The sequence below is a fragment of the Poecile atricapillus genome, chromosome W, assembly GCF_030490865.1.
Source record: "Poecile atricapillus isolate bPoeAtr1 chromosome W, bPoeAtr1.hap1, whole genome shotgun sequence".
Classification (NCBI taxonomy): Eukaryota; Metazoa; Chordata; class Aves; order Passeriformes; family Paridae; genus Poecile; species Poecile atricapillus.
Genome location: NC_081288.1, coordinates 22,491,330 through 22,613,469, shown reverse-complemented (window position 1 = coordinate 22,613,469; position 122,140 = coordinate 22,491,330). Strand labels below are relative to the sequence as shown.

The window sequence follows — 122,140 nt, the reverse complement described above, 5'->3', positions numbered from 1 at the left end:
ATTATGATATTTAATATTTTGATGGAAGGAGGTGACAGTGAATCAAACTCCAGTTTGATTCATCTCTGTGTGTGGTGACAATGGTAACTGTGTGTGCTGTGCTTGGTAAAAACACACAGCATCTGAAGGAGCAGCTGCTGCTCCTCTCAGACCTGAAGAACTGAATGTAGACATTGCATAGCAAGGGGATGTTCATCTTTATAGCCCACTTTTCACAAAAAATGGCTCTTTAGAAGGCTTTCATAACACCTGCATTTCTTCCTGAAGCTGCCTCAGTTACTGCTTCCCTTTGTACAGTGAGGTGAGATGTAAAACAAGCACCAAGCCAAGGTCAAGGAAAGACAGAGGAGGTAGAGAAAGACAGTCAGGATGGTTGTGTTTCCTGCTGCTGACTATCTAACAGGAAAGTATACCAGCAAAAATATCCCCTCAGTTTAAAAATAGAGGTTTACCACATGTTCTGTTTCACGCTTGCCTATTCTAATTGTAACTGAGCCAAAATGAAAGCACAGGCCTGGAGTACTAGAAAATTTAGGATATTTGCCAAGTTAGCAGCCTGTGTGCTTGTAGCCATTTTAAAGTCTATGAAGTAAAATAAAAGCAGTTAAATAGCAGGTGAGTGAAAATCAGCTGCTTTCCCCAGAGGGGTGTCTGCTTCTGGGTAGTTTAGTTGAGACTTAATTTTGCATTTAGCACTCATAGTGGGTACTGCTCAGATTCAGCCAACACTTCTGAAGTTGGTATCTGTTAGCTGTGTAGAAGACATCTTAAACAAAGCTGTGCTCTTTTGGTTTTTAATCTGTAACAAGATTTTATTCCCTGTAATGTAGGTACACTTTTTTTTCACGGAAAGTGTAAATAAAAATGTGTTTATTAGATGACTAATGCCAAATTCAGTTTTTAATTCTAGTCATGAGGGCCACTCATCACAAGCTGTTGGTCATCTGAATCCTAGAAAATAGAATAAAAAGAAAATCAGACTTGAACATTGCATTAAGAAACAAATGTAACTTTTTGGCAAATTTGTCCGTACAGATGGCAGAGTTGGCACCTGACATTTCTGCACCAAACAAGTCCTCTTTTACTGGATGGAAATTGGTGCATTTTGATTTTAGACTTTGCATGTACATGAGGGTGCAATCTTTCCTTCCCTGGATTCCCAGCTGCCTCTCTGCTGTGTTTCAGATTCTTTGGAGTGCTAGTGTGGCTCTCAGCTGCATTTGTAGCAAGGAGATATAAAGACAAAATTAGAAGGCTTTTAAAGCTTGTATAGGCGTGTCACTGTCATTCAGTGGCATTTTGAAGTCCAGTTTAATTCAGCTGTCTTTGAAGATGTCCTTGAAATGCAGCTGTTGACCACAGATTCAATTTTACTACACATGAGACAACCTAATTTCAAGCAGGGGGGAGGCAGGAGAGCCAGGAACTCAAATGCTGGCTTCTTGAATTAATTTTTCTTTTCCAACTAGACACTTTTCTTTATATTATAAAGTCATTCCCTCTTACCATCATATCAGTAGTCTCAAGTCAAGAGGAACACTTACTGAGAAAAGATCGTAAGTAGGTTCTGGTGAAGTCAGTGTTGAAGAACTTTCATATGAGGGGTTGGTGATATTTGAAGGCTGTGACTTGTCCAGTGGTGTTGTGTCAGTGTCATCTTTTGACTACACAAAAGCACACAAACTTGTTTAAATTTCGTCCTCTTTCCACAGTGCATTAAATGGGACACTTGAGCTTCCCTGCCAGCTGATGCAGTGTTGTGATTCAACTGGCTTTATTACATAAATCTGTCTCTGGGCATGAACTGTGGCTTTGGTTGTTGTTTTATCTCAGGTGACTTAACACTGCTATCTCTTTCCCTCTCCCTTCTTATTTTTAAGCCTCAGCAAAGAATGGGAGAGGAGGTGTGGCCCTGAAATGATGGTTGGGGTAAAAAGTACCTAGTTAGTTCTGAGGGCTCTCATTGAAATTATTTAAAAATAGAAGTGTTTTCTCTGGCTCTTGGCTACTGGCTTTTCTTTCTACAAGATGATTCACATTACATGCAGAGACTAAAGCAGGAAGGGATTTCTGTTCACCTAGGTAGACTTTCTGGTTTGCTCTTGTGTATTTTGTAACATTTTTTTTTCCTCATTCCTCATGTCTCTAGCTCAGCTGTTGCTGACGTGTTTTGCATCTATGTGTTGCTAGCAAAATTAGTTAAGAGAAATCAAGCATGAAAGTGCATCAGTATAAAAACCTGCCCTTTTCAATCCCACAGGCATTTCAATTTGTTTGTCTGTTGGATCTGGCCTTTTTCTTATGAAACATTTCAACCTCCAGAACATCAAAATTAATAGTAATGGAGGAGGAGAACAGGTATCCTTTCAGTGGCTGTAATTTGATTCCCTAAGGGTGAGCTTTCTGGGGAGGCAAGGACTTCTGCACTGCTGTGATGTAGTTAAATCAGCTTTGGGCCAGTCCTCAGTGTTGGAAGTGTGTGTGAGCAGGTACTTGGGTGGAGAGGTCTGGAGGCAAATGTAAGCTCATGCCCAAGGGAAGCTTGTGAGCCTTCCCCACTTTCTCTGTCAGTCTGAACAGCTCAAGTGTAAAGTGATCAGGAATGTTTCTAGCTTAACCAAATGTATGGAGAAACTGAAAGCTGTGAATTTGGGAAGTGCAGTTGTTCCCCCCCAGCTTTGTGTTCCCACCTACCTTGAAGTGCTGGAAGCCTATGTTTTTCTTCCTGAACCTGAGGTAAGAATATCCAATGAGAGCCACAATTCCAGTAACTAGACATATGCCAAAGAATATTCCTGTCCCAGTAGTGGCATGGAGAGGAGCCTGGAAGCAAGGGAGAGGATGAATTATGGGTGGGCGCTGGTCAGCTTACAGCACTCAAGCACATGCAGTGTGCCTTTGAGATATGGTCTGGTCCTGAGCTGTTCTTGTGCTTGGGTTTCCTGGTAGGTGTTTCCTAGAGACACTTAAATGTGGCCTTTTGACATAATCACAGAACTGTTTATGTTGAAATAGATGATAGAGTCCAACTGTTCACCCAGCACTGCCGAGTCCTTCACTAAACCTTGGGGACCAAGGAGACAGCTGGATAATTGGGAGTTTTGCAGGAGTTCATGCAGGCAAAAGATACCTATTTTCAAGACACCTTGTTGTTTTGGATAGGAATGAATGCCAAGGCAAGAGTAAATGAGGTGCCTTATAAGCTGGAGCATTTAAAATACTCAATTACATACATGACCTCCGTTATTTTATATAAAGAAAAAAAAAATTATAACTGTGGGAAGAAATTGTTCAGACAAATTTCTGGTATCACTGGTACTTTGTTTTCAACTTCTAATTCTCTTTGAAAGTAACCTTTTAAGCTGAAAGCTGCATGTATGTCAGGCATACTGGGAATATACGAGTGCCAGCAATTGGTTTAGGGTAAAATAAAACAGTTACCTCTCACCACCCCAAAAACCTGAATTGTTGTACTTACAGGTTCTGATGGAGCCTTTAAAGGTTCTGAAATGATGTGGATTATCCCATTGGAAGCAATTATATCCCACTCAACAATAGCACTTCTGTCCACATATCGGATCTCGCTCTGTCAGGAAAAGAAGGAATGAGAGCTGAGCTTTGACCTTTTTCCCTTTGGTACCGAAATTTGCATTAGGATGGTTTTCCCACCTCAGTTGCTGACACCCAAAGAGAAAAAACATGGAAAAAACCATGGAATATTACACTGCTGCCTTCCCGGACACCTGGCTGGTCATGGTTCTCCTGTGCATGAAATAGCCATCATCATTACCTGCCTGTTGCCTTCATGTTGCTCTGTCCTTTTTTTATTTTCTAACTGAAGGTTTTTGTGATATTTGTGAAGTAGCCAAGCTGTGCCTAGAAGTGCAGTCATTCCTGAGTGCCAGGCAGCCACTTTCACTGTGGAGGATGCCACTTGCCACTCGAGTTTGGTGGCTGGAGTTTGCTTGCTGTGAGCAAGGCTCTGTTGATGTCTCCTGCCTCTCCCAGAAAATTACCAAGGAACTTTACAAGTGCAAACATCTATTTTAAATGATAAGCTGCTGCTTTCATTTCTTCACCTATCACACAGCTACCCCCCATAATCCTACCAAGCTGAGAGAAGAACCCATAATAAAGAGCCCATAAATGAAGCCCATATCCCCATTTTTCTACAGAAAGCCACTTCAAGAGCTTCCTTTAAGTTTTGCAGGTAAGAGATGTCCATTTGCAAGCTTGTAAATTTGCAGTTTGCCAGCTGCTATCCTGCAGTCTCTGGATAGGAAAGAGCCTTCTGAACTCAGTCTCTCATAGCTGCCCACTCCAACCTCATCAAAACCTTATCAAAATGCCCTCCAGATCAGTGTGTCCCTTGATTACAGGGTATAGCATAGGAGGAGGAAAAGCACTAAGATGGAAAATTTTATTACAGAGGTACCTGATCAGCAGTAGGGACTTGATGTTCCTGGCCCCTGGTGTTTGTAATGAGGATTTTTTTCCCTAGACGAGTTAGAAGGGTGGTTCCATTGGTCAAGTCCTCATAAAACATTATATTGGCATTAGATAAATGATACTCGATGTCTCTCCCAGAAAGTGTCTGCAAATGAGGGAAAAATACAAGGAGTATTAATGAACTCATTAATCCTTTGGCTTTAATAGTAAACTATGTGCCTGTGACCTTTTTTCTCCCTCTGCAGCAAGTGCAGCATCGTTAGAGGTTACTGGGGAATGTGCAGGGGAGCAGTGGGACATTCTGTCCCTCCTGGCCTCTGGTGGCTGCCTGCAGCAGGCAGGACCTTATTACCAGCAGGACAAAGGATTTTACTCCTCTGTAGGAAGACCTGAAGTGATGAGACTCAGAGATATTCCAAACAGCTTGAAGATGCATAAACCCTTGTGAGATGTTTGAGACAGTGTTTGACTGAAGGAAGGAAGGAAGGAAGGAAGGAAAGAAAGAATAAAAGGGATAAGCATAGAAATGAATAGGAATGGATGCCTTTAATGCATTTGTGGGAAATACCAAAGCTGTTTGCTGCTTTCTTCATGTAACTGTGCTCCATGCTAATGAGCTAGAACAGACTTCATCTCAGGCAGACTCCTTCATAACAGGGTTACTAAAATCCCTGATGGAAAAGTCTTTGTAGTGACTTGAACACTCAATAACCTTGCACCCCTAACCATGGAAGGGAAATGGAAACAATGAATTAATGTCTTTTGTGAGCACAGTTTAAATGATACGAGGTTAAGCAGAAGTCACATCATACCAAGATTATTTTTCTAAGCTTAAATTTCAATGGGATGCAGAAACCCATAATAGCTGTTTAAGAAGTGTTATTAGGAGAAGGAGGGAAAAAAAGAAAAAAACCCTGACCTCATTTTCCTTTAACCCACTATCGTTTGGAGCAAAGAGGGTGGCATGCACTGACAGGTCTGTGAGGTACCGCAGGAACTCTCTCCCCTTCCTAGAGGTGTTGGAGTAAGCCATGATGTCCTAGGCAGAAACAAGATCCAGCTTTACAGAGAGCAATTGTGCACTCCCGTCTGGAGAGAGGAAAAGATGACACTGTATAAAAAGCAGCAAAGGAATTCTCTGTTATTAGCCATGAAGCAGCTCCAGAGTGACTTCCAAAGGAAGTTTGTATTCAAAACCCAGCTCCAGCTGCTAATTTGATGAGTACATATTAAACTGATTTGCAGACATTGGGCCTCCGTGGTCTTTGAGGCTGCTGATACATATAAGTACCTTTCTGAGTAGGGACAAGAACTCTTAACACTTTGCCTTTTCCCAGTAGCAAATCGATGAAATTCCAAAACACAGCTTTCCTTGCGATGCTTAAAAAGTAGTGCAGAGAGTCTCCTCCTTTAAGCTAAAGCTGTACCAGGCTTTTAATTCCAACTGAATTTTAGAACCCTGAAACTTCTTTGGAGGAAGTAATTAAAAAAGTAATAACTAAGCTCTGGTTTGGATTTAGACCAGATAGGTGCAGATATAGACCACTCAGCCTTGCTTCACTGGTGTGTTGCTATTGCCTGTGTTTTCTGGGCTAGTAAAGCAAACCCTGGATACAACACTCGAGGCCTGCTTTGCTCCACTCCTGCCCCAGCCTTTGTTCCTACCGAGAGGAAGTTTGTCAGCGTTGGGAAGGACATCAGCACTTGCAGCAAGTTCCCACTACAGGAGATGCCGTCCCCCACGTAGCCTGGCTTGCAGGTGCAGTTCACCTCTGAAAGGTACAAACAGGGAGAGCTGTATGGGAAAACACCCTTTCCAAGGAAGCTTTAGGCTGCCCTGTGCCTGAAAAACTACCCAACAGGTTAGGGGTTTTTTTTTTAAAGTTAAAAAAGAGGCAGAGTCTCTTGTGGTGTTATCTAGCAGCCTGTGACTGATGGAAGGAACCAAAATCTGGGCTGCTGCTCTCATTTGCACAGTGGGATGAGACAAAAGACCCTCTTACCTTTCTCCCTGTAGCAGAAAACATCCCAGGTTTCGCTCAGATTGACTCTTCTCCCGTAGTCCACAATGCCGACGTATCCGGAGCCGCAGTTTGGGGAGGAGAAGCCGGTGGGGTAGCCCACTCTTTCACCATCTAGCCAGCCAGCAGAGCACAGGTGGTACCTTGCCTGTGGTCAGCACAGCCAGAAGGGAAAAACTCAGGGGAGAAGCTGAGTGGTGAGGCTGGGGAACTGCACATGGAATGAACAGAGCCCCTGGGGCACTCAGGCAGCACCTGCCCTGCCAGCACCAGTCAGTCTAGCATTTTGCTAAAAGTGTCTCTAGAGTGAGTGTCTTTCTTCCTTCCGTAGCTGGAAGGACCCAGAAAGGGACAGTCAGTCTTGGCTCACTCTTCTAAAACAAGTTTTGCAAACCCAAGCTGAGATGCTCATCACACTGACATCAGCCATGGGTTGTCTATAACATGCTCAAGGGAGGCAATATGGAAATGGGTCTGTTAACAGCATTTGAGAAAAAGGTTCCCGGAGACTTACTTTAAAGGAATAAATTAAGCATAATTCTGAAGTGCAGATTTCTTTAAGAAGTGTTAATAATTAAAATCCCCTTGAAAATACTCTGAAAGTCTGCCTCTCACCCCAGCATCACTGGAAACAAGAACTTGGCAAGTGCTTTCAGTGCTGTGTGAACAGGTGTGAAACCAATAAAGAGCCTGAATCTGCTCCCAGCCAAACATTCCCTGGGGCATGGGCGAAGGAAAGGAGAGAAAATGATGTTTATCAGCACAGAGCAGCCCCCTTGCTCCTCCCTCTCCATTTACATTGTGTCTCTGTCCTATTTGGGGGTCTCCTCCCTCCGAGAGGCCTCCTCACCTTCTGTGCATACAGCAGCTGGGTGTAGGTAGCGATGGTGGCCGACTCATTGGCACAGGCCTCCTTGGCCTGCTCGTAAGTCATTCTGTACTGCCCCACGGGGGACCGCAGGTGGAACACCCCGACCGTGGTGTCTGCAAAGGGAGACAAGGACCAGCTCTTCCTCAAGGGGTTTTCCACGTTATGGAGCAGAGTCAGCAGCAGAGTACAAATACCCGTGGGTTTTGTGAAATGTAGTTAGAGCAGATTGCTTCCTCAGGGGTAACATTGAGAGCTGGACTGCCCGCACACATTGCTCCATGAATCTACAGGAGCATAAATTCACGCTCCAGCTGCAATCTCATTGTTCCGCGGGGCCGTAGGTAGAGGCCCAAGGGAGCTCACGGCTCCTGGTCACTGCCCTGATGTCACTGGCCTCATGGCACAGTGGTGTGCAGGGTGTGCCCCCCTCACCTTGGAAGTGCAGGTCGGCACAGTCGGCGTCAGGGTGGCACTGCCCGTTGTCCTGCAGGCAGCGGTCCAGGGGGAGCTGCATCACGGAGCAGTTCAGCCCATCCCCAATGAAGTTGTTCTTGCATTCACACTTCCGTCTGTCCTGCTCAGGGGGAGAAGGAAAAAGGCCAGGACAAGCACTCAGCTGACATGAAACCGGTGTTTCACGCAACACTCTGAACTGCTGGGGAAATTTCACTTGATATAAGCAGGAATGGACAAAGAGAAAAGTTGCTACTGACAACTAAGCCAAACATTTACACATGTACCTGGCTGCTTTGCTGAATTAACACCAAAGCATAATTTCATCCACAAAGTTAATAACACGCATTGGAGGGTTATATGACATGTAATTCACAAAAAAATGGATGGCAAACATATCAAAATGATATTTAAATGAGTGGGCATGGAAGCAGGCATGGAATTTAACAGCCCACTGCTAGTAATAAATGAGAACTGTAAACCAAGTGGGAATAGGTGACATCCAGGGATTGCAATGGTTGACAGCTGGAATGGATTATCAGCAAGGTTTTTCTTGATCACTCCTGGAAGGCAGCTCAGGCAAGACACCAAAATGGAATGGAGAAGCAATCCTGCAAGCACCAGGACAAATGCTGGATCAAGTCACCTGCACAAGTTTTCCCCAGCCACAATGACTATGTGGGTCATGGAATTTGCATCATGTGGCTGCAGAGCTTTTTAAGTTGAGCTCAAGCAATCAACAAATGACACTATTCTCCCAGCTGTCCCTTTGTATAGCTTCCAAAATGTATTTAATTTTGATCCAACAAATTCCTGTTGCAAATAGGGATAGACATTTAGGGAGGGCTAAGACTGGGACAGAAAGACTACGTACGCAAAACATCCCAGCTTCTGTGTCACCCCATTCCCCAGAGCAAGGATGTCAAACTGTTTCTCAGCCTTCAACTGAAGTGGAAAGCAGGTTGAAAACTAAGTGAAGGTTGTTTTGGAAAACAGGGATTTAGGGGGATACAGAGTGTGATCCAGCCAGAGGAGACTTATGCTGGCACCAGGGAGAAGCACCTCAGACTTCCCTGCTGGGGACTGAAATCATTCAACTTACAGGTCCTATGACGATGCAGATGGCATGCTCGTGGCAGCCTCCGTTGAAGCCATCAGCACAAGGGTTTATTGGAAGGCAGGTAAACCCATCTCCCTTGTATCCCTTCTGGCAGCTACAGAAGACTTTCACCCCGTGCTGTGTGCATACAGCTGCCTTGTGGCACCCACCATTGTTTTGTTTGCAAAGTTCTGCAGCTGCAGGGGAAAAAAAAACAGCAAGTGAGTAAAGTCTGTTTTTAAAGAGCATGTTCTTCATAAAGACAAACCATTGCCAGCCCTTTCACACTGAAAATACTAGACTACTTGTTTGGGGGAAGAAAAAAAGCTGTTTCCATTTCCTGAGGCATTACTGTATTTCTGTGAGTCTGTCCCTTAGGGCTCTGAAGGCCTTGTCAGGATGTTCTTGATTCATGGTACCAACCCTCAGGTTTCTGGCCAGGTTAACTTTGAAAGATGTAAGACACCTGGCTGAGAAAGGGCAAGTCTTTCTGTAGCAGTGTTACCAGGGAGTTGCCTTGCCTTCAGTCATAAAAATAATCATAGAATCATTTTTGTTGGAAAACCGCTTTGACATCTTTGTGTCCCACTGTAAATCCTCTGAGGGAAACCCAGCTTAAAACCCTGCTGTCTTCAAAGCTTGACTGAGGTGCACTTGTTGCCCAAGGTCCTACTTGGTAAAGTCTGGAGAAGTCAGCCTTCTGATTTAGAAAAACCTGAATTCCGTATATCCTGAATTTGTCCCACTGGCTGCGCAGTGGAAGTTTTTAGGTTGGGCAGGCAACATTTCGTGGTGGGCAGTAACTGCATTCCTGTATACGTGCAAGAGGGAAGAACCTGTCTTCTGGCCATGAGCAGGGATGGGAGCTCACCTGTGCACGTGATCCCGTCCCCGTTGTACAAGGGCTTGCACTGGCACGTGTTGTTCTCTGTGCAGACAGCGTTGGCTGAGCAGCTCGGGGAACACACTGGTGGCAGAGCTGCAGGGAAGGCAGGACAGCTGGAATCAAAGAGCTCTGGTACCACGATGTCCTTGTTTCATGCATAAGGAGAGCCCTTCATACAAATCTGGCTAACTGGAAAACTTGTAAGAAATTCATTTTTTGGGTGCTGTGGCCCAAAGCCCCTCCACAGGGGAGGTAGGAACTCGTATTGCCATATCACGAAAGAGGAGACAGTGGGGTGAAGGGGTTTTTCCTCAGTCCAGAGCAGAGCTCCTAAGTGCTCTTAGCTCCTGACATTTATTAACCCTTTCTGTCTTATCTATGGAAACCTTTTGAACTGTGAGTGGTTTCAACCCATATGGACAGAGTCTGGTGAGAGCAGGCAGACCTAGCTTGGTTTCACATAGCCGGCCAGTCCATCCTGTTTCACAGAAGCATCGTCCTGTCCCTGAGTATCCTTCATCACACTGCCCGTTGTTCTTGCATTCACAAGCTGGAAAAGAAACACAGGGGCCACCTGCAGAGTGGGAAAGTCTTTCTCTGGAGAGACATCATCTTGCCACTTTAGATACAGTATTATCCAGAAATAATTTAGATGAGTCTAAATTCATGGTATTTCACCATGAGGTCAGTCAAGCAGAGGGTCAGACTTTCCAGAGTGGTTGAGCAATTGTCATCCTTGGAGGTTTTCAAGTCCTAGAACATGAGGTCAGAACTGACCCTGTTTTGAGAAGGGGTTGGACTAGAGACCTTCTGAAACCCCTTCCAATCTGAATTATCCTGTGGTCCTATGATTTTATAATTGGCATAAGTTCAACGTGCCTCTGAAAATGAAAATGAGTATTGATCTGCACATTGCAGTGGAGTCTTGCCCATACCCCCCATCCTATGTGCCTCAGGAGCAGTACAGGTGCATTGGGTTCGGATGGAAGCATTAATGTTGGAATTTCTTATCTGAAGGCCTTATGTCAGGAAAACATTTAAGTTTAAAGGGAGATATTCATCTTGCTCCCACCTAGTTTACATTTAAAGCCACGGAGAGGTGGATTTTGTGAGCAGTTGCTTGGCTGTCCCTCTTTGCAAACAGCCCTCATCTTTTCTTCTCTGCAGAAGTAGTGCATTGCCTTGGCCTCCCGCATTCCTTGAGGAGCCATATTGCTAAAATGCCGTCTTAAGCTTTTTGGGGATGGAGAAGAAAGCTGTGCTGTAGCTAAACCCACTTGTTGCTGGAGGCCCTGCTTCTGTTGTGTTGCTGATGTACTGTGTAAGAGCAGGAGGTGCTGTGCAGACTATGCAGCAATGCAGCCTCTGCACCCCCTCTTCTCCTCCTCCCTTCTCAGACCTTGTGCCATCCCTTGGCCTGAGGAGGCACCCAGGAAAAACATTGATGTTAAGAGGGAAGCATTCCTTGGCTTACTTAGCATAGTTTAGGCTTGGCATAGGCATTGATATGGAAAGGGAACTCCAACGTACGCCTGCAGGTGAAGCCGTATCTGCCCGGCAAACACAGCTCACACGAGGTCCCGTTGAAGCCGCCGTGGCAGCGGCACTCTCCTGTCCCCGTGTACCCGTCATCGCAGGAACCGTGGCCATTGCATGGGGTCTCTGGGCCCCCTGGGCAAGCTGAAAGGTTGAAAAAGAAAAGTGGCTTTTTAGCTCAGGTGCAGGTTTATTCGTTGTCAGTGTTGGTTATCTAGCGTTCTGTAAAAATCACTGAGCGGCGAATGCCTGTAAATGCACCTCTCTTTGGGTGTGTAAAAGTGGCTGTGACACTTATGACTACTGTGAGCCCTGTATTCTGAATTCCTTGACACACTTCCACAGCTCCTGTCAGAAAGGTGCTGAGGATCTTTCCAGCCCTGACTTGTAGATGCTATTATCTGGCTGCTTGCTCATTCATACCCATCTATGAGTGGCACTGCCCAAATTGAGCCTTCCTTGCATTTCTCTATGAGTCTGTGTGCTGTCAGGGTGACCACAAAGGGCAGCTCAGGCTGCCTGAGCTGAGGGCAGCTCAGCTGGCCAAAATTGCATGGGGTTTGCGTGTGTCTATCTGTGAAACCGGGTCAGAGCAAGCTGGCAGGGCTGTGTGGCTGGACTTACCTGCCAGCAGAGATCCTGTCCTGGCTCCTGACCCTGTGTGCCCTACAGGGCTGGCAGGTGAAGGAGAATGGTTTGGAAGTGTCTGCTAACAAACTGCTGAGATGGGGCCTCCCAGATCATCTCCATCTGTTCAGAACTACAACTTCTGAGCTTGCTCCATGATGCACTTGCCTGTGGCTGAGCAATCATGCTCTGGTCCTCAGGTGTGTACTGGTGTTGCTGTGTCAACCTGAGCCTGTGTTTAAAGGACTTTCAGCTGGTGACCCACTCAGCAGGATGGCTTTCACACTTTGTAGTGCTCACCTGCTACTGCTATGGAGTTTAAAACTTGCTCTAAATGTGAGGATGAAAGCTGAATTGAAGAAGCAGTTAACACTTTGTGTTCTTCAGCTCTTGCAACCAAGTTCCCTCATCTTGCAGCTGGTCTCCTCATCCCCTTATCCCAATTGTCCCAGTTTTGCCTGCTGGGCAAAACTTTACCTTACACAGCTGTACTGGGGAAGGGGAGGGCACAGGATGGCCATGTGGGTGGGAATCCTACCTTGGCAGTCTGGCCCAAAATAGCCCTTGCAGCACTTGGCCATGTGGATGACGATGGAGCAGTTCCTATGGCAACCATCCCTCCGCAGCCCATAGGACTCATAGGTGCACGCGTGGATCCCTTCCTGCATGTCACACGTGTCAGCACAGAGAGGAGAGGGAGAACACAGGAAAGTGAGTGCTGCATGGAGTTTGGTTTTTTCCCTCTTTAAATTGTAATTTCTGATGTACATTGAATCAAAATATGATGTGTGAAGAGTGTGGGTGTGAGACCCCCACCCTCTCTGATTCCTGACATGCTAAGCACTCCTGAGAGTGCAGGGGCTGCTCTGGAGTCAGCTGAAGCACTTTTACAGTGGATCCTGTGTGAGACCAACAAGCATACCCCACCACCAGCACCTGGGTGTTTGCTCAGGGACAGCTTTGTCACTTAATAATGTGGTAGCATTGTCAAAGGTTCTCTTTTTATTTATTCTAGAAACTTCTGGTTTGCTGGTGTGAAGTACAGAGAAGAGCATGTTAGACTGCTTACATGTGAGCTTTGAATGTTTTACCTTTGGTTTTGTCCCTGGAGGGCATTTCGTGTTACTGAAACAGCTAGCACAATGCCCCTGGAAAAGGGAAAAAAAAAGATATATTAAAATAATGGCTACAAAAGGCCATTTGATAAAAAGTCTGTTTATGAGAGCAGAAAAGATAAGCAGAGAAAAGGTAAAGTTTATTGCACTTAAAAAAATTATAGAAAACTATGGAGAAACAAAGTTCATAGAGGAAATTTCCTCCACACCAACAATGCCTGTTCAGGTGTGTTAAAAACAAAAATTATCAGAGACTGAGACAGAATAGACAGTTCTCTATCTTGTGTCCTTCATACCCTGTGCTGCTGGAGTAGCAATGCTGTTCTTTTTTAATAGGGAACTTTGTAAATGTGATCTCTAAGGACAAACAAGTAGTTTGAACTTCCACTAATTTAAAACCATGACAGAAAGATTTGTCCTTGCTCAAATTTTTGCTTGCATTTTTTTTTTTTTATGGTCTTAAGCAGACCCACTTGTCCTATGTGCTGCTTCATGTGGATAGAAGATTTATCCACATGAAGCATGTTGTGCACCTCTGAAGCACTGTGCTGCACCTAATTTCTCTCTAACCAGTGCAGCAGCTGCACTGGTGAAGCAGGGCTTGACTCACAGGAGTACCTGAGCTGCAGGGAGAGTTACCCCAGTGGAGGTGGACATTGGCCCTGGGCTGTGTTGTTGTCAGGGTGAGGGACCCAAAAGGGGTGCTAACCATGATCTCCATGGTGAAGAAGCTGTCGCAGCGTCCCCCCAGGCTGGGCTCTGTCAGCAGGCAGTTGATCCCGTAGGCGATGCCCCCGTCAAACTCCAGCTGCCTCTGCACCACCTTGCACTGCCCGTCGTTCAGGAACAGGGCGCCCTGGGAGAGGGGAACGTGGCAAGTCATGAGCTGCTCCTCCTTGGGTTCCTGCTCTCTGTAGGAGTGCTCTTGGGGAAAGGTGGTATGTCAAACTATCCTGTAAGTAAAACTGATGGCTATAGGGGCTCAAACCCAGTTTTGGGGCCTCTTTTCCTACAGGCAGATGTGTGTCTGGAGTACTGTGTCCAGCTCTGGGGTTCCCAGCATAGGAAGGATGTGGACATGTTGGAGCAAGTCCAGAGGAGGGCCATGAAGGTACTCGGAGCTTTGGAGCACTTCTCCTATGAAGACAGGCTAAGAGAGCTGGGGCTGTTCACCTGGGAGAAGAGAAGGCTTCAGGGAGACCCTAGAGCACTTTCCAGTGCCAAAGTGGGGATATGTGAGAGTTGGAAGATTTTTAACAAGGGCATGTGTAATGTAATGTATGTAACGGTAAGACAATGGGTAATGGCTTTAAAGTGGGTTTAGATTGGATATTGGGAAGAAAGTCTTTACTGTGATGTTGGTGAGACACTGGAAGAAGTTGCCCAGAGAGCTGTGGACACCCCATCCTTGGAAGTGTTCACGGCCAGGTTGAATGGGATTTTGAGCAACCTGGTCTAGTGTAAGGTGTCACTGTTCATAACACGGGGGTTGGAACAAGACGATCTTCAAGGTTCCTTCCAACCCAAACCATTTTATGATTCTATGAGATCTTTCTTTTCTGAAGAGGACAGAATATGCCAGTCCCGTGTTTGCAGGTTTATCTTATGTATATTTACACTTAGATGCTTGCCAGGTATGATCAGATACATTTACAAAGAGAAAATTGACAATGTTCTGGATTATCAGGCCTGCAACCTTAGCTTGGAAGTGCTTACACACCAGAGTTTGCATGCAGATGCTGCATTCATGGGGCTCAACACCAGGCTGATCTTAGTGGTTTTGCACTGGTATTGTAGAAGTTAGTGTGCTGGTATTTCAAAGTGAATGAGAGCTGTTTTGAAGAAATAGCATCTTGCAACAGAGCAAATGACAGCTCCAAAAAGTCCTGCAAACCATATAGTTTGCTGAATGTGTTGGCATGGCTCTTGGCATGTGGAGGTGATGACCAATGAAGTTTGGGTGCCACTGTGACCTGAGGGCTGTGCAAAGGCAGAGTGTGGTCTGCAGGAGCCAATCCTACAGCAGGGGTGAGGAATAAATGTGCCAGCAGAGTGAACACTTACGATCTCCCCATTATCCCCACAGCTCACGCTGAGGTTGGAGCCTTGTAGGGTCTTCAGTGAGGTGGAGCTGGAGAGCTGGTAGGCCAGCACCTGGGAAAGAAAAGAGGAGATGCACATGTCTGGGCTTGCATGTTTCGGCTGTGGCAACACTCCCAAAACTCGAGGGCTTACCGCAGCATCACGGACAATGTGGAATTTGAGGTACTGCACCAGTTTGTCGGTGTTGGACTTCTTGAAGAGGAAGTCCTGCTGCTCCTGTGGCAGCCCACGGATGGCTGTGTCTGTGGGCCAGAAGAGCGTGACGGGTTTGTGGATGGGATCGTTGATCAGCCCAAACAGGTTGTTTTTCTGCAACACAGCAAAACACAGCAAAAATTGAGGCAGAAGATTAATGCTCTGCCACCTGTGGGGTGAATGTCAGGTATAACTGGGGTGTGGTGCCCTATGGGCTGCCTGGGCACCAGCCTGAAAATACCTTGACTTTAAAAACCAGATGTGCAGTAGGACAGAGCTGAGTGGGGAAGGGAAAGGTGTCTGTGGGTCTGCTTAACATCCCCCAACCTGTGTGGGAGTGTGACTGGTGGTGAGCAGGGTTGCTGTGTACTGTACTGTGAGCCTTTTGGTTCCACTGCCACTGATGCCATGTGCTTCGTGTTTCCTTTGTCTTCAAAAAAAATTGTTTTCAACTTTAACCAATGGCTCCTGTCATTTGTGTGCTTACCTCTAGCAAAGAGCTGAACAGAATGTACCCATGCTTGGCTGCAACCATTTTAAGGCTTTCCTACAAAGAAATAAAAGTGAGTAATTTATCTAAGAAATACATTTTTTCAGTATTAAAAAAGCAGATAAGGGCTTGCTTTTCCCTGTTAATCACTTTTTGTTATAAAATTAAAGCTGCTGTAAAAGCCCTTGGCAAAAATCGTCTTGTACTGTTCTTTCTTTATCTGTAATTCCAGTGAATTTGAAATACAATATTGAATTTATTCAGCAGTGTCACACAGTGTTTGTATAAGGTCTTTTTAGTATCTTTTTTTTGTTGACTTATATGATTTTATATATCTGACAGTAACTGTGGAAAAGCCCCTGAGTTGGGAGGGGTGATAAGCTGCACATACCTTCTTGAGGGGGAAATCCTGCATGTGTGAAGGGACCAGAATCTGGTTTATGACATGGATCACACCATTTGTGCCAACCGCATCACTGAGTATAATTTCAGCTTTGTTGTTCAAAACCAGCGAGTTCTGGAAAGGCAACAAATCCATTTTTTCTGTGAAACCTTGTGGGAAAGTGAGGCTGATGCTGAACTGCTTTGATGAGCCCAGACCACTTTTCTTTCTGTTCTGTGCAAACGGTACTTTCAGCTTTAATAAATTCCCCTTTGCTTTTTCAAACCTTCCTCATGGTCATAAAACCAGAGTCTGAGGATAAAATAGCTTGTGTCAAAGCAAGGGTTGTAGAATTCCACTCTTGGAATACCAAATAAGTGCTGAACACTTCAGCTGAACAATCTTATTTAAAAGTAATTTGTTTACTTTTGTGCAGCAGAGGAGGAAAGGGAACCACTGAAGTTTTTAGAAAGGTGAATGAGAGCAGGGTGTTTTACTGTTCTGTTCCCTGTCTGTCCATGTTTGGTTACCTGGGAGTAGCTGATGTGTATGAGGTCACCGTGGAGAGAGGTGATGTTGCTGATTGCTGTCAGGTCCTTGTACAGCAGATTTGCACAACCCACCATGTGGTGCCGGAGCACTTGAGCCATCACTCCTTTGGCAATCCACTCCTTGACCTGCAGTGGGGAATGGAGGGGTTGAGAAGCAGCCGAGCAAGACTTCTGAAGCAGAAAGCTCATTTTTACTGAACCTTTTTACTTACTTGCGGGTCACTGTTCAGTACGTCTGTGTGAGGGACAAACAGGGTGAAAGGACCGGGGCCTGAGATATCTCTGATAGAAAAAGCCTGCCAAATTTAAGAGGAAAGAGCAGCAATGAGTTAGTGCATGGGATGTCACACAGTGACAGGGACTGCCCTGTGGAGGGGAAGGTGGTGCCTGCAGTTCCACTGCTGCCACACATTGAGTTCCCTTTAGAAGATTTTGTCTTGTAGCCATGCCTTTATCCCCTCTGCAAAAACAGGAGATGAGGGAATTAAATTAATTACTCTTAGGGGTACAAATGGACCTGGGCTATTGCAGGCACTTTGCAATGACCACTGATAAGCTAAATTGAGAGCCACCTGTCAACCATGGTAGCAAAACTAAAACTAGATTATAGGTCTTTAGGTTAGCATGCCAGTATACAGGTCTGTGCTGCCCTGAGGCTTCTGGTAAACAGAGAATTGCTGTCACCAGTCTCCAAAAATCAGTGAGAGCTGGCTGCACGCTGCCTGTCTTGCAAGACACAGAGCACCCTGTGATGTTTCAGGGAGGCAACTGAAATTGTTGCCATTTGAAGATGCAGAAGGGGTAGTAAAAGGGTGGTATGTTCTTGCTCCAGGCTTCATGAGAGATGTGCTGACAGATCTCAGACTGTGAACTGGTGAAAGTTTCAGTTTTATGCCCAGTCTGGAGGTCCTACCTTTCCCTGGGACCTTGGCCTTATCATTAATACTCTAGATCATTAATACAGTTTAGTGACAGTTAATAGTTTACATTGGAGCATCTCAAGTTTGATAATCCTAATCCAGTCCCAATTACATTGAAGGAAGTTGGTACACATCAGATTCTTGCCCATTTCTCTCTGCTCTATAATCTTGGAGAAAAAAAAGGGAGGAGAACCCCCCAAGAAAACCCCAACAAACCCCAGCCACTCAACCTTTTCTTACCTCTAAATGAAAATAAAACCTAGATGTGTTGGAGTTCCTGAGAAGTTCCTGCAATTAAGAAGAAGACTCTGTAACATTGCTGCAAATGTGAGGCAACGTCTGTGGAGTGCAAACAAATGCAGCACTCAGACAAGAAAGGGAACTCCTGGTTTGGAATAAGTCCTGCATATCAGTATTTCTTCTGTTCTGCTCTTACCTTACTCTGTCAAACAGCAGGCTTCTTTGAAACCTAAACCTCCCTAATACTGCAGTCATAATGATTGTCCATCAGAGTTTTTTGTTTGTTTTGGCAGTTAAGTTTATCTTGCAGCATCCTATTCCTATTCCTGGTTTCTTGGATTGGGACGACTTCAAATTCCAGGATACAACTTTGTCCAAGAAAAGAGTGGTGTGTTTCAACCATTGTATTAGGTAACTATGTGAAGAAAAAATAGGAGACAGCAAACATGTGAAGCACTTTACCTGGAAGATGTTGCCTCGGCACTTGAATCCATCCCCAATGTAGTTAGGTTTGCAGGTGCAGGTCCTTTCTGTCAGCTCGGTGTCATTACAGACAGCAAATTCACTGCAGCCTCCATTATTCTTGTAAGAGCAAAGTATAAAATATATAATTCCTTCATTTCCAGGTGTATAAAACAATCCCACTTCACCACTTCCCCCCACTCCTCTGCTCTATTTATATAATAATGAAAGGTTTAATCACAAAATCCTTTTGTAACCACATCTTGCTGGAATATATCTGATGGCATGTATTTCCTTCCAAACATTAAAGAGTGTTTAGGGTTTATAAGAAATAAGTCTCCTTTTATGCAGAGGATGTAGTTTTGATTCCCTCCTTATATATTTAGTTCATGATGCTGTAAGGATGCAAAATATTTGCATGCAAGTCTCACTCTGCACCTTAGGGATGAGTCTTAGCTTCTCTGTCAATGCAGCCCTGACTTAGTCTAAGGGGAACTATTTGCACACTGTAAATCACTGGGATGGTGCCAGGAGCCTGGATTTATGGAGGAGCATTAGCACAGGACTGTCTGATGGCCCAGGTCAGCTGTAACAGGGACTTGCCTTTCCTTGTCTCTAAAACATCTCCTGTCTGCACCCCAGTCCAGCTTTGGGCTTGGAGCAGTGGATGCATCTCCCCCAGCTGCCTGCCTCCAGAAAGCTCCCTGTACTAAACCAAGATGTTCCTCACCCAGCAGCATGTTGGGGCTCAGAGCTCTGCTCAGTCATGAGTAGGTGCTCCCCTGTTACTGCCTCAGCTTACAAATACGTTCCTATCCTGGGCTTGAGAGCAAAATGGGAAAAATTGAGAGGCTTTCTTGTTTTTTCTTCTTGTACTTGTTTCATGGTGTCCTTCCTGTTGCTGATCATCTCAGGGATCCTTTCCCATGGGCCATGAGAAGGAGCAGAAGCTCCTTTGGGAGCTATAGTGAGGCCTGACCTGACAGGTCAGAGGGATGCCTGGCTGTAAGAAGTGGGTTTGGGTGGATTTGCTGTGGATTTGGCTTGGCTTAGGCAGACTGTTGGCAGCCTTGGCTACCTGGGAAGCTTTGCTGCACAGAGGTTTGGTCATTGTGGAGGCAGGCTAGCCTCTGGTATGACATTGATGCTCCTCAAGACGATCTTTATAATTTAATACATAATTAGCCTGGCCTAATTAGTCAAGTGGAAGCAAAGCTGCCAGAACATAGCATAGGAAAAAGCAAGAGATACAAAATCATAGGGAGCAGTGACTCAAAACTTAAAACTCCCCTTCTTCCAGATTCTGTTTTTGCCCTTGTTCTTTCTTGCCTGCAACCTTTCAAGGTCAGAGAAAGCCAGTTGAGAGGCCAGGCTGGGAGGGTGAGAATAATTGTTACTGTGCTCAGAGCACAGAGGATTAATGTACACAGGGGAGTGCATGTGTCCCTGCTGCAGCTTGCCAAGAGGCAGAATAGTAGAGCTGGTGCAGAGAATCACACTGACTGCCAGAATGTGGCTTGCAGTGTGTGAGCCAGCTTGTGCTAAACAAATGTGGCTAATTCTCAGCCTACAGTGACAAGTGAGGGACAGAATGGGTAGTGCCATGGCATGTCCTGGGCTGGGTGCTGTGGAAGGAAATGGTTTTGCTGGCTTTTTATAGGAACTCTATGTGACAAATAATTTGCTGACTTAGGTTTTAGCGCTACAGACCAGGGTCTCTTTATCTGGATTGGATTTGAAGAGAGTTATTTAAGACTCAGTGATGAGTCTAGGCCCTCACTTGTTGTTATTTCCAGGTTGTGGTTGAGGAAAAGCCCTTCCTGCATATTCAGTTTCTCTCATAGTGACAGCACTAAAGCATGTACTGAACTGAGGATATTTAAAGATTAGCTAAGTTAACATGAATTGATTCTTAGCACACCTAACTTAGTTTAGAATGCATGCAACCCCCGAAATGTAACGATTATAATGAGACCTGAAATTGTCTCCTTAAATGGATACTCACTTGTGAGCACAGACTGATATATGTGCAGGTTTTGCCATCTCCAGAATATCCCTTCAGACAATTACATACTGCCTACAAAGCAAAATCAGAAAACATGCATGCATTGAAAAACGCTTGATTTTTTTTTTTCCAGCATGCAAATACATAGTTTACTTTTTTCCCCAGATAATTTCATTGTGATAAGATGTGCAATTTATTAAGCTAAAAGTACATTATGTCTCCCAGAGTAGTTTTGTGGCCAGTATGAGTAACCATAGACTGAGACTGGGGAGTAATAATTTTCATTAGGCTCTATCTGTCTTTTCCCTGCCTGTCCATCTCTGGTCTCCTCTCTGCTGTCCTGTTCATTTGAAATGACCCCTCTGACATCTGCACATTTTTGTCTTGCTGACAAAACAGGCTAAACCCCTAATTTGTTTCCCTCAATTTTTTTTGCATAGGCTGGTATTTCCCTTGTATCCCTCTCCTTCCCCTGCTTTTTTTTTTTAAATGATGAAAAGTACTCTTAAAGCACATCTGGAATTGTGTGTTACTGGCAACATCCCATGCAGTGGAAATGCATCTGACACTTTGTTCTGGTTACTTTATTTCACATTTGTGGTTATCATGAAGATGAAATATAGTTGCAAATAAATGAATTATATTCTCCAATTCACTGCTTAATGGTTCTCAAATTAGAATTTACATTTAATATGTAGGAATTTGAAAATTCAGTGAGATTTCTACAGCTGAAATAAAACTGGGAGATAGTCTAGTAGAAGTGTTTATATACCTCATGGATGAGTGAAAGCCCTAGAGAAAACAGTTTCATTTCTGTCCTATAAATTTGCCTTTGCAGTGCTGAGGTTTTGTAGTGGAGGTTGTTATTACTTTGATGTTAATTGCATTCTCAAAGGTAAGGAAGAATAAATAAACAGGTTGTAACTACTTCCAGAGATCAGCAGAGGAGCGAGTGGATGCTAGAATGTTGTAATCCCTGTGCAAGAGCTATGGTTTAGGCCATTTTGTTTCCTTGTGGATACATTTGAACTGTGAGGGGAGAAGGGCTAGGCTAAAATGGAATTTTTTCCATGGAGAGTTTCTATAACAATAAAAGAAACATCATCTAATAATACTTTCAAACTTACAGCTTTTCACATCAAAACCTCCCAAAGGAGAAAAACAACCACTTGAAATAGCAAAACACTGCTTTCCTCTGCAGTTTTGGATTCCTTTCACCGAAATAGATTTTTGTTTTCATGTTTGTCTGCACTCCCCCTCAAATGCCTTTTTGAGGGAAGCACATACTTTTCAGAATTGTTATGAAATTCAGTTTTCTACTTAAAAACAAAATTGTCATGGGGAAATTTTTCTTCACCTAACAATAAACACTTGACTAGGCCTATTTTTCTTCGTTAACAAAGTACTCACTTGATTAGGTCCAGTCTGTGTACATTCTGCATTTCTATCGCACCCACCATTGTTCACCAGACAAGGGTTGATTTCTTTACAAAACAGAAACAGTGTAATAAAGAGAGAGTAATTCTGAAAACCCAAGAAGAATGAATTTTAAGTAAAGCGTACAAGGAATGCAGATTTATGACAAAATTCATTCCCTCAGTTACTTATTACCTCAGTCTAAGTCTTCAGCTGTCTTGGTGGAGGCTAAAGCCCTGCCAGCAGCTTTTCTGAAACCGAAGCTGGGGAGGTGTGGTACAGTGCCTAAAAGTCTTTGTGATGGTCAGAGGAGCGTGTGTGTGTGTGTCAAGCTGCTGGAGATGGGGTTATCCTTGCTAGAGGTAGATGCTGTTTGGTAAGATTTGGTGTCCCACCACACTGCTGCAGGTGCATGGTTTGCCAAGCAGTACCAGCCATGCAGCAGGAAAAGATGCCTTTGGCATCAGGGGGTATAATGTCAGCAAGCTGCACTTCTGGGTCAGAGTGGAAGGAGGATCATCCATCCCCCTGCAGGAGACCTTGTTCCTGTGATTTTCCTCTGTGTGATACACGAGACAGGGCATGTGCTTACCAATGCAGACGATCCCATCCCCGGTGTACCCGGCGCTGCAGACACAGGCTCTGTTCCCCGGGGTTGTTCTCCTGCACTCTGCCTTGGAGGAACAGCCCCCATTGCTGCTCTTACAGGCATCAATAGCTGAACAGGGACAACAGCAGAGAGTAAACCTGGCTGGACTGGCTTCTTGCTTCTCATGATAACCTGCCTCCATCTTTTAAAGGGATTTACTAATATTTTCTGAACAGAATCTTTCTGAATCAGGAAGCTGCAGACTTCACTAGTGGCAGATATTTAATACCTGTTATTATTTCAAGGGGGAAAGCTAAAATGATGTTTCTAGTTAGAATGTTAGAATTCCAGGACTGAGTTTCAGTAACTTTCTGTCTTTCAATTCTGCCCATTTCAACAAAACACACACAAAAAGGAATGTTTGTGTTCCATCTCTAGTTTAAATAGCCATTTAAGTGTTGCCTGAGCTTGATATTTCCTGCACACAGATCATAAAGCTTCTCTTGCAGGAGGTCTAGGGTATAACACCAGCTAGCCCTCCTGTGACAGAAAGTCCTGATTCTTATTCAGATGGATACTCATCCTGTTTCTTCAACTCTGGATGAGCTGGATGCTCACAACATGAGAGCAGGGAGGGAGCCTTGTCTGATCTTCAGCCTGACTCAAATCAGCCTGAAAATTACTATAATTTTTGCTTCAAACGACCCTAAATTTCTGTTTCAGCAATTTCAGACCGGGGAATTAATATTTTTCTGCAAATACTTTTGCCCAGGAATCTTGTATATGGGAGCAAAGGTGAGTGCAGAGTCACTGCAGGTGATCTGTGTCACCCAGCTCTTCCTGCACATGGGGAATTGTCCCCCAGTAGATTAAAATGGATTTGTCTGTCTTGTGCCAGAAGAGAAAATGAAAGCAGGCAGAGTAAAAGTGGCAAAATCTGGGATTAGGACCCTGCCAGACATTGTGAATAAGTAGAAAAATGAATTTCTGTTCTGAAAAACATTAGTATTTTGATCAGTTAAGAATTAAGAAAAATTATAATTAATTATGATTATTGTAGCTGTAAGCAGTCTGTTTTGGATAATCCGGATTTTTGGAGAACATCTAACATTAAGTGTTATTTTCCCTTTCTGAGGGTCTCTTAAATCTCTCTAGTCTAAAGAAGTGGATTTTACCACACCAGGAATCTGAGCAAGCTCAGAAAGCTGAGGAAATGGAAGAACTACATGACTTCCAATAGCTGGAAGTGTTATTGTACCCTGAATTGGCCTCTCTCTGCTGGGCTTTGTTGGGAAAGGGAGTAAAAGTCACAAACCAGGTTTCATTACTCTGCAAACAATGGGGCTGGGGTTGTGCACAGCATGTTCCCTTTTCTCTGGTCTCCCTCAGCACAATGCCTCGCAGCTTGGAGAATTGGAGCCCTTTGTTTGCTATGAATCCGCACCTGTTGGGCTGCTATTTGTTTTGAGGGAACTGGCAACAATTCCTGCTTTTTAACTGGTGCATAGGGAAGTGCTCATCTCTCACCAACTCTACTGTGACCAGAGAGTACTTCAAGAATTCTTCTTTGGTTTCTTTTTTCTTTTTTTTTTTTTTAATTTTCAAAAGGGAAGAAACAAAGTTCACTTGCCTGTGCAGAATGTCCCGTTCCCCTCAAACCCAGCTGCACACTTGCAATAGGCAGTGCCATTTGATAGGAGAAGGCAGCTAATAAAATAAAAGGAGGGAGGAATCATTTAAAAGAGGGGAAAAAAATTGGTCAGGTCTTTTGTACAGCCCTTGTTTTTGTCAGTGTTTCTGAAGGTAATGTTGCATAGAAATAACAAGGCCTTTAACCATACAGTAAGAGGTAGCTAAAACCATAAAAATGGACCTAGTTGCACCAAGCTTTTCAAATGTGATATGAATGTATTATTTTAGGTATTAGAATTCCATGTTTTGGTCTTTGAGTATCCTATTTTTTTTTTCTTTTGTGCAGAACTCCAGAATTTACATATCTACTCACCCAAAAAAGCTGTGCACAATTTCTGTTTGTGTGCAACCAATTTATGGAGGGATGCAGCCTGCACACTTCATCATTGCCCCCTACTTCTGCATGCCTGCACCTATCCTCACACCTGCAGATGTATGTCAGTGGATGAAAAATACACAAGAGAAGAACAACCTGCTTCTGACAGAAACACAGTTTTGATTCCAGAATGTGTGGGGTCCCCATGAGAAAATCTGAGAGTGTAGTTTTGCCAAAAAACCTGGTAGAATATTGCTAACATGAACTGAAGGTCACAAACACACAGGGGAGAGAATGACCTAGGTCTGGGAAAAAGAGGGTTTACCCCTCTCTTTTGATTTACATTATTATTGCTCCTTATCTCTGTGATATATGCTGCTGAGAAGTCATGAGCAAGGTGGACTTGGTTTTTGCCTTGCAAAAGGCTTTTTTCTCCCCTCTCCTCTAAATAAGTACATTTCATACATACTTAGCACTGGTGTGGCACGAGGAGTTACATGCATCATCTTTGATTTCTGCAAGTGGGAAAAAAAAAAAAAAAGAAGAAATAAGAATCAGAACCTCTTGGGTCAACATCCTTTTAGACTCAGAGTCTTTTGTTCCCACCATGTGGAGCTGGAGTCTGAGTTCTGTGCCAGACAACTATGCTCTCAGTCTCTGTAGAGACTCCACCTGTAGAGTCTGTAAAGATCGGTGGACGCCTCTTAAGTTCACTCACAAGGAAGAGTTGTGTCAGGTAGTCAGGAAAACATTTAACCTGTTGTCATTTATCTGCATTTATTCTGGTGAATCTTGTATAATATTAGAATTATGTAAGGGTAGGTTTTCTAAAGAGGCTGAAATTTTTCTCAGACGTAGCAACTATAGCAACCCTCTTACAAAACTCTACTTATTACTAATTTTTTTCCTGGGGAAATTTAAAACTGATCTTGAATGCTATTATAAATGTGCTTGTAACATTTTAAAATTTCATACTATAATAGCTAGAGTTTTGCAATACTTACTGAATATATTTTAATTATGTCTAAACAGAATATAATTTGATTGGATATAAGAGCTGTATTAAGCCAGCACAAAATGATTGATTTGCTAATTATTTTTTTTATCACATTAACAAGAACATAATTTAATATCTGGTGCTGTATAGCTAAATCAACTTTTTGTAGCATTTGAGAGGCTTTTGATCCAAGGGTCAACATGTGCTGGGTAATCCTGCTCTGGAAAACATATAGCTTGAATAAATGGGATATTCTTTTGGGACAGATAGAGGGTGACACAGGTAGAGGATTAGCTAAGTAAGTGTTTCAGTATTGTAAGCAGTGTCTCAGCTGGCTCTCCAATAATACAGTAATTAATTGCCATAGCACAGGAATGTGACCCATATTTCACTTCATGTGGGAAGCTGCACTGGGATAGCTCTGCCATTTTCTGAAATACACACTTTTTACCTCAGAAATCAAAAAAGACAGGACACTCACCAGTCTCACACGTCACTCCTCTCCAGCCAATGTCACAGTCACAGGAGCCATCGCCGTCCACCCCGCTGCTGCATTTCCCATGGACACAAGTGCACACTGGGGGAGAGATGGGGGAAACCACTGTCCCTGGCAGCGTGTGCAGCAAGGGACACTTTGCAAGGACACCAGGGGTGGCCCAGACATCACCTGCTGGTGGCACCTTCTGCTCTAGGCTGTTTGAAGAAAGGCACTGTCTTGTGCCTTTTGGTTTCTAATTATACAATAGCTTTAAATTCAAACTATGCTTGTCTTTCCTCTATTCCTAAATGCAGGGTCTGAAACTGGATTTTAATGGGAAAGAATCAGTGAAAAATAGCAGTGCTAAATAGGATTGTGCTTGCTGGATTATTTTCCAAACCTGTGGTGTGCCAACATGGAATACACTGTCTCCAGCCTAGGGATTAGAGGGAAAACACCATAAATGGGGGAAGAAAAGGGGTTAATGATGTTTTTAAGACTGGCCTATTACCTGGAAGTGCCGTATCTTTCTAGAATCTGGACTGAACACAGTTAGAAGATAAAAGAAGAAGGTTTGGATGCCTGATGAGGCTAGAAAGGCCCTGTGTGGCTGGGGGATGTGCGGTACCTTGGTCACAGCCGGGGCCGTATTTTCCCTCGCTGCAGCTCTCGCAGGCCGTGCCCGTGAAGCCCTCCTCGCACTGGCAGCTGCCGGTGCCATTGATGCCATCCAGGCACACGCCGTTCCCGAAGCAGGCCTTCCCGGCTTTTCCTGGGCACGGCTGGCACTGCTGGCCGAAGAAACCCGCGCAGCACTCCCTGCTCTGGAAACCCAGAAATGCTGTGCTGACGGTCGGGGTGGTAGGCAGGGTTAAAGAGAGGTCTAGATTTTTACAAGGGGTTTTAGTGACAGGAAAAGGGGGAATGGCTTCAAACTAAGAGGGTGGGTTTATATTGGATGAGGAAGAAATGCTTTACTGTGGTGAGGCACTGGAACAGATTTCCCAGAGAAGTTATGGGGGGCCCCATGCCTGGAAGTTCAAGGCGAGGTTGTAGGGGGCTTTGAGCAACCTGGTCAAGGGGAGGATGTTTCTGCTCATGGCAGGGTGGTTGGAACTACATGATGCTTAAGGTCCCTTCCAACCCAAACAAGTCTTTGATTTTTGGCAGCACATCAGCTCTGCTGGTCTGTGACCACACTCCTCAATGTACCAGGACACAGGCTGACACCCCAAGTCCTTGGTGGGACCCAGGTGCTCTTCACCACCTCAGGGAGAGGTGGAGAACTGCTAGGGACAAGCACAGGGTTACCCTTCCCAAACCTGTGTTCCCTCTGCACCGTGTGGACCTCCCTGTGCTGCAGCTGTCATCAGTCTTTAGCCCTCTGCTGTGTCCAGAGTGAGGGTCAATAGATGTACTGCCAGGAGCTGCCTCGACATGCTCAGTGGGAATTAAGAGGAGGACGAAGCTCAGGGAAGGGGGTTCCTGGTTTTTACCACAATAGAAGCAGTGAACTCACGATGATGGTTTTAGCACACTTGGGCTTGCACCCGATCTGGATGGTGTACAGTCTCATGTGGTTTTCTGTGAGGATGCAGTATTTCTTCTCCCCCGCCTGAGCAAATATTGGAGAAACAGACACACTTCTGAATAATATTGGTCAGCTACTTTCATATGTGTTAAAAAATGGGACATTAACTTTATGCATGCTGTGCACTGACTCACATTTCATAATTAAAATGAAGGAAATACTTTTAGAAATCAAAATGAATTAGCTAAATAATTTCTAGTGAACATATGATCATTTTAACTCAGTGTCTTGTGGAGTTTTAAAGATGTCTAAAATTGCCTTTGCTCAGAACTGAACAGATTCTATTCAGAACTTTTACAAACTTTTTTTTCCCAATTTTTCACATTTTCTGATCTTTCTAATTCTTCCTGGAAAACTGAGGTATGAAATTGTGCAAGAGCAGCTGTTGAAATATTATTCTAGATCTGAACACAATTAGGGAAAGATCGTTTGCATTTGATCTCAGTATACACTTGTGAGGAGATTTAGACAAGAATCCATACAGCTGTTCATTGCAAAGAAATTTTAATGAATTTGAGTTTTACCCATGAGGACTTAAATTTGGTTCTGCCAGTCAAGTACTTTGATGAGGTGGATGGGACTTGATCTGCTTTAGAATACCATTACTGGCATAATTAATTAAAAAATAATAAATAATAAAGGAAAATATATTCATGTAGTCCCAGTGGAGAGGCTTTCACAGATAAATTAGGTACCAAGAAACTCTAAATATCTGCAGTTCTCATGTGCTAGACCTGGGCATGCAAAGTCTCTCTCATCTCCAAGTCTTCTTGTGACTGTAATTTACAGCATATTGGTGGGGATGGATTGAGTTTGCCCTTCTGTACATCTCTGATTTGAAGGGCTCAAAGTTGGTTCTGTGATTTCTTCTGGAGCAGGCATACTCCAAACAACATTTAACTCCCCTAATTTTGCATGGTGGAAGTAAACTTTGCAGTTTTAGGAGTCTTAGTCGTTCTAGTGAATATGAGAAACTGACCTTGAAAAATAAAACTATCTTTAAGCTGCCCTTCTGCTACTTTGATCCCAGGTAGATTTAAAAAAAAATAAAACTCTGAGATCAGAGTGGATTGAGTCTCATGACTAAAAGCGATATATGTAGCAGGCAGAGGTAAACACTACACCTTTTGTTGAAACTGAGACAATTATATTAAAAATAGGATTGAATGCATATATAGTCAGTTTTGATATGGAAGAACCACAGAAAAAAGTACTTACTATTTCTTTTGTTCCTGGGGGACAACTTGATGGTTGTGAACAAATTCTGCACTTTTCCTTAAGCAACACAAATGGGAGGTAGTTAAAAGACTGCACAGAGCTTCAGGCAGGTTGTTTCATAGAAAAAGAATGATTTCCAGACATGTTTCTAAATCTAGTGCTTGAGGTACATTATCAGGATAACCTATTAGGTAAAGATGGTGAGGGAAGCTGTCCTGGTCAGCAAGGAAGAATATCCCTATGAGCACCTCTGTGGGGACAACCTTCCCCCAAGGGGAAGGAGGAAAGATCATTTGGTTCTTTTTATTTTCTCCTCTAAAGTGATGCTTCCCACTTTGTAAACAAGTGGTCTGGTTTACAAAGATGTATTAGAATTGTGCACTTCTAATATTATCTGAATATTAGAGCTCAGGAATGTCTTATTCTTGAGCTACTCTGATTATATTTTATCCAGGCTGCCAGAATGCCAGTTTCAGGACCAAAGTTGTCTTAAGAGATGCTAAAACTCTGGTGGGAATTTCCTTTGTGGAAAATGTGTGTGTATATCCTATACTTTTGAGCTTTGTTTGGCTGTAGGTCTCTCTGAGGGGCTTTAAGATTCTGTACGAACAGGACCACTTACAATGATCACGGTATTGTTGATATCACATCTGTTCTTCTGGATTTCCAGGACCTTTCCCAGTCCATGAATAATTCCTTTGTCTGTGGCAACGTTTGCATAGCTTATGGGAGCATCGTTTATATATAGCTGCAAAAGACATGCAATCAGTTAGAGAGCAGCAGAGGTGTTCCGTGTGCTAACCTGACCAGTAGGAGGTGGAAGAAAGAGAGAAATGCACAGGAATCACTTAAGGAAAACCAACAAAGGTAGTTAGCATCAGGCACTTGCTCATATTCCAGCTGCTGCATTTAACTCCTTCACTGCACTGGAGGGCATGGGATGATTTGCAGCCTGTTGAAATTTCTTAGCAGCAGGGTTTGGCAGAGCAGCTTTTACCAAGGGGTGTAAAGGCTATGAAGAAGGAGCCTAAGGTGTGCCAAAAGGTAGGTTTGCTGTGTCTGGGCGACGTGGGGCTTCAAGGAAACCCTCCCAGCAGCTGCCCTTTCAAGGAGGACTTTCATCATCTCAGTGCAACAAAGAGCAGGACTGAAATTCTGTGGGTGAGAAGCTTTCTGCCTTCCTTTGCCTATGCCCAGAGGGAGTTCTGGGACAGAGAAGGACCAAGTTCCCCTTGTCCTGGCCCTGTCTCTTAATCTTGCTGTGCCTGATTTTAACATGAGTGGTATTGAAAGGCAATTCATATTTGTTGCTCAGTGCTTTGAGCTGTTAGGATTGAAAGCAGAGTGAATCTGCAGAAAATAGGATTAATGTTTTATAATTGAGGGCAGGTTTTTAATAGCCCTTGGAAGTCAGATTAATGACTACTCTGGAATTCAGGCTTGTAGTTGCTAGAGACGGACACCTAAAATTCAATTCTAAATGTCAACAGCACAACTGAAATCAAATTCAATCAAAGATACCTTCAAGGGTGACCTTGAATTAAGCAGGTCTGAGACAGGCCTTGCATTTGAGTGACAGCTTTTGTGCTGTTGAGTCACAGGAGCTAATGAGGGATGCACAGCTCCTTTTGACTCCATGTCAGTTTATAGCTGAAGCTGAATTGTAAAAAGCAGGAAACCTGTTTCTCCCAGCAAGTGCAGACAGCAGTACCTGGCTGTTGTGGAGGAAGAACCCAACCTGGTAGGAGAACCCTAGCATGGTGTCCCTGTGCATGCCATTGTGCAGGTTGTTCTTCAGGAGCTTCTCATCCAGCACAACATGATAGCGGATTTGGCCTTCATCCTGCCAACACACAGTTGCATTCAGAGTTATGCAATAAAGAATGAAAGCTTCCTAGGGATAGCATTTTCCAAAGGGTTTAAGCCTGAATTTAAAGATAAACTTCTCCAGTAGGCAGGTTATTTCATATTTCCTCCTGTAGAGAGCCTGGATTTTTGCCACAATGAAAATGTTGTTGACTATGGTGGGTGAAAGACTATTGAACTGGGAGGACCAAGGTTTGCTTGAGCCTGTAGTGTGTTTCTGTCTATAGGGCTAGCTGCTGAATTCAAGGAAAAGTCAGATGATTTGTAGGGTTCATTTGATGGGTTCATAGGTTCATTTGACATGAAGGGATGCATATTCAAGGGTGTTTTTATAACCTTTTCCATACCTATTCCTTATTCCTTTGGGAATCCCTGAATAACCTGTAGGGGAATAAACTGTGGTGAATGTTTAGAGTAATTTTTGTTTCTATCTATCTATCTATCTATCTGTCTATCTATCTATCTATCTATCTATCTATCTATCTATCTATCTATCTATCTACCTATCTCTCTTTTTAAATATTTATATTTATCTATATATAGATAAGGGCATCTTCAGTCAATAAAAAATGCTTTTAATTGCCTTTAATTGAAATGTTTTCTATGCCTGGTTGGTAGTATTCATATTTCATTGAAAAGTGATGAAGATACTCTCTATATATCAATTTTTTTGTGGGCTTTCCGAGGTTTCTGCATCTTGTTGTGAAGCAGAAGACTCCCAGAGCTCTCCCTGAGTAGGAGGAGGAAGCAGAAGCAGGATGTGTTGGTGAGAGGTTGACCAATGTGAGAGAAGCTGGGATGTTTGGAGCGCTTATATGCTGCCTAGCCAACAGACAGTGCTGCTGCAACTTTGTCTTGGCAATAAAAGGTGCTTGTGCGAAATCCTGTTTTGCTCCCTGTCCCCTTGTTCAGAATGTCTGTGCTTCTCCTGCTCTTCTGCTCCTTCAAAAGTGTGTGAAAGCATGGAGCAGCTCCAGGGTGTTAGATTTGTGATGTTGCCTGGCTGTGCCCACAGAGTGAGAGTGGCCTTGACATCTCTTAGGGCTGGTCTTGTTCCACAGATTTGGCAAAGGAATATTTGCAGATGAGAAAGTGGAAATTAAGGTAGAGCTGATCTCCATCAGTGTCCAGCCCTATTTCATCTCCTGACTTCGATGAATTTTAGGAAAAGCTAATGCTGATCCATCTTGATTTCTGGCTTTAGACATCTCGCCTCATCAGGCCAAGAAACGGGATCTTCTCCCTGTGCCAAACTTCCCTTTGCAGCAGAGTTCTCCCAAGGGTTTCACAAAGAGGTTAAGACTCAAGCAGACTTAATGTTATGGTTGTTTTTTTTCTTAGATTGCCACATCAGACAAGGTCTGGAGGATAGAAGAAAGACCTAGGAAACACTGATGAGTAGTGGAAATGAAAATGATTTCTCTGTGTGTGTGTAATCCAGATCTACTGGGAATGATGTCCTATGTGTCTCTCAAAGTTTGTTATAAATTCTTCCTGCAGTGATGTGGAAATAATGATGTTGTGTCAAGAAACAACTAACACAGTCTTCAAAAGCCATTTGAGCAGATGGAGCTTGATGACTTGTGAGCATGGGACTTCTGCCACAGGTCTGCTGTTGGTAAATTATTTGGGATGAGTCATTTGAACCCTGTGCTTCTCAGTTTCCTGGCTGTAAATGGAGACCATGCAAGTAGGGATAGAGTGTGGCAGGGTAAATATTTCTGGAAGAAACAGGGAAGAATTAAAGCCATTGGGAAAATAATGGGTGAGGCTTCCTCTGCAAGGTGTGTGGCTCTTGATATGTGCAATCTATAAAACTGTTTCAAATTGGAGAAAAAATGAAGAAAGCTGCTGAGATGATGCAGAAAAAAGATAGCTTATCTTGGGAGGAAACCAGCAAGACTGAGAAGGGGGTTTGAACTTGTAAATATGTCAGGGTACAAATGCCAGAGAGAGAGTGTCACTGCAGCATTCCTGCAGGAATGACAAGGCCAGCATCTGGATAGTTTTAAGAAAGAGTCAGAATATTTTCTGGAATTATTAATGATGGGATATTAGTGATGTCAGGGGACTGGAGTTTGTTCACCTAAACTGATTTAGGTGTTTTTCCTGGTCATTCCTGCACTGATCTTCTTTACATTAAAAAACTCTCTTAAAATACCAAGCGAAAAAAAAACAAGTCTACTGACAGGATGTCTTGGAAATTGTCACCATGTTTTTAATCTAGAGAATGCCAAAACACAGAATAAATAGCTAGGATCTTCCAGCAAGTCAGGAAAATATAGGTAGATCCATCCCATTTCACCTTCTCTGGAGTTACAGACAAAACCAAACTTACTGGGTTCCTGGGAAACAAATCTCTTCCTATATCTGTGTCCTTGTAACCCATCCACTTGAAACAAAGATGAAACACTGAGCTGTTAGTACAAGCCTAGTGAGTAATACATACCAGAGAAGCAGATTTCTTATCCTTTAGGTAATTTTCTATGGCATCATTACTTGGGGCAAAGACTGTGTATGTGTTTGCTGCTTCTATTTCGTTAGCCAGACTGTATTGCTGTTGTGAAACACATAAAAAAAAAATACAAAAATCAGAACGACCACTGATAGTCTGACACTAGCCTGAAATGCAAAGCAGAGAGCTTCCTCTGTGCTGAAAACCTTGTGAAAAAGATGTGAAAGCTTACAATGATGTAGCCCCTGAAAATGGAGTAGTCGGGCATTTGCTCCAGGCGGGCCAGCAGCCTGGGCATGACAGCGCTGCGGAGCGGGGTCAGGACCTGCAAAGGAGCAGAAATCCCACATCAGTCACCTGCAGGGATCAGATGCAGGACAACGTGCTGTTCTGTGCACAGATTTTTCCACAAGAGGTTAATACTGCTTGTGGTGCAAAGGAGCAAATCCTTATCGATATATTGTATACCTTATCAATAACGTGAATGACCCCGTTTGTGGATGCGATGTCACTGGCCACAAAGTGAGCACCCTCGAGGGTTGGCTTCTGGAAAAGAGAGAGGAGAGAGGGTTTGCTTTTGAATTGTTGGGGTGGTGATGCCCAGCAGCTCATCCTGTGGATTTCCACACCCCCCCAAACACTTGTCCAGGGCTGCACCAATGGATTTCCACACCTTCCCAAACGCTTGCCCAGGGCTGCACCAGTGCAGCCCTCACACCAATTGGTACCAGAGGCTGGGTTGCCCTCAAGGAATCAGGCACAGGGCAGGGGACTTTCAGGCTCTTTGCTGCTCCCTGTGTGGAGACAGGAACATGGAAGTGAGGGAGCTCCCCTCTCTGTCAATAGGGATGAAGTACTTAAATGTGACTTGTGTATTTCCAGGAAATCCTCCTCAGAACATGGAATTTACCTAGTAAATAGGCTAAGGAGGAAGGGCTGTAACTTGTTATTTACCATTAAAAATACCCTCAGGGGGTTTAGGACTATCAAGTTGCATATGTGGCGACATGTGTTATCACTGCTTCCTCCTACTTTCCCAGTTCCCTAAACTAAGTTATTTGGTTTCCTTGATGCTCTTTGTCTTAATTTACACAGGCTGCTCCAGGCAAGGACTGCCCTTCTGCTTGCTTACAAGACTAAGTGTGGTCACTGGGGACATTACAAATAAATAACATTTTAGACAAATTTCAGTGATGTAAAGTGGTGGAGACAAGCTAATATTTCTCCCAGAGGGCCCAATATAATTGAACTATGCCTTTAATTTTATGTCATGTATTTAAAAAAATACATCTGTGTGGTTTTGTAATACAAGAAAGATCAGTGGCAGTGATGGTCAGGGTTTGCTGTATGATACCACAGTGGTTTGCAGGTCATCTCACCCCATTTTCTCTAGACAAGCGTAGGAATTTGCTCTGCAGCGATGTTGGCAGCATGTCAGAGGACGACAAATTCTGGAAATCAGCAAAGCTGTAAGCTCCTGTCAGTACATGATACCTACAGAAAATTAACTGGATTTGAATGTTTTGTATTTTCTCTTTTTTCTTTTTCTTATTTCAGATAAATATGCTTAGTGCATCTAAAACTGCAGTTTTAAGCAGGAGTTGCTTCTACAACACCTTGTTCAGCCATGTTTTGATCTTAGTTTGACCTTTAAACATTTCTGACCTAATATAAATGATTCTTTTTTTTCCAGTGGCCTTGTTACAGAGATTTATACCTCTGGAACTAGAAGGGGAATCCTATGCCCTTCCTTTAAAATCAAAATACCCCTCTTGCTCTAGGGGCTTCAAACCAAAGGTTTGTTTAGCACAAAAAGCAGTTAATTAAAAAAGCCAAACCCCCAAACATTTAACGTACTTAAGGAGAGTTGGAATGTTACTTTTTGACATCCAAAAGGCTTTCTCATCTTCATCCATGTTTTCAATTGCTTTCAGAGAAGGCACAAGGACAGTTAGGTTTGAGGTGGTGGACAGCACCGAGTTTATCTTGGCCTCCTGCATGGAAGTAAAGAGGGTAAAATAATTCATTCTAAGGATGGTCTATAAATAGTAGCTGGTGACATTTCAAGCAAGGTGGAGTATGTGACATGCTTTGTGACCAGCCTGGAAAGGAAAAAAATTATTATACTGAGCAATGACTTGAACAATAGCACTTAGGACTCTACAAACATGGTAAACGGGTGTCTATTTTTTACAGAACAGATTGCCAGCATTTAAAGGGCAGAAATAATGTTCAGGTGAGAATTGCTTTTTATTATAACACACATAACTTGACCCCCACAGAAGTTAGCCTGTCTCATAGGTTTTGTATTATGCATTTGAATGTTAAAAATATATATAGTGGTGATAAATGGGGGTGATAAATGCTAGTGGTTACTGATAAATTCAAATAACTTGCTCTTACAGAGCACTTCATGCTATTTAATAGCTAGAAGGACTATGAACCACGATATAAGAAACTCCCATGACACAATGTTCCTGTTTGGAAGAAGGCTATTTAATGTGGCTGGGATTTTTTTCAAGATGTCCAAGGGTTATTTGTGCCCACTAGCACTGCAGTGGAGCTTGCTGCTGACAGCTCTAATTTTAGATGGGGGTTGTGAGATCTGTAGCATGCATGAATTAATTCATCTTCCATGTTTTTATCTGCCTTAAGGATGGAAAGAGTCTTCACTGGAGAGTATTTTTCTATTTGTGTGGAATTTTTTTTTTTTTTTTAGTAAAAAATGGAAAGCTAAATATTTACATGTGGTCTTGCTGAAGATGGGATTCTCCAAGCTTTTCACAAGCTCCACAGCTTGCCATTTTTGATACTGCAAAACTTGAGGGAGCAGTATGAGCTTAGGTTCTACCTTTTTGCAGCTGGTATGCTGCCTGGAAGCTGGCTTGTTTTGGATAGTGTTTCATTACCCATATTGGGTTTTAAGCCAAAAAGGGAATCAGCTCCCTTAAATAGCTGGGAATTTTGTCTCTGTAAAGATCATTCTTCTTTCTAGCCATCATCCCTATCACCTTCCAAATATTTAAATATAGAAAGGGCAACAAACCTCTCCTTCTCATTCTTCCTGACCAGCAAGAAAAATATTTGGTTTTAAGAAGTGGTAAACATCACATTCCTGCTCAAGTACTAAGTTAAAAACCCACAGATGGATATGCCTCCCTATTTTGCTCATGTTTGTAGTTACTGATGTTTATTTCAAGTGATAGCATTTCTCTGAAGTGTAGCAGAAATTTCCACATCCCTGTTTCAATAGATTATACAGAATCTTCCCTCTGATTTGCTCCCTCATTATCTAAAGAGCACATTAGCAGGTGAACAGCGTTTCCTATTGTGCCCATTTCTTGAAATCCTTCAGTTTCTCTGTGCAGTGTCCAGTGCCACAGTCTGAGCTCAGGGCCAGGCAGACAGCTGACTTGAATTAACTACATTGAGCTCCCTCAAGAAGCTCCCTGAGGTGTTCCTTGCAATTAAGTGCTTTGATGATCCCCAAGCCATCCGACTTTGAAAAGCCTTAAAGAACTAATGTGCTGCAACTTCTGCTTCTGATCCTATTCATGAACACATCACATGTCCTTTTCTTGTTCACTGTGTATTTGCTGTACACTCCTTACACTTAGGTTTTAAACACTTTGTGGGAGCAACTGGTTTTGGTCTTTATTCATAAAGTTCCAATCACAGTGGATGTTACTGATATTACTGCTGCTCCAGTAATAAATGATAGCACGTGAAAATAGAAAGTAGGTTTGGACAACCAGTGTATCCAGCACTTTGAGGTTTAAAACCAAATTTAGTGTTTATTCCATAATCTGGAGCCAAAGAAGTTAATCTCTTTCCCCACTGAGGTTGTTCAACCTGGAGAAAAAATACTCCAGGGAGACCTTTTGTGGCCTTTCAGGGAGCTTGTAAGAAAGATGGGGGAGACTTTTTAGCAGGACCTTTTCCAAAAGGAAACGAGATAATGGTTCTAAACTGAATAAGAGTGGATTTACATTAGTTATAAGAAAAGTTTTTTCTATGATTCTGTTTCCTGCACCTCAGCCAGGCCTGCACAGACTGATTTCTTTTCCTGTTCTCTTGCTGTGGCAGCAACACATTGTCCAGCCATACACTTGCATTTTCCTGCCAAGGGACATGGAAATGAGGGATAAGACATTGTCTTCCCTTCCCACTTGCCACTTTGTTGAATGAGAGAAGCTGAAAAAGACACCTGGGGTCATGTTCAGTCGCTGCTCTCACCCTGCTGCTGGTCATCTGGGCTGCAACTTGTGTTTTCATGCTAAACTAGTCAAGGCTTATGTAGCTCCCTGCCTCAGAGAGCACTAGCTCTGCTGCTTGTGGAGATTCCTTACTTGCTGAATTTGGGTTTAGAAGTTGTTCTTCAGGCAGAAATAGGGAGCCAGATGATTAGCCCCTCCACAACTGGTGGGAAAGGCACCCTGATGTCTCTCCAGGTCTTCAGCTTCCTCGCTCTGATGGAAATATTGCTGTGAGGTTCCCATTTCTAAACTCTACAAGGCTCATGTATTTCTGCAAACTTGAACATTCTAAAGAAATCAGCCATGAAGGGTACTTACATTAACCCATTGGTTAAAAGCAGCTGCTTCTGACAGAGTGGATAACTCCTGATTAGAAAGAAAAGAGATCAGTGAGTTTATAAGCCATAATTAGCTATACCAAAGTGCTCTTGACTATGGTGCAAACCACCGTGTCTGGCCTGGCTGAAGTGACATAGAAGAGGAAGTTTTCATTGTGTGTGTGAAAAGGGATGACATTAATGTTTTTTTTTAATAGTGACACTTTCTGGTAATGGAAATGGTGAGTTACCAATTCTTGAAAATCAGGCCATGGATTGCTTAGGTGTGTACCTGGTAAGTATTTTGTACTGATCCCAGGCTAAGCATTCATTTCCTGTGATGTTAAACTTAATTCTTCTCTTAACTCCATGCAAAATTGATTGAAGTATATGTTGTTTTAGCTGATATTTGTACAACAGCTTTCACATCACCCAGCCCTTACTCTGCCATGGTACTTAGAACAGAGATAGATGATAGTATAAGCAGGGGTGGCAGATAGTGCTGAGAGCCATGTAAGATTATTGCCAGCAGCTGAGACTGAGGGCACTTTCTTTTTTTCTGCGCTGTTAAATGCATATTTATTTCACCAATTGACTTGCTTTGATTTTATCTGTCTGTGGGTCAGCACAGTTGGTTTCAACATGATAAATTGATCATTTCCACTGAGAGAGGCTGCAGGGCAGAACTTCAGAAGCACTGACTGCTTGGTGCTCCCAGCTGGGAGGTGAGTGCTTAGAACTTCTGCAGGTCTGGGCTCTGGGATTGGCATTTTTCAACTTGTTTTCAATTTCAAATTTTCAATTGGTTTGGAGGCAGAAATATGCTCTGCTCCCTTAGGCCCCTTTCCAAGCTGTGTTTTTAAACACAACAGATCATTTATCAATCAGGCAAGCGGCTCCCGCTGGAATGCTCTTTGCAGGGATCACTGATGGGATTCATATTTTTCTGTCTGTGTATAAAGGCTTTGCTATTCTCTCTGGGTAAGATCCAGTGTGAGACCTGTGCAGCAGGTCCTGTGCCCAGAGGGAGTGACCCCATTATTTACATCTGCAGCGTTTCCATAGCATATCCTACCGTCCCCCTCGTAGCCCTTTGGGCACACACACTCCCAGCCATGAGAAGACTCAAACTGACAAGTTGCCTTTAAACCAGAAGGAGAGAGAATTTGTCAAATAATCAGGAGACCACTCCAGCAAGGATGGCCCTTTAAGCCTCTTACTAGGATCTGTTCATATACAAGCATAAATTTACAAAGGACTTTTTTACCATCTTCCATGGATGTTCTCACCTTCCTGTAGGACACAGTCCATCAGCCCACACTACCTCCCTCCCCTACCCACCATGCACTAAGTCTGTAGGAATCTAAACCCTTGCTCCACCTTTTCTGGTTTCCTCTCTACATATTCTGGGCCCTATTCTTTCACTTGAATGATCCATCCTCTGCTGCTCAGAGCTCCTCACCTCAGCTCTGTCCCTGTGCCCCACCTGAGGCTGGGACTGCAGGGCACAGCAGAGCATGTGCAGCCACTGATAAAGCTGATAGATGCCTGGTAGAGATGTTTGACTTGGGTAAATATCCCAACAGGATAGTGCATCCATGTTGTAATTGCTGGTAGAAAAACAGCATTTATTTATTCCAGGATAATCCCTGTACTGGCAGATTTGGGAGCAGCCCTTGCAGTCTATCCTCAACTCATGTACCATACTGATGTGGTTCACACAGTTTTTGGTGCTTGTAGAACTGGTTGGAAAGGGCTTTCTCAAAAAGAAATTGCAGGCTTGAAATGGGAAATAAATTCTATGGTGTGCGCAGGAGGCGAGGTGTGATATGTATCTGAACACTTTGTTCAGGGAATGATTAATTACTCACCAGATGATGGCATTTTCCATTTTGTTCCAGGCACGAGTTTATGAGTGTGCATTCAATTCCATTCCCTTGAAATCCATCCTTACACTTACAGTCATTCTGTCATTTCAATAAAACACGACAATTCATTAAAAGGATTAAAATAGTGTGCATATTCTAGACATGGTGAATTAGTTTCTCTGTGTTTCTGTAGCTTAGCATTGACTTCAGTGGAATGACACTGACTAATATCTGCAGCAGACCTTTATACTGACATCTACCAATGTGCTTTCTAAAAATGTGTTTGCTGCCAGAGCACCACCACATAGAAAGGAGGGAGCACTGGGACTGGAATTTCAGGAGACTGTTTTGGGTAGAGAGCACCATGTGGAAATAACATTGTGGCTGTGAGGGAGAGGAGGCTTTGGGGAAGAAGGCAGGGTAGGGACCCCAAGCTCTGGCAGAGGAAAATGGTTGAGGACATGCACTGAAGGTGACATAGAATGGGAGGACCTACCTGACCTGGCCCAATGTATATGCAGGTGGCATTCTCGTGGCACCGTGCCGTGGTGGGCAGCAGGCAGTTGTTGATGGCTGAGCAGTCCCTTCCATCTCCTGTCCATCCTGCCTGGCAAATGCACCTGTGCTCCCCTGGGCCTGTCTGAACACACTCAGCCTAGGGGAAGATGCAGAGGCAGCTGTTCAGGACTCATCTGGCTTTAGCCATAAGGCTTGTCTAAGCTCTGTAGTGGTATCTGGGGAGACAGCCTGGAGCTCCAATGAAAACTGTGACTCTTCTGCAGAAGTTTGTGGCCAAACACTCCTCTTTGCTCACCTTTCAGAGGGAAAAGGACATACTTACATTGATATTGCAGCCACCAGGGTTTAAAACAGCACAAGGATCAACTTTGCTGCAGCTCAAGCCGTCTCCCTCATATCCAGGTTTGCAAACACAGCTACAGAGACAAGAGGAGGAAGGAGGCATTACACGTGACAGGACAGCTCTAAAGTACAGTGATTGTTTTCCACTGTAACATGCTATTTATAGGCAGCTTAAAAATGGTAACCTTGGATTCGTGATGTAAGTAGCTCAAGTGTGTACACTACGCTTTCTAAAATATTGACTGGGTTAATTGAGCCAAATCAGGGATCCATTCTGCATATGAGATGGGGAGTGAAATTAATTCCAAGCTAATGTTATCATTGTAAAGTTGAGCTAACAGCTCTGAAATATTTATGGTCTGGCTATACTTGCTCTCAGTGATACAGAAGATGGCTCTCTCCCTGAAATGTGTGCAAGACAATGAGCCCCCCCTGTTTCCCTGGGTCCCTCCCCAGGATTAACCTATATTGGAGGGAATTACTTAAGCACTCAGGTTCTGCAGCATCCCCCACTGTGCTTTGTCGTGACTCATTATGGATACACTGCGGCAAGAGGCAAACCTGCTGCATGTGACCGTGAGCGTGAGGAAAGTGCAGGGCAGCTGAAGCTGTAGCAGAGTTTTGTGACCAGTCCTGGCAGGACTGGGGAACCTGTGCTGAAGTCTGTGGTGCTGTGGTGTGCAAAACTTATCTGAGCTGACCACAGAGAGATATCGATCCTCAAACCGCTGAGAATTTCATTCTTTCTCAGCAAGGCTTAAACTCCTAAATCACTAAGGAGTGGTTAGAAACAAGAGCTTCCTAAAAGCCTCTGTAGATGCTGGTAGGAAGGGAAGCTTTTAATCAAGGATCAGATCTGAATGCAACTATCTTTCAGTGTAAAATATATAAGGTACAGGGTATTGAAAATGCGTAATTATTATCTTGCAACTCAAGGCTGATGTGGTGCATGCTTATGCTTATTTGCTGCATAGCAGGATTGCAGTGGCTGCTGTCTGTGCACTGCTGCCAGGGACTGTTTCAGTCAGGCAAACGGGAAGGAGCTGCAGCACAGTGAATTTTAATTTGATGCAAGTTACTGACTTACCTCACTGTGCCATTGCTAAGCTGACAGTCTGCATGCACGTGGCAGAGCTGTAGGGAGGGCTCACAGGGAACAATCTGCTCCTCACAGAGTTTCCCTGTGTACCCAGTTCTGCAGGATCCAGGAAGACAGGTCCCATCACTGTCTATTCGGTTATCACACTTGCCATGAATGCAGAGGCACTCTACCAGAGATAAATTACAATTTGCAGTTCCATAGTGGAAAAAACCATTTATCCTTACATAACATTTCTTATGAATCAGCTCTTCCTATTTTCTTCAAGAAGCTAAATTTTTGTATTTTTTAATCTTACTTTGATGGGGGACTTGTTTGTTAATCATAGCCATGCCTTTTCAGGTGTGTTTTATGGGTAACTCTATAAAACCTGCTGTATTTTTACACTTCTCTTATAAATGAATTTCAAAGTGCTTCAGAGAAGTAGGAACAAAATGCTATGTCCTAGACTATTAAAGTGATTGATTGCATGACTTTTGCTGTGACAGGGTAAGCCTTTAAGCATTGAGCCCACAGATCCTACAGATTGCACAGTGCTGGGTATACAGAGCATCAGCACAGACCTACCAGCACTTTGCTAGAACTGGTGGATTGGTGCTACTGGAGGCACAGCAATGTGCCCAAAGGACACAGCAGGAAAGCTTTGTGCATTCCAAAGAAGTGCCAGTGGTGACTAGTAAAGCAAACACTTAATACTTTGGTGGGACTGGAGTTTAGGAATAATCACCATTCCTTATGGGAGTTGTGTCTCAGCTTTTGTCCATGTACCTCTGAACCCTCAAGTGAGCTCTGCTTCATGAATGGCAGGCTATTTCATAACAAAGAAGACTAAAAATGATTTTGTAGATAAAGAATGTATATATGTTTGACGTTGTATATGCTGTAGACTCTCAAAGGTATTATGGTTTGGCTCAGTAGGATTAAATCTATCAGTGCAGAACTATAAACTATAAATCAGATCAGAAATTATTCAGTAGGGATAGTTAAGTGGCCTAAATATGACTTGTTTATAGATCTAGTTGTTCTTAGATTAGTTATGCTTGTCATTGCAGGCAGAATCTGTTCTGTTGTGGGCAATAGCAGATGGGAACAGAATAGGAAAGATTTTCTTTTTAATTACTTGTGTGAGTGAGACAGAAATAAAAAAGAACAATAAATTAGTATAAAACGAGCTATGCCCCCTGCAAAAAGTCATTTAGAGTATTTACACAGACCCTGGCCTTATGATGTGTCTCTTTGAAATAGGAAATGAAAATACCCCAGGAACATCTTGCTCATCCTCCACAGGGACAACCAGTTAACTCCTACCTGAACACCACTAGGGTCCAAAAGAAACAGCCCACACTCTTGTGCTGAGGCTGTAGAGCTGCACTTACCTTTGTCACAATGAGGTCCATATTTGCCAGGGTCTGAGCAGAACTGGCAGCTCAAGCCTTGAAATGCCTCAGAGCAAACACAAGTGCCATTTCCATCCAGGCCATCCATACACTGTCATATGGAAGGGAGATGATTGTTATGCATGAATTCAAACAAATCTTTACCCTAGAAAAGGGACTACATGCCTGTTCATATTTTGTGACTGACAGACTCTCAGGAAGAACCCCAGTTTTGCTGAAAAAGTTTAAAAGAAAAGCTTTCCTTATGCTTTTTCTTTGCTGCTATATATTCTACCTTTCTTTACAGTTTTTATGTGAGAATAGTGAGCTGTGTCATTACACTGTGCTGTGCAAATTAAAAGCATGAGAATGGGCCACTCAGCCTTGCCTGTATGCTGTGTGTTGGAACCCTAGAAATCTTTGGACATCTGAGAGGTGACAGATTCATTTTCCCTCCTACCTATAATTGACCCTGAAATTCATGGCCATCACTGGACACAGATGAAGGGAGCACCCCTTGTGGAGCCCAAAATTCCTGCTGGGCAGAGATGCTCCAGGGACTTTTGGGACACAGCTCGTCTTTCCCCACCCTTGGAGTGCAGGGTGCTGCTGGATGCTCTGCTTACCTGCCCATTTCCAGAGCAGGGTTTGGAGAAACCTCCTGGACACGGTCTGCAGTCAGGGCCAAAGAAGCCTTTGCAACACTTTGGTTCCTGCAAAATAAAGAAAATAAAGAAAATATCTGTTTTTCAGTGCTTTAGGGCAGAGTCAGTGCACAAAGACCAAGTCTTTATTGTGTTTTGGTCCTCTGGGAAGGCCCATAGGGATAACTCTCTGAAAAGCCTTGTGTTGAACCAGAACCAGCCCCGCAATGGCCTCGTTAAAAACCAGGAGGGGTGTTGACAGCTCAGTAAGGGGATTCACAGACCACCAGCTATTGCCCTTGTTCTTATCACTCAGTGTTTGAAATCCCCATCCTGTCCCCACTTACAAACGTGCCAGTGGGTATCTGCTCATATTGTGTGCAGTCTCATATTTGCCAGTGGGAGTACAGTGGAATTGGGCTGCAGGCAGTCTCCTTGGATTCTGAGATCAGGAACCTCAGGATATTTCACCCCAGGAAGATGCTGTGACAGCCAGATATTCTGCTTTGATCCTTCTTCCCCTCTGCATCAGGGTGGGATTTAGCCACCATTCAGCTCTGAATGGTCTTTTCAGTCATATCTGTTGTTTTATTTGTGAAATGGCTTCTTGATCCATTTATTTATAAAGAGAAAGTGTATTAGAAAAGACTCATTTGCATGTGTGATTCCAGAGAACTAGGAATTAGCAGAAGGCTTACAAAGCTTACATTTTTTAGGCTTATCTGCCTGTCACTAAGTGGTGCTCATGAAGTGCAGAAGCCCCAGAAGCCAGAAGGGTGTAAGAACTTCTCAGGGGCTAATGGCTTCTGCAAGAGTTAGACTTCCCAAGCAGTAGTTGAGGTGTGGTTCTCATGAATATTTCCCACTCATTGTTATCCGATATCATGGGCAGTCCTGTGACAGGAGTGGCTGGGACCAGGAGAGGATGAGCTGTCCTGTTCTTCATGGGTGAAGCTGTATGGGAAAATTAATTCACCTGGGCTTGGAGCCTTGTGTGAAAACTCCTGCATGGCACAGTGTGAGTCGGCTGTTGTCAATAACATGACAGCTAATCTGGATTTTCCCTGATATTTAGCTCTGAGATCTACACTAGCTCCTCTCAGCCTGGTGCTGAAGTGCATGGAAACTACATGGACATGCCCAAACATCTCTCAGCTGCAAAAGGAAAGTTCACCATATATAAGGCAATATTTTGGGAAACTTTTACATACTTTTCCTTCAGGAGCTGTAATACTATAGTTTTGCTGTTATATTGCAATGTCCTGGGGTGACTTTATGACTCCAGGCTCTTGCAAAACTGTTTTTTTAAGAGGATGGGCATTCAATAATGAACTTCTGTTTTGACAAAGGCTGGAACATGCACAAAAGGGAAGCTTTAGTATTTCTAAGCTATGCAGAGTTCTGTGATACAGTCTTAATATCACAGCATAATTTACCTGGAGAACAAAAATCACCTTACTGGTATTGCATTTTAAAATTTTATTAAATCATCTATTTTTCACGATATGAACTTTCTTTTCGTTGTATTCTGACTACTGATTTACAGGACTACTATCAGTGAATTTTTATAAAATGGGGAATAACATTCTCATGGTAGCTAGACTTGAATTTTGTATGCAGAGAAATATGCAGCTAAATTTTCATCTCTTAGATACAAAGCAGATGGGAGAACTTCAATCCTTCCTGAACCTGCGTCTGCAGACTGTTACTTCAGGGAGGATGCTTAATCAAAAGGAAACTTTTAACAGATGTGAGGTCTATTTTAAACATATTCGTTTCATTAACTCTCAAAGAATTGTCATAGTGATTCTCATTCCTCACATCTCTCTGCTGAAATAGGACCTGAGACACAAGTAAGAGCTTCTAGGAAGTATACAGGGAGTTTTGCAACAGCAAACAAAATAATGCTGAAATTATCAGATGATTCAGTCATTGCCAAAAAGAGGTGAAAGTACCATCTCTACTTGTATTTTTATGCAGTCTCCATATGTGGTCCTTTTGCTCTCTATATTGGCAGAGCAATAACCAAAATATGGGCATGCCTTCCCCCTGTGCCTTTTGTACAACTGGGGAGTCTGCTGGGAAATGTCACTTAGGATGGGCTGTGCATCCTGGGGACAGGGAGCCAGTGCATGTTGTAAACAGCCTGCACACACACCCTAGAAGGAAACAATAGGGACAGGGATTTGAAAAGGCATTATACCAACTGCTGAGATACATACTTATGAATGGCATACCCTGTAAATTTTAAGTACCTCTGTTTTATGACTTCTAAGTGTTACAGCATGAATCTGGAACCAAAGGGCAGCACCAGCAGTATTTCTGCTGGCTCTGATTTTTGAAGAATGGTTCTTCATTTCCACCTTCTCCTTTGTTTCCCCATTTTTCCTTCCCTCACTCCCTTCTTTTAATGAAGCTTCCTTGACAGAAGAAAACAAGGACATGAATGCACTGCTGTCCTCTACTCGACTCAGTATAAATGAGTTAATTAATATTGTCTGAGAATTTAGTGAAGTCTACACATTTAACTTCTGTGAGAATATTTTATTTCTTCCTGGAAAACGATGGATTAGTTGAGTCTAGAATGCAGGCACTGTGAACACAAATTTGTCTTGTGTATAGGTGGCAAAGAGAAAAATATTCTTTGCTTCCAAATCCTAGATCCTGTACTCCATTAAGATCCAGTGGTACATAGATATATTTTTGTTTTCATCCTTCGGTTGCTTTTCCTGGCTAGCTAATTTATCATCACGTGGTGGTGACAGAGGCTGGCAATTACATTACTGAGGAGATATAAACTCCATTGGCAGTTTTAAAGGTGAATCCTCTACAAGCTCTACATGCAGTAACTTCAGAGAGGTTGAAACTTTCAGAGTGTGGATATGGAGTTTGTCAAAGCTATTGTCCTTGTGACTATTAATGTCTTGTTTTTCAATCAAGTTAGCAGAAATCCTAGAGTCACACCCAATGTGTTACGTGCCTCTGTTTTGTAGCCATTGAAGAGGAGACCATAAACCTGAATTATGTCATTTCTCCCACAGATTTATCACTGAAGCTGTGAGGAAAGAATCAGGTACTGGTTTGGATTTAGCAGTCCCTCATGTCTCTAAGACTTAAAGGAATAAAGAACCAGACTTACAAAAGTATTCATGCAGCAAATAACTGAGGTACCAACACCACTCCTATTTTAAAATCTGTGGGTCAGATATATATATTTTAGCGAATACATTTAGATGTTATAAAAGCTCTTTTTCAAGCTTCATAGTCATGTCTGAAGCTGACAAAGTCTGGCCTTTGTCTGAAAATTCGTGTAATTGTGCTTTTGCCCCTTTAGAACATAAAAATCTGGCTGATTTTTGTGGGCAAAGTTTTCCTCTGTTGGTGCTGCTCTTCCTGCTGCTCAGTGCCACTTAGTGTCACCTACTCAGTCCCTTTCTCCCCCTGGAATGGTCCCAGCCACATGCACCTGCTCCCTCCTTTTCCTGAGAGTGCAGTCTGGTCTCTCTCTTCTGCCACGGCCCAGTGGAGGACAGAGAAAAGAGTCTGCACATCCAGGCAAGGTCAGATCTGCCTGTTTTCAGTAGCAGATTGACACACTGCCTTCACACTGAAGTAGTTGGAGCACAGAGATATATTCCCATCAAATCTGCCATGGGGGTGATGGTCTCTGGGGGAAAGGGGAGCAGGGAGTTGGGGTCAGCTGCTCCTTCAGTGCTCTGAGCACCACTTGTCAGAGATCATCAAATCTGGCCGTGGTCCACACATCAGGCAGCTACTGAGCACCTGCTGTCCCTTCTGTGCTCTTTGTGCATTAAGAATAAGCCTTGCTTTCCTTCAGCTAGGCTCAGCTGCAGCTTTCAGCATTTGGGTATGGTTACACAGATAAGTATGCATTTGCCCAATGGTTTCATCTTTAGGGATGCAAAGTTCTTGTACATGTGTAGATCTACTGGTTCCTACAAGGTTTGTGTCCTTTAACTCTTTAAATACAAGTAGTATTTATTAAGTGGTGTTACTCCTGTTTTCTGAGGGTGATGGAAATGCTTGGTGCAGAGTAAAAACTGCAAAATTTCTCAAGATTGTGTTTTCACTGTTAGCAGTGCTCTGCTTAAATAATGGAATATATAACTATATTTTTAGCTATGCATTAAGATTTCAAGGCTGACAGAAGTGCCTGACTTAAATTTGGGGAATAATTTTTGTGACCAACAGTGTTTGTTTTGTCTTTAAATTAGTTTTTGTCTGTTTCTTTAGGATCAATTGATGTTGTAAATAATTTTTAGGTAGGTTTTTGGTAAGGAATTTGAATTACTGCAATGTTCTGGGTGTGGATTGCTTTTTGCATCAGAGATTGCTGCTTGGAGCTTTGCCTGGCTTATGACTATATAGCAAGTATAGCACTTTGTAGTTACTGCCAGAGGTAATAGATCTTTACTGCCAGTGTTTTCTTCATTACAGTTTGATGCTGTCCAGCTCTGCTGGGAACCTCTTTCCAGGCTGTGGTTCTGGACTGCTGTAAGCTGAGACATTAAATGTTTTCCTTTTGTACCGGAACTGTTACTGGCCCAGATATGGGCTTGAACATGGTCCAGAGGCAGCTCACTGGAGCTGTGCTTGCTCCAAGTGAAAAGTTTGGTCTGACATTCAGCCCTCTTACCAGAAACAGCATCTGAATGTTACCAAGTAAAGGCTTGGACTGTGTAACCTAAGTAAGCAAGGTTTGTCAAAATCCACCCTTTTAAACAGGAACAGTTTTGTTTCTGGAGGAAAGCAGGGCTAGGGGAATTTGTGGCTGCTGAAAATAACATATTTCTAATATACAAATATAAAATTGTTATGTAAATATTTTAATTTTCTGCTTCCTTTCCCTGCATATTTAATTGAGATGAAAATATTGATCTGGAGTAGTTTGCCCTGAGAACATGACACGTGTAAATTCCCATGTACCATTCCCATCCCCATTGTATGCACAGATGGGACTCAGGAACTGGAGGAAAGAGTTGGACTGGAAAGACAAAGGGTATTTCAAAGGGGTAATGCAACAGCTTAACATTTTTTACAATGGTATAGGATGTGTTCATATGAGTTCCCTGTTTGCAGTACTGCTAGGCTGGTGGCCACTTTTATTATTTTATCATTTCCAAAAAATACCTGTTTCAAATGGATGATATCAGAGAAAGTTAGTAAAGAGGAAGCTGGAATGCTTTGTAAGGAAAAGTTGGAGATACAGATTCATCATGTTTCTCTTACCTTTGTGACCTGACTTGTCTCCTCACACCAATGTGGTAAGATTGGAACAATTGTGGGTGGGATGAGAACGCCCTCAAGGGTATAAATGCGACCATTTTTTGCAACAATATCTATTTCTTCCATTTTTTCTCCACTCACCAAGACTTGTCCCTATGAAGCAACAAATTATTATTAATAATAAAGTTTTTTTAAGTCCTCAAATTCTGATTTAAGTTTAAATGTTGAAAATTACTTTCTAGTCATGCTTCTTTTGAATTTGCTATCTAATTTTTATTATGCTTGTTTATGCAAGAAGCACACATATATTGTGTATGTTTTTGAATATTGGTCTTCAGCAGAGGTATCTGAAGTTTTTCCATGTATCTGCCCTGTCAGCCTCTGGAACTGGTGAATAACAGACTGGCCAAAATGAGAAGACTGCTGATGACTTCAGGCACTGATTTCAGTGGGTTTAAGCATGCCTTGGTGTTCCCTCTGACAGAGGAGGGGGGAAGTGAGTGACAATCTGGGATCTATCCAAATTCACAGGAGAGAAGAAAAAAAGCATTCTTTCAGCATTTACTCCTGCAGCTGCTCTGCCCTTACAAGAATTTTTATAGGTGCATCTCCACTCCAGAAGAGAAGGAAGTTAACCTAACAGATCAGTTTGGTTTTGCACAAGCACTGATAAATTAACACTTTAAAAAATGTGTTCACTAGGTACATCACAATCAGAGACTAGAATATTAAAGAGAGAAAAATAATATTTTTGTGTGCACTGATAAGTGTTTAAAATTACTAAAATATGTTACAGAATGATTTAAAATATTTTTAATAGATTTTATTTTTGTTTTTAAATAAGGCAGAGCATGAACAAAGATCATTCCTGGACTGTGGATAATCATAAGGACAAAACCCCTATAGAATGGGGGTTATATACCACTCATTGGCTCTGCATCCTTTATAATATTAATGCTGACAGTAGGTGGGAATGAAAAGTTGAAAATTCCTGCCTCATTCTAGCAAGAAATTCCTCTGCTAATGCCTCTCCTTATCCCATTTTTTATTGTCCCTGCATGCAAAGTTGCCTTGATCAGAGTGAGCTGCTCACAGGTGAGGGCTGTGACTTACAGTGCTGGTCCTGTTAAAGTGAATGAACTGCTTTGCCATGGTCCTGATGTGCTCTATTGAGACAAGGCTGGCAACCTCTAGCTGAAATGAATACAAATAGGTTGAGAGAAGTGTAATATCATTACTCTTTTCAAATCCAGACAGATTTCACAAGAAAGACTTTCTTCGGGGCGTGAAAATTATTATCAATGTGGTCAGCCTTGCAGTGACTAACCAGCTTGTGTAACAAAGTTAGTGTCATTACATCATGACTGAGCTTGCTGGTTCCTGCATTGTGAGAACCTTATTGTTCAAAAGAATATGAATTTTTCTTCCAATTATAACAATCAGTCTAATTAAAGTTAATACTTCTCTCTAAAAATAGCCCTGTGGTGGTGCTGGTACCATGACATATGTACATGGTACTTCATGTTGCCTCTGTTCCCTCTGATCCCACTCTCTGTGCTGGGAGTGACCATGCCAGATGATATAAACAGAGCCTTTCATTAAGGATGCAGTCACTTCTTTCCTTCCTTCCCCACAACAGAGACTGAGGTGGGAATGAACTTGCCTCCAGGGAAAACAGAGGGCTTGCTTAGAGGATGAAAAAGCCATCTCTTTCTGAAAAACAGAAGACTGATTTTAGCAGAAAAGGCTCAGAGACAGCTTGATTTCAATGGCAGTAAGTCCTTTTCCTGCTGCTCATGCCTGCAGTCCTGAAAATACCCCCTGACAGTGGCTCTTGCTCTTACACTCTGGGCTGGCAAAGCAGCTGTGCTCACCTCAGTGTTGGAGACAATGTGATATCGGACCAGCTCCAGCAGCTTCCAGGAGCCCTGCCAGTGCAGAAAAGAGGCTGTTTTAGCCCAAAATGAGCCTCAGAAATCCAGTCTGGCTTGTTGAGTGGATATGGGGATGAGAACAGCATCCCAGGCTGGTGCACCAGAAACCTCTAGGTCAGCAGTGGTGCTGAGCTTGTGGCAGGCACCCTGGCATTCTCCATGCCCTCACCCCACACCACATTTTATTCTGATATGGGCCTTCCATGACATGCATGTGTGCTGGGACAGCAGGAGGTATCCAGGGGACAGGACACCGGTATCCACCTCCTGGGACCCCATCAGCAGGGACTCCCATCCAGCCGAGCCCTTGTGGCAGCTGCTTCCCTTGACTGTTCCTACCAAGGGTGGTGCATTTCAGGAGAGGTTTTGGGGCTGTGCCATGTGGCTGTCCAGTCTGAAGTCTGGGCAAAAGCAGAGGTTTGGGGGCCTGGTGTGGAGGAACATCATCCCTGAATGTGATGGGAGATCCCAGATCCTCTTCCTCTCTAGCTGATGTCTCGATCCTTAACTGCTGGGGATGGCTTTCTGCCTTTGGCTTTCTGCCTTGATCATAGGAGCTAATTTAGATGAACACTGCACAATGGATGTATGCATCTCCTATCTGTCTATCTATTAGCTGAGAAAGATTTGCCTTATAGAAAGATTGTACCTCTGCAGAAAGCAGGTAATCCAGAACCTCAGCTTTTATGTTACTCAGAGCCTTGTTACTTGGAACAAAGACAGTGTAAGGCTGGCTGTCCTGCTGTAAATCCATTCCCAGGCCAGTTTTCTGTTTTGGTTTAAAAATAAAAGTGAAATTGCATATTAATGTCAAAGAACATCTGAAAGTAGCTTTATGTAATTGCTTTTCTGGGTTCTTACCTCTATCAAAGATGTAAATTGGCTGTATCTCCCATTAGCTTGAAGTACTGACATTATGGTTTTCTGAAATAGGATACAAGTAAGATTTTTTTGTAACTTGGAACATGAAATAAACACCAGTCTTATGAGACATTTCTTGACTTACTGTATGACTGTTAGCTGTTACAGGTTGAATATGTTTCATTTGGGGGGATGGTGGTGCTTGGAAATGACAGAGATGGCAGCACTTTTTTCCTGGTGCTATGCTGGTTTATAGTTAGATTTTGTCATTGTCCTGAAATACTGGGTGGTGGCACAGATGTGTGTGTATGGGGAAAAGGTTTTTACCACTTCATCCCCACTAAAAAGAGGTGGAAGAGTAAAATGTTTGAAAAATGCAGCATAAGGAAGAGAATTTTTAAGCAAGCATGATAAACTGGGCATCAAAAAACCCAAAGCATTTAAAATCACTTTTTTTTTTTTTTTTTTTAAATATTAGTCTTTTGGGGGGAGGAATTGAAACTTTGAATACAAGTCTTGCCTGGTATCTGTACAGATGTTCCTCCTTTTAGTATGTGATTCTGGAATTCAGTGAAATTCACCAACCATGACTGCCAATTTTCCAAGGAGCCACTCAGATACAGTGAGAACATCCAAACCCTCTATGGACCAGCTTGGCAGAAGCTGAATGCCTGTTTTCTGTGGAAACTGTGTCATTACCTTTCAACTTTGAATATTGTTCTGTGAGCTGCTGTGCAATGGCTCAGTAGTGTTTGTTTAGTTTCTGTCAGTCATCCTTCACATTCACTTAATGTGAAACAATTTTAAGAGAAAGTTTGATATTGTATGTATATAACTTATGCCTCACCTCTTTGCTGCTCTCAAATGTTGGCTCCACGCTGTCCATGGCTTTGTCAATAATGTGCAAAATTCCATTGGAAGCAATAATATCTCCCTGCAAAATTTTTCCTTTCCTCCTTCCTCCTTGGATTCTAATCCTTAACTGATTGTCCTGAAAGAAGCCAAGCAATGGATAGTGAATTCTTTATTATGAAATGATAGCAGAGTGAGTACAGAGTAAGATTGTACTTAGATTGTACTCTAAGACCCCCTCCAGTTGCCAACACCTGAGCATTTTAAATCTGGGGAGGCTAAAGATTGCTTCCAATGCTTATCAAGGAAATGGAAAACAACCCTGTTGGATCAGGACCATATTCTTTTGCTTCAGGACAGCAAAATTCAGAAGAGAAACAGAGACAGGCTCTGAGGGGAATTCAGTGTACCTGAGAGTGGTATGGTGACTGCTAGCAATAAAAATCTGTCAGGAAATGATTTAAAATATTGTTGTACTGAAAAGGTCAGCTCCTATAATCTTATGGCACTCCAACCCATTTCCTTATATTCTATGTATATTTAAAACAACAAAATGTTGCTGATTATGCACTGTACTGAAGCCTTCAGGAAACAAACAGGGCTCAGACAGCAAGGATATTTTCCTGTTACAAGTGGAGTGTGTACTCACTGAACATACAAAGCAGATATCTCTGCTCAGATGCCACTGATCTAATGCAAAACATGAGAAGTACTTGATTTCAGCCTCCACGTAGGCCCAATCCATCAAGAGACACATAATGGACCAAGAACAATAATTTCAGATTATAAAATCCAGTATATCATCCATAGAGAACAAGTTTTTGTAAGTGTGGAATCAGACTGCCCTGATGTTTACTGACATTAGATGATCTGGGCTAACAATGAACTTTGCTAGGTATTTTTCCATTTGCTGCATTGTTCCAAGGCTGCTGATGCTCAGTGGGAGGTGGGATCTGCAGCTCGTTCAGTGCTTGCTCCATGTGAGCAGTATTCACAGCTTTCCAGCACAAACTCTGGGCTTCTTTCTCTCCCTGACACCTCTTACTTGACCTGGGCTCTCTTCACGCCTCTCCCCTGCCCCCCCCCAGCTGTGTTGGTCGTACCTGCAGATTTAAGAGAACTTCATTTCAGCAAACATTTTAGACCAGTCTGTGTTAGTCTGCCAAGTCACTCAGTGCTGATACCTGTCTAAAAGTAACTTTTCTTTTTCCTCTGGTTTTAGTGGGAACTTTGGTGCCAGTGAGGTTTCAAGTTCGACTTGTGGCTACAGCTGTGGTTTTTCATAATCCAACAGTTATATTCACCTTGATGTCTCCCTGCAGAAAGAGCTTTCCTAATCCTTGTGGAGGGAACAGAGAGCACAATTCTTGCTGTGGGAGGATGAAAGGCCACTTACCTTTTCTCCCTTTGACATCTCTCCTGACTTGCCAGTCAAAGTATATATTACATTAGCATTATTCAAGCTACTGGTGTTCAGTTGACCTGCAATAACATGGAGTTTAACGAAGTACTGGGCTTTCTGTTTATTTTGAAGAAGATCCTTTATCTAGAAAAGCAGAGGAACAGAGATTAATTTCAATGCAGCCTTCATCTAAAAAAAAAATACATTAATGGTGAATTCTTTTTTGTTCCCTTCAGTTGTTACATTCTGAAATTACATATTTTACCCTAGAGTGAGGTGGTGGAGTCTGAAAAAAGTGGAGGCTTCTCTTGGATTCTGTTCAGCTCCCATTGTATCCTTATGTCCCTGCATGAGCAGTTGGTACCTCCAGAATTGTCCTGATGTCAGTGGAAGGTGTTACCTACATGTCAGTCTCTGTTTTTTATCACTAAAGCCCTTTTTTTATCCCCCCTTATGTAAAAGGTGACCTGAAGGCCTGGCTGCTGACAATTCAGATCTTAGTTCAGCCCCTGTCTCAACTGAGCGAAAAGACTTTGAGCACAATGATGTAAGACAATCCAAAACTTGAGGTGTGACAGTGTTCTACCTTAACTTAACAAATTATTTTGTTTTTCTTTCAAGTGGGAAAAATGCAGTCTGTGGCCCCTAGATTTAAGTGTGACCAGAAGTGTACTGGAGAAAATTATCTGTATCTGCTGAATCAAAACACTTACAGTACAGATGAGATTTCTGCAGAACTCAAATCCCCCCGATGTGAAACCTTTTCTCTTGTTTACTTACATTTGTACCTTTGAGTCCCTTGTTCGTTGGTACAAGCACAGTAAATGGTCCCAGAGTGCTCAGCTGCCATTCATAGGTATTTCCTTATGAGAAGAGGGAATAAAAAAAATTTAAATGCCTATTGAAAAGCTTATTCGACAAAGAGACTGTGCAAAGCTGAGAGAATAAGCAATAATACTATCTGATTATTAAATATTAATTTAAGATTTGATTGTCCAAGTCATTAAAAGATGAGAGACAGATGGGATGTGGAATCCAGGTGCTGCTGCATATTTGACACAAAATGAGACAAAATGTTCAGGATGCCTCTGCCAGCCTGGATTCTGTGGCAAGCAGGCCAGAGCAAGAGCACAAACCCAGCAGTTTCTTTGGAGATGTGTCCTTACAGAAAGACAGCCTTCTGCTCTAAATCAATTCCGTCTCTATGGGGTGGGAAATATGCTGCTGATAACCTGCTGGTACTGCAAATATCAGCAAACACATGACTGGTAATCAAAACTGATGCACTACAAGTTAATTAGAATTCATTTACTGCCCAGAGGCTGTTTCTGTATCCAAGACAGCAGCATGAGAGAGCACTGGTTCTGCAGCTGAAGGCATTAAATATTTCTGATATTCAGCTCTTTTTCCAGAGGTATAAAATCAGAACTGTAAAAATCTTTACAGTTGTTACACGTGTATTGTACAGAGAATGTAACTCAAAATTAATATGCTGTCCCACAAAACATCTATAAATTCTTAACTTTTGAAAGACATCAGCGTGGAGTGAACATATTGTAAGATAATCTGTGTGTTAATGCATCTTTGTAGCTTCTGGCTAGTAGATCATATGGTACATTTATGTCCAAAACTTAACCAAAGAACATAAAATGTGGGTTGTTGTTAACTCAGCATGCTGAGGAGAAATGCATAGAGAAACTGCGACTGAACTCTCAGTGCTGGGCCAATGGATATTGATCTTCAGTGCTGAGTATGAAAGTCACTGCCAGGTTTTGACCTTGGCCAGCTATGGGCGATTCTTATTCTGTTCTGTTCAGGAATTCATGGTCTTTATTTTAATTGCTGGGCTCTGTGTGACTGAGAAAATTATATTAAACAGAAGATTTTTTTTTCCCCCCCATATTTACAAGTTTAAGTCAAAGATCCAGCTCAGTTCTAGCAGTGTTTGTCCATAGCTCAAATTTTTGGCCATAGAGAAGATGATGAAGGCTGTTAGTTTGTTCAGTTCACAAGGTAACTGGGAATGCCAGTGTTTATGATGGACTAGTGTGTGTCATGCCAGACCAAATCTCATTTGTCCAAAACAGTGGGGGCAGGGAGAAGTGGGGCAACTCTACTTGTTACACCGTGGGGCGAAACTCGCTGTTGATAATGGTGTGTGAGGGGTTGTGGACACATGTTTAGCACTTCTGCCTGGAAGTTCTTGCAGACTGCATTCATGGTGTGAGGAGCAGAGCAGCTTTAGATGGTCTGAGGGACTTTGCAGCGAGGGCACGTGTGCTGTGTCGCTCTGTGGGTGGCACTTTGCTGTAGCAGGGGGTGTGGGGGGAAGTCAGGGCAGGATCAACCCCCTGGGCAGGAGCTGGCTCCTCTGGTGTGTGGTTACTCACCCATGAGCCAGAGGCTGGATGTCAGCTTGCCCTGCCACTGTCCTCCCACTTCTGCATTCAGCTCTTGGAGGCGCTCCATGATGTTCCCATAGCACACAAACCCGTTCCCCACGGAGCCTCCCTGGCACGTGCACCTGTGAAAGGATTGGGATTTTTAGCTGTGGCTCGCAATAAAATGGCACCAGGTGTTACCTACTGCTTCTCTGAAGGCATTCTCAGGAAGCACCAGTGCATTGCAGTTAGTTCTTTGCTTCTGCATGCTGTGAAGTGTGTCAGTGTGTGGGGCAGCCTGATGGATCCTTGCTGATGTGGTGGTCTCTTGTTAGCTGGGTCAGGAGACAGTGGTGTCTGTCTTGCAGGACCTCTGAATAAAGGCTATGTGCAGCCTCCGGTCCCAAAATGTGGTTGTTGGAGCCCAGAAATCCACTGAACCTGCCTGTCTGTGGGTGAGGATAAATGTGTTGAGTGGGACTCTTGCAGCAGGGAGTCTACTTTGTGAAGACCTCACTTGTGTCATGGGGTTTGGCAGGATTAATGGTAGTTATGGGAGTGATAGCAGCTCATCAGCCCTTGGAATAGCTGCATGGGTTTTGTAGAAAAAGTTTTTTCCTTTCAGCAAAGCAAAGGGGTGGTTTGTTACCCTGACCTTTAACTAATGCCACCATTTTGGGCAGTAATACTTGTACTTTTAACATTATTTCTTTTATCTGCTGCAGCACAAAATCTCATGCTTTTTCAGATGTGTTGCTGTTTCAGGTGTGTTGCTGCTGTCTCTCTTCTGGAAACAGCATCTTGTATCTAACACCTTGTCTGTCTCCTGGGGACTCCAGCCCGAGAGAGGTGCCAGTGATGTGTGCCTGACCCAGTCCTCTGCATATCTAAAGCAGACTCAGGTCACAGTGCCCATGAGATGGACAGACAGACACTGGATTTAATAGCACCCTTCCCAATTAAGTCTGCAGCATGTTCAGTATTCATACAAGCACTATCCACAATGATTCATCTCTCTGGATATTTTTTCCTAATGGCAGCACTAGAGAAGGAACATCACATCAGCAAAAGATGCCCTTTCTGTAATTATCATTTGCATGTGCTGGTTGTTAGAAACACACACCTGCCACTAACACCCCACAGCAGTGGCAGCCTGATGCCAGACCATCTCTTTTTTCCCCATGTATGGTCTCTTTTGTAGCTGTTTCTCTGGTGACAGCAATATTATTTGAAAGTCCCCTCAAGCCCCTGCAATCTGGGGAGCTGCACGCAGGCTCAGAGGAATGCTGAGATTTTGGCCAAGACTCTCAAGCTTTGACTCTGATCCTGGGTAAAAATGGCAGCCTAAAAGCATCCTAAATTTTAGGATGCTATTCTGAGGGTTTATCCACTTCTTTTTAAGGGGATCTCTTGAGCAGAGGGAGTATGACTGTGAAGCCTGGATGAAGGGTTTACAGCTGGGAGTGAAGAACAGCTGCTCCTTGGGTGCTGATCCGTTTTTCTGGTGGGGCAAATATTGCTGAATTGATGTAGGCAGGTCCCTTGCACTTCTGAACAGAGAAGAAAAAAACTGAGGCTTCAACGGAGCTGAGAAATAGCATAGTAGAAAAAAGGAACTACCCTTGAAATATGGCACAAACCAGATGCAGGTTTCAAAATAAAGCTCTCCTCACTTTTTCATCCAATGCTCATAAAGAAGCAGGTGGTTAAACATAATAATTTTTTGGCTATCATTTCTGGGGGCACAGTGAACTACAGAAATGCCTGCATAGTTTGAAACTTCTCTCCTGAGGACAATATTGCTCATGACTGAGTGGACATCCAGGTAACATAGTTTGGATTTGTGTGCCAAAGGAAAGCATTGAACAATTACAGATTAGCACCTATTGCATGGGATCAAACCCTTCAACCTGCCTGTTTCCTCACTCCTTCTGATGAAGAATTGACTTGCTGTGGCTGAGCATGGGGAAGACCAGCAGAACTAAAAAAGATGAGAACTGTCACCACTTCGGCTTACTCCATCTCTCTGGAAGAGGAAAGCTCAGCTTTCTGTCTCCATTTTACCAAACCCCTCTGTAATAGAGTTTTGGTTTATGAAGCTACTGATTTCTACATTGAAGACCTAGAGGGAAAATAAGAGTGGGATTAAGAGAGAAAATAATGGAGTTTAAACTGATGGTAAGGCAGCTCTCCTTGGAAACCAGAGAGGTTATGATCTAATATGCAGGGAAATCTGCACTGGTTGGAGCTTCATAGCTTCTGGGCAAGGCTGAACATGATTACTGTACTAAAGCAACACTACAGAAAGTGTCAGCACCCACTCAGGAAAGACCTACGTGGGAACATAAGACAGAGGCAATTGTGATTTTTGAGGAGGTTGCTGTGTAATGCTCACAAATAAAATGTTTGGGATTTTTCCATCTTTGCCTGTATGAGAGTTTCATCCTGTGCAAATAATTTGGTTCTGGAGAAAGTAGAACTATCTCTGTGGGGAAAGCTAATAGCACAACTGTATCCTTAAAAAAACCAAACCGAAACAAAAATACAAAGGAAGCACTGCAGTTTTGTGGCCTCTGTTATAGCTTTGTGTTTTAGAAAACAAACAAACAAAACCCAACCAGAAAAGCCCTCCAATATGCATTTAAAATCTGAGATGCAACCAAAATAATCTGTCACTTACCAGAATCTATTTATTGTGCCCACATTTACAAATCAATACTTTTCTTTGTAAAGTTCCTCTTTCATAAATGGATTTTCCTTAGCTCAAGTTTTATTTCAATCTCCCTCCATTCTTTGGTACTTTTTTCCCATTAAATATCATTAAATGAATGATGTGCAGAGAATTTTTATTTTTCTTTTCCATCCCCAGTAATAAATTTTTCATTTTCCCATTCTAAAATTTTTAAAGCTTTCTCAGCTTTCAAAAATTTACAGTGGTGAAACAGAGACCAATTAGGAAAAAAGGCTCTTGATTGGGAATTTTATTTCAAAATTCCAGCTGATGTTGTGCAGCATGGTAGTACTCTACACTAAGTGTTGTGTGGGTCTATAGCAAGCAGTCTGAGTAGCACACTATGCTGTAGAAGAGAACTAGGGGATATTCTAGATAAATTGGTTTGAAATGCACAATAGCTTATGCAGAAGTGATGCTGATATTATCCTGTAAGGGAAAGCTGCATGATGGCACAAGGACTGGCAATAAGGGCACTCTCCTGAGTGAGTGCTTTCTGTCTACAGATCTATGTGATTACTTGTTCCTAACTTATAATGAATGGCTGATGTTGTCTTTCCTGTACAAGCTCTCAACTCCCAAAAACTGTTATTTCAGTCACAGCTCTTTAACCCAGTATGTGGCATCACTGAGCTATAGAAACACAGAAGCCAAATTCTGGGGTTTAAGAGAGGGCTTTGTAGAGTTCAGTGCCATTTGTGCCTTTTTCCTAACATCCATGTAGCATTTTTCTGCACAGAAAAAGCCAAGTCTGCCAGAGGTTTTGCAGTTTCCCACCTGCTTGGCTCGAGGTTTTAAGGAATCTGCTAGGGTTGGTGTTGCTTGCACAGCTTGGGGGGCAGATTCCCTGGCTGTATCTGTATTAGGGTATTCAGGAGAGGTAGGGCTTCAGTGCTATCCCATAATTAATGCTGATTAATTTTCAGCATGCTGCCTGGCATGTTTCTGGCCCACACCAAGTAACAGTTTTCCCTGGAAGTGCTCAGGCACAGTTGAAGGGATAGCATGTGCCAGGGACTGCTGCCAAGAGGCAGTTACTCTGTTTTGGAAGAGACTTTAGCTGTGAGACAGACAATGCTGCTTGCCCTGAGGAAGAGAAAAGAGGCTTTGGTCCCTTTTATTTACTAGTGTAGAAATGACTTGTGAGTGCTTTAAAAATAAAACTCAATAGGTATTAGCAAATGGCCTGATGAAATCTAACACTATGTTAATTGTCTGACCCTAACCCCATTAAATCTTGTGATTTGTCCTTGATAAAGAAGCCATTAAAGATAACTCCAGGAGGTGTCCATCCACAGGATTTGTTTTAGCAGACCATTTACTAGGGAAGGAAGGAGAAGCTGTGAAACTTTTCATAAGCAAAAAGACTCACATAGTCTGTCCTGGTGCAACTGTTGAGCATTTGGCTTTTTTGTGGCAGGTGTTGTTTGTTTCACAGCTGTCCTTCATGCTGCAGCCTTTCCCAGGTACAAAGTTGGTATAATGCTCCTTGCATTCACAGTGGGACTAAATCAGAAGGATGTGAGAAGGGAGAGAAAATTAGCCATGTACAAACTTTGGATTTCAGCATAATTTTAGGAACTAGCTTGAACACTTAAGTGTCTTACTTAATCACCTGGTGAGTTCAGACACAAATATGGAGACTACATTTGTACACACTAGCCTGTGTTTCAGCCACATGCACTTCACTGAGGGATGACTATGAGCTGCAAAACAAGCCTGAATGATCAAATCCCTTCTTGGATCTTCAGGGTGTCAAAGCAAACCAGGTCTTTTGAAGTTTCGCTTTTTTGCTGGTCCGAGTTTTACACACAGAAATTGGAGCAAGTCCTAACATTGTGAATAATATACAGTCTTTGTAAAGTGCTGTTCACTGATTCTTTTCAAAGGCTCAGATTGCTTTTCCTAAATGAACTAAATTTAGACATGTATATGTGGTACCAGTATAAGGACCCTTCTGGTCCTACGAGTCCCCTGTGGTCAGAGAGACAAAATTTAACTGGGAGAAGATTTATTTCAATGCCTCCATTTTGGGGAGGCAAATCAGAGCCAAAACAGTCCCAGAAAAACACAACACTATTGCCATTCTAATTTTCAGAGGGGAGCTAAATGGACTCCCTCCTGGTCAACAGCAGGGCTTATGGTAAAGCTGGAAACAGCGTTTGATTTCCTTGAGAGCTGCTTCCATACCCTCACACCTTCTTTTTGGAGAGGAAGCATTATTTCTTCCTGGGCAGTTACACTGACCTTTCCTGGACCGTCATAGATGCAAATGCTGGTCTGTGCAGGGCAGCTCCCATGTGCTGCCTGGCAAGGGTCTATGGGCAGGCAGATTTGACCATCCCCTGTGTAACCCTCTCGACAGGTGCATTTGTGCTGGTTTGGCCCGAGGTAAACGCAGTCGGCGTTAGGATTGCAGGCCCTTTTGGAGCACGGGTTGATAGCTTGTGAAAAAAGAAGTGAAGTAAATGAATCATTGCCCACAAATCTGAAATTGAAGACAAGGATTTACCAGAGCACCTCCATGCCAAACAAAGCCTGGGCAGACTAAACTTTTCATAACAGCCAAGTCTGAAGTATTGTGGCTGCATGGAGATGGAAGGGAGGAATGTGTTTATGCTAACGTAGCAACCAACTGTTTGCTTTTGAGCAGAAATGATCTCTTAACTTGGCAAGTTGAGTTATAAACAGATTAAAGCATGTAACGTGCTCATTAAAATATCACAACTATTTCCTTGTTCTCTGGTGGATTTTAACTAGAGAAGGTCAGGTGGGAGGTATAAGGTCTGTGCAAGCTTCAAGCACATGTTAGATCAGTTGGAAAATATTTCTCAATACAATAGGCCTTTGCTGTTTTCTTTCCGGTAGTTAAACAATATAATGTCATCAGTTCAGCTGTATGGAAAACTGTCCAGCAAGTGCTTCAGTCTTCCACACTCTTCTACTTTGAGGATGGCACTAGAAGCTCACTAGTTATTTCCATGAACCATTTTTTTGAGGCAATAGCATTGCTTGTTCTTTTTCAAAATCAAGCAGTGCTTGGGGAGTAACTTCTCACACCTTTGTGTCCAGGTTAGTTTATGGTTAAGCACACACTGTATCTAGAAGATGGCATGTCCTGGACACCTAAAAAGTGGTGCTTCTCACTGTTTTCTCCTCTTTTCCTCCCTTTCTTTCCCCTCAGCTGGGACTGATCTGAGCCAACCTCTTCTAAATTGTGCTTCCAGCATCAGATTAAACAATATTCTTTGTTGCAATTGGTCCAGAAAGAGGAACTGGTATCATAAGACATAAAGTGGCTAGGGAAAAGAAAATCTGGACTCTTATACAGTTAACTTGGACATTCAATGGCAAATTGAGGGGTCTATAAAGACACCTCTAAGGTAGAGTTTACCTCTAGCTGAGATGCTATTAGCTTTGTTTCATGAAAAACAGGAAAGCATAAAACAAACTTTACTTATCTCTATATTTTGTGCTTGCTGATGGAACTGGGCTGCCACATGATGGATTGCCCTTGGTTGATGTTGTTGATTTTTATGGAAGCAAGCTACGAGGCTGAACTGTACCCAGCAGAGGGATATGGCAGCAGTGGATTTGTAAGCACTGACGACCCAGTGTCCACCTTATGTATTTCAAGGGAGTTAACTAGCTTTAGTTTGATTGCATGGACTGTAACTTGTTAGCAATTGGACGGATGGGCTTCTGAAGCACCTTGTAGGATTTTGTTTCATCCTGAAGGAATCTAGTTTGTGCTTTGGGATATGAGCCCAAGAAAAATTAGATGGTGAGATGCGGTTCAAAAGGGCATATCTGAACTATAACATTAATGGTGGCGTATTCAAAGAACTGGGGCAGACATGGAAATTACTCACGTTCACATCGTGTACTGTCCCCGTGGAAGTTGGGCAGACACGAGCATTGCAGCTGTCTTCCATCCTCACCCGAGGCCACACACCTGGAGTTTGCAGGGCACCGCAGCGCCTTGCACTCGGCTATGGCTGAGGGACAGAGGGGGACAGGTTAAGCTGCCCTCACTCTGTCAGGCTTTGGGGTTCAGTGTGTGTATTCTACCTGAATCACAGCTGTTGAATACATCTCATATGGAAAATGCCACTTACGCTGATCACAGCGGAGCCCTTTGTATCCAGACAGGCAAGCGCATTTTCCATCCCCTGCAATTCCACCGTTGCAAACTCCATGGACACAGTCACAGACTAGAGGGAGAAATGGATTTGCTTTATGGAATAATAAAGGTGTTTGGAAAGACATCATTAGTGGTTACTCATATCAAGGAATGTCCTGGCCAGCAGCTTTGGCCAAACCAAGCTCTGACCTGACTAGATAGGCTGACTTGATAGGCTTCTGTTACTGAGGTGATCAATACTTGCAGCTGCATACGTCAGTAAATAACACACGAATTTTTGGAGGCTGTTAACAGCCTGGGGTCTGAAAATCTGCAGAACACACACTGTAACCACCAAACTGACTTGCTGCTAATGCCATAAAACTTGTAAAATTTGACAGTCTGAAGTCAAAATTAGATATGCAACACATACCTCTTCAATAACAGTTAAGCTATTATTTGGTTTTGCTTCAGCTCTGTATCTCTCAAGCACCTCAAGAAGAGATGAGTTTTGTGACTTTATTTTTCCCCTCCCTAAACAGAATTTATGTAGATAAAAGCATAATTAATCACTGTGGAGTGATCTCAGGCTTCTTTCTTCCTATAGTCTCTCATTTCTGGTTTTATTCTTGTTATAAACCCCATGACAATAAGCACACAAGATGATGCATTCACAGTCCACGCAACTGTAAGACCCTTCTATGAATAATTTTTGAGGCCTTAAGTGTACTGCAAAAACTTTATATTTATAACTGCTTGAATTATGGAAATGATGCTTTTAAAAAAGGCCGGTTAGAGTTACACTTGGAAAAGTCTAAAAGAAGTACAGAACTGTATTGCTGACTTCATTTTTAAGCTACAGTGATGTAGCATATCCACTTCCTCTTAAAAACATAGCTTGTGTTCATGCAAATCACTTGCACTAATTAATTAATTAATAATTTTCTACCTATGTTAATAATCTTAATATAAAAACCAGGAATGTCTAAGGTATTACACAAAAGCAGCCACAAATGAAAATTGTTTATATTTCATTTATTTTAGAACTTGAGGAGGTTCTATTTGAGATTGGAGGAGTTCAAATATCTGAAAGCTGAAGTGTAAAATATTGCTTAAATTAATGAATAATTGAATCCTCCAGTAACTTCTTGGAAAAGAATTACATTTATGATATTAAATTCATTCAAGTACCCTATTTTCATGAAAATGCTGCCTCAGTTACATTTCTATGTATCAACACTGGCATCCAGTGGACAGCTGGTGGAAAAAGGGTCTTTGAGCCAGCAGTGGTGTAGGATTAATGTAAAAAGGCCAACACAGATTATTTAAATTGAGAGCATTTGTGACTCCTTAAAATTAACATTTTGTAGATCTTGAGGGAAGAAAAGTATTACTTTGAGATAAACAACAATTACCACTTAAGAGTGACTGTTTTAAAAAAATTTTCAGGGAGTTTTCTGGTTTTTCAGTGTAATTTTCAGCAAGGGCCAGGAAGGTAAAATAGTAGTGATCATTAAGAATCAGGCAAAACTGGAAAATGTTATATGCATGTATACACTCGTAATACATAAACATTTAAAAAAGTGTACACAGCTTTAATTGATCCTTCAGACTTCTGACAGATATATGGCTAATCATCAAATGAATCACCCAAACCCAAAAACTAAAGTAAACACACCCTTTTCCACACTTTTGACAGAATTGTATCTCTCCCTGGCACAAAATAGAGCGAAGAGCTCACTTTCCTTTCCCCATTGTGCTCTCTAAGGCAGACAGCAGCTCCTACTGGGAACTCTTTAGGCCCTCTACCCATTTCACTTTGTTTTCTTACAGTCTGAATACAGCTTTCACTCCCTTCTTTTCCCCAGTCAAATAAAGCAAGTGGAAACTCTACCTGATGTGCAGTCAGGACCGAATAAATTGTCTTCAGCACATTTTTCACAGGCTGTCCCACCAAACCCTTTCTGTGGATTACACAATGGAAATAAAAACTTAAAGTTTCTCATCTACCTCTATACAGATAGATATATACTTAGCAGGCTGAAAGCAGCACCTTTTGCTGCCAAGAGAAAATAACATGGCAATTTCAATCAGTAGCTACCAAATTCTGAAGAACTTTGTCTTTTGAACAATCTTGCCCCCACATATTTTTTAAAAAGAATTTTTAGTTCTTCAAATCAGATGTTCTGAATATCAAGGTAAAAATAAAGTACAGTAATCAAGCCTAAAGTTGAAATCAGGCTTACAATTGTTGGATTGTATTTTCTGGCTACTTCTACCTCTGTCTCTTTTTCACATGTCCCCAGAAGAGGACTTATGATGTAAAGTAAAGATGAACCCGTTGTGGGGGAGGTAGAAAAGACTAATTTTAATTGTTTCTGTTTTCCTGAGGTTAAGCACTACACTTCGCACTCTCAGCAAAGGAACAATGTGTGGAGAGTATAGCCCTATGCATAAGTACTTTATATTTAGGGCAAAAAGTCACAATTAATAGCACAATGAAAAAAAATAGAGGAACTCAAAACACCTGTCTCAGGAAGGTAAAATGAAAGAACTTAATAATTCCACCTGAACATGCTTAAATCTGGAGAAATAATAGTGTGAAGATTAATGCAATCCAAGCAAAAAAAAGAACTCCAAGCTGATCATCACTGCTGTTTCTGGAATACTTTCCTTTAATGTATTTATACAGTAGAACATTCATCACTCCTTAGGACAGCTTACATGCTGTATGTAATTTTTCATTTAAAAGAAGGGACGTACCTGACATGCGCATGTTCCGTTCCCAGTTATGCCCTGTGAGCAGTGGCCTCTCCCATTGCATGGTGAAGCAGCTCCTCCTGGACAGGCTGGAAATGACAATGTTTAAGCCATCAGTCACCTTGCTCTGACCCTTGTGCTCCCCTTGGCAGCTGCAGGGTTTTGGGCCAAGCAGGGACTCTGGGGGACAGCTGCTGTTCTGTAGCTGCCTGAATCTCTTCACTGGAATCTTAGCAGAGACCATCACCCTCTCTTGTCTGGAAACTCAGGCTAGTGACTGTAGTCAAAGGATTGAACAAAAAAATAATTCTCTTATTCTGAAGTACCATATGGTTTTGTTCTTGCTGATCCACCTCTGTCTGCCACACCCTAAGCTGTTGGTTTCCTGGTACAAGTGGAGCTTGCCTGACCGCTCCCGTGCGTTGATACAACTCTGATGGATTGATAATTTCCCCTCAGGATTTTATTTGATGCTAAGTTAGAGTTTAATAAGCCTTTTTAATCCCCACCAAAAATTGCATTTGCTGTCTGGGAAATTTTCCTTTTCCCTGTTACCTTCATAAGACTGTGATAATTTATTCAAACAATCCTGGAAATTTAAATATCTAGATATCTCACAACCAAATCCTGTTCAAAAGGCTGTGGTCACTAATCAAGCTTATTTGCCAAAGGTGCGTTATACTCTTTAGTGCCTCTGGTGCTAAAACTATGGCTACAGGCAGTGGTGTGTATATATATAAGGTGAGACAGTCTCAACAAAAACCCCAGCCAGCAGGATGAGATAAGAAAAAATTGCCATATTTATAATAAAAATAGTCCTATTTTTTTGTATGAAAGGTTTCAAGATACAAATTTTTACCGAAAGACTGCCTACAGAAAATGTATATTACAGTGTTTTTCAGTCAGATCATTCTGTCAGGTTTTCTCTCCTATAGGGATACCCTTATTTTTCACAGTTGTCCTACCCTTCCTTGGAAATGATGTATTAACTCTCTTCCATAAGCCTTTCCTTCCTGGAATTAGGATTCCCATTAGGTACCGTAATTTTGATGCAGATGGTAGCTAAATGTATCATACTCCCATTGGCCTGCCAGGTACTCTGCTGTACATTACTAGTGAGATTTATTGCTTATAAAGAGTCTCAGAGTTTGTTCTGTGTGGGTGGAGATGGGCAGCACCGGATTCGTGCTCCCCCTGCGTAAGTTAGTCCTGATTTAGAGTATTTAATTAATGGGGAAGTTTTAGCAAAAATTAATTTGATTTGGATAGAGTGATGAGCAAATAAGTAGATGTGCATATGTGTACACTTAATTCCACTAAAAGCTTTGGCTTTAAACCTGTCTGTTAGTATTTCTTAATTTATTCCCTAAGGTATACTGAGGTCTATTGTATCTGTGTAAGCTTCTTTTGAAAAAACAATGAGCTTAAGATGAAAATTTTAGTGCTGTTTATCTCATACACCCTGAAATAATAAGATGTTTTAAGAATTTATGTTAAATAACTATAATTGAGGGAAAGTAGTAAATAAATATACTTTAATCTTTCAAGTGGCTTTTAGTGAATCTTGTTTTCTGGCTACCATATGAAAGCTAAATCTTATCTTTAGGACTAATGGAAACTGTTTAATAATTGCACAGAATGGAAAATAATTTATTTGCACTGATGCTTATATTGAATGTGCAAGGATAGAGAAAACTCAGAGTTCATAGTGTAATTCCTAGGAAAAGTTACTTTTAAATTATTGATAAAGCAGGTTTGGGTTTTTTGTTTTGGTTTGGTTTTTTTGCTGTTGGCATTCATTGCACTTGCCCTTGTCTTCACTACATCTTGTCCCTTGTTTTGAAACCAGGACCAAGGGACAGCTTTATCAGAAGCTGGGTAAATTACCATACTGTTGAACAAGTTTGGCCAGGCAGATAAAATGCTTTCTGCAGCCAGCCATGCCACAGGAGGCAGTGCTGGGACACTGGAGCAGAGCTGGCACAGTCACCTGCTGCCACCCCGGGGAGAAGAGAGACCTTTGCTTTTATTGAGGATGCTTTTTGACAAGCAGTAAGAAAGAGATGCTCTTGCTTGTCTCTTAACAACTGTCAGAATGTGAAGGCCAAATCTCTAAATCTAGGCCAAAAGAACCGAATTCTATCAGCATTTTTTTCCCTTCATGGACTTAAATTCAGCACTTAAATTCCTAACTTTCCTGTTATCAAATAGAGCCTCTTTAAATCTCTTTGCTTGACTCCCTGTGAGGCTGAAGCAGTGAGTAGTACTTGAAAAGAAGTATTTTGAACCATATCATTTGGTAGCATTAAATTTAATATCTTTCCTCTTGGCCTTTATTTTTTCTTTTAACATTTCCCCCTCTTTATTCTTACAGTCCTTTTTACTCAGCTGGTCATGCCATACACCTTTCAGTTGTTACCCAGGCTTTTCTTCAGAGCCATGGAAATATTTGCCCAGAGTGAGAACCTCTGCTGGGGTAGGGAGCAGCTCCTGCTGCACCTGAGATCCACCAGCTGTAGTACCTGTGGCTGGGTGATACTGGCAGTGTTGAAAGGCTGTGCTCTTCCCCACTGGACCTTTTCTGACCCTTTTCTCTTTTGACTTTATGACTTTTTATAGAGTGTGAGCTGATATGCAGCTGGATGACTTGGTGTGCTTCATGGGGAGGGAATGTGACAAAAGATCTTTCATTCACACTGTGTGTTTCAACATGTGCTATCATTTAAGGAAGTCAGAGTTCAATTTAAGACCTGATTTTGTCCTTGCCATCAGATGTTAAATGTGAAGTAAAGCTCTAGTCAGGGATTTTTGTCCTGCCTCAGGAAGGACCGTCTTTCCTCCAAATATTTCAACTTGTGCTGTGTTCTATTACAGAGGTTGAGATAACATAGAGATAACCATTTTTTTTTTTCCTTCCAAATGAAAGCAGAAACAATGCTGAGACCTTGGCTCTTTGCTTTTTGGGGTCAGGAAGTTTGTCCAAAGGAAGAGAAGGCTTCCTTGCCTTTGCAGCCTCCTTCACACAGTGGTGCAGGCAGGGCTCTGACTCTGGGGCAGGGGACTCTGCTCTCTCCAGAAATACTGATGCCCCTTGTGTGTCTACCCTGATTTTGGGATGATGAGGTAGATTTGGTGGTGGGGTGGTAAACCACCCCACAAGTCACTCAGAAGACATAAGCACACACTACACACTCAACTCTTTGCCTGTCTTTTCTCTTGAAGTTGCTGTGAGCTGCAGCTGGACTGCTTTCCTTTAGTGGATAAATTGCTGCTGGTATTTAAATAATAGCTTTGGCTAAAAGTATATGTTTTTAAAATCTATTTTGTGGACAAAGGACTTCACAGACATTGAAACAGACCTTGAGGCCATTAACTAAAGGAGGAAATGCTCTGGCTGGGCAGGGAAACTTCCTCTGTGGGTCTGGATGCCCATCTTGGTAGCCTGAGATTTGATGTATTTGTGGAGATGCTGAAAAGCTTTTCCTGAGGAAGGGGCAGCAGGAGGGGAGGCACTCCTGACTCTCATGTTTCAGTAATGGCCTTCAGCATTCATGGGCAGTTCAAGAAACTGTCTCAAGTTGAGCTGAAAGAAAAGATCCTCCCTGCATCACAAAGTCAAGAATTAAAGAGATTTGGAAATATTTCAGATGCAGATTAGGGTGGTTTTGACCTAAAATGAAACATTTAAATTTGTGGTTTGAAAATCTTAATATTTAAAATCCATTTTAGGGATCCTCCTGAATGAAATCATTTTGCAGGCATTGAATGTAATTATTTGTTTTGAAAATCCCAAGATCTAGGAGGCTTTCTGTGGCTCTTCAAATTTTTCTATGATTTTTACTTTTTAAATTGAAATTTGAATACCTGTTTTTTCTTCAAATCCCCTAAATTTTAGCTGAAAACTGCTGTTTATTTCTACTTTTATAACAAGCTCCGAGAAGCAAACTTCTCACAGCAGTAGTTTCTGAAAAGAAGAAAAGTTGCTGCTTTATTTCTGTTCAAATTCTATAAGAAAATCAATTCCCAAAGCCCAAAACAACTTACCCATGCAGTCTTGGCCCCAGTGTCCCTGGCAGCACTCAGGGTGTTCAAATTCCTTCACACAACGATGCCGACAGCCCGGAAAAGAAAGTGTGTGTGTTTTAATTTCCAGGTAGTACCTGTGGAAAAGAAGCTAGAGCTGCTTTAAAGTACTTAAAGCCTCCTGTGGGGAAAAATGAAATTCTTAAGTTCTTCTTCTCTTTTTGGTGTCAGACAAGAGCATTTTAAGCTTGGTTGCATTGCTCTACCTTTTCTTCTTCTTCATTAAAACATACATTGAAAGTCGAGGTCTAAAAAGATCCTTGGAGCTGTTTCTTTTGAACAATGTATTTATCTTCCCACTCCAGCCTAAATGCAGCACATTTCTCTAAGTTTTGATTTGAAACAGTATTTAAAAACTTGTTTAATATCAAGATTCTTTGAATGCTATTTAAGTTCAAAATAGTTGCATTTCTCTAAAATAGTTAATTTTTCTTTAAAACACTGCTTCTTTTTTTCCAATTGGAATGGCAAGATGTCAAACTGGTTTTGAGATATCTCTTCCTGCCCTTCACCCCCACAACTCACTGATCTAGAAATGTGAAAAATAGATTATTTATATGATATATAAGATTAAACATAAGTATAATACAGTAATATATATTTATCATATATTTTATATAATTTATATCAAATGTGGAGAATAAATATAGAAGAGATTCTGTGATCCTATTCAAGAGAAAATCTGTTAGATCATCAGTAGCAATGTTTATTTTCCTCTTATATCACTTGCTGTTTAACTTCAAGCATCAAATACCCTGAATGTGGCTTGAGCTCTGGAGATGGTGAAGCTGATGTAAATGTTCCAGAAGAAAACTGCATAAACTAGAGAATTTTTTATATGTGTTAACGTTTTCTAATGACTAGAGAACAATATTGATGAGAAAAGCTCTGCCAGAGGAGATACCTGCAGTCTGGTGTCCCAGTCCCGTTGGTAATTCTGGTGTAACCAGCAGGGCACTGGGTGTCAAGGTTTAAAGAGCAAGGTACACATTTGGTTTTCATTCTAATGAGCAGCTTTTGATCACATTGCTTCTTCATCTGCAATAGGAGAAGAATAATTAAAAACAAGGAAAAACACTACCACGAGTGACATTGCTCAAAAATGGCAAGTTTAACTCAGCTTTGTTCTCACTCACAGCTTTTTTCTGTTCAGCAGGAGCTCCATTTTTTGGAGTTTCACTAGGTAATAGACTATATATTAGTGCTTTACAGAAGCTTTGTCTGCACAAAATATGTCCAACCACTGCAGGATAAACCCTTCTAAGTGTAATATTTTTCCCAAGAGTGCTTTATCAACAAATACTGAGTTTGTCAGACTTAAAAGCCAGGTTACAGAGACAGCATCGTCCTACGGAGTGTTAGTTCCAAAGATGCTGACAAGTGCCTTCCCCACTCAAAGGCAAAATTAAACAAGGTGTGGAGGAGGCAAAATTAAATCAGCACCACTGTACTGATCTAAAGGCTGCTATTTTCAAATTGGTGTCAAAGAATGACATCTTGCTTTGAGTTAAAGGTGGAGGTTTTGAGTCTGACCCCACCAGAGCACACTGAGAAGAGCAGCCTCATTTTTTTTTTAAACCTGTTTTTATGTGTCTATTTTAAAGCAGTAAGTCTTTGCTGAACTGCATCTAATGTTGGCTTCATCTTCTTTCTTCCTGGTATTTGTAGAAGTGAGTTCATCATTCATAAATGGTGAGAAATGACCTAATTCAGAATATGTTTTTTAAAAACCGGCAAGATAACCCTGTGCAGTCCAGAGAGTCCTGGACCTTCTGGGCACTTCTGGGATGCTGCAGCCTCTGTGGAATCTCACAGCTGGTCTGGGTGGGTACCCTGGCACCTTGGGCAGGATCTCTACATGTCCCATGGTGGTCCTGGATGAAGCCCTCACTCAGCAGTTTCTCCCCTTGACAGCTGGACATTTCAGCAGCACAATTTGTCACAGACAAAGTTTATCACAGACTCCAATAAGGAGATTTAGCTGCATAACCTCAGGGCCACTGTATGTGATTGCCATCACCCACATATAAACACACTTCAAAATTTATTTAGTTGCCAAATTTTAGTCTTCATTAGTGCACTGGTGAAATCTGGTCTGGGTAACACTGAAATATTTGGGTAGTGAAACCTTTTTGTTGTGTAGATGCTTTTCAGGTGTCTTTGAAGTAAAAATGTGACCTTTTCCCAGATGTGGGTATAATGTGGATACAGCTTGAAAAGACATTTGGTTGCTATCAGAAAAGGCACCCCACAAAATTTCATTTTAGAACAATAAAATTCATTGAGTGTTTTGAAAAGGAAAAATTTAAATAAAAATAGCTTATGCCCTTTCTCTGCCACCAGCTGTAAAACACTATTTGTTTTGGAATGGTAACATTTTATTTCCACTTTGTCCAAATTCCTCATTTTCCCTTTTTGCTTTTAGAGAAAAATGGAAGAAAGTTGACTTTTTAGTGTCTCTTCTTTTAGTGCCTCTTCTTTTACTGTTTTTTTTTTTTAAGAAGAAAGATGACTTTTACATATTTCCCAGTAATTTTTGTGCATTTCAATGTATGTTTCCATTTAAAAACTGCAACCAACAAACAACAATAGCAACAAAACACCTGTCTTCCTTTTCCCCCGTCTAATTTCTCTCTGTCCTTTTCTTTTCTCTTCTAAATCTGCTTTGCCTCTCTACAAAGGTGGTGAAAACAGATGTTGTGAAATACCACAGATTCATAGTATTTGTACATGACAAATGTACCACTTCCCCTAAGGTCTACAAACCCTTTAAATATGTTTATAACTTTGTGTTATTACTCTAAATAGTTCAATTCCTTCGATTTTTATTCCTTACCTGTCTAAATTTTTTTTTAGATTTTCTTCCTTTTAGTTAGTAGGAACAGATAATTTTCACTATAGAAAAAACTTCTGTTTTCATCTTCTGACTTACCAGAAATCCCAAGCAATTTCTTTTGCTAAATGCATCATTTACAGTATTTTTCCACATATGCCAGTTTTAGACACTTTTTCTGTGTGCTCATTTTACATCATTTGAGCCAAATTCTCATGCAGAATAAACAGATGCATTTCTGTTATTTCAGAGGTCTGAATTACAGATCTCTTAGGTTATAATTCATAAGCAGTGACTGTTAAATTGTTTTTTTCTGCTGTAAGATACAGTATCTGATAAATGTTCTCTCTATAAAGCAGAGTAATACAAGCAAATAAAAATCCATTATGTAAAAAGCTGCTTCTTACCTCATCTTGGACTTGTGATGTCAAACATAGTTTCATTGCAACCAAAAAAGCAAAAAAGAATAAAAACTCTGGGCTCTTTTCCATTGTGAGCTGGACTTTTTTCTTTCAGAGTTGTCCAAGCATGAAAACTCAATTCTGATGTAAAATGATTGTTAGAGGTGCTGTTTCTTCTGCATTCTCAGGCAAATACTTCTAACAGGACTCTTGTCTTCCCCAAGGTAAATGAGTGTAGGATAAGGCATACAGAGCTTGCCCAGGCAGGAGAGATTCCAAAATGCAGGGTATTTGCTGAAAGTTTTCACTGGAAAGCTGAATAAAGCCTCCCCACTGAATGACAGGATATCCTGATGGGCCTCTGATCATTTATTCCTCTCTCTGGAGCTGTTGATAGTACAAAACCAAGGACACTGAACTGTTATGACAGAAGATGATTTCTTCTTTTAGGTGAACATGGATAGGGGGCTGGAGTAGCTACTGTGCTTCTTGTTATTACAGTTATTTAATTGATCTAAGGGAGAGCAAAGGATCTCTGGAAGTTGGCTTATCAGCCCTTAATCAACATAAGGATAGGTCACCCCAATGTGGTTCTGGGAAAAATACTACAGATTTTATCTCAGGAGGGCAAAAGAACATCTTCCACATTTGGTTAGCTAGATGAAAAGGGGCACATTTCCCCCACCCCCTTGGATATGCTTGGCAGAGATGAATACTCAGATTTGCCAAAACTATTTTGATTTTGCCATTTTGATTTGCCAAAAGCAAGACTTTTCTTTTTTTCTCAGAGTTTTTCAGCTCATTTCTAGTGCTGCTCTTTGCCACTGCTCTGGTCAGTCTTGTAAGGGTAGGCTCTGTCATGTCTCAAATACCCAATAGTGTGGCAACCTCCAGTTTGTCAGCTTTGCCTGGTCCCCTTGACATTAGAATTTTCTCTGCCATTAGAAGGTGCTCCTTAAGGGTGTCTTAATACAAAGCTGTGCTTCGTAACACCTTATCTTTAACTCTGTGTGGTTTTCCTAAAGAACTGAGTGGTGATAAGCATATAATGTACAAATCTATCTACTTTTGTTATATGCTCTAACTGCAAAATTGCTGGAGCAGACAGGGCAAGGTGTTTCCTGTGCATCATCAGATCCTGTTCCTTTCCCTATAGGATGAGGAAAGTAAATAATTCCTTGTTTATGCAGACATGATAGCAGCCAGGGTTGTGATGGACATGCTGACAGTAGGTGTGTTCCTAAGAAGGGCTGTTTCTTTTTTCTGAGGTCAAGGTTTCACGTTACTTTGGCTTTGCTGCAATGTACAATCTAGCCTGGTGGAAGGGATGGCTCAGGTTTTACTCCAGAAGCAGAATCCTGGAGGATCTCCTCTTCCGTGTGGTGATAGCCCATGGCCACATCCCATTCCTTGTGGAATGTTTGGGATGTTTGGGAGTGAAACTTACTCTCCCTCTTCTGCAGGAACCCCTTGTGGGAGTGTGGGCAGAGTGGCTGCCTGGACAGGGTCTGTGTCACATGGGCAAAGCACATCTGGCTGGTCCCTGTGTGGGTGCTGGCAGGAGCTGACAGCTTCTTCAGCAGCTTGAGGTCAGCTGGGTCTCTTGCCTGTTACCACTTCAGGCAGGGCAGTGGTGAAAGGAGCTGTAAATCAAGCACGTCCCTTTCCTGTCCTGTAGGCTGAGATAAAAAGTAACAGCATCAGCTCTCTTGTTATCTACTCTTGCCTCTTGCATAGGCATTTGTGTGAAGTAAACTCTTTTCCCCTTTCCTTCCTCTCCCTTCTCATCAGAGCATGGTCTCCTCACTGACTGCTACAATGTCTGCTTTCCTTGTTCCAGAGGGACCAGCCACCCTTTCCTCCTGTTGGTGATGGGCATTTTCCTTCTTCATGGGGGTTACAGACTGTGCCAGGCTCTGACTACAGCTCTACCTGGCCGGCTCCTGCACCACTTTGGGCAGAAATTTGGGCTAAAAGATCACCTGGCACACAAGGTGGGGCTCCCTGGGCCCTTGGGGGTGAGAAGGTGTCACCTCAGTGCTTGATGCAGCCTGTGCAGTGTGGCAGGGTGTCTGCCACCAGCCAGGGAGCTGGCTTCCTGAGAACTGGGGTCAATTTGGCATGGGGAGCCCAGCCAAGCCTCCCTGCTCAGATGCCCTGTGTCTCAGCTGCTAGACACCCCTGTACCTCTGAAAACTTTCGGGTTGCAAGCAGTCTGGTGAAAAAGTTTATTAGGAGTTACTGTGTGTGCTTTAATACTGCAAATACCATGTGCTGGGGCATTCCCTCCTGTGTGTCAGAGTCTTGCTCTGCTCTCTCATTCCTGGACTGGATGCTCCTACTTTAGGCAATTGTGAACTAGTTGTCCTTTTACTTTCTTCATCCACCTATGGCCTCTCCCTAAGTTACTGCTTCTGTTTTTGTGCTGTAAATGTTAACCAACCAGAGAAAACGTGACAGCTAATTTATGTAGATGTTTTTGAAAACAGTATTTGTGCTTATTTCAGAGTGACAAGGAGGTATTTACTCTTTCTCAGAGCCAGGTTCATGAGGTCAGTTCAAAAGTAAATCAAAATCAGCAGAGATACAGACATGATGGTTGCAGCACTTGCTTTACTCTACATAGTTTTGATGACCACACAATTTCCTGCATTTTAAACATTTTTAATTGAATATTGATCATATAGCTTGCATTGTATATTGTTCCCTTTAACTTTCAGAATGTGAAGCTCCCTCAACCAGAGGTGACTGAACTTCACATGATGAGGTCTCAGAAACTCATACAAAGCTCAGACATTTCACAATCATATTGCCAGAGCACCATTTCAGAGGAAGAAATAAGAAATAAACAAGGCTACTTTGAAAGAAAGCACTCACTACAGCCTGAACATTTGTGAGCTCTGCATGATGAAAGCTGGTACTGCTTTCCTGGTATGTTCTACCCTACTTGCAGCTCAGCTCCTCTCCCAGGGGTGCAGCCTATTTAGTGAAATCTTAGAGAGTGTCAAGGGTGAGGGTAGTATTGAGCTAAATTTGATATTCTTGGTAATTTGGAAGTAAGCAGAAGAAAATCAATGAATTATTGTTTTTTTACTGCATGTGGCTTCTGTTTTAGAGCCAGTCACAGCAGGAAAACTGTCACAGGGGTGTTTGAATACAGTTGGAGGCTCCACATGTCTGAGGGAAGTCACTTTGCTCTTTGTTTGGAAACTGGCTGAAGCACCTTGCAGAGGGGTAGAGAAATATAAAATGTGTTCCTAAGAAGAAAGCTTCCTAGGGGGAGGGAGTCTTTGGCTCTGCCGAGAGAAACTCTGAATGCTAATTGTAGGTGGGAGGAAGGGGGGTACAAACCCTCAAGTTGCCTAGGAGGAGGCTTGGGGAAAGGAGGGGGGAATATTTGGGAAATACTGCCTTTGATTAACACAGACTTAATTGGAACATAACAAAGAGATATAAAAAAAAAAAAGGGTTTGGCAAGTTAAATCTTTCCTGTGCCATACATCTGAGGAAGCCAACGGTGGCCTACAGAGAGCCTGAATGGGCAATGTGGAATATGCCAGGGGTGTGTAATTTTATCTGTGGGGTTATGACAGCCATCATTTTGAAACATGGTGACTATCAGAACTAATTAATTCTCCAAGCCCAGAGGATGCATTAAGATGGAGCTGCAGCTGGTATGCTGAGGAATGCCGTGCACCCGGCAGAGGCCATCGCTTTTATCCATGTTAATGAGGGAGAAGGCACAGACAGCTGATCTAAACCCCAATGCACTCACAATGCATACAGCTGATGGCAATGCAGACTGCCAGGCAAGGGGTGGTCTTAGCCATAGATTAGATCCTCATAGTGGCCTCTTCAGCTTTCTTTCTTTCCCTTCTGGTGTTTTTTTTTTCTTTCTCTTTTTTTTTTTTTTGTTGGTTTTTTTTTTTGTGTTCTCAAAAGAGTCTTTCAGCTGGTGAAATTGTAAACAAAAGGCATTCTAGCTGAAGCTGTGGCGAGAGGGCTTTGCAAGGGAGCCGTGAAGAGAGTGGTGTGTGTGGTGCTAACTTGGACAATGATATTTACCACAAGTTTTCAGGGCAGGATTGAGTTGGAGAGCTGTAAGACTGAGATTAGAACCAGTATCATGCTCCAAAATCGAATGACCACAAAATCAGGAGCTGCTCACAGGTACCTCTGCTACCCTTTCATGTTATTTATAATTGCATGTGGCTTAAAAAATTGGAAGTCATCCTCAAGGAATAGGTAAAGTCCCAGGTCATCTATGTTCTGTAGAATACAGGATTTATCGATAAGTCCCCAGTTTCTTGGAAGAGTTCTCCGTGTACAGCTGTGAGACAGATGTACAAGGGGATGGATCTACAGCACTCCTGGGAAGCAATGCCATGGAATAGGGGAAAGGACTTGGTAACCTGGATCTGGAAGTACAGGTGGCTGACAGGAATATTAAAGCCATCTTTGTGTCCCTTTCTCTACTTTCCATCTACTGCCTTGTTGTTCTTGATAGACCATACACAGACCCTGGTCCCATGTTACTGCCAGCTAATGGTGTGATAAATGGAGGAAGTACTGCCCTGGTGCAAAATCTCAACTTTCTTTGAATACTGTGGCTGTTCCTGGTGGCATAGCACACTTCAGTATCATTGAATCTCTTGTTTAATGGAGTATAAATCTAGCATGTATTCCTTGCAGAGATTTGAAATAAAATTAATTGCAATTACGAACTGCTGGGTAAATACACTAAAATAAATTTTAGTTTGGGTTAACATGCTGGCTGTGTAATGCCAGCATGTAAGGAACTTCAGCTTTAAAATATGATTACAACAGATTGAAGGCTAGGATCCAATAATGGGCTTTCAAAGTTGGCTCAAATGGATCTTTATGGCATTTCTCATGCAAACCTATTTTGCAGTTTATAAACATGCAGGAAGGATGGTGGGGTTTTTCTGTATGTGTCTTTTACTGTAGTTCTGCTAAGGTTCCAGTATGTAAAGCAAAAATGCTAGAGAAGCCCTGAGATTCCAGGATTTGGGATGGGTAGAGGGATGTATGGCATGGATCTCTGGTGCTGTAAATGTTACATTGATTTTTCTAACCCTATGATAGAGGTGCAGGATGGAGAGCAGCACATATATTTAACTTCTTAGCAGCTAGCTGTGGTAGGACTGGGGATGTTTGGGAAATCCAGGCACCATAAGTTAAGGGATTTTGTGGAGCTGGGGACAGGAGCAGAAGCTGTGGTGTTACGGCAATGTGCTGATGATTTCCTTCCTCTAGACAAGCTCTAGACAATGCAGGGAGCTTGCTGTAGTTTTGGCCTGTGTAGAACTTGTATGTTTTCACAGTAATATTTCTGTTTTGTCTAGTCAGACTTAAACAAAGATTAATCTAGTTAATAATTCACTACAAATGGAACTGAATTGCAGATAGTGATATGGAGCAATCAGCCCTTGCTCAGTTATTTTTTTCCCCCCCTTTTTCTTTCTTCCTTTTAAATGCAGCTTTTATAGCATTATCCAAATTTGCGTGTTTGTGGCTATGGTGGATTGATTTCAGCCAATTATCTTATCTAGGAAGAGCCATCCCCAAATCTGATTGGGAAAGAAAATCGTGCGGAAAACAACGCGGCGCAATTCCCACAAATAGAATAATAACACAATGTTGTTTTTAATTGCCTTCCTCCTCATGATGTGAAAACTTGCCATGGTTTACATCAAGTTACAGGGCTGTGTGCTGCTCTAGCTGGGTAGCTCGGAGTGGGAATGCAGAATGGGAATCCCTAAGCCAATGCCGGCCACGGGGACCTCTGGTGTGGCTGTGAAGAGCCAAGTGTGGCATTCCTGGCACGAGTTAGGGGGCCACAGGCCAGCAGGGATTGTGAACTGCTGCCATAGGAAACAGAGCTGGACTCGGGAGAAGGAAGCTCAGGCTCTGTTTTTGGCTCCATCATTGAAAGATGTGGACAAGGCGCTCTCCATCTGCCTCGGCTGTGTCTCCTTTCTGCCTCTCGAGAGTTTGGTTCTCACCACGTGTCTGTGTGTCCGTGCCTCCAAAGGTCACCCCCGAGGCCAGGATGGCTCCTGGGCCGGTTAATGCTGGCCAGCAACACTCAGTTTCTCCCCCAGCATCCTCTGTTCCCCCTCATTCGGTGCGCAGGACCTCGGCAGGCTCTGGGCTGGAAGGGCCCGTGAGGATGACCTGGCCCCGGGGCCACCGGAGGGCAGCAGAGCCCAAGGCACCGCTCCAAACCCCCACACCAGCGCCTGGAGGAGGCTCCGAGAGGAGCTCTGAGCGACAGGGTAGAAAGAAATATCGGAAAGGAATGGGGATTAAAAGATATGGTGGTTAATAAGCATATCGGAAATAAATCCGTCAAAGAGAAATGCAAAAAGAGAGATATCGAACATAGGTATTACTATGAAAATATATGAAAAAAAATAAAAGGCAAGCAAATGCATAAAATTAATATTAAGAGGCATAAAAGAAATATAAAATTAACACAAAAATGTAATAGATAGCTATAATAAATATAAATATAGAATAAAGATATAGAAATGCAATTATGGCAATGTTAAAATGATGTGGCTTTTGTGTATAGATATCTGGAAACAGTCACCTGTTGTTAAGAGTAGAAAATACATGAGGTAGAAGGGAGAGGATATAGTCAGATACCTGCATAAACATATGCTGCATCTCAGAAAATGAGCAGCCAGGGGACAGTTCACTTTTCCCTGACTCCCACATAATTATATATACACTATGAGTAAGAAATTTGAATGATTTCAAATACATGGGAGCATCTGCTGGAGATTCATCCAAAAGATTCTGCTTTGTGCCTTCTGTGTTGAAGAATAAATTTTGTTACAAAGTTTACTGTTTGGTGGTGGTTCTAGTTGTTTGTTTGTTGGTTTTTTTAATGGTGATGAAGTAAACCTAAAAGGATTCTCTCCAATTATACAAAAGCTATGGTAAAAAGACTATACTTTGTGTAAAACACACTGAAAAGCCTAATAAACAGAAAAATGTAAAGCCAATGTTACTGGCAATGAGATTAGGCTGAGCACACATGCAGAAAAACCTCATCAAGGGCTCACCAATGTGTAGCAAGGCTCTTTACAGGAGGCAGTTCTAAAGGACTGTGCAAAGTGCTCACCTACAAACAGATAAGTTTTGGATATGTCTAATGTGAAAAAAAAAGAGCTACAGTTTTGAAAGTTTTGATGGAGAAGTCAAGTATTTAGAGCTATGAACAATCCAGAATTAAATGTCCTCTCCAAGGCGTAACTCACTTTAGCAGTTAGACAATATCATGAAGTAGTCCTCTGAAGAGAGGAAAAATGTAGCTTATGTAGGGGTTATAAAACAGAAACTACCTAGGTTTTGAGTGCTTGTCTTGTTTTCAAATTTTAAGAGTAGAAATGTTGGGGTTTTTTTTAACTGCTGTGACATTTTTGTGGTTCTTGTTTGTTTATGTGTTGTTTTAAAAAAAGTTTTTGGAAAAGTTATGAACTAAAATATTAAAAAAAAAAAAGAGAGAAAAAACCAAACCCACCTACAAATAAAGTTTCAATGCAGTTATTTCAAATTCACCCAAGTTTTTAGTCACAGAAACAAGACTGATGATGTGAAACTCTAAGGAAGGATAATTTACATCTTTGGGCCCAGTACCAACACTGCTATTTGCAAATGCATCTCTTCCTGGTCCTGCCAGACACTTTTCCAAGACTCTCATCCAGCACTATCTATCTCTTTCTGTAACTGTAGAGTGTACTTTAATATCATTTAACATGAGCAGTGTTAAGAAATATTATTTCACATTCACAACTTCTTAGCATTCTCTTTTTGTCCATCACCATCAATGACTCTGAACCAACCAGAACCCCAAAGTCCCTGGAATTGTCCATATATGACAAATTCTGGCTGGCTGCCCACAGGGTTTTAGGGATAAGGAACAGCACTGTAGGACAATGCCATTTAAACTACAAGTTATTATTTGTTTTTTCTTTTTCAATTTTGACCCACAACTGTGAAGTAGTATAAAAACTTCAGGAATCATTTGGGGAAATTATGTTATTGATCTCATGGGGGAAAACAAACTCTACTTCCTAGAAGAAAACCAAACAGATGATTAAAAATATGGCCTGAATATTTTAATCACAGAGATTATTTTCATTTTTCTTCTGACTCTAGTTTTCATGAAAAATATAGAAAGATTTGGAAGGATCTGGAGAATGAAAATGGCAGATATTAGAAAATTAGGAAGTGATAAATTTCTGTGCAGAGTATGTAGAAAACTGAAGAGAGGCAAAATGAATAGAGGTATGATATGTGTAGAAATCATACACAGGAAGTCCTTGAGTTTTTCTTATTTTAATTCTACAGTAAGAGATGTTTTGAAAGAATTGTCTCGAAAAAAAGGACAAAAGGTAGTTGCTTCTTTGTAAATAAGAGGTGAAAAAAGCTTTCAGTCATTTTTGCTAAGGCAACTTCTCTTTTTCTTATTGCTTAATGTAGGTAGGTAAGGTTTCATGTTTTAGAAGTTTGTGGTTGAGAAGAACAAGGCAGAAAATTGTTTCACAGACTTCTTGTGCAGCGTTTAGAGTGTGTAAGAAGTAAACTCTTCTTTCTTGTAGAAAGTATTTGGAATAACTTTTAGGTTGAAAAAGTTTTACTGAAGGAAAAACATGAATGTTCACTCTTTTTGCCTTAGTTGATGGATAAAGCATCTGTCTGGTGCACTGGACCCCTTGAAATGTAGTCGCTTGTCTCAGACTTTGTTGAGGAGCAATTCAAGTGCCTACACACTGGCATCTAGAGCTGCTTTAGATGCCTTTGGTACTAGTAAGTGCTGTGACTTCCTGGGGTAGCATCTGGCAGCCACATGGGGTACCAGGAGGCCTCTAAAAGAGTCCTAGACAATTAAAACACACCCTGTGGGTATAAGGACTCTAAGGAACTAGAAACCTGAAAGTGCCAGCTACTGAGGATGCAGAATGTAGGATGACCACAGATATCTCCTTTCCAAGTCCCAGCAGGCAAACATCCATAGAATCACATTTTTTAAGATGCAGATTTCCCTCTTACTTGTGAACCCCCAAGTAAGGAAGCAGTGGCTGCCTGGATGTCCTGAGAACTGCAGTGCATGGCCCCAGTGTTCTGAGGGGAAAGTAAACTCATTCCTTGAATCAATATCTTCCCTCATAAAAGGATTTTTGGAATCCATTTTTTTTTGTTGGGAAAATCAATACAATGGAAAAGTCACAACTTGTTTATCTGATGCTGGCTGCAATCAGAGGGTAGAGTAGATACTCACCTGTCCTATCAACCACCACTGAGTATTTCAAGAGGTGTTGTGAAGCAAGATTTCTGTCTGAATCCAGCTCTCACTGGCCTGGCACTATCAGCTGTTGACTAGTTTTTCAAAAGAACTCAGTTCTCGTTGTGACTATTGTGACCAGGTTTTCAAAAGATTTCAACAGATTGAGTGCTGAGCTCCTTTGAAAATAACCTAATAATCATTTAGGTGACTAAATAGCATCTGAGTCTGATTCTAAAAGCTGATTCTTTCTGGAAAATCTTACCACTCAGTGATGTATATTATTAATATTTAATGTTCCCTGTATATAACTTGTTTTTTTATATTTTCAGCATTTGAGCTGTTTTAGATGCAGTTTTGTCCTGGTCTAGGGCAAATTTTGGGAGGAAACCTCTGAATGGTGTCCTTCTAGAAAACAAATTCAAGTGGCCCCTCCCCCAACTTTTGGGTTTGGGAAAAGATTTCCTTGGAGAAAAGTGGAAAAAACTGTTTATTTAACAATCAAAGTATTCACAAGTATAAAAAAATGAATAAAATTAAACAATGAAACCTCTTGCAGTTCTGAAGACATGGCAAATTCAGAAAGTCCTTGTCATGGGGTGTAGCTCAGCTCACTCAGTCTCTTATCAGTCCCTTTGGTGCTGGAATGCAGCATCCCAGTCCCTGTGGGCCACAGGTGTGAGCTCCTGGTGTTTGTCTGGATCTTCAGTCCAGAGTAGGTTTGAACAGTTCCAAGAAAAAACACAGTCCTCAGCTATCTAAAAACTAGCTAAAAAGCAAAGGAGAGCTCTGTCCTGCTGTCTGTCTGTGCTGCAGACAGCACAGTCTGGAGAAGCATGCGGGGGAGCAAGTGCCATTTTTGAAAACAAGCTGCGGCTTCTTCTTTCCCCCTTCACTCTTGGAACCAGTCTTAAATGTTCAAAACTCAATATTCAGCATAAACAGAAGAGACAATTGGGGATACAAGCACCATAAAGTCACCCCAGGAGAAGTTTCTGTGAAATTAGAATAGTACAGCAGCCATAGATTTCACCAGGGTGCAATAACTCAGGGTCAATAAAACACAGCCTTCCTATTGATGGATTGATCACATTAAAAATTGAATGCTATTATTGAGCAAAGTTTCCTGGGTTGCTGATAAGTAGCAAGAGAAGATATGGTAGAAGAATGAGGGTGAATTCTTCAGTCAATGTTAATACCTCAAGACCAAAATCTAGGGCAAAAAGCGACAGTGCTGATGGCAGTCTTGCCTCCAAGGATGACAGCACTGGGGATGGCAGTGAAGCTTTTAAACACTGCATCCATTACAAACTTGGATTTAACTAATTCCTGTCACAGTGCTTAAGAGGCAAAATGCCCAAATTTGGCATTTTTGGCAGAGCTCCTGAGTGAACACATTATTCTGAATTTAACCCTTGAGATTTGTCAGAGTGCAAGAATATAGTAACATGCTACGTAAAATCAATGGTTCATTTGATGATCTCTTCTTGAGAGTGCTTGATACTGGAGGCTGAGCATAAGAAAATCTATTGTCTCAGTTTCTTGACCAAGATGCTCAGCTGTGTTATTTCAAGTTGCCATAAAAAACTTCGTATTTCATCTATAGTTTCTTTATCCAAAAGCAAGGTGCTGGTGCAGGCATATACTCTCACCTTCTTTTACTGTTTGAGGCAGAGAAATGAGAATAGTTTAATCATTTGGGACTCATGCTGAAGTATGGCAGCGATATTGTAAAGTGAAATATTTATTATTTTTGCTCCAAACTGAATCTAAGAACTAAACTATATAATGTTGGTTTCATGAAAACTGTTCAGCGAGCAGTGTATTGCTCTATCCTTTGAAAGGAAAGGTAACACAATAGATAGAATTACAGGATTATTTTGAACAGTCTTTGAATAACTTGTTTTCTGACTGGCTTGTTGCTATAACCTCATGCTGCTCCCAGCGTATTGTCTTTGGCTGGAAATTAGATACCTATACAGAGCTGCAAACATCATCAGCAGAACAAGAAATAGAAAATCTCAAATGCATTTGGAGTGAGGCTGCCCTATATATTAGATCCAAGAAGTGTACTTTGTGACACGATGTTGTGGAAGTTGTATTTTGTTCTTTCAATTATTTAAACCACTTGAGCTTGTCTCTCAAACTTAATAACATCGTGAAAATCCCCATGTGAAGTTACAGTTTTATGATACCAGGTAGGGTGTATTTTATTTTCTATTTCCTAAATTATTATTTGTCACTGTAGCACTCTAGATTGCTTTCCTGTAATTGCCTTCCATGTGATAGGTGCTCCAAGTTGTTTTGTCTCTTACACTCTTGGTCATGGAGAGCCCTTCACAAAAGAAATCTCTCTCATTCTGGTTATTCCTGACTTCGGAAAGGGTTTGGGTTCTCCTCTCTTTGCTGTATCAATGCATAGAAAGTGCTTGGGCGTAGGTAAAGCACTTCTTTACCTAAATACCATTTAAAATTTATGGAAAAGAGACTCTTCTAAGTAAAACACTTTTTTCTTTTAGGAATATAAAGCATAATGAAGTTTTCTCGTGAAAGCTTTCATACTGGTGCTGTTGGTCTAAAATGATCAGTCCAAATGTTTTGTTCGCTTCTAACATGAGCGTTGGAAATTATGAATTCTGGCATAGAAAAGAACATAGGCTTAACTTTTATTGATATTAGAAAATAATTGCCACAATGAACTAATGAAAATGTTGCAATGTTAAAATGCAGCTCTTGGAAAACATGGCTTTATGCAAGAGATTAATGAAGTTAAATCTGTTTGTCTGTTTAATTAAACAAAGCCAAGAGGCAACTGGTGTCAAAAGTACTAGGTAGTACCTCTAAAATGAATGCAGTAATGTAAGAGGAAAACATATCTTAATAATTTCAGAAGAGAAAAATATTGCATATTTTTATCATTGAGGCAATCAGCCTGGATAACTAATTTGTCATTAGTTATCAAATGGGGTGAGCTGCATTCTCCAGGCACTGAAGGAAGATTTTTAGGTATCTTTCAAAATCAGATGCTACAGCTGTACAAGTAACTGCTGAGTTATGAATGGGACTAAATGCTGTGCCAGAGGGTTTAGGCTGGATTGTGAGGACTGGTCTGTAACTTCTGCCCAAGTTGTGCTTTGGGGTTTTAGATTATTTATAAATTTTGGCTGAGGTATGTGTTTGAATCCTGAATGGACAGGATGGCACCTTTCACAAAAATCACCTGATTTTGGGTTGTTATTGGAGAGATGCTAATGATGCCAAAGCTGAATTAATGACGTAGGTTGGATACTGTGTATTCATTGCAGCCCCAACACGTATTTCTGTAGCAGCAGAGTAGAGGAATTGTCTCTCCTTACAACTGGAATGTTTTTAGAATAATGAAAGAAAAACTGATTTGTGACTAAAGGAGATATTTCCAAAATCAATTCAAGAACAGCTAGAAAAAAGACAGCTAGTTGTAAGAAAAGGAGCAATTCAAAAAGGGGGAGTAGGTTGTTCAGTCTAGTCAGTTGGTCTAAATATGTCATAGGTAGGACCCCAACAATAATTAATATTATATCCATTGCTCTGAAAATCAACAATAGAATACAGAAAGCTGCACAGTGGTGTGATGCAGCTCAGGATGGATCTGGGAAGAAATCCTGTTGGAAACTGATATGCTTTTATCCATATGGTCCATCTTGCAGCAGGACTCTTGTGAAAACTCGAAATTCCCCAGCCAGACCATAGCTACAGAAAAACTGGAATTTGCTACTGTCTAATTTCAGCCTTAGCTAAACTTTCCTTATTAAAGTCACGGTTTTCCTGTGTGAAGATAACAAAACATGTTAATAATGCAATTCATGAGAACGTGAAAACTCGCAGAGAGTTGTCAGTTTGGAAGTCAAACTTAGCAGGAAGAATGCATAAAACATGGTTTAGACCCCACTGAATGGGAGGTCCAGCAGCACGGTTGCTTCCTCTCAAGTGACAGTTGAAGTGCTTTGGTTTCAAGAACATGAAATTCATCCTCTGGCAACCTGTGTGGTATGGACCACTGTAAATCTGTCTCTAAACTTTCATTTAGAAAGAAGTGCTGGGGTCTGTCCATAAAAGCTAACATTCTGTTTTCCCCAGTGATAAATTACCGTAACATTTGATAAACACAGTATGCTTTAAGAGGGTATATCAGCCACTGTTATCAAAAGTTAATTTTCTAGACTAAATATTCATTTGGATCATTAGAGCTATTAAATCCTGTGTCAGGTTTTAAGGAGCTGGCTGTGCCTGAGTGCTAGAAGGAGCCTGAAAAGAATCATATCCTGTCAAGATAAATGATTGAACTGTTCAATGAACTCTTTGACTGGCATTGGTTCCAGTCATGCCAGCTGAAGCTCAATTCCTCTTTGTCTATGTGGTCTTGTTTTCACCTTGCCTGTGGGGTGAAAGCGGTTTGATGTGACCCCCTCGCAGACGGAGGCATGAGCCTAACCTCTATTTACACCCTGTCATAATGGGGAGCTGGCAAACACTGCTGCTTGCTGCTGCTCTCCTCATTTCCCCTGCTTTTTTTTTTTTTGTCAAATAGTTAGAAGTTGTGCATTCTAATAATAATGTAATTAGCATAGTAGGCTTATAACATCTTGTTTACGTTGTCTGCTCTATTTTGAACAGAAAGAAGCAAAGAAAATATGCTCTTTTGTATAGCTCAAGTACTGCCTTAGGGACTGCATATGATGTGGAGCAATAAGGTAACTGGATAATGTATGTAGAATTTTGTCCTTTTGAAATTAAACTTTAAGATGTGAGCTAATTCCATGGTGTACAAAGCCTGAGGCTTACATTCTGATTTAAAAGTTGGTGTATGACACGTGATACCTGATTTATTTTTTGGCCTTCAGCAAACCTTCTCCTAATACATTGAGTTTGTTGATAGTGCTGTGTGTTTGCATTGACTCTAAACTAATTTATTTTCTATAACAGTAAAACAATCATATAACAGTAAAACAATCATTCAGCCCTTTTTCTTTATGGCCAGACTTTCTGTGTCACCTACTGCCTTCTGCTTCCTCCCTCTCTTTCCCTCTGGTTCACTGATTGTTTCTTGGGCCAGACTTGGAGCGTCAAGTCAGCCAAGATACCCCAAGATCTCCCTACCCCGTGCTCTGACAGTGACTGACCTGGAGCACCGGGGATCCCACAGAGTTCAAAGAAAATGCGCATGTGCTCTGGGAAACAAAAGGGAGGAAAAACTTGCTGGGGAAAGTTCTGGAAAATAACCGTGTGGATTTCAGGATTTTCAGGTGAAGTGAGACACTGCAGGTCCACTTGCACATATTGTTGCGTTATCATGGGGCAGGGCCCTGTTTTACTCTACAGTGACTGCCTCCTGACAGTGATTTATCACTGTAATGTGTAACAAGTTTGTGACCTACACCAGTGACTGATAGCTCCCCTAAAATTCACAAAAGGGAAGAAAAGAAGCTGTATTTATAATTTCAATGGAAAGGGGTGATTCTAAAAAGAAAGGGATGAAGGGAGGAAAAATGTGCTGATGGATCTCCTTTGCATTTTGAGGGATCATTTCTATCTCTACAAGGAGATAAGTTATAAACAGAACAACAAATATATACCATTCTTTTATGACTACATTAATGGGCAACAAGATGCAAATGAGATGGAACAACTTGCAGAGACAACTAGAAACCTATCGCATAATATAAGCAAATATAATGTTAGGAAGTAAAGAAAGTCCCTTTGTAAATAATGGAAAAGAAAATTGAAGATGTTTTTAATGTATTCAATCTATAATTCAGACAATTAAATTGTTTTGAATGTTAATCCTGATCTGAGGAAAGAGAGCAAGGGCAAGTTATGTTTGTTCCTCTTGAGCAATGATATATGTGTCCCTACCAGAGGGGCGATCTAATGACGATTGAGTCACAGCGCTGCTGCTACTATGCAGCAGGTTGAAGAACGCCCCTAAATTTGAGGCTGTAGAGAAGACACTAAATGAAATTGCCTTAAAGAATAAAAATCATTGTCCTCTCAAGGTGCTGCTGGAAATGGAGGAGATGTGTGGGAGAAATCTTTGGTAATGCTCAGAGGCAGCCTTCTCCTTCCCCACGTGCCTGATCACTGCCCTCCAGGTCCAGGAGATGGGGAGTGATTGAGATGATAATGTATCAGACCACTGAGACCAGCAGAAGGTCTCTCTTCATATCTCTTCATACACTGTAACACCTCAGAGAGGAAAATGTCTCTCCCTTGTCTTCCTTTGTCCTGTTTGTATTAATCCTGGAAGGTAAAAATATGCAAATTAGCCTATGACTTTTAATCCTGTTTCAGACCTGTTGTCATGTAAGGTAGTAAGGTGTTGCATGCTCTGTAACACTTCACGTTTTGGGTCCAAAGATTGCTTCTGCTATCATGAGTCATTAGTGAGAGTGAGCTGTGGGAAAGTGGCACTTCTGTGCCAAAGTTAACCTGTACCACTAGTCCCAAGTGACACGAAAGTGCTATGAGGAACACCTGGAGTCAGCTGTAGATGGGTGTACGTGCAACAGAGCTAGTTAGACATCTCCAGAAAATGTCCCTCTTTCCTCTGACATGATACTTAGTTACAGCAAAGACTGTTTTCAGGAAAGAACAAATTACTGAAACTGCATATTTCAACATTTTCTAGATGAAATTTTTGTTTTTATGCCTTGGCACACTCAAAATTATCAAAAGAAAACATTCCATCTGGACTTCTCCTTCTTTCTCTCCTTACAGCTATTTATTTGCAAACCTTTTCAGGATTTTGGCTTTTTGTTCCATTGAGAAGAGGAAGGGTTTGGATCCTCAGATTGGCAGTGGGGAGGAAGGCTGCCCAGCTCAGCTCTCACACCCTACGGTGTGGCTGCAAGGATTTATGCACATCAGCAAGGCAAAGCCTTGCAGTGTGATACCCTGGCTGCCTTCTGGTCCTCAAATGGAGCTCCAGCATGGAGCAGCATCTCATGGCAGAGAAGCTCCATGCTAAAGCCCTTTCCCAGAGCAGCTTTGCCTGCACAGCAAAGCCTTTTTACTTGTGCTTTCCTCAGCGGCTCGGGGTTTGTCCCCTACATTGCGATAAGCTTCGTGCTTCCAGGGGCTGCTTGGTTTTGGAATAAGCCATGAACTTAGTGCACCAATTGCATTAATTGCTTTCACGCCAGCATATTTCCATTGTGGCTGCCATTATAGTCGTGTAATGTTTCTTCTTTCTCTTCTTTCATGGCTTTCTTTGCCTTGACAGGCTCAGTCAGATTCCCTCATTCACATCTGCTAATGTGAGGGCTGAATAGAATAAATCTATGCAACGATGGCTTCAGAAAAATGGGAGGAGGATGGTGGAGGGAGAACTGTCTCAAAAAATAAATTCTACTTAATAAGTGCAATTTCAAAAAACCATTTCAGTTAATTTGTCCCAAGCAAGATGCTTGCAGTATGAGTAGTTAACAGGGCCCCCAATCCAAAAGTCTTATCGCCGCCCTGTTCCTTTTTTCCTCAACTTAAAAGTCACCCAAGCGAAGGAATAGACAATGCACAGATTACTTTATTTGGCTTCGTCAGGTTTGCCAGGAGAGGAGAATGCTGCCAAGCTCCCCAAGACAAGCTATGCTGGGTGCATGCCCTTGTGCCAGTGTGAAGACAAAAAAAAATCAGGAGCCTTGAAAAGAAGCTGGTGCAGCACATGGCTCTTTCCCACTCCTCACAAATGATGGCTGTTGTGCTCGTTAACCTCTTCTGGGGCTCAGTCAGTTCATGCTGTGCAGCAGCAGAGAGCTGAATGAAATAAAAGGCTCACAGGACCCATAGAAACTCCATAACTCCTTCATTCCCGACACACAGGCGAAGGCCACCTTCCCCGTGGAATACCAAGTGCCTCTCATCAAACTCTTAATAAGTCAATCCTGGCTCCATGTGGCAGTGACAGCTCGGATTCCTGCACAGGCATGTGGGGCCAAGCCCAGCTCCTGATTTACCCCACTGGCTTTGGCAAGACACCTCAGGCTCGTGCTTGGCTTCGCTGTGCCCACACGCTTGAACGAGTCCGAGCCTTCTGCAGACTTGGGTTCAGCTTAGTTAATCCAGCCCTGTCTCTGTGCAAAGCCTAGTCCCGCCCAGATCCTTAGCAGGGATCTAAAAGGAATCACGTAATGAGCTTTTAGCTTATAAGATCATTAAATAACTCCATAACATCCCCCATAAAAAAAATGTCTTTTTTATCCGAGTGGCTACAGTTCTGATAAATAAAAGAGAATCTCTTCTTTGTGCTTATAAATGAACAAAGGGGACTGTACAGGCTGATCCGAGGCCCACAGAAATGAAAGGAAAACCAGACTTCAAGGCACTTCAAATGTAGGCTCTTCTAACTAGTAGCTTTTGATTTTAAGGATTTTTATCTCAAACTGAAGAGGACAAAGCTACTGTTTAAAAGGAACTATGAACAGTTGAAGGACATGATAAACTCCCATCCAAGCCTGTGTGCTGCAAACAGACTAAGATATGAGCTCTGATATTTAAAACAAAGGGGAGAAAATTTGAAACAAAGCCTAGAGCTAATTAGGAAAACCTCAGAAAACATACCAAGAAAAAAAAATAAATCTGTGGCAATTTGAATGATATAGGGAAACACATTGTACCTCAACTGATTTTTTTTCCTTTAACATTTTTCACCTGAGTTTATATATCAAAGGGCAAAGTATGGAGAAAAAAAAAGGAAGAAAATGCCATTGCAGCAAAACATATACTAAAATGTGAAATACATTTTATGCTGTAGTATTAATGTGCTGCCTTGGACCTCAAATTACAGTATTATCTAGTGCTTCTTAGATGTCAGCGAGTGCAGGATGAAGAGCTGCTTTCCGTCTCTTGTGATTGTGTTGCGTTTCTGGATGAGGAATTATTGCTGGAATCTCCCTTTTCTTTTTTTATCCACCCCAGGACCAAATCATCACTTATTCACTGAATTCTGTGAGCTTTTGGATGGGGCCCCTTCTGTCAAGTCAGTGGATACCTTGCTTTGCTGTCAGAGGCTGAAGGATCTGTTCCCCTGATTCCCTGGTCAAGATGAAAAAGCTTTCTAGGTTTACCATGCAGTAAAAAATAACCAGATGAGGAGTTTATATATTAGCAATTATTTGAAAACTACAAAGAAAGTGTTTTTGTAATAATCCTGCATATCTTTAAAGCAAATAGCTTCAGAAAGTTTATAGCTGGTCTGACTTTAACAGTCAGACTAATGGGAAGAAACATGTAACTGAATTTACTTTTGTTTCATTTCAGTTTAAATCCATGAATGTGTGCTGGTCTTATGCTTGGTGTGTGAAAACCAGAAAGCAAAGCCTAGTTAAGAGAAGCAACAGCAAAATGGTATGAGAGTTTCCAAGGGATGAAAGGTGTGTGGTCTTCATTCAGATTTCAAACTGGTTTGACCCCATGTCATCCTATTGGCTTTAGTTATTGTCCTGATTTATGTTAGCACAGACAAGAGCAGGATTAGATATAAATGTGGTAGTCCATTGTTTAGATGAAACATGTTTGTTTTCCACAGCAACATTCAGAGAAATTGACTAGAATTAAATAATTTATGAAATAATTTAAAATATTTAATTTTTTGAGAAAAAAATATGTCTATACCCATCTGTATGCTCATTTTATACCAAATTTAGAATTAGAGATTTAAACATTAAAAAAACCCAAAGTCCTAGATCATTAGCAAAGCACACTAAGACATATTTATATTCTGTTTTTCAGTAATTAACATACATGAAAAGATTAAGGTTTTAAATGAACTACAAATTTTATAATCTGCTGATGCTGAGATTATACTTTCAGTGAGATGTACACAATTAACTTAAAAATTATTTTTAAAGTGCTGTTTGCCTTTTCATATGTACCTAACTTACTGGAACATTGCACTGTTACTAAAGTTCACCTGAGTATGCAAATTCTTATAATGAGCAGCTTTTCAGAAAAGAGAGTAATTGCTTGTGAGCTGAACATAAAATAAGGCTGGTCTAACTTGACTGACTTTTTTGAGTTAGGGAAAAGATGTCTTCACTTGCATACCACCCTATGGCCACTGGGACTAGGTGGAGCCTGATGAGTGCAGAATATGGCCCTTATTTAAGAGTCTAATATGGATTAAAATTAGAAAGAAATATGAATAGTATTTCATATCACATCTGTATTCTTAACCTGGGCTGGTGAAACTTGGTGAACCAGCAACAGGGAATGGAGAGCACTCAGGTGTATGGGGCACTGGATAACAAGAAGAGCCCAGTGGAGCATGGCAGCATGTCAGGAATAGGTTGGAGCATGAAGACAGGCATGAAATCCACAGAAAAGAGACCTCTATAAAAGGAAGGTGGGGGTAGATAAGTATCGGGTTTAGACTGGATACCAGAAAAAAATTCTTCATTGAAAGGCTTGTCTTTGGAACAAGCTGCCCGGGGAAGTGGAGGAGTCACCATCCCTGGAGGTATTTTAAAGATGTGTAGATGATGGAACTTAAGGGCATGGTTTAGTGGTGAACTTGGCAGTGCTTGGCATTTTTAGACTTGGCAGACTTGGCAGTTGACAGTTTGAATTGAAGATCCTAAAGGTCTTTTCCAGCCTCAATGATTCTATGACTATATATTGGCTTGGGGCTATATTTTGTGACCTTCAGCTTCTGATGTGGTCCCAATAAACAAAGCTTTGTGGAGTCTTCCTTTCAGAATGATGTGAGACAGTGATGAAAGGATGTTATCTTCTTTGTGCTATCTCTTTCTCATAAAATATAATTGGAGAACTTGAATATGATACTGTGTCAAAGATATGGCTTGTCAGATAATTGTGCCTCCGGGATTTATCCTTCTGTTGCTAATTTTGTGTAAGCTGTTTTAAAATGCCACATCAAATTATGCCGAGAACATAAACATGGTGAAAAAGGTGTGTAACTACATTGAATCACCTTCAGCAATCTCCTGCAGGATATATGTTATCATACATCTTTTAATTAAAGAATGACACTCAGGTTTGGAAAAGAGTCCCACTGGAAGGTGAATAGACCATTTTAGAAAAGCTTTTTGAGAACATTCATAATTTTGTTTGGTTTTGCTTTTTTCTTTCTTTTTCTTTTTCTTTTTCTTTTTCTTTTTCTTTTTCTTTTTCTTTTTCTTTTTCTTTTTCTTTTTCTTTTTCTTTTTCTTTTTCTTTTTCTTTTTCTTTTTCTTTTCCTTTTTCCTTTTATTTTCCTTTTTCTTTTTCTTTTTCTTTTTCTTTTTCTTTTTCTTTTTCTTTTTCTTTTTCTTTTTCTTTTTCTTTTTCTTTTTCCTTTTTTTTCTTTTTCTTTTTCTTTTTCTTTTTCTTTTTCTTTTTCTTTTTCTTTTTCTTTTTCTTTTTCTTTTTCTTTTTCTTTTTCTTTTTCTTTTTCTTTTTCTTTTTCTTTTTCTTTTTCTTTTTCTTTTTCTTTTTCCTGAAAGATTGGAAATAGAAACTTAATAAATATGTGAACTAGAAACCATGCTCACATGATATTTAGTGTGGCCAAACTGTGATGCAACAGTGTGAATGCTCCTCTGGACACACAGTGGAGCTGCCTCTCAACTTGCTGCAGTGGTTACTATTGCCGTGTAGCTGTAGCAGTGTGCTCTCAGCACGACAGAAGAAATGATCACTTACCCAGATTCTTTGTGAACTTTGGAGCTTGTATGGTGCTTTGTGCTACTGAAGCCTGGGTGGTTTTAGTGCCTGAAGTAGCACGTTAGCATCAAACTCCATGGTGACCTGCAACCACTGCCCGCAGGGTAAAGGCAGCCTCACTGTCAATCACTGAACTTGACTTTCATGTTCTTAATGAAATTTCCTAGAGATGATTCCCTGCCTGGCTTAAGAATTGCATGTACAGAAGGATAGCCTCTAGCTCAGAGTGCCCATTCCTGTAAGAGGAAAATATATGGGTGTTCTGGTATTTTGGAGTCACTTGATGCAGTTCCTTGAGGAGAAAAAAAAAAAAAAAGGTAGGTGTTACAAAGATTGTATGCCTTAGCATTAGTAATCAGACCGATTAATACAGAGCTTCTTCAGGCAGAGTGACGTCCCTAAACACCACAATGTGCCAGAAAGAAAAGCAATGAAGAGAATACCAAATAAATTCTCTGCCAGTGGTGAAATTCTCCAAAGTATGTGAAGCCTTAAATGGAGCACCACTTTGTGCTTGTGAGCAGTCTGGGCTTGTAAAAGAGGGCTGCACAAAAAACTTCATTATTTCTGTAGGTGATAGTTCCATATTCTGGCATGTTTCAGTAGTTTCAGTTAAATCTGGCACTGCAGACTTGGCGTGAAACTGTTTCACCAGCTGAGGAATGTCACACTAAATCTGTATCAGAAAGCAAAATGAAAGATGAAGCATTTTTGAGTGAGCTGAGGTTATACCTTTCATCACTGGGAGAGGCAACTAATTTTTTGAGGGTTAGTTTGTGACTACATCTCAGAGCTGAACGCCTCACAATATTGAGCAATTCAGAAATAATGCCAAACAGCACAGCTAGACTTTGCCAATCCAAGAATTACCCTTTTCAGGATGAAATTTATACTAGAGGATTAACAGATCCTTGAAATACAGTTGTGTTGGATTAGCAGTCAGAACATCAAGAAAGAGAGGCTGAGACTAAAGCCATTAGGAAAGGTAGAGGTTTTATCAGAGCTGCCTCTGATTGAAAGAAGATTGAAAATACCTATTGGGTCTCCTTCCTTGCTGCTGGATACCCCAAACAATGTGGTAAGCAGTGTCTCTAATAAAGAGAGAATTACTGGGTTATGTCTGCTAATTAGGGTTCTGATAGACATTGTCTATTGATTTGTCTATCAGCCTCCTGATTAACATTCATATTTCTCTGTGAAGAAAAGCACTGAAAGATAGCTTGAGTCTTTTTTTTCTGCTGTCAGCTGTCTGAGAAAAGAGAGGAAACCATTGCTATGGGTGCCTGCCTGGCTCCTGGGTGTTTCCATGTTTGAATTTCCTGCTTGTGACAGCATAATGTGATTTTTCTTTTCTTTGCCATGTTTACAAACTTTTCCATTATCTGAAGAATCAAGCACAATACTCATCTATGGCTGCTTGTGATGAGTTATTAATCTCAGGGCACTCTGACAGAAAGTTGCTCAAGGCATTGTCATGGACAGTAAAAAAAGTAAATCCAGCCTACAATTTTTAGAAAATGATGAATTTAAGTACAAAACAATTATTTTTGAAGACAAATATTAGTGTAGGATTGTCCATCACCAGCTTTGTTTTGATCATTGATACCAAGGTGCAAAGATGCACTCCTTGCCCTCTCTGGTAACAGAGATTATGCGAATTTATTTTTAGTAGTTAGAAAAAAAGAAGGGAGATAAAAAAAAGGCCGTTTTTTTTTTGTATTTCTTTTGTCAGTACCAGTTTAGAGGAAGTCTTCCCCTTTTATAAAAATTTCCCTCATTGTCAGTTTATTTCTCGACATGATTTTAAATCTATCTTATATTAAAGAAAAAGTAAATGGGGTTTTGTTAGTTCTATGGCATTTGTTGCAATGCAGGGAAGTAAAATAACCCATGCAATGAGAAAACACAGGATAGGAGGAGGATAATTTAGAGCAGAATGATGCAAAAATGAAGAGTAAAGTAATAAGAAAAACAAGTTAATGGAAGAGACAAAGACTCTGAAATCAAACCCTAGATAAACTATGCTAAAAAACCAGACCTGCAGGTTCAAATATCTCAATTATCTTATATTTGTGAAAGATACAGTGGGCAGTCAGTCATGTTTTCCACTTTCACTTTGTCTTTCTTGAAAAGGCTACTGTTATTTTTCCTACTAGCATTGATCAATGCAATGGAAAACCTGTTTTCAAATAAGATGGTTCATCAGAGGATAAAAAAAAAAGGGAGTTTAGTTAAGGAAGCATTGACGCTGTTACTGAGTCTGTGACCATGGGAGGTAGGAGACTATGATAAGAAAAGGCCATGATAATAGACTTCAGTTGCAAAATAACTCTTGTGTATTTAGCTGGCTCCACAATGCTTTTAGCAAGACATATCATAAAGGAGGAAAAGCTGTTTATTGGTAAAGGTCAGTGTGTATTTGCTATCCTGGCTTTGCTCTGCACCCAGAGTGAAATGACGCACAAGTCACTACAACCCAAGCCAGGCTCTGGAACAAAAGTGCTGCAATTCAAGAGTCAGAAAAAGAGCTTCTAGCGTCCTCTACCATGCCTTTGCAGCCCTTCAGAACTGGTGCATCAACATTTAGACATCTGATTGCAATTTCTCTTATTCTCTCACCTGCATTTATATTCCTTGTCTGCAAATGAAGGGCAGGTGGTACTTGAGCTTTGCTTAAAAGGAGGCAGACATCATCCCCTTCTCACTGGGTGTCCATAATCTCTCTTTAGCTCCTGCTCCTCTATCCTGAGCAGTGACTATGATTCTCAAAGCCACTGAGAAATGTAGAAATTATAAATCTCAGAGAAATATCTGAAATTTGCATTTGTTAAAAATGCTTTTGTTGGTTTTGAAATGGGACATAGGCCATACAAGACATGCTTGTATCAGATCTATCCTTATATTTCCAGAGATTATTTTCTCAGGCACTGTAGACCAGCTGGGCTCCATTTGCACCTCTTCTCTTAGAGAAAGACAGGAGATCATGTCAAGTGGATCTACAAAGTTCTGGGACACACTGAGTGTTATGATTTGATACATTCAAACATTGATGTTGCAGTCTCATCCATTCTCTTTCACAAACACAAACAATAAATATTGAATTGAGATTGTATGTTCTCACCCAAAACAATGAGTTAAGACATGTATTGAAAAAATTGAGGGACTTGCTGACAGTATGAAACATCAGACCCACACAGCAAATACAGTGTATTTGTCAATTCTGAATAAATCATCTCCTTGTCATGTAACAGACAACATGGAGCATGTTAGTCCACGTGAACATCCAATTTGCCTACTTTTAATGAAAATGTTGTTTTCTGAGAATGCTGCTACAGTGTTTTACATGCTCTCTTGCTCACATGAACATGTTATATGAAAGGATGTTCTTTCTATAACTGAAAAATATCACTGGAGAATAGGCAGTTTTAATAAAAGTGTGTCTCCTGCTGACAGTTTACATATTTTGACAACCTTTTGGAGAGCAGCAATAATCAGCTTGAGGCCGTGCTGTGTATGGCCTCAGTGATGCATGGCAGGAGCGCGGAGACCCAGCTCCGCATCCTGCCCGTACTCACCCCCGGTGTGCTGGAGTGGAATTCCAAGTGCAGCTCTGCATTCATTACCACCTAATTATCTGCCTCAACGTCTTTCAAAGCCATTTTTCCTCATGACTAAACTCGGTCCAAATATTTTTATTTACCTGTGCTGGCAGATTTTCATATGTGAAGGAGTTTCATATCATCTCAGTTTGCATGCTCGTGGCTCCAGCCAGAGCAGAGGCTGCACTGGCATATTAGACTAAAGTCACTCAGGGACACAAAGCTGCTCTGCTTTCTGCTTGTCAGCCCTAGGCAGTTTTGCAAAAAGAGGAATAAATTCCAGGCTCCCCTCTCCATGTCCAAATAGAGTTTGACCCATCACTTGCATAAAATTAATAATAATTTTTTTTCCCCCAAAACATTAATTAGAGCAAATCCTTGACCACAGTGTAAAGGCAGTAAGAGGGTGACAGCACAGATCTATCACAAGGAACAAACAGTAGGTTGGATTCTACATGGAGAAGCTGTTATCTTTCCAGTGTTTAATTTTTAGAAGCTAAACTATTAAAATAGGGCCTCTGTTATTACATGCTTTATCAATTATTTATGAGTGAATCCTTTGAGTGCAAGTGAGAATAAACACCACAGAGTTTTTGTGGTGTGGTGGTGGGAAAAAAATTAAATTTTGTTGCATTTCATGGATTTATTAGTGATTTTGTAGTTTTTAAACAACAAACTTCCAAGAAATGGTAGTGGAGGGAATGGAATCAGTTTTGAGAATAAGGATAGCCTATCCCATACAGAGTTGCACAGACTGTAGCTGTGATCAATAGGATTTAAAAAAAAAAAAAATAGAAAATTATGGTGACCTGTAGTTTCAGAAATGCTGCCTGTACCATCGTGGCATATTTTGGCTTTTAGATATTGCTTAGTTCTCATCTGTTTGTGAACACAGTAGTGGACCCATTCTGGTAAATTCCACAGTAGAGCAAACAAGGGTCTAACTACATATCATTGATATCTGCTGGAAACCAGCTAAAGACATAAAATGGCCAAATATATCCCTGAAACATGCTGATTCAGAGGGTTTGCTTGGAAACCTTAAACAGCCATAATGGATGGCAGAAGGCAATACTGGAGAGTATTGAATATGGATAGGAGAAAATTTTCTCCTCTGTAGAGACTGACCACTACAACATGGTACAAAGTATCCATGATCGTCATGTATTTTAAGAAGGAATTTTTGAAATCTCTGCTTGTTCAGGCTCCAGTTAATAGAGGAATTAAGGATATACTGTTGCTAGTCCCTGATTATCTCTAGATAATTTGCCACCTGGCATTGCATGTATAGAATATGGTTTTTGGATGATGGGGGTCAGAAAAAAATGAGTGCAGAAACTGGTGATATCTATAGGCAATCCCAAGTGAAAGGACTTCCTGCAAACCTATATGACTGCATGACCTTCACAAGAAAGGCTTTCTTTTCCTCTGATGAAAAGGAAGCCCAGTTTAGAGATAAGCCTTCTGCCCATGGCTTTAGCACACTCAGGTTGCTTCTGATCAGATACAGTGCTCAGCACAATTTCTTAAATGGAAGAGTCTTACTCTCCATGGCTAGAGAGGTGTAAGAAAACACCCTGCCAAAACCTCCCCTCAGGCTTTACCTTGTTTTTCATTTGTCCTTCGCCTTGGTGCTGTACCTAAATCTGTCTGGGGTGGCTCTCTGCTGTGTCTCAGGGAGACACCTTACTCCTTCCAGTCTATGGTGCTGAAACTTTCACCCAGGCCTCTACCTGCAGATTAATTTAACTTCTGTAACTTCCTGAATGCTTGCCCCATCCAGTCTACCTGCTTAGGTGTTTCTTTTGCATCACATAGATAACAACACCATCATGCTGGAGTAATTTCTCCAAATTTCTCCATATCCTGATTTGTTTCTTATTTTCACTTTGTCTTCTACAACATCCCTGTTTCATGTATTTAGGCTACTTTTCAAAACCACCTTATGTTCCCTTCATTTTATTCAGTGAAGACAAATGGTTTATCCATCCCCAGGTATACTTTATCTGCTATTTCTGCTGCTGATTGTTCTAGGTCAGGACCCAACCTTTTCCTTGTTCAAAATACTAGCCGAGAGCAAATGGTCATTAATTCATATGGGTGACAACATGTACACATCTGGCCAGAGAAACTAAGAAATCTTACTGATGTTGCCTGCATCTGTTTCTGCTGACCATTTCAGTATTTGTTCCTTTTCTTTAAGGTATACTGCTTTAGGTAACACAAACTCCTTCTTTTCAGAGATTGTGTGATAATAGTATTCAAGGGAGAACTGGCATCACATGAATGAATTCTAATTTAGTATAAACAATGAAACTCTTGATAAGGGTGAATAAGTCTCTACATTTTCAGAAGGAAATATGGGACAAGTCCTATTTTTGTAGCTGGTGCTATCAGCAGGATGTCCTGCTGAGCCTGGTGACAGAACAAGAGACAGTGTGTACAAACGGAAGCACATGAAATTCCATCTGAACACAAGGAGGTACTTCTTGTTTTTCGGGACTTACCCAAGAGAGGCTGTGGAGTTTCTGTCTGTGAAAGTACTCAGCCCCATCTGGACACATTACTGAGCAACCTGCCTAAGCAGGAGGTTGGACCAGGTGATCTAAGAAGTTCCCTTCCAGCTTTGATTTGGGAATTCTGTGATGACTAATGGTTTAAACAGTGAATCTTTGTTTATGTTATCTGATGCATGTCACTTTCATTCCATAAAATGCTGCTTTTCCTCAAAGAGCTGGGGTCTGCTACCTTATTCACAGAAATGTCAACAGAAATGTTCAGTTTGTTCCTCTTGTGCAGGCTAGGTCTTGATGTTCTGAATTTCAAGGTTCAGACTTGGAATTCAAGACATCAGACAAAAGATGTTCAGTATATCACATCCTACTAGATGGAGTCATCTAAATGCCTTAATGAATCTGTGCATGAGAGAGCAAAGAAATAACAGAAACCCTTTATTCACATAAACCAGGATGTTTCTTTAGTTTTCTTGTTCTGATGTTTTGCATCTTGAATTGGAGGCAATTAATTAATTGAAATACTCTTTCTGTGAAAAAACAGGAAAACAAACTAGCACTGGAGATACAAACAGCTTCCTCAATAGTTTGGCTAAGGAGACTGCAAAAGCTTTACTTTAGACATCACAAGATGTGTGCTTGACCTTTGTTTCTCAGTATTAGTTATCCATATATTGATTTTAATTTTCCTAGAAGTGATTAGTTCAATTTCTTCCACATTTATTTGTAGTTGATGCAGCAACCTTTTCTTGGCTTAGAAATATACACTTTCAAATGCAAGTTAATCCAGAATTCAAATACTCCGTACTTCTCCTGTGAGGATTGCTCTGAGCTATATAGTACTTAAAAGAAAAATAATCTGAGAAAAAAAATCTCATATTTGGGAGTCTGGTTTCTTATTGATTCATGCAAGCAGTGAGGTCTAATTGTTGCTTATGTCTGCTAGGTTATACCTTTGCAAGGCATGATAGCATCCAAATTCAGTTTTTTGTAATGAATGTTGCTTCTAGGTTTTCGTCTGAGAAATCTGCTCCCTGCGGAGCGATTTGTAGAGAGGAAAACTATGCAGGGCTGAGAGTTTAACTTGGCTACTCTTGCACTCCTGTTTATAAACCCTTCATCACTGCCTGGACCTCCTACTTGGGGCTAGAAAAGTTAAAAAAAAGGGCTAATGAGAAACTCAGCAGACTACCAACATTTGCCAAAGTTTTTGTCCATTTGTTTATCAGGCAGTGGGGTGGGACATTGTCCTAAAATACTGGTGTTGACAACTCCGTGTGGATCTTCAGTGATGCCAATGGGGAGAGAACCTCAGCCTGCTTTTGGGAGAAGCTGCTTCACAAGTGAGATTTGAAACCGAATGCCTGAACAGAGTGCGCATTGGGGCTGGCTGTGATGCAGCTGCACAGAGAGCAGGCACCGCTTTGGCAATGATGCTGTGGGTGAAGCAGATGCAAGGTCTTGCGAGAGGATGATGAGCCTGTAGGTGCAAACATGCGCGTGTATACGTACATGAATCTGGGTGTATGGATACATAACCTCCCCCCCAGGCAGTGCAGGTGTATACAGCACAGGACAGTGTGCTCATGCAGCTGGAGCAGGGATGCCCCTGTGGCCAGTGCAGGCAGGAGCAGGAGGAAGCCCCACCCTCACACACCTGCTAAAACCAAGGGTACCACACCTGCATCATTTTATCTCCTCTGAGAGTTTCTGGGGGATGGGTTAAATGCTTTGATACTGCGCAGTCTGGGGTCCAGGGAGCTGTAATTTATCTGTTTATTATGTGGCTGGTGTTTAACATCAAAAATGTCAAAAATTATCAAAAAATCAAATAATTTTGGGTCTGGCGCACTGACTCAATACCTTATTTACATTAGTTACTGTACAACATCCGAGGGTTTTTTGGGTTTTTTCCCCCATTCCATTCAACCCATGTAAATGCCCTGATTTTGTGGTGGTATTGAAATAACAAATATTAGTGCTATTTCAATATCTCCCACAGCAAATTTTTTTCTGGAGTTGATGGAATTTGAGAGCACTGCGCGTTGTTTTCCTCCTGTGAGTGCGGCGGCGAAGTGCCTGGCTTTGTGGGGACCCCTCGGCTGCCCTTTCTTCCCTGGGTGTCCATTGTGGCGGGCTCAGTCATGCATCCCTAAATCCAGCGTGTGCAGCAAAATGCTGACTTCCAGGGGCAGGAAGGGCCTTTCCTGAAACCGCCCCGCTGGCTCGAAACGCTGCGTTTGTTTTATGTCCTCCTCTGGAAATCGCGGAGCCCGCTCGGCTTCCCACCTCCCCTGGGCTCGCCTCCCGCGGTGCCTGCCCCGACACGGGGGAGCAGCCCCTGGCTGGGCCCCCGGCCCCCCCTGCCCCCTTAATCCCCCCGCCCGCGTTGCCCGGCCAACAGGCCAGACAAGCAGGTGATGCATTGACAGGGAGCAGATGGTCTCCCGCCGAGGTAAGCGGGGGCTCAACAATGAAACCATATTGATCATATTGCTCCTTTTATCTTCTTCGGCCTCGACTTCGGTCTTGAGGTTTCTCCGCTAATAACACGCAGCCTCCCCCCGGCCCCCCCGGCTCGCCCCCTGCCCCGGCATCATGGCCTTCCAACGCTTGTGGGGAGAGAGGAGCGCGGGCCTTCATCCTGCCCGCCCAGCTCCAGCCCTGCCTCCTCTCCTGCTGAAACCCTGCTGGAAGGAGGGAGGGCCAAAGGGTGCCCACTATTTCCCTACTCCCCGTGACCCTTCAACCATGTCTCTCTTGTACCCCTCTCCCTCCTGCCCTCTTTCTCATCTAGCAGAGGGATGAGGAGACTTGAGGCCCCTCTGCCTCAGCCTGACCCACTGAGGCACAACATCCCTCACTGCCTCATTGGGCACCTCTCTCTTCCTCTTCCTTTTGCCCCCTTAACCTCATCTGTGTTTATGTGTGTGTATAAAATAGGCTGGGGAGATGACTAATTTGGCTGTCCTGTGTGGGAGAGCGCCAGGAACCTCCCTCTGCGTTTGCTGTCCTCTCCTGTACTGTGCCTGTGGTCACAACTCCTTCAGTCTGCTCAAACATGTTTAGATAGAAGGAAAAACTGATGCCTTTCAATCCCTGTCCCTGTTGCTTCCTCTCCTTGACTGCACACCCTTCAACAGACAAACAGGTAGAAACATCCCTGGTCTCTCTTGGTGCTCACGTCTTGCTCTTTCTCCTTCAGCGTGCAGGGCCATGAGCATGAGAAGGAGCCCTGGAGCTCTCATCTTGCTCCTTCCATCATGTGCCCCCCCAGACGCTGGTGTACAGATAAACAAGAGAGAGAACCCAGGCCCTCCACCTGCCTCCCCCCTTCGCTTCCCTCCCTTTCAGCAGCCTCAGCCCGCATTCACTGCTCTGTGAAGATGCTAAACACCGAGGGCTCGAGCACTGTTTGCCACTATTCACAATTTTAATACTAGCTTCATAGCTGTCACATAAATTCATTGCCGACTGCAGGCTTAGAATAGAAAGAGGGAACTTAAAAATAAAGAAAAAGAAGGAGCATGTAAGGAAAGAGAAAAAAGAAATCCTAAGGGCAGTTTGCTATGGTATCTGCACTTGTTTGCAGGTGGTTTTGGAAACTATAACTACTGTAACTCCACACAGTGTTCTCTAAAGTAGCTGTCACTTTGTGTTGTTTCTTTTTTTAATCTATTATGCCAGCACACACACACACTTTTTTACAGTAGATGAAAATGCCTATAAGGCTTCACCCCTCTCTTTTTTTATAAGGAAAAAAAAAGAAAAATGAAAAGCAAGGAAAGAAGCTTGTGAATGAATGCAAAACAATGCAGGGTCACAAAGCTGTCGCAACCAATGTCATAGTGGTGCCATGGGCAGGCTTACAGAGGACTTCTTGTTCCTTGATTTTTATGGTGATCGGTAGAATGCATGTAGCACTTTGCGAACAGGTTCAGGACAAGTGGCAAAGAAAAGGCCTCACAATAAACTCTTTTCTACAGCACTGGGAGCATTATGCCTGCAAACACCTGTAGTTTTCAAAGAAGGAGCTGTTGAAGACACAAACAAAAAAAATATATATAAATAGTGAGGCAAGACACTGTTTTCAAGTTGCACTGCATGTCACAATTGCACACAGTGGTGGCTTTTTAACTCATCCAGAACTGTGGAGTTTAAAAAAGCCACAGAAATACTATTGAATACAAGTGCCAGAATTGAGAGGATGCTGAACTTGGGAAACGGAGAAATGAGATGAAAAGAGAAATGGAAGGTTCAGCCCAGTGATCTGGCAGGTTATCAGTACTGCTCTGTGATAATCCTGCAGGAACCAAGAGCCCTCTATTTCTTCTGGAGCACGTCCCTGAAATGGCCACCAGGTCCCCGTGACCTGTGAAGCCAGGGCCTGCCCTGAAGTCCAAGGGGCATCCTTACTTATGCCACACAGCCCCAGGTCTCAGTATTACAGTTCAGACTTTCTTGTATAGGTACTAGACACTAGTTAAATATGACTGCTTTAGACTGTAAAAAAGACATTTATCTTCCTCTTCAGTGTTGGAATAGACTAACAAAATACCATTAAGAGGACATGTAAAAAAGGGACCCTGGTTTAACTGACTCTCAGGCTGATGAAGGAGACATCTCTTGACCCCAAGATTCCTCATTCCTGTAGATGTATTGTGAGCCAGGTCCCCATTACTTCTTGGGGTGAACACCTCAGTTCATGTCAGAATAGGCAGATATTTTCTTTAAAAGCTTGTAACAGAGGTCCTTACTTGCATCCAGGAGAGCTCTGCCCAGAGAGAAACCTCTTCTCCCTCCGGAACAGCCAAAGTGGTTCATTATTTCACAAAATTATAATTTTTTTGAAGCTGACTTTTCTTCATTTGAAAAAACTATTATAACTTATTACGATTCTTTATGTCCTTCACTATGCCCCTTTTTTGTCCCCAGTTTTTCCTTTGGGATTCAACTCATTAGGACTCGTGCAGTCTTGAATTTACCAAAACCTTTTATTTTGATAAAGTTATAAAAACCCAACATACATTGTCTTGATTGTTTGTGTTGCTAAGATCTTTGTTCAAAAAAGGAAAGAAAAACTCCCCAATTTCCCCCAAACTTCATCCTACCTCTTCATACTTTTTTTCAATTATAAATGTAACTGCATGCAACTTAGTAGATTGAAATGTATGTTTGAAACAGAGAAGATTGCTGCATTTTTTATTTGGAAATTGATCTGATATTTTGTTGAGGATATTAATCAAAGGTGGGGAAATGAGAGCATGGTCACCAATCTCCTCAGTGCCTTGAACTATCATGTCTTGTTTCATAGAGGAGTCTCTGGATTCAAGTACAACTTATTGAACACGTATACCAGCTTTTGGTATTACTTGATAGGGACTTGCATTTCTGATGGATCCACAAAAGTTACCAAATGCTTGGCAATTTTAGATCTAGCCTGATATCTACAACTCCTGTGTACAACTTTCCTGCTAATTGGAATAAGATGGAAGCCACTGTGGTAAGGGTTGAACTGAACAATGTGATCTACTTTAATTTAATAAATGAAATAATCTTCTCTGTTCCCTAAACAATTTAAATATGCTTTAGTAAATGTGGAGAACTTTTTTTCTTTTTTTTCCTTTCTCTCGCTCTCTTTTTTTTTTTTTTTTTTTTGTTTTTTTTAAGATGCTTTGTAGTTTTTTGGCTATATCTAAGAATCCTGAAGGTACTTGCACAAAAGAATGTAGTATGAAAATTTTAGATCTGCAATGTAATCTTGTAGCAGTCTGGCTTATCCTATTAAACCTACAGTTTAAAGTAGTTCAAAATATTGTTTCCTAGTGCAAAAGTCTTTCTTTTCTAGTAGTTATCTTTTGTATTAAGATGACAGGAACAAATGGATTTTTTGCTCCTTAGATAGACCTTAACTGTAGAGTTGAATCAAAGGACAATTAATTTTTCTGTTGGCCTCAGGGAGCTTTGGCTCACTTAAAACTTGATTGAAATGTCTGTGCAGGGCCATATTACACTGATTCTGTGAACTTTTACCCTTTTCAGCAAGTCTAACCAGAACAGTAAGTGTATTGCTTCTGGGAATTTCAAATCAAATGTACATCCATGTGTTCCTGTCCTGGTGGGAGTTAGTTGTGCTTATCTTAGAATTAATTACTCTGAGTTAAACAGAAATCTGTTATGTTTGGCTAAAGCATAACCAAGATTTTTTGCTTAGGACAAGGTTTGAGATATTTTGTGAAAACTTGATTCTGTTTTGGTGTGCTGGTGATAACATCATCAACCTTAGCACACAGCAGTAAATGGGACAGAGGAGCTATTGCTGCTCCCAGTTTGTGTGGGCTTTGCCACAACAGGGTTGTGAATAACTGGCATTTTCCTTGCAAGCTGAAAGGCATTCCAGTGCTGTGTGCAGTCTGGGATTTTAGCACCTTAATTGTCTTAACAGCAGAACTATGATTCTCTAATTCCTCTTGAAATGCTGGTGTGCTTACCTGCCCTTTGTGATAAGGGGGTTAAATAAGTTCTGTGTGACTTGCAATGATTTACTAGAAGTGTCATATTTTGCCTGTAAAAACTTGAGACTGAGAGCTTGATTGTGTGGGGTAGATCTGCTTTCTGTATGCTTCGTTAGTTGATGCTTGAGCATGGACCGAGATTAAGATATTTTCTTTGCCTTTGGATCTGTTCCAGACACTTTTTTGGACATCTCTGGATTGTTCATCTTTCAGAAGTCCAAAGAGACTTATACTATCGCCTATTTTGGTCAATTTGAAGCTGATCAGACAATGAACCTCATATTCAAATGGGTATTGGCTAGGACAATTACAGCATAATTAATTATTGCAATTTATCACTTTGTAAATCACTAGTCTACAACCTTATCCAGGAATTCTTTACAGCTTTGTATAGTTCTGTTATTACCAATCATGAGTGAAAACATAAGGCCAAGACCTTTCGGGATTATCCATCTGAATACCTTCATATATAAATAATTACTGAAGTTGATGGGACTAGTTAAAAAGTATAAAACTATGGAAATGGTTGCAGCAGTGAATCTGAAATGTGCTTTTGTTCATTATAAATTGCTTGGTTTAATTTGTTATATCTACAAATACCTTCAGACATGTATACCTATATATGTGCTTATGCTTGTAAGCAAAGTTTATCTTCTCTTCCAGCAGTGCCAAAGTAGAACTTTCTTGACCACAAAGCAAAGAATGAGTCAAGGCTTTTGAAAATAGCTCAGTACTTTTATTTGGACTGTCATTTAGTTTTGCAGTGTCTGTAGTCATGCTTTTTTGCTGTTTTGTTTGGCTCTGGGGAGTTTGCTGACTATGGAAAGACTATTCTCTTTGAGATAACGTCTTCCTGACACTCGAAATATACTCTTTGACCTATATCCTCTATTTCTGCTTTCTCATATGCACACTCTTCCTTTTGTTCATGGCTAGGAAACAGATTAAAGAGATAGCAGGCAGTGAATTTTCAGCTCTAGTAGGGCCTTGAAGCATCATCAAATAAGATTATTTGATGATAAAATAAGATTATTATTTGAGGAGGGTGCTTGGCTCAGCAGCCTGACAGGTTTTATTGACTTGTTCTTAAAGGTGCTCTCCTGGGCAAGAATTGGTACCAGTGGGCTGAATATATCTGAGTAAGGAGTACTGGAGTGTATGCTATGGTGTTATCCACTACACAGCTTTTAGATTCCACAGGGTTTCTCTAACAGGGTTTGTACCTTAACAGTATTTTAACTTCCAAATGCTTTAAAATCTAGCCCTGCCACACCCCTGGTAACTGCAGTCATTGGTTTCTGCACTGTGGCAGCAATCTGGTCGTATGAAGTAAACTGATGGACAGGATTGATCCCAAGTTTCCTAATTGTTTCCTGACTGCACAGAGCAGGGAGCCTATGAAAGACTTGGGATTAAATCTGCATCTGAGCAAAACAAACAGGTCCCATTTATTGGAAGCTGAAAGAGGCAGGCTGGCTATAGTTTCTGGCTTGTGCATTATTGTCACCATGCTACGAACACCATGGCTGCTTCCTTCATGCTGACAATTGAAAACTCCAATATTCCATATCTTAAAAATCTAGTGTTATAGTTTGTTGCATGGTTTTCCACTCATTCATGTTGCTCCTCAGTAACTTAGCAATGACCAGTCAAGATATGCACGCACCATATTGTTTTGCGTGTTTGACTAGAACACTGACAGATTAATAGGAAGGGTAAATAGCTCTGCACTCTGTGGTGGCTCAGTGTGGGCTGGCAGGATTGACTGCTGCCAGACTTTGTTGTATTTGCACAGAGGAAGCCGCAGCAAAAGCCTGCTGGGGCAAGGTGACGTGGGTCATGGGTATTTGTTTCTCATCTCTATAGAAAACAATTGTCCTCTCAATGGAAGACAGCTTTTGGAAACTATGTGGTTCCACTAGTGGGCGAGCATTTGTACTTCCAGAGCGCTAAATAAAATGCAGCTATAGAGTGGCAGATGTGTTAAGTGTCTGCAATAACCTGCATATCATGCAGGAGCGTTTGGGTTCCTACACTGATAAATTATTTGCATCTATTTCTTTGACTTTCTCAGTTTAGAAGAAAGAGACTATTGCGCAGATTTTCATGGGTATTTTCCTGGAAATTTCTTCTATGCTGAATACTTTTCAAAGGCATCATCTTAAGAAGAGCACAAGGGCTCCATTTGTCCATGATATAGCTATTTTGGTTATTGCAAAAAATCATTATTTTAACAATTGCTAGAGCATCACCTTGGAAGGCCATCTGAGATCTTGTCTTTACAGATGTAGATACCATAAAAATTTGCAGTGATACTTTAAAGTATCTTAAAAGAGCCTTTAAAGTGATCATACACTTAACAAGCATCTAAAGTGTGAGGTGCATCACAAAGCCAGTTTTTGACAGGTTGACATACAGGTCTGAGGTCCAGAGTCAGGATCACGGGTTCTTCAGCTGTGCAGGTTCTGGGAGGGAAAACTGAGGGACCCAGCTTCCCTGGGTAGATGGTCTTGGTTGCCTCTTGAAGACTGAAAGTCCTTGTGAAGTGCACATGAATGTGGATCACCTGGATGTACGTTAGGTAGTTTGGGTACTGCTGGTGGTGATGTTATGGCAGTACAGACTGCTGGAATAAACCCACTTAAGAGGTTCCCATGTGCTGATTCCCAGGCTACTCTTCCTGGCCCCACCGAGCACCTGAGCTCAGTGGCTGGCCCTACACACTAAGTGTATCTTAGTACAGCTGGCTTATCAGGCAAAGCAGATGCCATCTCCAAAGATCACACATTGCTGAGGTCCCTGCCCACAGCAATTTTAAGCCATAGCTTCTGAAACTCAGTCTTGTGTCATGACTTTCCCCCTTCCCTGAATTATCCTTGAGGATATACTCTGTTTTGACACATACTGCAAAGGTGCAGAGACTTCTCACTCTGTATGACCACCACAGAATGTTGATTAAACAGTGTTAGGAACTTTTCTTTGTCTAAAGGTTTGTGTGATGTTCACCCATGAGTTGTCCTGCTTTCTATTTCCTAGATATGGTTTTATTCTAGCTAGAGTAGTGGCTACATGTAGTGTGTGAAAACTTCAGCCTCATGCAGTGTAGGCATATGCCCATTGAAATATTGCTTTGTCTTATATTCATTAAGTTAATTTCCGTGAGGAAAAAAACCCTCAAACTAAACCAAATAAATAAAAAACATGTATGGCTTTAATTTAAATAATTTTTGTTTTAAACAGATTTCAAGATTTCAACATAACATTTTCAACATAAACAGTGGTGAAGAGAGAAACTATTCACTGCTTACATATAACTCTCAACAATGTTGACAGCCCACAAGAAAATCAGTGTGGGAATCAACCCCCTATTGTCAGGGTAATGTAAACACATGACAAAGGTCCTTCACTTCAAAAAGGGAGGAAGCTAGCAATTCCTCTCCTTCCTTCCTGCAGTGTGTTTTACCCTTTCTCTGCTCTGGGGTAATTATTTGCACTGTAGGGAGGTGGCCATAAAGTACTGTCACCCTGACAGTGGACGCATGAGGAGATTGCTGTGGGGTGGGGTGTGAGCTTGCAGAGCCTCAGACACTGCCTCATGGCTTTCCCTTTTTCAGCACAAGCTGCAAAAGCTATTTTGCCTTGTTCACAGGATAAAAAATTCTGTGTGGGGGTGGTATACAGTAATATGCTATATATTCAAGCTCTAATTGCCTCTCTGTGCTTGCTCTGTAGAGAGGTAATCTGATGTGATGATGTTTTACAGTAGCTTTGTTGAAATTACTGCAGAAGATTTAAGGATCCAGACTGGGCCCCAGACTTTTTTCTCTCCTCAAGTAGAATATTTGAATAAGTTAATGGCCACAATAAACCTGGACAGTCCTGAACCACATCATGATGTGACAGTGATTAGTTGCTGCTGTTTGGTAATGGAGACAAGACTCTCTTTTTCCCTCATTTACAATGACCTTGCCAGCTGTCACTGCATCTTTTCAGCATATGCAGAGACACTGTGAGGCCTCCACGCAATGGAAGAGGGTTCTGGATGTTGGCCATAGGTAGTTTTACTGAAACTTCAGATGTTCTTGGGCTATATATATATGTACAGTTTACATATAAACTATAGGTATATAAAATTTCAGGCGATAGAGTCATGGAGAAATTAAATATATCATTGCCCTGAAATATATCTGTCAAGGTTTCTGGGCTTGCCACAGATATTTTCAATTTGTGTGATGTTAAAGGCATGATACAACTACAACATAAAGTATCTTTACTTTTATCCCTGGTGTGCCAGACTGTGAAGTCTGTAGAGTCAAAAGGAGAAGAAACATATAAAGAAACGTTAGTGTCAAATGTGGAGATGGAAATATTTCCTAACTATTCTGTGCTACATGGCTTTCTGCATCAGTATTCAGAGGAGTCCTTACAGAGACTTCCCATGAATTTAGGATGCAATTTCATGTTCCCTCTGAAGACTTTTTCTACTAGGGTTTAGTGCTGGCCCACCACTAAAGGGGTGGTATTTTCATCCCAAATATTCTAGTGTTTCAAATGGATCTGTTCCCGCATGAATATGCCATGCAGAAACTGCTCTGGCCAAAGCACTGGCTTAAAATTTGAGCAAAGGAGTTACTCCTGTGGCCTTAGAGCCCTAATATTTCCTCTTGCAAGGTAGCTGGCTGTGAGGATATAAGGAGTGAATAGATATATGCGGTAGCTGGAATGTGAACAAATATACGTGAGGTTTGAGAGTATAGGGAAATTGGGACTCTGGTGTGACTTTTAGCCGTTTGGATCTGTACAGCATGATGGAACTGATGCTTTCCATTGGTATCCATTATAATTTGACAGTTCTTCACCTGAATTATGCTTGCTGGTATCCATCAACAGCTATATATTTAACATTGGTAAAGAATTAAAGTAAACAAAAGTTGTATCAAATTTTACTGCTACAATTGGGTTTTCTCTACTGGGTGCCTGTTGAAAAGTTAACATGTTTTTAATGGATTTTGGTGTAGCCATTCATTATTTCTGGGCAATACATCCTATTTTAAATTTTTTAGGCATTGGTCCACTGGAGATATAGAAGAACAGGTTTGATGCAGTTCTGTGCCATGTTCTCTAGGCTGACTCTGCTTGAGTAGGAAGGTTAGACCAGATGACCCACTGTGGTCCCTTCAAACCTTACCCATTCTGTGATTCTGTGGTTGTTTCTGTGTTTGCTGAAACAGGTGATATTGTCACCTGTTATTGTAAATTGATATTGTCATAGATGTCACTGAGAGTTGGGCACCCAACCCTGAGGACCTTAAATAAAACTGTGCACAGAGGTTGTCTCCTGGTTCATAGAAGTATATTGCCATGTAGTACAATAAGAAAGGGAATAACCAGTCACCAATTTACCTTCTTTAATGAACTCACAGCCAGTAACAGTGCTGGCAGCATGAAGTGTACAAAATGCTGCAGCACATGTGCACAATGGCTGCTTTCTATTGTATGTTTAATAATTTAAAGTCAATAAAATACCTTGATAGAAACAGACTAGCTCTGAAAGTAACCAGGCAGACATTGATTAGTCATGAGAAGGGCTAAAATTATAATGTTAATTCAATTAATTTATTATTAATTTGCTGCTTCTGGATGCTCCTTGCCAGGAAAAAAAGGAAAGTAAAGTTGCTAATTTACTTTCCTTCCAAAGCATTTGCAGGAGGAGGGCATTCCTCAGCATATTTCAGTACTACTCTCCATGCTTGCCTGAGCCCATATCAGAGCAGTCACTATGTGGCACAGGCTCTGCATTCTGTCCTGGTCAGAGAGAAGGAGAGGGCACAGGACAGGGCATGAGTCCAGTTGTTGTAGAAATTAGCCCCTATCACCAGCATGGCTTACAAGTTTCAGAACTGGGAAAGGTGTATCACATTTGACAGCAATTCTGGTATCTGCCAAATGCTGTATTAACAAGGTGGGTGGTTAAACCCCCCAGGATTATGTTCTGTGCCTTTGCTAATTTTACTGCCAGTGCTCCTTTTTTCATGGTAGTAAATGCAACAGAAAGGGGGTCTAGAATCTGGAGTTCCCTTCAAATGTATGACAGAAAGACTTTTATAAGATGTATCACACCTAAATGGTTCAACAATTAAAGCTACAATTAAGACACGGGTGAGACACAGAATCCAGCAGCAGAGTGCCTGTACAAGTACAAAAGGAACTTGAGTAAACCTGTCAGATAAGAAAGCCTTGCAGAGATGAGGACTGGTATCACTGCAACATGAACTATTTTGCAGTGTTACCCTTCTGAGCTGTTGGGAAATGTATGAGCTCAGGTAGCAGCCTGTAGTTCTGGATCTCTAGCACAGTCCCTGAGCCTGCTAACAGAAGGTGTGTCCCCTCTCATTCAGGCTCTGGGAGCTTTCCCTCTCTCCTTGACTTAGAGTGCTGCTGGCTCTGGGTTTCACATAAATAATCCTGGAGTCATTACCCTGCCCTTTCTGTCAATACGATGGCAAATGCTGACAGCAAAACCACTTGTTACCGGAGTGCTGGTTCTTAAAAGGCTGTGACTAACCCTGCTCTTCTCCTGCAGAGCAAACATTATTGATAGTTTTCTGCCACAGCAGTTTGTACAAGTCCTGGAAGAAAGTCAAGTTTTGTTAAAGAGGATGGTTTGCTCTTGTTGTCAGTTCAGGAGATATTTTTTAGGAATTTTATTTTTGCAATACACCCCTAAGCTGAGAGGCAGGACAAGCTGGTTTTTTGGAGGACCTGCTTGCTATCTACCGCCACTCACTGCTGCAAAGTTCTCCTGATCTGCAAGGAGTGGAGTGAAGAAACCCCTGTGGTTGAAGGGAAACTGCAGCCATGGACATCGAGAACTGAATTTGGGTTTCTGTGTGGAACTCACCTTACTATTATTAACATAAAATTTCTAACCATTATATTGAAGTTCATTCAGGCTTAAATTGAAAGGAAGCAAAGTTGCAATCGGAAAGTCAATTGGTTTTGTGGTTTGTTTTTTTTTTTTTTCCCCCTTCTTTTCATAAAAATGTCTTGAGCATTCATGTTGGTTTTGAGCTGGTTGGATTATTTTATTTCTGGTGGATGGTAATTTATTTTTCTTGAAAATACTCACAGATAAATCACACAGTGGTTTATTCACAGTGTTTATAAAGGCCAGGATGTAAGATTTCTTTATTTGCTGTGCCATACTATCCCACTGGTCTTGCAATGAGCAGGAGGGGTCAGTTTTACATGGCCTTATTGTGGATCAGTGGCATTGTCTGGTGGCTGTGGAGACAGCAGTCAACTTACATGGTATCAAATTAGTTCCTGCAGAATTTAATTAAAGAGGTCTGTCTGCAGCAGCACTTTTTCTGGGTGGTGTTTTGGAAAACCCTTCCTTCACATAAAAATATCTTGTCTCTTATGTGTCTTTATTCCATTTTGGGTGTTCTTTTAATCAAAAACTTCTGCTGCTTTGAAAACCTGACTCATGCACAAACTTGCTATGAAGTTTGTGACTGATGGATGCTGCCGAAAACATCAATATTTTTGTGAATCGTCCACCTCTTGACAACTAGCAGCTTCTTTCAAAATCCGAACATTTTGCTCTTTTGCCACTAATTTGTTTGCTTATTGTTTTTGCAGAATATTAGTTTGTTCCTTCAAGTATAGCTAAGTTTTCAACAGACAGATGTATTGGGGGTTTGCTCTGAGCTTAAAATCCATTTTCTTTTTGAAGTGAGCAAGCAGAACTGCAGACTCCATTTACTTATTGTGCTCCAGCTCTTCCCTGGGAAGCAGGACCAGGGGCTCTGTGTGAGTGAGAGCTGTGATACTGAGCTACCTATACATTTTCCCTCTGCTACATTTCCACATGGAGGGTGTTTGTGGCCCTCCAAGACCAGCTGCCTCAATACTGGGCATGAGGGTAGCCTGGTACCTCACATGTCCAAGTCCTCCTGCTCCCCGCTGCTGGAAGCGCGTCACGTACAAAGGAAAAGTGAAACACAAAGAACAATTATGGATCTTTGACGGGTTTCTGATGCTGGAAGGACCCAATCAAAATTTCTCATCTGACTGTTGCGAAGAGAGGAAAAACACTTATCTTAAAGATTCACGATCTGAGAGCCTGATAGGATCTGTTGTTTCCATAGAGCTGGGCCCTAGATTTCCCTTTAATGTAATTAAGCCCAAAGATTTATGAATACAACAGGCCAGAACTTGATCCATGTTCATTTTCAATTACTGCAGTGAAAGGCCTCCATCCAGATGTCTCTATTTACAGCATTCACACAGGCAGGACCGGGGGCTGGGGGAGGAGGGACCGCAAATTGTCACACTTGTTAATTCTTCACTGAGGACACTCAGCAGAGGTCTTGGCTTTGACCCCGTGACAAAAGGCAGGGGTCTGCTGGAGCAAGTGCATCAATGATGAGGGGGCTGACCAGCCGACCTGCCAGGGTCACTCCCTCTGCTTTGTAGGTATTTGGGTAATAATGGGGGTTCATTCCTTATTTTTATTTCTGTTACAGTGCCGGGGCAGGGAAAGAAAGAGAGGAGCTCTGATGTGAAAGACAAACATACATAATGAGAGGATCAAGCTTCCCCTGGCAACAGTAACGACTATGAAATGCTACAGGGGAAATACACAGTACTTAGTGACCCACATAATCAGGCCTATTTTAGCAGCATTGTTTTACTTTTCTTTTGAATGTTTCTCTTTTTTTTCTATTTTTCTTTTTTTTCTTTTCTCATGTTCTCAGATCCATATCTTGTGCAGTGAGCCATATTTGGGCATTGTATCTTTTCTCTATCACCAGTCCTAACCTGGTGCTAGGTAGGCTTTTCATCAGGCATGTGGTGGCTGATACAATACCAAGTGTTGTCCTGTTTGTCTGTATTTTCATTCCAGTTCCTTAAAGCTCTTGACAGACACGTACTAGATTCTGTTTCCCTGATTTTAAAAATGCTTAAAGCAAAATAACTGCAGTGTCACTGTAAAAGAAAACCGTACCTTTTAGCCATCTACACAGAGCTCAGGGCTTTGTTCATCTTTGACAAAGCTGGTGAAACATTGTGAATTCCTAAAAGCAGCAGTTTCTCTCTCATAACTGTGTTTATATTTTCACAACGCAAGGAACAAGGCTGTGACAGGGCAATATTGTTTTCACTGAACTATAATTGCATGACATAAATGAAAATATCTTCATTAGAGCAAGCTCCTTTACAAATTTTCCAAAAGTACAGATTATTTCTTGAAATGGTAGAAAGTATTTCACTGCATTAGCATTTCAAAGAGATTTATTTCTTTTGCTTTCTGAAGTTGTACCTTTTTGACTTGCAGATAGGCTTAAAGGTTTTAAAGGGATTTGAACAAACTTTGCCAAATGTAAAATTTTGAGCAAAATCAGTCCTTTCCGCCTTCTGGCAGTGAATAAAAGATGCATAAATATTGCCCAGGAATGGCTATTGTATCAAACTATTTGGAAAAGAATAAGCAAAAAGGAGGAAGGAACACCTGATGCTATCAAAACCAACAATTTTTTTGTCATTCATTGAGATGAAATTCAGAAGTTCCTAAAAGAAATAATTGAAAGGAACCCAGGAATAGTGGGTGCCAGTAATCAGAATAGCCATAGAAACATTGATTCATGTGGGTTTGAAAGGACCTTTTAGATCATGGAGTCCAGCCATTGTAAACTGTGTCTCTGTTGTAATCAGCTGGCTACAGGGTTAAGAATCTGAATGTGATTTATACTCAGCTATTGCTCACACCACAAGGTATATTGTAGCTTTAGGCTTAAGACCTATTTGAGCTTTAGGCTCACTTGTTTTTTAGCAAAGATTTCACCTGGGACTTGCTATGCCTTGCGGGTCTAGGTTTCAGTGTAAGGTGTTTCTTGGATGAGGCTCCTTGTTGTCACAAGGAGTCTGCAGTCCTACTTGGGAGAGCAAGCATTTCAGAATCTCCACACAGGGCGCACAGTTCTTGCCCATCTCTTGTGAGGTAGAGTCCTCTTGTCAAGCTCCTGGTGTCCCTTCCCCTCTAGTCACTCTGAGAAAAGCCAAGGAAAGTGGCCACAGGTTGTCAGGAAGGATCTGCTATTCAAAAGACTGATCAACAAAAGAGAAAAGCAGCTAAAAATATTTTGATTTTAAAAAAAGTAAAATTGCTGTTCGTTATGTCTAGGGTGAGAAGGTAAGAATACTCAAAACTTGTGTTAAATTTATCCCAAATCATCATGATAAAAAGAATGGGGAGGGAGGGGTAAGAAGGAATAAGGAATATTTTCCTTCTCATTAACCATGGACTGATCATGACCAGTTTTTTTCAGCTGCAATTTATAACTTTTTTCCATAAGAAACAGCCATTTTCCTTCCACAAAGAAGGACAAAGGATTTATTTTAGAAATGAATAAGTGAAGTTGAGGCTATGTGGCTTGATCTCGTTGTGCTCTCCTGTTCAATTCTTGCTTCTCTTATGGTCAGGAGAAAGGATCCTCCAGTGATGGCAATGTTTTCCATCATCTTAAATAACCTCTGACTGTATCTTACAGAGCAGTCTGTGCTGGCCTACTGAAAATTGGACCAACACAGAACATTTTGGAAAACCCCACCCTCAATGGCTTGTGATCAACATTACAGGTGTAGAAAAATTAGTTTAGATATACATTTACAGTTTCCATACTATCTTGCTTGGTTGGTGTTTGTATTCTGTTTTATTTTGGATGCCATCCTGAACAAACATAGCTTTGGTTGTTTCTGATTAAAGAACATTGACAAAAAGATGACAGAAGAAACCCCCAGTCTGAATGAATATTGTGATGTGAAAATGTTGGAAAAGAATGTGTGTTATTTATGATATTTGTCCTAGTAAAGAATACTTTAACTTTGTATTATTTAATATCATAGTTGAACTTGGTTGCATCTTGACTACATGAAGGAAAAAGGATACAAAATTTACCTTCAATTCCCATAGGGAGAAGAGATTTTTCTCAAGCAGTGAGCTGAGGCAGTGCAGTTCAAGCTCCACTTTGATGGAGGAGGGATTTGAAGCCTTCAATGTAGATAGCTATCAAATTTCATGGCATTGTCAAAGCAGCCCAGGGGCTGCACTCTGCCCAGGATTCACTTGTGTTAATATTCAAACTGAAGTTTTATAGCAGGTTCTCACAGAAGCATGGCTCTGCTAAGGTTGATAGAAATGTGCTGATTTAAATCAGTCGTTATTTCTTTTTCTGCAGTTAACAATCATCTCATGTCCCAGGACTTCAAAATATATGTTCCAAAGCCTGACATTCAGAAAGTTGCATATTTGTTTATTAGGAGAACAATGTGAACTATTACTAGAATGCAATTACAAGGAATAATGTAATATTTTGTGGACTCTTATGATTTTCTTTTCATGACATATTGAGACACTTTTAGTTCTTTTGGTATTATTTACCTACCTTTTCAAAGAATTTATTTTGGAATATATTACTCCTATGTATTTGAATTTTAAATACTGTAGCAGGGAACATGTTCAGTTTTCTCTGCCCTGCCCTTGGTGGAGGGGTAGGAGTTCTGCTGAAGCAGGATTTCCAAGGTCAAACATTCTAAAACAAGAACATTTGAAAAAAAAATCTTATCAGTTGGGTAAAACTAGGCAGAAAAAAAATAGTGGGTGCTAGTTTGTGAATGCAGTTGTCATGGGTGACAGACAATGTAGCTGACAGGTGTGACATTGCTTCTAGACTTGCATAGCTTTGGTGACTAATGGAGTCCAGGAATTTGGATGTTTGAGAACCTGGTATCTCCCTCACACAGAGTTTACATGGAAGAGGGCAGCAATGCAAACTTGCCAGCTCTTCAAAAGGGGACACTGAGTCCTCTTTCCACAGGTGGCACTGACATTTGGGACCTCTGTGGTACTGGTCTGTCTCACACATGCCCTTAGGGAAGGTTCTGGATTTGACTTTAACTCTTCAAAGAAGGCTGTGGGGTAAAAACAGGAAAGGGACAGTGTGCCAGAGGTATGAAAGGAAGCCTGGTCTCTGAGGATATACCAATATAATTCTGGTACCCTCACCAATATCCTTTTCTGCAGTCGAGATATCTGTGATTGCCAGCATTCCCAGATTGTTCCCATTGCATATGCTCAGATATTATGCTTGTGTTTAAACCTGGATTTATTTGGTTGGACATTGGAACCATTCTTGGTACAGATGGGGTTGCACATATCCTTTGCGGATTCAGACTCAAAGCTAATAGGTCTGTAATTGCATCTCCTCCTTACACCGTTAAATTTTCCACTGGGCAAAATGATCTGAGGTGATGTAAGCTGCTTTATTAATAAGACATAACCCTCCCTTTCTCCCTTACTCTCTTGAATTCTGCTCCGGGGATGACTGAGTTTATCCTAGATAATCTCAGCAATGAGATTTGGTTGTTTTACTCTCCTTGGAAAGATAGTGTAAAGGCCTGAGAGGTCTAAGAAATTAAGATTTACCGCCAGCATCTCTGACTAATGATAGTGCATAGTCTGTTTTTCAAGTGTTCCTATTTCTATATGAACAATGCACAGTAATGGTATCTTGAACTTTCATACACTGGACAAGTTTGATCTATCCTTCTACAAAATGTTAGTGTAAGTCTTATTGTATTTGTGCTCTGAACAGCCAGCCTTTATGTGTGAAATCACATTTATGGGCTTTCATCAGATCTCAGGAGTGTATGTTCTACCTCCAGTTTATAATTTACATGATGAGCTCGTTCCTGAAAATACCTATGGAAACCACTTGGCTTAGACTAGAATTAAGTGGATAATAATCAGGTAAGCTTCTCCTGTCAGTGTACTGACTCTCTTTGAAAATTTTGTGCATCATGTCTTGAGCCACAGCACAGAAGGTTAAGATACACTCATGCAATCATTTGAAACAGCAGCAAACACTCATTTTGCTTTCTAATAGAAATTAGGCCAAATAATTTGCTTTATTTCTGAAGTATAAATTACTTCCTATTACAGGGAAGAGGGAAGATGTATTATTCTCAGAAGGAGAAGAAAAATCCTGTGACCAGTAAACTGACCAGTGGCTCAATATGACAGCTTGGTCACTTGTTTCAGAAAGGTATTTTGAGCAACTAATACTAAAGAACTCTATTTAAAACAGACTGTGACCTGGATGATGATACTCACTTACTGTCTCTAAGTCTTCTGAAGGCCAAGGTATTTGTAAACCTCTTTAAAGCAGCCTCAAATTCACTATCCTAAAAACATGGAAAGTATTTTCTTCGCCTCTACTGAATTATACAGAGATATGAAGGAATGATCAGGCTTTCTTTGTTTTTTTCTGGCTGATGAGCTGTATTTGTTTGCTTATTTTTTTCAAAAAGTTCTTTTTATTAAAAACACCTGATACAGTAGATGGAATCAAAATTTCTGCTGTTAATCTAATATAATTGCTGTTGTGAGGATGGTTTTTCCTTGTTATCTGACTGGAGCCAGGAATCTGCGATCACGCTGGTGTGTTCCAGTGCTCACTTCAATATTCCATTGTTTTATGAAAGGAAGAGCTAGAAAATTAAAGTTTTGGAGTTCAAAATCCCCAATGCAACTTCATTTTAAGTGAGATGCTGTTGTTCACTTGTAGTTTGTTTTTCTTTATGTAAGTTTGATAAATGAAGCACTCTACACACCAGTCGAAGTTTCAAACAGCGTATTTTGCTGTGAGGTTTCAGATGAAGTTTATTTGCTGCCTAGGTAACAAATCCAGATGTGGCACTTGTCTGTGTATTTTACTGAATTATGTGGAACAAGCTGAGGACAAACACAGGAGGCTGTACTCAGTTGAAGTATATGCTGTGGTATCCCAGTTTGTGTTACTAGGGAAAACAAATATTGTATCCTTGTCATTTGGATTGGTCTGGAAGTGAATCCAGAAGCCTGGCATTTAGACATGAGTAACTGCCTGTATGATTTCTATTATCTTTAGCTAAGCTCAGATTGGTTTACTTTAGAAAGTAATTGCTTTGCGTATTGATTAAAGCCTTATGACTACAGTGTTTCAACAGAGAAGAAAATTCAAGCAGATGGAAGAACAGGACTGATTCCTACTACAGAAAACTAACAGTGACTTGTGTCTTTTTATCTCTCATAACTTTATTCTTGGATCTGCTTTCCTAATTTTGATTGACTTTAAAATGTATGTTTCTGAACAGCAAAGCTGATCTTGCAACAGGAATTAATGCAGTTATCAATAAAAATTTTGCACATCATTGCAGTACAGAGATAATCCTTCTTGGAAGACCAGCTGCATTTTCTCGAGACCAATTCACCTGGCAAACAAAACCACTAATACTTTCTTGCTAAAGGGATTTACTGAGGGAAAAAAAAGGGGTCCTGCTGTAACATATCGAACACTCTGCTCTGTGCTGCTTAGCATGGTAATGACCTGAGATTCAATATTATATACATTTAGAATGTATAAAAGTTATTTTCTGTATTTCCTGAGGTTACAAATTAAGGTGATATTCACAGTACAAATACATTGTGTTCCTAATGTACCTTGACATGTACTGATTTCAGTGGGAGATTTTGCGGTTTTATAGCCAATCATCCTCCTGTTACTTGACCTCTCTTCAACCTAAAATGAATGTGACCCAACAAGGGGGTAGAATCATCTCCCTTTATTTTGGTAAATGGCTCAATTGCTAAGAACAAACAGGGGTTAGCAGCTTGTGTATTCATGGTGACCGTGGTCTCAGGCTCCCTCTCTGGGCTGAGACTGCCCCTGCTTCAAGCCTTTACAATTCTGCCTGGGCTTTTGGAGCAGGGTTGACTTGATCATATTTCAGAAAGTAGGCTAGAGGTAATGGAGAAAGAGAGAGGCAGAGCTTGATTTTGACCAAAGAGCTGTGATCAGTCCTGTCTCCACTGAAGTCTGTGTGGGTTTTGACATGGACTCGGATAAGGTCAGGCTCTGGTGTGACACGATGAGGGCATTTATCAGCAAGGCTATGGATGCCATCCCATACTGCACCTGAAGGAAGCTCCTGAAAAGATTCCTATGATGGAAATATTCAAATAATGGAGTTTGCTGGGCAGCAATGAGACAGAAGCGAGGGACAGCAACTGACAAGATTGGAAATAGTTTAAAAAAAATAAAAATCAACCCACCGCTCAACTTGTGTCTTCTCAGACACTAACAGAAATGGATTCTAATGTCTACAGCTCTTGCAACTTAAAATGATACAACAAAATTTGCAGGCTGAAAAACTCTATTTTACCTTATCCTCATAACTAAATTTCAGAGGCAATTTCACTAATATTGATGGAATTCTGTAAAGTTATGATCAGGGTAGCAGTGTAATAATTGGTGTTCTGAAATCTTTGGAGCTTACCTACCTTCTGCTTGGAACCTTCAGGAGAAATCCCAATGCACACTTTGATAATCACAGAGACTCTAGGAAC

General features: G+C 41.5%; 1 protein-coding gene across 1 annotated transcript; it reads right to left on the bottom strand.

Annotated features, from left to right (window-relative positions):
• Positions 1-852: 852 nt before the first annotated feature.
• LOC131592282 (stabilin-2-like) lies at positions 853-73,344 on the bottom strand. Its single transcript, XM_058863694.1, has 67 exons — positions 73,059-73,344; positions 70,723-70,856; positions 69,780-69,895; positions 65,739-65,824; positions 64,870-64,939; positions 62,971-63,066; positions 62,725-62,850; positions 61,100-61,296; positions 60,225-60,358; positions 56,131-56,264; positions 54,521-54,603; positions 53,735-53,884; positions 52,334-52,477; positions 51,487-51,549; positions 51,275-51,394; positions 50,566-50,619; positions 49,805-49,885; positions 48,695-48,844; positions 43,427-43,513; positions 42,801-42,912; positions 41,413-41,593; positions 40,306-40,399; positions 39,961-40,119; positions 39,468-39,563; positions 38,643-38,738; positions 37,598-37,645; positions 34,881-35,017; positions 34,403-34,517; positions 33,492-33,569; positions 33,256-33,348; positions 33,018-33,125; positions 30,414-30,545; positions 29,325-29,450; positions 28,703-28,759; positions 27,413-27,508; positions 26,522-26,717; positions 25,897-25,992; positions 24,888-24,933; positions 24,041-24,117; positions 22,414-22,539; positions 21,816-21,889; positions 20,406-20,477; positions 18,401-18,520; positions 17,939-17,986; positions 16,991-17,074; positions 16,758-16,904; positions 16,237-16,362; positions 15,843-15,902; positions 15,293-15,469; positions 15,122-15,211; positions 13,767-13,913; positions 13,034-13,090; positions 12,481-12,604; positions 11,310-11,459; positions 10,225-10,329; positions 9,765-9,872; positions 8,897-9,090; positions 7,774-7,915; positions 7,321-7,454; positions 6,453-6,618; positions 6,115-6,221; positions 5,369-5,488; positions 4,436-4,594; positions 3,479-3,586; positions 2,695-2,823; positions 1,545-1,664; positions 853-951 (listed from the first exon to the last, which is right to left on the bottom strand). Exons 1-67 carry the CDS (start codon positions 73,140-73,142, stop codon positions 907-909), a joined length of 7,491 nt encoding a protein of 2,496 aa, XP_058719677.1. The 5' UTR covers positions 73,143-73,344; the 3' UTR covers positions 853-906.
• Positions 73,345-122,140: the final 48,796 nt, after the last annotated feature.

Bases quoted from the DNA above. Each gene is read 5' to 3' on its own strand.
- LOC131592282 (XM_058863694.1), bottom strand. From the start codon at position 73,142: ATGGAAAAGAGCCCAGAGTTTTTATTCTTTTTTGCTTTTTTGGTTGCA. The intron at 61,297-62,724 runs GTGAGTAATTTC...TTTTTTCACAAG, and splicing joins GGACAGTACACGATGTGAAC to CTATCAACCCGTGCTCCAAA. The intron at 12,605-13,033 runs GTAAAACATTCA...TGTGACATGCAG, and splicing joins CTCCAGGGACAAAACCAAAG to GAAGGGATCCACGCGTGCAC.